We start from the raw sequence: 123,234 nt of genomic DNA, 5'->3' as shown, positions 1-123,234 counted from the left end.
CACAGACTCTGAAATAGGCTCCAGGCTCTGAGCTGGCAGTCAGCACAGAGCCCGACGCGGGGCACGAACCCACCAACCGCAAGATCATGACCTAAGCGAAAGTCGGACGCTTAACCAACTAAGCCACCCAGGCGCCCCAAGAGTATGAGACTCTTGATTCAGGGTAGTGAGTTTGAGCCTCATGTTGGTCATAGAGATTACTTCAAAAAAGAAAATTTTTCAAATGTTTTAAAGTTCATCAGTATTGTAAATATCAGAAAATCCAGAAGAAAAATATTACAGGTGCGTGGACCCTCTCTATGCTACTATTTATCCTTTTTGACTTTACACCATAGATAACCTTGATCTCCCTCTCTCTCCTTTTAAGTTATCTCTATGCCCAGCATGGGGCCTGAACTCAAAACCCCAAGATCAAGAGTCACATGTGCCACTGACTTGAATCACCCAGGCACACTGATCTGTTCTTCATATGACAATGGTTTGTAACATTTTCTATAAGCAGCATAGAAGGATAATTTAGTTTTGCATGATTGGTTGAAATTTGTTTCTTATTATTGATAATTTGGAAATTTTTTTTTTAATTTTTAATGTTTATTTTTGAGAGAGAGGGAGACTGTGAATGGGGGAGGGGCAGAGAGAAGAGAAACATGGAATCCAAAGCAGGCTCCAGGCTCTGAGCTGTCAGCACAGAGCCTGATATGGGGCTCAAACTCACAGACTGCAAGATCATGACATGCATCTAAGTCTCATGATTAAATGAGCCACTCAGGCACCCCTGGACGAGTTTTTTAGCTTCATATTTCATGACTAGTAATGACTAGTAATGACTCTAACCTCATGCAGAATTTTTAGAATTACTGTCAAATGTAGTAAAGCCTCATATGAGCTGTAATATTTAAAGACATTTCAAGTTTTCTTGGGTAGTGATAAACCTTAATTTTTTTAATAGGCCACATTCATCAATTTGCCTGCCATATCCTATCTCAAATGAATATGAGCTTCATGTTATCCTTATTGATGCCAGTATTTTGTGTTAAATCAGTAATCAATGGAGTCTTCTTCCAATGAGTGATATGTCATCAGCCTTTGTCAAGAGCAGATGCATCAGGTATGCTGAGAAAAAATCCAGTACTTTGGAATTTCTATAGAATGCATTACTTCATAGACAGATGTACTCACTGTGTATAGTCCTGCTAAGTTTGTACACTACAAACAGTAATTTTGATAAATTCTATTATGTAAATTCTCTTTCAAAAAAGGGGGGGAAAAACTGTGATACATTTATAATTGTATACACTGCATTGTTGAGTGTCTCACTAACAGGATAGTATTTCCTTTTAGACAGGAAGTTGAAAATATACTCTTGTCTTCCTAACAATTTTACATATCTAATGTGAACTCTGGCCCTGCACCTTCATGTGACAGGCTGCCTGGTGAGTTGGCACAGCAGACAGAAATGGAAGCCATTTCTATACCTGGGCAACTAGCAATACTTTCCCTTACATAGAAGTGACTGCAGTACACATAATTATATTCCACTAAACCGAAACCAAATGTATGCTTAGTTCAACTTCCCATTAAATGGATCCCAAAATGTTTATGGCCATTTCAATGTGACATGACCAAGGGAAAGTTTCAGAGGGAAAGTCAGAACAGAAAGAGATAGTGGTCTTAAGTGACTGTGATTGAAATATCTTCTTCAAATTTTGTTTAAACATATGACCACGTGAAATGATTTCTAAGCCCTTTTTGGGCCTTGAAGCTTAGGCTCTATTAAGCTTCATGATATATCTGCCTCTGGATAGGACACGTGGAAATAATGCCTATCCAGGAACATTTAGTTTATTTATGCTGTTGTAACAATGGCAGTAGGAAAAAAAAGCCACTGTGTTCCAAATGTTCTTTTTTTAAAAAAATATTTATTTATTTTTGGGAGACAGAGTACAAACGGGGAGAGGCAGAGAGAGAGAGAGGGAGAGAGAGAGACACACACAATCAAAGCAGGCTCTAGGCTCTGAGCTGTCAGCACAGAGCCAACACGGGGCTTGAACCCACGAAGTATAGGATCATGACCTGGATGGAAGTCGGATGCTTAACTGACTGAGCCACCCAGGTGCCCCCCAAATGTTCTTGAGATTCAGGAACACCCTTTTATTCACAAATCCAACCCTTCTCCTTGACCTTAATCACTGGTTGTTGCATAAATTCTTCCCAAATTTCACTTCTGTTTTTTGCTCTTGTGGCTACAGGAATTTTGAACTGTGCAGTCTCACCCTTTTTGTTAGATCTGTGTTTCCAAGAATCTTGGTGACCAAGACACATCCTTTTTTTTTTTTTTTAATGTCTTATTTCTGACAGAGACAGCGTGAGCAGGGGAGTGTCAGAGAGAGAGGGAGATACAGAATCTGAAACAGGCTCCAGGCTCTGAGCTGTCAGCACAGAGCCTGACGCAGGGCTCAAACCCACGAACCGTGAGATCATGACCTGAGCTGAAGCTTAACCAACTGAGCCACCCAGGCGCTCCAAGACACATCCTTACCAAATGAGTCATGTTCACCTAACTGCCAATTCAGTGCAATTTATTTCTTTTTTTTTTTTTAATTTTTTAATGTTTTATTTATTTCTAGGAGAGAGAGAGAGAGACAGCGTGAGCAGGGGAGGGTCAGAGAGAGAGGGAGTCACAGACTGAAGCAGGCTCCAGGCTCTGAGCTGGCAGTCAGCACAGAGCCCGACGTGGGGCTCGAACCCACGAACTGCGAGATCATGACCTAAGCAAAAGTTGGATGCTTAACCAACTAAGCCACCCAGGCGCCCCTAGTGCAATTTATTTCTAACATTTTTTTTTTAAATATTTTTATTTATTTCTAGGAGGGGGGGGAGAGAGAGAGAGAGAGAGAGAGCGTGAGCAGGGGAGGGTCAGAGAGAGAGGGAGTCACAGACTGAAGCAGGCTCCAGGCTCTGAGCTGGCAGTCAGCACAGAGCCCGACGCGGGGCTCGAACCCACGAACCGCGAGATCATGACCTGAGCAAAAGTCGGACGCTTAACCGACTAAGCCACCCAGGCGCCCCTATTTCTAACATATTAATACACCAAGTATTTAAAAAAAATTTTTTTTATGTTTTATTTATTTCTGAAAGAGAGAGAGAGACAGCATGAGCAGGGGAGGGTCAGAGAAAGAGGAAGATACAGAATCTGAAACAGGCTCCAGGCTCTGAGCTAGCTGTCAACACAGAGCCCTACTTGGGGCTCGAAACCATGAACCCTGAGATCATGACCTAAGCCGAAGTCAGATGCTTAACCGACTGAGTCACCCAGGCGCCCCTGGATGCCCCTCTTTTGATCAGTTCTATATTTCATCATAAAAAAATAAGTGGCAATATGGAAGGGACGGTGACCAATTTCTCTGGAATGAGTAGTAGAGGGTAAACGTGGAATCCTTTGCCACAATATTTTTACCTTATAGACCAATTAATACAAAGTATTTTTAAAACATTTATCTGCATGATGATTTAATCACTTATATCATTTCTAACCATATATATTAATATACTTTTATACTCAGAAAAGTTCCATGTTTTATATATTTATCAATCTTATAAATTCCCTCAGAATATATTTATTTCTCTCAATCAATTTTTTTAATGTTTACTTATTTTGAAAGAGAGAGGATGCATGTGTAGGTGTGTGCAAGTGGGGGAAGGACAGACAGGGAGGGAGAGAATCTCAAGCAAGCTCTTCAATGTCAGCACAGAGCCTGACGTAGGGCTCAATTTCATGAATCATGTGGCCATAACCTGAGCTGAAATCAAGAGTCAGACATTCAACTGAGTAAGCCACCCAGATGCCCCTCTCTTTTTTTTTTATGTGTTTTTTTGTTTTTTTTTTTTTGAGAGTCAGAGAGAGACAGTGTGAGCAGGGGAGGGTCAGAGAGAGAGGGAGACACAGAATTTGAAGCAGGCTCAAGGCTCTGAGCTGTCAGCACAGAGCCCGATGCAGGGCTCGAACCCAAGAACCATGAGATCATGACCTGAGGTGAAGTCGGACACCTAATCGACTGAGCCACCCAGTGCCGCTACCTGAACTTTTTTAAATGGAGAGATACAAGGGGAAGGCTTTCCCTGGGTTCAGATATCCAAAGGACATGTTGAGGGACCAGGGTGCCAAGATCATCTTGGGACCTTCATCCCCGAACGCTTAGAGTACACTCTGATGAGCTGATGGTGAGCTCGTGGATCATTTTGGGGGTCAGAGAGTCAGTGCACTGGCACCCACTGCTTGGATTTGCCAGGTTCTTTTTCTTTTATCTCTCCTGACTCGAAAGATAATTATTAAACTTAAGAATTAGGGACATCCTTTCCCACTGGTATGTGTCAAAGTACATGTACACAGATGAACTGACTCACCCTGGTACAGTGAACAGGTGGCTGATGTTTGTCTTGAAGAGCCTTGGTTTGAGGGTTCTGCTGAATAAATAAACCCTTGGGCAGTCCTGTGGGCAGGGGGACCAGAGGCAGCTGGAGCAGCCATGGAGGCAGTGGTACACGGGAGGGGAGAGATAAGGCACTGTCAGAGGGAGAGCGACTTGGGGGGGGGGAAGAGCGAAGCTGAAAGAGTCTAAGGAAATTTTACACTGTGACGTATGATGTGATGCTGTCTTTCTCTCCCTTCAAAGCATTCAGTAAAAACTGTAATCATCACCAGTGGTGTGCACTTGAATTTAATGTAGCAGTCTGGCCTAAAGATGAAAAAAGAACAAACATAGGAGCCACAAAGGGGGCCCCAGCCACAAACAGACTACATTTGTAACACGCACATAACACATGTAGGTACACACATAGAGAGACAGAGAGGAGAGAGAGAGGAGAGTCTGCAAGCACAAGTACCTCCATGGTAATTGTTTTTATTCCATAGCAATAATCATACGAATGAGATTGTGAATCATAAATAATTTTTGTTATTTTTGTGTTTTGCTGACTTTTCTGATTTTTATGGTGAACAGGTAAAAAAAATAATGCTAATATTTTAATAACATCAGCTGACATTTTTGAGTGCTTGCAGGACTATATGTCAGGCACTGTTCTAGTGTGTACGCATACTAGATATGTACAAAGACATAAACAAAATGTCATTTGAAAAGAAGATGTCAGGGGCGCCTAGGTGGTTCAGCTGATTAAGTGTCTGACTTTGGCTCAGGTCATGATCTCGCGGTTGGTTAGTCCGAGCCCAGGGTGGAGCTCTATGCTGTCAGTACAGAGTCCACTTTCACATCCTCTGTCTCCCTCTCTCAGTCCCTCTCCCGCTCATGCGTGCTTCTCTCTCAAAAATAAACATTAAAAAAATATTTTTAAGAAAATAAAAGATCAAAAGGAAAACAGGGATGGAAAGAAACAACCAGAATCTGGAGTGTTCTGTGTCCTTTCTTCTTCTGTGATCAACTAAATCAAACCAAAAAGCATGGCTTACTGCCAAACCGTGCTTTAAAAATAAAATGTTTTATTGAAGCAGATAAGTAGGATGATTAAAGGATAGGATCCTGGGGCTGGGGGAGTATCTTTATTCTAGAATGGGTCTTACACATAACTGAGTCCAATTTAATTTACAGGGTGGCCTGAGCAGACACAGATAAAGTGTCAGGGCAGGATGAGATCCATGTCCCTTGATGGTACATTAACACAAGACACACAATTTAGAGGCATGTTTTAAAAATGTAAAATTAACAATAATTTGTACTATGACCACTCATATTTAAATGTTTTCAGCCATTACTTAAATTAAGCTAGGATCTATGCTTAGAGTTTATTAGAGTCCCTGAAAACTTTTTAACTTGGAAATTACCATGCTATGGGAGAAATATGTACAACCCTTTGAAGGTTTTTGGGTTCTTGCAGGCAATTCTTTGTTGTTTTCTTTTTAAATAAACTGCTTTATTCATATATAACTGACATACAAGATGCCATACATATTTAATGTATACAATTTGATGATTTGGGATATAAGTGTATACCCATGAAACCATCACCACAATCTATGGCATAAACATACCCATCACCTCCAAAACTTTCCTGCTGCCCTCTTTTTTATGTGTGTGTGTGTGATAGGAACACTTAACATGAGACCTACTCTCTTAGCAAAGTTTTAGTATTGTCAACTATTGGCACTATGTTATATAGGAGACCTCTGGGATTTAGTCATCTTGCATAATTGAAACTACCCTTGCATAATTTTGTACCTTTGACCACTTCTGTGCAGCCATTAAGTCTTCTAGCTTTGCTCTAGTTTCAATTTAACTAATTGTCAGTGGCTTATTTTGTGTCATGTTCACAAACAGCAAATATTTTAAAATATTAACTAGTAAGAAAGACTTAACTTGGCTTTCCTATCTTTTCTGATCAGCCAAAGGTTTCTAGAAGCCTTCCCTTATTTTAGTCTCACATCTTGCAGCAAAACAGGAGGGGAAAGGCGTTTTACGCAGAAGCCCCTTAGGAATATTGTTAACTGTTTTTTCCTTATCAGTTTTATTGGAAATGTTTAGTTTGCTTCCTGTTTCATCTACCAGTATACCTCTAATTTGCTAGATGTTATTTATTAATTAAAACAAATTTTTGAAAATTTTATTTATTATTTATGAGAGACAGTACGAGCAGAGGAAGGGCAGAAAGAGAGGGTAACACAGAATCCGAAGCAGGCTCCAGGTTCTGAGTTGTCCAACACGGGGCTCAAACTCACGAACAGTGAGGTCATTACCTGAACCGAAGTTGGAAGCATAACTGACTGAACCACCCAGACACCCCTATTTATTAATTTTTTAGATCACATATTTTTTAAAATTTATTGATGACTCTTCATTACCACATCTTTTATAAAACATCTTGAGTATTTTAAGCACCCTATGACCATTTTCACCATCCATTCCTGCTAGCGACTTTCAAATAATGAGCACCAAAATGACCGAGACGTTTGAGAAGTGAATCCTTAATAAAGGTAATTAGTAACCATGGTACGCACATGGCGAAGTTACACTCCCGGCTTAAGAGAGGAATTCCACAAAGGACCCTCATGCACTGCGGTCGGTCCAAGCTCTAAATGTTTTATCAATAGGAGTAGGGGGAGCAATAGCAGTTGTCTCCATTTTTCTGAACCATATAACCTTAGGAGAGAAGTGTTCTCACCCAGCACAAGCCAGTCTATGTCTCTGCAGTGTGACAGTACACACGCCCTAGGGAATCAGGGCAGAGGAGAAGCCTCCTCTGAGACAACCTCACTGTCCTCATTTCCAGGAACTGTAATGGTCAGCAGAGCAGCTAATCTCACTGCCAGGAGGGATGGAAGCCAAAGGGAGCCTCAAATAACTGTGTACCAGGATGTTCCGGGCTTTGAAATAGCTGCCTTCACCTCATGGGCCATTTGAAGAAATCTATACAAACTTGAAAACAAGATTACCCAACAGAAGCAAGATTCGGCCAGACATTCTTGCTCCTTCCCTTTGTTTTTGCTTTCCAGAGTTTCCTCCTCAGCTTTAAATTTTTTCCTCCCCAGTCACTCACTCCCCAGATACTTTAATTCTCCTCTGGATAAAATTATTATGCATAGTAGATACTGGAAATGCACTTTCCCTAGTTATTCAACTTAGTGCCATTGCTGGTCTCCTGGGTGGAGGCCTCCATGTCCCCTTGGCATATCTAACGCACATCCACCAGCTCAGCCCTCACGCTCACACTACCCCTATTTTGTTTAATGACTTTACTATCCACATACTTGCTCACACTACAAACCTCAGTTATCTTTCTTCCTTCTCTCCATCATGCTCCCCTCCCCCAGACACATTCAGTCAGGCACCAAGACCTGTCACTTACGCCTGTGGAATGTTTCTGGAATCCTGGGATTTCGCAGACACCAGTTAGCTTGTCTCAGACCAAAGTCTGTTTCCAATTTAACTTCTACGTAGTCATTAATTATTCTTCCAGCACAAATATCCAGTTTTATCTCTCCCCTGCTTAATAACATCCAGTAGTTACCCACTGTTTGGATAAAATTTTATTTAACAGTGTGTAGTGTGTACACAGTTCCTCCATGTTCCTTCACCTCAGTCAAAGTTCACCTTTTCTGCTGAATTCTTAGCTCACTACTTTCTGCCAAAATGATATCCAGCTTTTCCAATATCTTAGCCCAGAAGTGATTTTGTAATGTGCTGTCTAGTTTGAGTTGCATGTTTACATCAACTAGAGAGTTCTCTGGAGATAACTGTAAGTATTGCAGGTGGAAAATGGCAGGAGGTAGGGGAGTATGGTTAGGGCCATGTGATATTGTGAATGACCCGTATCCTAGAGTGGCACCGTATTTTGCTTACTCTGCATGCTGCCAGTGGTAGCCTCAAATCACCCTGTGCCAGAGTTCAGTTCTGGCAGAAATTGTGCAGATTCCAAAAATTGTTTTTGTTGAATGTTTATTTTTGAGAGAGAGAGAGAGAGAGCGAACAAGCAGGGTAGGGGCCAAGAGAGGGGGAAAAGAGGATCTGAAGTGGGCTCTGTGCTACCAGCAGACATTCCGATGCAGGGCTCAAACTCACAAACCTCGTGGTTGTGGCCCCCGCTGAAGTCAGACACTTAACCGACTAAGCCACCCAGGTGCCCCCAGGTTCCAAATACTGTTAAAATGAAAAGAAAGTCGGTAAGATTCCCATGCACATTGGGAGCTAATTCCTTTACACTATATTTTTTAAGGTTTTACTCTAAGTTTTATTTATTTTCTGGTGAAATATCTGTACTCTCTCATGGATGAAATCAGTTTAGCGCCTTTGATTCCTTTTTTCTCCCAGAACTTATGGGGAGGATGCACATCAACAAATTATCATAATTTATTAAATAAAGGGGTACAAAACACCATGAGCAAGGAATATAGAGTGCCTTCGGTGGAAACCCAACACACTCATGCATATGTGTGCACACACAAGATCAGAACGTAAAATGAATCTATCTTTTCTCCAGCTCAAGTGACAGCTTTGTTAATTCATGATCAACAATATAAATAGCAGCTTCTAGATAGAATTTATATGTATGCCTTTTCTGTTGTTTATAGCCGTCTGCTAAGAACAAGCAATGGGTTTGATGTCAATAGGCAGAGTGGCTACAGTATATTTATTCAAAATAAGTGATTGTTATGGGTTCTGATGTAAACCCTACAGTATATGGGCAACAGTATATTTATTCAAAATAAGTGATTGTTATGGGTTCTGATGTAAACCCTACAGTATATGGGCAACAGTATATTTATTCAAAATAAGTGATTGTTATGGGTTCTGATGTAAATAGACAATGCATCTGTAAAGGTACAGATGCATTTATGCTTTTGGATGTCCGCTTATGTAAGCAATAAAATATGGTGGCTAAAAAAGCAGGCCACTGGGAGCCAGACTGGCTCCTGTTCCATCCTGGGTCCAGTATTTACTAGCTGTGTAATCTTGGACACTGCATCTGTAAAGACAAATAATCACGCTAACAACCTCATAGGTTGTTATGAGGATTAAATAAGGTAAAACCTGTAAAGCACATGGCACATGTTAAGTGCCTGCCACAGGGTAAGCGCTCTATAAATGTCCCTTATTTGTTTTGCTCACACAAAGCAATAATATTATATTTCATAGATAAAGGTGGGGGTTTTGTCAGAAGTATACCACGGCATGACTTACTAAGTGCAGACAAGGGGGTCCAGGAATTTAATACCACATTTGTGACCTTCAGGGCTGAGATTTAGTTAGGGTGGTAACTGAGAATGACTGTATTTTCAGAGTTCAAATAGGACATTTACTCTGGTATTGTTAGCATATGAAATAGCTAAAACAGGAGTAGAGCCGTTATGTGTGCAGCTTCCAGTAGACTTATTTTCAAAAAATTCATTTTTCTAATTATATAAATATATTGTGTCCCATTTAACCGAACTGTGACAAAGTAAGGGACGGGGTCGTAGAGCATGAAAAGCTGATGGAAGCTTTCAAGATGCAGAACACCTTAGAATATCAACAACAGTTTGTTTTGTCTTCAACAAACACCAGTTTGTTTTTGTGTTTCATTCTGGAGGAAAACAAGAGTATGGTATCTTGAATTTCTTCACTGGGTAATTTAAAACCCAGTTATATTGTGCATAGCAGCTGCACACATCATGAGGTCAGCATCAGTTTCATAGCTGTTACTATGTTCAAATCAAAAACCCACGTCAACAAAATGGTATGAATATTGACTACCATAAATCTTTTTATTAACTCTTTTAGTTTGGGCTTTAAACAAACCTTCCTTTTAAAATTCTTAGTTCTTATCTACTCAAATAGACTCTAATAGCTAATTACATATCCAGTCCTTCCTATACTCCAGGTGCTTTTCTAGACACTAGTGTCTTTCTTATAAGAAAACTTTTAGATAATACAGCAACCGCAAGAAGTACTGAACAATTTAATAGATTCTATAGACTAGTGTTCTTTGTATAGCATTTATACTGATATCTAGTTTTATGAACTAAAAACCTTGCGTAACTTTTAACTAGTATTTTAGAAAGGAGAGTGGCGTTTTTCAAGGACTATGTTCCACTTGGTCTCTGATGCCAATTAACTAAATAAACCGTTCTCATTCTGCTGCTGTGGGAAGCAAGCAACAACAGACAAGTGATAATGACCCGAAAGCACAATTCAGTCTTAAGCACCGCCAAGGAGATGAAAGAGGGACGAGTCCCAGAACACCTCTTCCTCCTAGCGCTCCCCGCCCGGGGCGGAGCCCTTGCCAGCCGAATGACGTGCGAACCTCGGACCGGCGGGGCGCTGGAGGCGGGGCCCCGGAGCTGTTCCCCCCGGAAGCCTTGGAGCCGAGCTGTGGGCCCCTCCCCGATTATCGCGGACGCCGGGCGCGTGCACGGGAGCACAGGGCAGCTGCAAGGGAGCTAGCGAGCGGCCGGTCGAGCGCAGCGGTGGCGGATTCCCGGCTGCTGGAGCGATGAGACCCGGCGAGGAGCTGCCCGTGGAGGGGGGCGCCTGCGCCAGCGTCTGCGAGCTGGAGCTGCTGGAGCTGCTGAAGCTGCGCGCCGCGGAGCGCATTGACGAGGCGGCGGAGCGCCTGGGGGCCCTGAGCCGCGCGATCTGGAGCGAGCCCGAGCTGGCCTACGAGGAGCACCGGGCCCACGACGTGCTGACGCGCTTCTTCGAGCGCGAGCCTCCGGCCGCTTCGTGGGTCGTGCAGCCGCACTACCAGCTGGCCACGGCCTTCCGCGCGGAGTGGGAGCCGCCGGGGGGCCGCGCGGCGCCGCGCCCGCTGCAGCTGGGCTTCCTCTGCGAGTACGACGCGCTGCCCGGCATCGGGCACGCCTGCGGCCACAACCTGATCGCCGAGGTCGGGGCGGCGGCCGCGCTGGGCGTGAAGGGGGCCCTGGAGGGGCTCCCCGGGCCGCCTCCGCCAGTGAAGGTGAGGTGGGGCCCTGGCGCGCGCTTTTCATCGCCTGCCCAGATCGGGTGGGACCCGGGGACAGCGGCACCCGGAGCTTCCCGTGCGCATCCGCCCCCTGGGAGACCCGGCCTCGCCTTTGTCGGAAGGCAGAACTCACGGATCAAAGCCAGTAGTTCTCGAGGTGCCGACTCAGCGACTTTATGCAGATTTTTGTTTTCTGCAGTTGTAAACGATTGAGTAGACTCTCCCTAAGGAAAGAACTTAGGACCGAGCCTGGTTTTCGTTGTGATTTATTTTTGGTAACAGAAGTAAGCGCGATTTGCTGACGAGGTTGTTCAGTCTCTGGAAGTAGTTATTGTAGGGAAACCTCCAGCCCCTGTGTAGAAGGCTCCAAAACCCCTTTTGTTTGCGACAGTCGTAGGAGCTGTTGTGATTCGAATCGTTGGTATTTGGATAGGGATTTTTCAGTCATTACAACCACCAAACCTTTCCTCAAAAAGTAGGGAAGTGAATGAATTTTTACTACATCGATGAGTTCATCCTTAAGTTTTAATATTTATTTCCTGATTTTAAGAAATTTCTCCTTTACTTGGGGGAAATTGTCATTTATGTTTGTTGTAGGGCAACAAATATATAATATAATATTATTATTAAATATATAATAATAAATATATAAAATAATAATCTGGTGTTACTGTGTTTTTTCGGATGCCGTATTTTTCATTCTGCTAGCTAAAATTCAATCAACACTTGTAATAAGGGCAAGGCTGATGTTTTATTTTCATATTCTGTAGCCCATTTTTTTCCAGTGTCAGAAACTTTCCCTTTTTATCTTAAGAGTTGCATCTTTTGTGGCTTTTCCCTTTCAACTGCCTTCTCTTTTCTGTTTCTGGGGGCTTGTTTTTGCATCTGGGTAGGTTTTTGTTTTTTGGTGGGGGCGGGTGTCCATTGTTATTGCATGAAACACGGGAGAGATTTAACTTTAACCAGATTTATGAAAGATTCAGAGACGTCAGCAAGATTTAACTTGAAGTCATCAAATTTAAGGAGTCAAGGGTTCAGAGTAAAAAGCAGGTTAATTTATGAGTTTGAGTGCTTTATAATTTACAAAGAAGGCTGACTTTGGGAAATGTACACATTTGAATGGTAATGCACAGTTTAAGTAAGGTCTTCTCTGAAAATGGAACTTATGTTGATTCCCTTAACAAGCCAATACTTTTTCCAACTTGTTTCATTATATTCCTCTATATGATCTTTGACAGCGTGTTAGATGTTTATAATTTTTCTTTGCTTTTAAAAATTGAAGAAGTTAAGCTTAAATATCAAAGTAAAATGTTTATTCTGTAAAGTTCTCTTGTTTAATTAGGTGTTTGGTGACCAGTAAATCTGCCTGGGTGAACTGGTGGAATCGAATTAGTAAGTTTGTGTAATAGTCGGCTGTTTCTAACTGTGGTGTTAAGGTTTACTTAATGCTCTTTATAAAGGTTCAGTGAGTTAAGATCTTTTAATGAGTTAGCTCACTAAGGAAATCAGAGTTCAGGTCTGAGGATCAGAACTTCTAACCCGTGCTCTGCCTGGAGACTGCAGTGTGTCCTGAGAGAAAACACTTCACTCCATGCCTCGAAACCCCCATCCTTGACCTCCCTGAAAGGATGACACACATTGCACACCTACCTCACAGGGTTGTTGTGGGGATAACTAATAAGCAACTGGAAATTCCTAACCAGTAAAGTGTTTATGAATAATTATATACATTACTAAAAGACTGAGTGAAAAAGAAGCTTTAAGAAGTCTTAAAGAATTTTGAGGAATTCAGTATGTGGTATTTATCTTTTTTCATCTTTGCCTTTAGTTCTATAGGAAAAGTTTCCTATAGCTTTGGTGCATATTTTGTGCCAAATTGGTATAATAATGTAAATTTAAATTTGTGGTTAACTTAGCACCGTAGATTTATACCCACTGTATTACTTAAGTGTCAGAGTGCACCTGTCTCCATAGTTCAAGGACTCTAATGTAGGTTGTGAATACCTATGCAAGGGACCCTGTTTGATATTTTCCTGCGAGGATTTTGTTGTTGTCGTCTTGCTCTGACACGGATGTATCCTTCTAGGTGGTTGTCCTGGGAACCCCTGCAGAAGAAGATGGTGGTGGCAAAATTGATTTAATTGAAGCAGGGGCTTTTAAAAATTTTGATGTTGTTTTTATGGCCCACCCATCCCAAGAGAATGCTGCTTATCTACCTGGTGTGGCTGAACATGAGTGAGTAATCAAGTTGAAATAAGCTCCTTAGTGGAAAACAGAGTATTAAAATGTTTCTATGTCCTAACTGGAGACTAAAACCCCATATTTATATATTGAAAAGTAAGTTGAAAAATGATGTGATGCCTTACTTGATTTCCATTGAATAACATTTGGTAAGCCTCTTCTATTTGAGATGGTGTTTATAATTGGACTATTAAAATAGTGCATGGGGCAGCCAGGTGGCTCAGTTGGATAAGTGTCCCAACTCTCGATTTTGGCTCAGGTTATGACCTCATGGTTGTGAGTCTGAGCTCCGCATCGGGCTCCATGCTGAGTGTGCATCCTGCGTGGGATCCTCTGTGCCCCTCCTCTGTGTACATGCATGCTCTCTATGTCCATATTGACCACCTTTCCTGCATCTTGTCCCTTCTTGAGAGGCATATATCCTTCCAGGCAGGACTTTTTGAGCATATTTATAAACCTAAATAGGTACACATATAAATTGAATTTTAAAGGAGGATTTTCTTCCCCCTTAAATATTCTGCTAAATATATTGTTGGTCTGGCTCTTGCTTTTGATTTTGTTAAGTTTATTTATTTATCTTGAAAAACAGGGAGGGTGCGAGCGGGTATGTGTGCAAGGTAGGGGCAGAGAGAGAGAGACTATCCCAAGCAGGCTCTACACTCAGCATAGAGCCCAAAGCCAGGCTCAATCCCACAAACTGTGAGATCATGACCTGAGCTGAAATCAAGAGTCAGATGGAATGAATCGCACTTGATCCTGATAAATAATGGTTTTAACGTACTGTTGAATTTGATTTGCTAGATCTTGTTGAGAATTTTTGCATCTGGGTTCATCAGGGATGTTGGCCTATAATGCTCCTTTTTAGTGTCATCTTCAGTTTTGGAATCAAGGTAATGCTGGCTTCATAGAATGAGTTGGGAAGTTTTCCTTCCATTTCTGTGTTTGGGAACAGTTTGAGAAGAACAGGTATTAACTCTTCTTTAAATGTCTGGTAGAAATTCCCTGGGAAGGCATCTGGCCCAGCACTCTTGTTGTTGGGAGATTTATGGTAACTGATTGAATTTCTTTGCTGATGATGGGCCTGTTCAGATTTCCTATTTCTTCCTGTTTCGGTAGTGTGTGAGTTTCTAGGAATTTGTCCATTTCTTCCAGATTGTCCAGTTTGTTGCCATATAATTTTTCATAGTATTTTTATAATCGTATTTCTGTGGTGTTGGTTGTGATCTCTCCTCTTTCATTTGTGATTTTATTTATTTGGATTCTTTGCTTTTTTTCTTACCAATTTTGGCCAGGGGTTTATTAATTTTGTTTATTCTTTCAAAGAACGAGGGGCACCTGGGTGATTCAGTTGGTTTAGTGTCCGACTTCAGCGAGGTCATGATCTCACAGTTTGTGAGTTGGAGGCCCGCTTTGGGCTTTGTGCTGACAGCTCAGAGCCTGGAGCCTGCTTCATATTCTGTGTCAAAGAACCAGCTCTTAGTTTCATTGATCTGTTCTGGGTTTTTTTGTTTTGTTTTGTTTTTGGGGGGTTTGGGGGTTTTTTTTTCCGCTTGTTTGTGTATCATCTATTTCTACTCTAGACTTTATTATTTGCCTTCTTCTGCTGGCTTTAGGCTTTATTCGCTGTTCCTTTTCTAGCTTCTTTAGGTGTGAGGTTACATTGTGTATTTGGGACCTTTCTTGCTTCTTGAGATAGGCCTGAGTTGCAATATACTTTCCTCTTAGAGGGAGACCAACCATAAAAGACTCTTAAATACAGAGAAGAAACTGAGGGCTACTAGAGGGGAGGTGGAATGGGGGGGGGGGAGGCTAAATGGGTGATGGGCATTAAGGAAGGCACTTGTTATGATGAGCACTGGGTGTTGTATGTAGGTGTTGCATCACTAAATTCTACTCCTGAAACCAATACTACACTGTTAATTAACATGAATTTAAATTAGAAAAATAAATAAAAAATAAAATAAAATATGCTCTCTAAAATGTTTTGAAATATGCTAAAACACTATGATGAAAAAAATAACCATTAACATTTCTTTTTCTGTAGTTTGTTGTGTTTTGGGGGGTTTTTTGTTGTTGTTTTTTTATTTTTTATTTTTTTATTTTTTTTTTTAAATGTTTTATTCATTTCTTAGGAGAGAGAGAGAGAGACAGTGCAAGCAGGGGAGGGTCACAGAGAGAGGGAGTCAGACTGAAACAGGCTCCAGGCTCTGAGCTGGCAGACAGCACAGGGCCCGACGCGGGGCTCGAACCCACGAACCGCGAGATCATGACCTAAGCGAAAGTCGGACGCTTAACCGACTAAGCCACCGAGGCGCCCCTGTTGTTGTTTTTTTAAAGTTGATTTATTTTTGAGAGATAGAGACAGAGTATGAGCAGGGGAGGGGCAGAGAGAGAGGAAGACACAGAATTCAAAGCAGGCTCGAGTCTCTAAGCTGTCAGCACAGAGCCCCATGTGGGGCTCAAACTCATGAACTGTGAGATCATGACCTGAGCTGAAGTTGGAGGCTCAACTGACTGAAGGTGACCAGGTGCCCCTATTATGTTTTAATCATACATATATTTGAACCCTGGAAGAACTGGTGCTAGAGCCATTTTCATAAAGGTCATCCTTTTCCATTTTATATTTATCACCAGTTAAAATTCCAGTTTTAAGGTGATGGTGATAAGATATATACCAAGGAACTAACAAATATCCTAAAATCTTAAAAATATATTTGGATGCTTTTAACTTGTTTTTGTTTTGCCAACAGAATGTTTGAAATTCATCAAGGACTATGAGCATACTAAGGATTCTTAAATCTAGTACATTAAAAAAATAAATCTAGAATAGTTTTTTAGTAATTTAAATGTGGATACTATTAGGCTTAAAAAGTGTTGCCTATACAAGTCCTCTTTATAAATAGCTATTTAATATGCAATCCTTTCTTTAACCCTTAATTTTTAAATTGTATCTGAGCAGTTAGATTGGCATGAGAACTCTCTGGAAGTGCAATAACAATAATTGATAAAATTTTGAGATATTAGTGATGTAGGTGTTTTGGAACACTAATAAATGTTGGTCAGAAACAACTGACTTAATGCTAGAATATCTTATAATATTGTGAGTATAATCTGGTATTCAGTGGTTGTCTTAATTAATTTCAGAGTGTCACCTGTTTCTTTTTCTTCACCTGCTCCTCCAAGACAGAATTATCTGAGTTTTGCAGACCTTTTCCATAGAGTTATTACGACGTGGTGTGAATGACAGGAGCCCTCTTTTTTCTAATTCCAGTGCCTAATACAGAATTGCATGTTTGTTTGAACTGAGCTGTGTACAGATGTAATTTCTACAGGGGGTTGGTTGAGCAAAGTTCTCTTTTTCTCTCTATTTCTTTTTCTCTTTTTTTTTGAATGCTTTCTTTGTGTCACTCACTGTATTACATAATAGTAAACTGTAACTAAGGTATATAAATTGCTATGTTATTTCTACAAATGATTTGCAAATAAAAATTCCAGCGCTGTGACTTAATTCTGAATAGTTGTTGGGTAATTCTAATTACAGTACCTGGATTTTCTTTAGTGACTTTGCAAAGAGTAATTCCAAATGATGTTTTGTTTCTTAGCGTGATTGTGAAATACTATGGAAAAGCATCTCATGCTGCTGCATATCCCTGGGAAGGAGTAAATGCATTAGATGCTGCCGTTCTCGCCTACAACAACCTGTCTGTGTTGAGACAGCAATTGAAACCAACCTGGAGAGTTCACGGTATGAATGTCAAGTATTTTGTGTAATGGATGGTGCTTAATCTATTTCAGTGCAATGTAATTCGTATGTAATTATTAAAAATTGTAAACATTTTAGGGGCGCCTGGGTGGCTCAGTTGGTTAAGTGTCCAACTTTGGCTCAGGAAATGATCTCACAGCTTGTGGGTTCAAGCCCCATGTCGAGCTCTGTGCTGACTGCTAGCTCAGAGCCTGGAGCCTTTTTCAGATTCTGTGTCTTCCTCTCTCTCTGGCCCTCCCCTGCTCATGCTGTCTCTCTCTCTCTCTCAAAAATAAATAAAAAACATTTTAAAAAATAAATAAAAGTAAATTTGTTTGTAATTGAACTTTTACCAATTTCCTTAGTTTTCCTAAGAGAAATATGTAAAATAATAATTTTTAAAGCAAGTCAAATAAATTTAGATTTTTATATATCTATTTCAGTTATTATTTTGAATGGATAAATATTTCTTCTCAGTGTAATTCCAAATAAATGCATTTGTTTTGACAGTTAATAGTGCTTAGTGATCTTTGACCTGCATTGGTTTCTTCCTGGCATAAAAATTATATTCCCAGAGCCAAATGCCATTGAAAATATTCATAGGATTCTAGAAATACAAGGGTAATTATAACCTTATACCATTTTTTTCTTTTAAGTCAAAAGTTTATCAGAATGTATAACTATTATTTATTAAGCCTACTGAACTAAAACTTTCGGAAATCTAAAGATTGTTATAAAAATTTCTATCAGTTTCTTTTTAGTCATGCAATGTAATTTCTCCACATTATTTAATTCCTTTGAATTAAGTATGTATAGACCGTTTTTTCCTTTAACCAGAAATTATTACTCTATATATAGAAACTTTTTACAAAAAAAAAAGAAAAACTTTTGTACAGCACATCAAAATCTTTGATCGGTATATCTGTGAAGCTAATAAATTTAAATTGTTTTTCTTCTTGAATATATTGACTGAGAACTTTACGGATGTATTTAAACTTAAAGAAATGGTCTTCAAGCTTAATTTCAGTAATTTGGTTCTTTTTATAGGCATAATAAAAAGCGGTGGTGTAAAACCCAATATCATTCCTTCTTATTCTGAATTAATCTATTACTTCCGTGCACCCTCAATGAAAGAACTTCCAGTTTTGACCAAAAAGGCAGAAGATTGCTTCAGAGCTGCAGCTTTGGCTACTGGATGTACAGTAAGAACTTCTAAGAGTTAATCTAAGTTATAATCAGAGGTATATATGGGGTTGTTAAGTTGGAGTATTGTTAAGTTAGATTAGAACCTAACTTGCCCCTTTTTCATTTGGCAATGTTTTGAGTATGTAATATCAATTGACTGATGGGTGATGTGAAAAGTCTTTAATTTGTATTTATCTTACTCAGTGCCCACATAGAAAGGACTATAGTCATCTTATTGCACTGTAATTAGAATCATTCTTGATAATGCTGAGCTAACATCCCTGCCTTTTTGCAAGTTATAGCCTTTCTTATTGGCAGTTGTGTTTTCAGAGTTGCTCAGTATAGTTTCTATCAAGGAAACTTTATGGCAAAATCAGCAAAAGGTATTTTGGGTGTAATTATTAGATATGTGCTGTAACGATATAAATACTTATGGCTTGCTGGAATGAAAGTTAAAATAGACACAAAAGTTAGTGAAGAAGAAGTATTGTTCATTTAAAACATAAAGTCAGTGACATTTCTGTACCAATCTCGTAGGATATATAGCAGAATGAGAAGTCTCAGAATTACATCAGTCTTGCCTGGCGTGGAGCTTGTAGTCTACTGGGAGAGACAAGATCTGAATCTGTGCCTCTCAGCCTACTGATTTTGTAACTTTTGGAAATATTATTTAATAACTTTGGGCCTCCGTTTTCTCTTGAAAAAGGGAGATAATAATATAATCTATCTCTGGATTCTTGTGAAAATTAAAGAGTTAGGGCCTAGACCTCATACTTAACTACCTTATTTGTTTCTGCTCTCATTAGACTAGAGATATATGATTTATTCAGATAGTAATAGTGTCTCACAGTAGCAGTGATTCTCAGACAGCATATATGTTTACTGTCCAGAGAGTAAAAAGTTAATCTTTATCCCTTATTTATAATTATAAATATAAATATTGATAGAATAAATACATGAACTATTATCATTAACTCAGTATCTCAAAATATAATATTCTCTTAGANAATTAAATCAGTATCTCAAGGTATAATATTCTCTTAGAATAAGGTTCATATTTATTGGATTTTAATCTATATTTTAAATAGTCTCATAATAAGTTTTTATATTTTGGCTGACTTGTGATATATGACTATGTTGTCATTATTTATTCTTTTTTTTTTTTTAAGTTTATTTTGAGTCAGACACTTAACCGACTGAGCCACCCAGGTGCCCTGGGTGTCATTATTTCTAACTTAGATGTTGCTAAAAGTAGAAGAAATGTCAGCTCTGCCATTTTATAATTGACTTTTACTGATGTTATGACAATTGCCTTTAGTTTGCAGAACATTACCCATTTTGATTTAATCAAAACTAAATCTATAAATTCTCTTAACTGGGTACCTATAAACTGCTTATAAACACTGAAATGTTGAAGTTAATAAATGAGGACATGGGGTTCATGGTGGCTTAGATGGCAGAGCACGCAACTCTTGATCTTAGGATTGTGAGTTCGAGCCCCACATTGGGTGTAGAGATTACTTTTAAAAATAAATAAATAATAAGTGAAGACCGTAGCCAACCCTTCTTCATCATAAACCTTCTGTCTCTCTTAGGGTACCTTTTGGACCAGTCATTGGTATCAGTGTTGGCTTATATTTTGAATACGAATAAAGCTTAATTTTTTTCTTTAAGAGATTGCAGCCTAGAGCAGTGTTCCTCAGTGCCTGTTTTTTTGGATCACCTACATCAGAATTACTTGGGGGTGCCACTTAAAATGGAGATTCCTGGGTTCCCCCCACACTTTATTTAAGTTACTGAAGTTGAGACTTACTGGCTGGCAGGGTGAGATGATGTCATGTGGTTTGGTGCATATGTAACATGAAGGGGATAGGGTCTGAGAGAAGTCTTATTACAGATTTTTTTAAGGTAAAGTATTTAAGAGAATTTATATCTGTAAGGGAAAGTGTACCCTCTTATACCTCTTGCTGGTTAGAAAAATAGATAGTGAATTTGAGTTTTTTATTTCAGATTTGTTTTATAATTTTTTTTAGGTAGAAATTAAAGGTGGAGCACATGATTATTACAATGTTCTTCCCAATAAGAGCCTGTGGAAAGCTTATATTGAAAATGGAAAAAAACTGGGAATAGAATTTATTTCCGAAGATGCAATGTTGAATGGCCCTTTAGGTAATCAGGTTCTCTCTATATACTATATTGTGCTGTTTGAGGAAGGAAAATACCATCTTTGGTTAAATGGTTTTGTTTACCAGCTTTGGAGGTAGAGAGGTATTGCTCTTATTTTAACAATATTTTTCACAAACTTAATGTTTCGGGGAGAGAAACTAAAGAACTCTTCAGTGAATGTAAAGTGTTAAATAAGCAGATTTGCTTTTAGAAATAGCCAACTACTTTTTCCTTTGTATTCTAAATATTTCTAGTGTTTAAATTTGCATGGTTCTAATTTTTAAGTAAGCTGCATAAAGGAGAAATAGAATTTTAATTCATTGTCAGTCCTCAGTAAGCAGGCTAGCAAGCAGTTATGAGGAGGCATGCCAGTTGCTGAGGAGTAACTATTATGGTTGTTTACTAAACAACTTAGATTTTAAATAATTGTATTGAGGGCTATTTTAGATTTTTTTCCCATTTTATTTTTATTTAAAAAAAGTTTTTAATATCCATTTATTTTTGAGAGAGAGAGAGAGAGAGAGAGGACATGCAAGCAGGGGAGGGACAAAGAGAGAGGGAGACACAGAATCTGAAGCAGGCTCCCGACATGGGGCTCAAACCCACAAACGGTGCGATCATGACCTGAGCCAAAGTCAGATGCTTAACCGACTGAGCACCCAGGTGCCCCAGATTTTTTCTTTTTTAAAAGGTTCATTACTAATATGTTTGCATGTCAGAGATGTATCTCCTAAAATATAACAATAGATACTGATGAGGTGAACTCAAAAGGACTTGGCCAAGGCAATGGGGTATTTATGTCATTTACTGAGATAAGGATTTCTTTCTTTCTTTTTTTTTTTAATGTTTTTATTTATTTCTAGAAGAGAGAGAGAGAGACAGCGTGAGCAGGGGAGGGTCTGAGAGAGAGGGAGTCACAGACTCTGAAACAGGATCCAGGCTCTGAGCTAGCTGTCAGCACAGAGCCCGATGCGGGGCTTGAACCCACGAATCGTGAGATCATAACCTAAGCGAAAGTCGGACGCTTAACTGACTAAGCCACCCACGCGCCCCGGATTTCTTTCTTTTTTTAATAGTTAATTTATTTTTGAGACTGAGAAAGACAGAGTAGGAGTGGGGGAGAGGCAGAGAGAGAGGGAGGCACAGAATCTGAAACAGGCTCCAGGCTCTGAGCTAGCTGTCAGCACAGAGCCCGATGCGGGGCTTGAACCCACGAACCGTGAGATCATGACCTGAGCTGAAGTCGGACGCTTACCTGACTGAGCCACCCAGGCACTCCGAGATAAGGATTTCAACAGAAAGCAGGTTGGGGTATGGTATATTGGTATATATTATTAGTATGTTAAGTTTGAGGTGCTTACAGGATTTCTAAGGGGAACTGTTCAGTAGCCTATTGAATTTAGAACCCCTAAAAGATGTCTAGGTTGGAGATACAGGAGTTGTCAGTATCTGAAAAGTAATTGAAGACATAGAAGTGTGTGAGGTCGCCCAGGTACACTGAGAAGCAGCCCAAAGGTGACACCCTGGGGGTTGCTAGCACTCAGGAAACAGTCAGAGGAACCAATTTAGAGGAGACAGATAGTGGCCAGAGAAAAGGTCAGACAATCAGGAGAAATAAGTCATGGAAGCCAAAGGAGTAGAGAGTTTCTAGAAGCAAAGGAGTGGTAAATCATTCCTGGTGCTATAGCGATTGGATGAGTATAGTCTGTCATCTATTCAACTAACAATTAGAAATTCATGGATTATCTTCCCTTTCCAAGGATCTACTGATTTTGGAAATGTTACGTTTGTGGTTCCTGGGATTCATCCATATTTTTACATTGGATCTAATGCCTTGAATCATACAGAACAATACACTGAAGCTGCAGGTACGTGTTACTAGAAGTGAATGTGCTGGCATGTGCTCTCTTTCTGTGGTACTAGTTCCATGTTATTTCATGAGCTGACTTGGCCTCAGAAAATACTGTATTGTGGTGAGCATTTGGAGAGGCGGTTTAAATATGAAGAGCTAACCTGAAAACCAGTATATAACTTTTTAATAAATAAGGAGGTTTCTTTCATTTATTTTCTCCACCTTTTAGGGTCACAAGAAGCTCAGTTCTACACTTTGCGTACGGCCAAAGCTCTGGCAATGACTGCGTTGGATGTTATTTTTAAACCAGAGTTGCTGGAGAGAATCAAAGAGGACTTTAAGTTGAAACTTCAAGAAGAAGAGTTTTTAAATACAGCAGAATAAAAGATCTAGGAGCCACTTACGGATCATTAAGAAGTTCTGATTTTTTTCTTTTCTTTTTTTTTTTTTTTTTAATAGTTTATTGTCAAATTAGTTTCCACAAGAAGTTCTGATTTTTTTCTTGAATCTTCTTTAATGATGGAGGAGGGTATGTTTAATTTTAGTCTTAAGGGAGTCAAATTCCTCTTCCCTGAAAAGTGAGGCCATGATGTGGAGAAAACACATTACCTCATATCTAAAGTGAAAATTTTCAGGGGCGCCTGACTGGCCCATTTGGAGGAGTGTGCAATTCTTGATCTCATGGGGTTGTTGCGTTTGAGCTGATCTGTGATGGCATTTCTTTCTTTTTTTTTTTTTAAGATTTTATTTTTTAAATAATCTCTACAACCAGTATGGGGCTCAAACTCACAAACTCAGGGGTGAGCTAGCCAGGCACCCCTGTAATGGCATTTCTTGTTCTTTTCCTTTTTCTTTTTCCATTTCTTTTGTGATGGCATTTCTTAAACAACCTGGGTGATCCATGGTTTATCAGTGATAATATTTTATAAATCCATATGTTGTGTAACTGTATTTTAAAAGATTCAGGAGATTTCAAACTTTATTAATTCAGAATTGACCCATGAAAGATTTTTTTCTTCCTTCTTTTCTTCCTTTCTTCCTTTCTTTCTTTCTTTCTTTCTTTGGTATAGGATAGTAAAATAGTTTAAAATAGTTTAAAATTCAGGCTCTAAATTTAGGAAAAGTTCATTTTGAATATCTGATTATATCTGTGTTGACTTAGGGAATCTTTTCATTGACAATAAAAGCAGGTTTTTAATCACAAATACTGTGGGAAACAACCAGAAACTCAGGTATAAAGAATAATCTTCAATTTTACCATTTGAAGGAAAATGGGAAATGTTCTTTTTTTTTTTTTTTTACATAATTAACTCAAGAAGTGGTATTAAAGTGCTATTCCTAATTCCATATTTCTGTATTAGGAAAACATATAGACAGACAGGGTTAGACTCTTCCTGTGAAGTGTTTAGTTGGTAGCGTACTCTCGAGGGACTTCATGAGAAGGGAGCAGTGTCCATTTGCTTTGAATGTTAGTGTCATATAACTGGTCACCTCTGCCCAGCAGCCCTATTCAGGTTTCTACTCCTAAGCCTGCCTGTCCAGTGTACTGAGTTTAGGGGACAGAATTCTAAACCTCCTTAGGCCCCATGCTTTCTCAATATTAATTTAAAAGTATTCTAAGATTTTTCTTGGTTCTCAGTGTGAATTTCTTGAACATGATAAAAGAATGTGAAAAAAGTACCTACCAAAATAAATACTTTAAGCTGTGAATGTATTAAAACTCTAGTACTTTGTTTTAAAGGAACTCCTCAAAATTGAATGTATTCCAAAAACGGAAAGGGAAAGAGAAAAGTAAGCATTTGGCCTCTCTGCTACAAGCAAGTCACTCAGGGCTCCTGAACCTTGAGCTTCCCACTTGGAAAGTTAGATCACTTATTCCTACAGTCCTTTGAACCTCTAATTCCTATCCAATCTGAAATTATTTAAAATTGAAAATAAAAGAAACGTATATTTTAGGGGTGAGTTAGTAGTTGAGAATTGCTTTTCTTCTATATGAAGGGACTACAAGCTATGGCCTCGTTGGGTAAGCACCTGATTTTATATGGCCAGCATGCTGAAAGTAATCTTTACATTTTTAAAGGGTCCTAGGGGGGAAAAAAAATCAGAGACCAAGAATAGATCATGTGACCTCTAAAACTTAAAATATTTACTATGCAGCCCTTTACTTTAAAAAGCTTACCAGTCTTTGTCCTGTATAACAGTAAAACAAAATCTTTCTCTTTGACTTGCATCATATAATCAGATCTTCTGCTAAGATAAAACTTCAAGCCTCTGAGTTGAAAATGTGGAGAAAGGGTTTAGATGGCAGTGCCCTGGCACTGACCGCTGTAATGCGTGGGCAGTTTGTCTTTGGAGTTCGGCGTTTCAGAAGTTTGTTTCTTTTAGCATTTACTTTGCTCTGAGATACAACTACCCTAGTGCCTTAAGACTCCTGGATGCAAGCCAGCCTTACAGCTCTTTCCATCGGCTTTTAGAACTGGATCTTCAGTGACATGCTTTGTCTGGTTATTTATAACCACAAATAGTCATCACTGGTGTATATTTTACAGACAGGAAACGGATCAGCAGAGGCTTTAGTCTGAGACTTGGGTGTGTTCAAGATCACCTGTTTATATGGATGGAATTAGTTTCCTCATTATCAACTTAATAACTTTCCCAACTACAGGTTTCAAATGCCTTATATAAGCCCTATACTCCAAGGGGCACGCTTTTTATCTTCTAAAGACTTGATAACAAGAACAACAAACAAACACTTCTAGAACAGTGATTGTTGACAGGTAAGCCAGCACACTAATGTTCTCTTATTTTTTTGTGAAGTGTCACAAGTTCATTGTTATTCATACAAAGTATTTTGTGTTTTGTTTGTGGTCAATTTACTTTTAAAAACAAATTAGAGAAAATTTCAGGTTAGCAATTCCATTGCTACCAATTCACTTGCCGCTCTGAGAAGTATTCTCGCATGAGAGAACGAGGTGTGGAGTTGCAGTTGCGGTGCAGGTGTAGTCTGCACCAGCACTTCTACCGTAAGCCAGAATGTGATGTGCCACTGAGATTTGCATCCCATCTGAGTTCTGTAATGCTGTGGTTTCCTTCCAGTTTATGAAAACTCTGGTCAGAACATGGGTTTATTCGCTGGAACATGTCATGGATTTATCACCTCAGAAGAGGTTGAGAACTGATGCCCTAGAGTCTATCTAGAAGTATAGTGTTTGTTGTTGTTGTTGTTTATAAAGCTTATTTGTTTTGAGAGAGAATCCCAAGCAGGCTCTGCTGAAAGTGCAGAGCCTGACATGGGGCTCAAACCCACGGATTGAGATCATGACCTGAGCCAAAATCAAGTGTCCGATGCTTTGAACCAGCTGAACTACCCAGGTGCCTGTGGTGTTTCGGGTATTTTTTAGTACTAGATCTTACCTTGACATTTTATATTATTTTACTTTGATGGTATTTAGTATAATTCAGATTTTTAAATCCCTTTTGGTTTTTTATATACCAGTGATTAATTGAGACACATAACACTATAAAGTATAATAACTATATACATAAATGCTGAAGTCAAAATCTCATTCTAGAGGAACCAGTTATCGTTAATCTTCATTATGCCATTTGAATTTAGGAGACTGCTTCCTTTGTAATACAGATTTTCCTTTTGGAACTAAGTTCTTTCTACACCCTCGTACTTCAGTGGCAAGTTTCCTAGGTAACAATACTGAATTTTCATAAACGTTTATACTTGGCTTAAATTACCATGGTTGGTTGGTCCTCACAGGATATATTAAATCTCCAGAGATTTTGGAAGATAAACAAGGAAGCACTAGGTTACAGGCGCACAGTGTCACTTTGAGATAAGGAAGGGTTATATTGAACTCTTCATACGTAAAAGAGGATTGCTTGTTCTTAGTAGGTTAATGAATGAAAAGGACTTTTTTTTTTTAATTTTTTTTTAATGTTTTATTTATTTCTAGGAGAGAGAGAGAGACAGCGTAAGCAGGGGAGGGTCAGAGAGAGAGGGAGTCACAGACTGAAACAGGCTCCAGGCTCTGAGCTGGCAGTCAGCACAGAGCCCGACGCGGGGCTCGAACCCACGAACCGCGAGATCATGACCTAAGCGAAAGTCAGACGCTTAACCGACTAAGCCACCCAGGCGCCCGAAAAGGACTTTTTAAAATCGATAACTTAGTATCTTGTTTTTGACAAAAATTGTGTCTTTGTTCTGAGGAAAGGGGCAACCAAGTTTTTCTCCTAGAAACAGTTGAATGATGGCACTTAATTGTTACTTGGAGTCAATGCTGGTTGTTACTCCTCCAGTAGACTGTAGATCTGTATATTAATACATCAATATATCTTGTATTGTTTGAAGCCAGGATCTTTTCAGCATACCTGGTTTCCTTCCGATACACTAAAGCCTGACTCTTGGGGGACGAAAGGACAAGCTGACTTAGTGCAGAGTTTAAAATTACATGATTTTTAAAATATTGACCTCATTTCTGACCTAAACTAGACATGTAGGTGGACCTGTGTAAGGTGTCTTTGTTTTTATGGAAAATGCTTTTATTACACGCCCTTTTAACGATCTTTCATTGCTTACATCCTGAAATGAAAGTCTTTTCCTCCAGTATCATTAATAGACTTTAAAAGGCAGAAGCCAATTTGATGATTTAAATTTAATTACAGACTGAAAATGGTTTCAGTGATTTAACTTTAAAAGCAGGCCTGACGACAGAATATGAATAAAACAATTATGTGGTAATGTTAATTACTAAGTTGCTATGTACCACATAATAGGACGCAGTATAGCTCATATTTAGCTTGCCTCTTTTTGGACTGCTTTTCATAGTTTATGAACTACTCAGGAAATGTATCCTTTTAATTGCTTCTTTGTATAGCACTCAAAAGGGCTGAGGCATTTAGGATAAACTAGAACATTTTCATGTGTTTATGAGTACTTGTATAAACAAAGTATTTTGTTGTTTTTTTTTCTTTCTCCTTTTTTTTTTTAATAGTTTATTGTCAAATTAGTTTCCACATAACACTCAGTGCTCATCCCCACAAGTGTCCTCCTCCATGTCCATCCTCCCCTCCCCCCACATCCATCAGTCCTCAGTTTTTGTCAGCAAAACTGAAAGTATTTTGATTTCCCACAGTCTTCCAAAGGCCTATTTATTTGTTGATATGTTGATATTTTAACAGTTATAATCTCAGCAGTTGAGTTCAGTGAATGTTTCTGGAGGACTGCCTACTTCTAAGCACGGGGTGGTAAGAAGAATAAGCTTATGCCGGAAAAAGCTAGTGGTTAGTGGGGAGTCCTCATAAGATTTATTTCATCTGAAAGTAAATCATCTGAAAGCTACTGTCTTGGAAATTTTTGAGGAAAAAATAAATTTTGAGTCAAAAAAATAAAAAAAAAACCTGAGTCATGTCCGTTTGGATAGAAGAAATTGATATTAAAATTCTTTGGTTAAAGAACAATTATCTAATACTCTTTTTTTAAAAAAAAACTTTCTGATAGTTGTGTTTTATACATTTATTACTTTTTACTTGAAAAATCTCTTCTGGAAAATATCCTACATAGCATACTAGCCTTCAAACTATCAAAATAAATGTTCTTTGTAAAAGAAATCAGTTATCTTTGTGCTAGCAACTCTTTATAAAGATTGTCAGTTATGATAAATGATCTTTTTTACATACTTCAGGCAGTTCATTGATGTAGTTGAGGATGATGCATTTTGATATGTATGAAGTTAATATATTAAAATAAGCAGTCGCTACTACTATCAGGTAATAGTAGTTTTTTGTAATATTCTAATATGTACAGATGAAAGTGTGTATGAAAAAATCTAAAGTGATAATAAATATGTTTAATAGCAATTGTCTTGTGTTTTTTTTTCAGTGTATATATGGAGATAAGAAAATACATGAAGAGGGGCGCCTGGGTGGCTTAGTCGGTTAAGCGTCCGACTTTCCTCTCTCTCCTAGAAATAAATAAAAATATTAAAAAATAATAAATAAATAAATAAACAAAATAAAAGAAAATACATGAAGCTAGGGGTGCTTGGGTGGCTCAGTTAGTTAAGTGTTTTGACTTTGGCTCAGGTCATGATCTCATGGTTTGCGAGTTCGAGCTCCGCATCAATCTCTGCACTGACAGCTCAGAGCCTGGAGCCTGCTTCGGATTCTGTGTCTGCCTATCTCTTTGCCCCTCCCCTGCTCACACTCTGTCTCTCTCTCAAAAATAAATAAAACATTTAAAAAAAAAAGAAAATAAATGAAGCTAAAGTACAATGACCCAAATAAATTGTGATCTATTATTCACTTATTTCATCAGGTTTACAGATGATGATTTACTTTTAAACTATAAATGTTGGGGTGCCTGGCTGGCTCAGTCAGTAGATCTCAGTGTTGTGAATTCAAGCTCCACATGTGGTGTGGAGTTTACCTAAGGTAAAAAACTAGGGTCACCTGGATGGCTTAGTTGGTTAAACATCTGACTCTTGGTTTCAGTTCAGGTCATGATCTCGTGGTTTGTGAGATCAAGCCTTGTGTTGTGCTCTGTGCTGATGGTGCGAAGCCTGCTTGGGGTGCTGTCTCTCTGCCCCTCCCCTGTTTGTTCTCTCTCTCTCTCAAATAAGTAAACTTTTAAAAAGTCATATTATTCATATAATTGAGAATTTTTAAAGTTCTGTTGTTTAAAAATGAATGTTTCACTAGTTTCAGAAACTGAAAAATGCCAATGCAAATTGTATGTGGTAAGTGATACACTATTATAGTATTAAAGTTTCTTTAAAAAGAATTTTCAGGGCACCTGGGTGGCTCAGGTGTAAGAATCTGACTCTTGATTTTATCTCAGGTCATGATCTCACAGTTTGTGGGGTCAAGCCCCAAGTTTGGCTCTGCACTGACAGCATGGAGCCTGCTTGGGATTCTCTGTTTCCTTCTCTCTCTTCCCCTCCCCTGGTTTTGCTCTCTCTCTCTTTCTCTCTCTTTCTCAAAAATGAATTAAAAAAAAAAAAGAATGTTACTAAAATATTTTTTTCAACTCTACATGAATACAAAGTAATTTGTGTAATTAAAATGCAACAGAACAGATTTTTAGATTCTCACTGATGGTGAAGAATGAGTGCTTCATGTGAAAAAAATTACAAGTGTCTTCATATGAGAAAAATTAGGCTGGCTTTCAAAATAGGGTCCAGTCCTTTTTTCCAATGATTGAAAGGTAAGATTAGCTTTGGTTAGTTCAGTGGATCAAAGCATCCAATCACCTGAAAAAATAAACCTCAGAAATGTAAAATAGAAAGAAATGTAAGGTCAGGGTCTTACATAGACAAGAATCTTGTTTTGGTCAAAGACTAAGAAGACATTGCCCCCCGAGAACAATAAATTACAGTAGAGAGTTTGAACTTTATTTGTGGTGTCAATAATGTCTGATGCAGCATTTTGTTTAGCTCGAGAATGGAAAGCAGTTCGAAAACTTAAGGTTTTCCCATTTGAGCTTATTTATTCAAGGAATACCAAACCTAAATTCAGGCATTGTCACTGCCTGTAAATGTTGTGGCCTCAGGATTCATGATCACTTCGTGTGTACTCTTTGTCGTCTGACCTGACACACACGCCTCACAGGCAGATCATGGTTGTGGTAGGAGAACCACACATCCCAAGAGATGTTGTATGTTCTACAAGAGAAGGTTCCATGAAAAAAAAAAAGATGCATACACACACACACACACACACACACACACACACGAAGAGCTTATGATAGAAAATCCCTGACAGAAAGAGATGGCAGCCATCTCCAGTCAGATCTTAGTGCGTGTTCCCCAGCCTCTGATGTTACTGTGTTGTCAAGAGCACACACTACGAAGACGCACACAAATTGTCTTTCCGCAGCGTCCGCTTGATTCTGTCACAAAGCAAATGTGATCATAAAGCAAATTCAGAATTCAAAACTCAATGACAATCCCCACGTGATTAACTTGGTTTCTTTCACAGCACACAGAGCAGAGCATGACAAAGCCACACAACAACAAGCATGCAGGAAATGATCCCAACATGAAGTCAGTTTGTGGGCTCTCGGTTGAGATAAGGCCTTGGTCCAGTCCAGGTCAGCTCTCGGCACTTACTACGTTCAAGCAGTGAAGGAACTCATTTCTTTTGAAAGATCAATTGGCCAGAGCCTTCCGTGGGTGACAGCTGCCTTCTCTAAGTGGTCAGACAGAAGGGTCATGTCTGCAAGGCAGGACAGTTTGTTGCAAACCCCTCCCCCCTTTTAAAGGGATTTCATGGGTCTTGGGCCCTACATCCCTCCTCTGCTTCTGCTTGTTACCAGTTTTGGGGTGTCAGCTGATGCTGGTCCTGACAATATCTCATAGCCGCAATACCTCTACTGCTTGTGTTATTGTTTGACACAGACCCCTGCTTGACATGAGTGACTCCATGTTGCTGTTGAGTTCTGTCCTAAATAGGATTTTCTTTTCTCTAATGACCCAAGATTGGACAAAAATGAACTTAGGACATCAAAGGGGAAAAAAGTTAACAGAAGCTTGGACCTGAATTAATTCCAAGTAATAAGAAAAGTAGAAATTTCCAATTCTAAAATGACAACATAATTTCAGTAACAAAACTTCTGTCCTCACCTCGATTTGTCACATCCATACTTATTTATCTTTTTTTTTTAATGTTTTATTTATTTCTGAGAGAGAGAGAAAGAGAGAATCTGAAACAGGCTCCAGGCTCCAAGCCAGCACAGAGCCCAATGCGGGGCTCGAACCCACAGACCGTGAGATCATGACCTGAGCCAAAGTCAGATGCTTAACCAACTGAGCCATCCAGGTGCCCCACTTATTATCTTTTTTAAAAAACAATTTATTTTGAGAGAGCATACATGCAAGGTAGGGAGGGGCAGGAGAGGGAGAGAGAGAGAATCCCAAGCTGACAATGTAGAGCATATGTGGGGCTCAGGCTCACCACCGTGAGATCATGACCTGAGCTGAAATCAAAGAGTCAGGGTAAGAGTCAATGTTTGACGGCACCCAGGTGCCCTGAAATGGAATTCTGATACGGGTGGGGAGGCTCTTGAATGAGATCTCCTGGGAATTCAGAATGGGGTGGCCGTGTCATTTAGACGATGAGCACTAACTAGAATTTTAAAGTTACAGTAACTCTGGAGCTGAAGATCATGGATGTGCTGAGGACAATCTTAATGGCAAAGACAGCAATCACTCAGAAAAGTGAAAAAGATACTGTACTTCCTAAAAACAAAAGCTGTCTGAAATCTTTCCTGTTTTCAGCAGGTCCAGCTGTACTTCTATTTTTTTTAATCTGTGAGATTCTCCTGTATCCTTCTATTTCTTTCTTCAATTAGTATGAGTGGGTTCCATATCTATATTATCAAACATCTCTAAGGTGTAGTTTAATCCCATTTGTCATTTTTAAAGTCATAGCAAGGAGCCTAGAATCACACCACTATAACATCATAAAGAATATTGACCTCAAATCAACATTCATTCCAGACATTTATTGTTAATGTAAGGAAATCGTCCAGAGTATGACAAGAATATATGTCTAGGAGTATTCATCACCATATTATCTTTTATCCAATACTAAGGGAAAGATTTCCTTGTATATTTAAACTACGGAATGATTTTAATGGCTGCAAAATCTAGAGTTTTTAATAGGAAAATTGCCATGCTATATAATGGAAAAGAATCCAAATCAATTTATATAAAATATGACGGCAGCTATATGAAAATGTATAGGCTTACGAAGTTTTTTTCTGCTTTTTATAACTTGAACTTTACAAGTATGCCCCCTCCCATTATCCCCCCACAAGGAAAAGAAAGGAAATTCACCTCCCAAATCTGCACTTAGATCCCAAGTAACTTGAGATTCATACTCCCTTAGAATTAAGAAACTTTTTTTTTTAACTCAGCTGAGGGTTGTGGTAAAGAAATATTTTTTTAAATCTTTTTTTTAATGTTGTATTTATTTCTGAGAGAGAGAGAGAGAGAGACAGCGTGAGCAGGGGAGGGTCTGAGAGAGAGGGAGACACAATCTGAAAGAGGCTGGCAGTCAGCACAGAGCCCGACGTGGGGCTCGAGCCCACAAACCATGAGATCATGACCTGATCCGAAGTTGGATGCTCAACCGACTGAGCCACCCAGGTGCCCCGAGAAATACTTTTTTTAGAGATTCTAGGACAAACGTTTCTTCCCATTTTGTAAAGGCATTTGTACTCTTTATGCTGCGTTTGGTGCTTGAGGGCTGTAGACTTTATGGCAGTACTTGACCAATTTGATGAAGATCAACAAGTTAGCCAAAGCTCTTAACACAGTGCTTCGCACATATAGTAAGCACTCAATATTGAGTTGTTGAATGTATGAATGCAGCTCTTCTGTCACTTCCTGTGAATGATAATCAAAGATGTATGGTCATGTGATCATAGTTCAAAGCATTGATAATTTGAATGTACATATGAATTGTGGAAGCCTCCGTTAAAGGCAATGGCTTGAGTAATGGAAACCTGAGCAAGGTAAAAGGGCCTACAGTGAACACAGAGCTGAATACAAAGAGGCTCGTTAAGTGACCCACCTTGAAATAGCCATTGGCCCTTGGCCCTGACTAATGGGTTACTTACAGTGAAGCAGTTTCCAATATTGCCAAAAAAGGGAAAATTACATATGTCCCCTTACTCTACCCTGTAACTGCCCCTTACCACTGCCTCCCAGCAGACAGTCTCTCCTTCTCTGTCCAGCCTGCTGCTCCCTTGCAATGGTTTCAGTAAACGTCTAACTCTTGTTTTGCCTCGGGTGAATTCTTTCACCGGCTGGGCTACTGGGTTGGCCCACTAGAATCACCTAAGGGATCTTGTTAAAATACAGGTTCTAACTGAGTAGGCAGAAGGCGGGCACTGAGATTCTTTCTTTCCTAACATGTTCCTGGGTGATGCTAACACTGCTCTGGAGATATTTGAGTTGCGAGAATCAAATTGTATTTTTATCCTAATTAAAAATAGATGCAGTGGGACACCTGGGTGGCTAGTTGGCTCCAACTTTAGCTCAGGTCATGATCTTGCAATTGGTGGGTTTAAGGCCCCTCCTGCCGTCGGGCTCTGTGCTGACAGCTCAGAGTCTGGAGCCTTCTTCTGATTCTATGTCTCCCTCTCTCTTCTCTCTACCCCCTTCTGCTCCCCCCCCTCCCCTCCCAGCTCGCTTGCTCTCTCAAAAATAAATAAACATTAAAAAAAACCAAACCAGGGGCGCCTGGGTGGCTTAGTCGGTTAAGCGTCCGACTTTCGCTTAGGTCATGATCTCGCGGTTCGTGGGTTCGGGCCCCGCGTCGGGCTCTGTGCTGACTGCCAGCTCAGAGCCTGGAGCCTGCTTCAGTCTGTGACTCCCTCTCTCTCTGACCCTCCCCTGCTCACGCTCTCTCTCTCTCTCTCCTAGAAATAAATAAAACATTAAAAAATTAAAAAAAAAAAAAAACCAAACCAGATACAGTGAATACCCCAAAGTAGAAGTCCAGCTTGAGGAACGCTGATATGGAGGACAAAGGCAAAAAGGGAAAAAAAACAAACCAACCACAACTTCCTTACAACTTACAGCCCATTGGCAAGTACTTGAGATAGGCAGCATGATCTTCCTCCAGAAGCTCAATTCCCTTGATGCAAAAAGCAACCTTAGCTTGATGTTAGCCGGACCTCCAGGATCCTGTAAGTCTTCTTTAACATACAAAACTCCCTTTGCAAATGTACTTTATCTCTAGCCCTCCCTACAATATAATATGCTAGCAATCATCCTCCAAACATATGGCCCACTGATACACATCCGAAGGGTCTCATGACTAAGGTTTTACTAGACAGACTGCAAGGTCCTGGAAACCTTGCTTCCAAATTCCTTAGAGACTTACCCTATCCCTAAGCCCCTCCCAACTTCAAAGTATATAATCAGTCACTCCTCACAACCCCAGTGCAACTCCTTCTGCCCAAAGGTCCTGTCCCCATGCTGTAATAAAAACCACAGTTTTTGCACCAGTCTCAAGAATTCTTTCATGACCAGTCGCTTCTGAACCCCAACATTTCACATGAATGCCATGGTAACTAAATTGTATTACAGGACAGTATTACAAAATTTCAAAATAGTTGTAAAGCTGTGCCTTCGTAACAGCAAGTACTCGGTGCCCAGAAAGAGACAAGCTACATGCACTCGGGGAATCAGAAAAGACTGTTGATTGCGTACTGGTGCTGGCCCAGCAGAGTTCCCTCCAAAGGTTGAGCCCTGAACCTTGGCGTCCACCTCCTTTTATGGCTGGGATGGTAGGGGGTTGAGAGACAAAAGGAAAAGGGGAGGGGGACTTTATCAGTGGTGCCATCCAGGCAGTTGGTGGACACAGGAGGCAAATAAGGTGACAGAAGCCAAAAGTATGCAAGGGGAGTATCCAGCCTTGGGCATCTGGCTCGCCCCTTTTACCTTGTTTCTACTAGCTTTTCTTCTCAGCTTAAATCTTCAGTTTTTAGGTAAATGCACTGGACATAGTTTGAATATAATTACTGCCGTATTTCATAACTAAAGACAATTTTGCAAAGATTGTTAACTATCTGAAATGGCAAAGCCAGTAACTATGCAGCCAGGTTCATATTAAGTTGTAGTCATGGTATTTTGGGGAGAAACCAGAAATCTAAACTTGATTTTCAAATAAGAATAGTTGTGTGCAGATGTACAACATAAGAAAACGGTGCTGATCTTGGGTGAAGACTGAGAAATTTTCAGAGATCATTTTCTCTTGTCTCATCATGCTTGAACTATTTTCCTAGGCATATCATTAAATTGGGCAATACTGAAGTTGATTGCTTTCCAATAGAAGACCTAAGAGAAAGAAACCTACTGGAAAATTACAAGTGGAATCCTGTTAAAACATGCCAGAATGAGATTTAAAACTTGACCTTTGTGTAAAAGAAATCTTGCTGTTGTGGCCAGTAAATTTCCTAAAACAACTTCCATGCCTCTTTATTTAATCCTTATCAAATAATTCCATTGACTACTCAGCCTACAAAAATTTCCATTTCCTTGGAATCCATAATTTTTAGGGACCTTGTTTTAGAATTATATTCATCTAGATTCTCTGTTGCAGCAACAAAAAAATTAAGATTATATTTATATTTGTTGCCTAAACCTGTTTTCTTGCTCCAGTGGGTTTTCCTCAATGTTACTGCAACTCTTAGAAATGTCAGTTAAGGGAGCTTCTGGGTGGTTAAGCATCTGACTCTTGATTTTGGCTCGCTCAAGATCCTAGAGTAGAGGGACTGAGCCCTGCATTGGACTCCTCGCTGAGTATGGAGCCTGCTTGGCGTTCTCTTTCTTTCTCTCTGTCCCTCTCCCCATCTCATGTTTTCTCTCACTAAAATTAAAGAGAAAGAAGGGAAAGGAAGAGAAGGGGGAGCAGGAAGGAAAAAGAAGGGAAAAAAAGAAGAGACACCAGGGCACCAGGGTGCATGAACTCAGAGAAAAAGCCCAGGCTAGGAACAGCAAGAAGGCGCCATCTACAAGCTAAAGAAGGAGACTTCAGGAAAAACCAAACCTGCCAACACTTTGATCTTGTACTTCCAGCCTCCAGAACTAAAAGAAAATGAATTTCTGTTGTTTAAGCCACCTGTTGTGGTGGTCTGAGCAGCTAATACAGCATCGTACATGAGTTTCCCAAGCAAAGTAGGTGGAAATTGAGATCATGTGCCCTGGAAATGTTGCCAGATGACTCAGAGTGGCCCCTGGTCATGAGGAAGAAGGGAGTGACAAGATGTTTGTGAAGAGTTTGATTGAAGTTTCAGAAAACACACATGAATAAAACAATGTTTATGTTTTTTATTATTTTTTTAAAAAATTTTTTATTAATTTTTTTTATTTATTTCTAGGAGAGAGAGAGAGAGAGACAGCGTGAGCAGGGGAGGGTCAGAGAGAGAGGGAGTCACAGACTGAAACAGGCTCCAGGCTCTGAGCTGGCAGTCAGCACAGAGCCCGACGCGGGGCCCGAACCCACGAACCGCGAGATCGTGACCTAAGCGAAAGTCGGACGCTCAACCGACTAAGCCACCCAGGGGCCCCAATGTTTAAGTTTTTTAAATGTTTATTTATTTATTTTGAGAGAGACAGAGACAGCACAAAAAGGGGAGCAGGAGCAGGGAGAGAGAGAGAGAGAGAGAGAGAGAGAATCCCAAGCAGGTTCCATGTGTACCACAGAGCCTGATGCAGGGCTGAATCTCACCACGGTGAGATCATGACCTGAGCTGAAATCAAGAGTCAGACACATAACTGACTGAGCCACCCTGGTGCCCACCCCCAATTTTTTTTTAAATACTAAAACCTAATGTTTATTTCATCTACATCCCTTTAAGTATCTTGAGTTTGCCAAAAAAAACCTTTGTTTTCATGAGCTTTCATTGGGGGAAATGGAAGAGTACCTTGTAATTAGAATTTGTGCAAATACGGTCTTATTTTCAGATTAGAATGAAGTATAGCTCTAATATGAAGAAATATATTATTTAATATGGATGCTCTGTCCAATTAACTTCGGAAAGAAATTGACATCGTTGTGTATAGAATTCACTTTATTAAAGTGAATTTTACACAAATGTTCAGATAAGTTTGGTGGGTGTTGATCCTATAGGTATCTAATATGAGTAACTTACTTGCTTAAATAATACATCAAATTAGAACCCTCTCTTTTATCCCATGCTCTGGCAAGAGGTGGCCATTGTTTTCTGGTTCATAGAAGATGCTGGTATTCACTGAGGTCCAATAGAGATGTCCAGTAATGTCTTCCCGTTTCTTTTTCTTTCTGGTGTTCTTGTTTTCTTCAGAATCTATGTGGGCATTTCTTATCCTGATGAGTTACAGGTAGTCTCAAATTATGCATTTTCTTGAAATGTTCATGCAGGAAAAAATCTGTCTATTCCTAAGTTCCTCAGTGAAGATACCACACTACTGAGACAGGACTTCACCTTGAACTAGGACAAGCTCCAAGGTGAAGGTACAGGAAACACTTAAACACAAGTTTTTCTAGACTAGCTATCTCTCTGACAGAACTGACAAAATGCGTACATAGACCCTCTTCTTTAAAATTTCCCTACCAGAGAAATTCTCCCCCAAATCAAAAGCCATTGTACCAATCTAAAGAGCTTTGCTTCAGAGAGGTGAAACCTTGTGAACCATGAGACATAAACGAAAATAGAAATACTATTAGTGCCTTGCATGAGGAGATACAGTGAAAAATAGGTAATAGGCTATAGAGTAAAGCATCAATTTTGGCCAAAGTGGGAATTTGGGTGCATGTATGTTCCATGCAGGTGAACTTTAGGTACTTCCCGATTCCACCTAGTCCAGAGAATATAGCGACGTGCACATAAAGGGCATCATTCACTGAATAAGCACCTAGGGTCTAAAAGAGGTTAGACTACAGCATGCCCACGACACTGGCAGTGTGTTTTTCCAGGGGATCCCGGTAAAAACTATCACCAATTGCTACAGGTGTCCTATTTCTGCAACACCGAGTATGATGCGGTGGACACAATAGACGGTTATAAAGTGCAAATTAAACCAGTAAGTGTCTTGTCAATGTCGTTTTGGAAAGCTGGAGAAGGGTCGGTAGTGGGGACTTAGAATTTCATCATAACCTTAAATTACTCTCATCACACAGGTATTTCTGTGGTATATACAGAAGAATGTGAAATGTACAGAGTTACAGGCCCTTATGAGAAAATAGACCAGTATATTAAATTGAATAAAATGTATGCCGCTGGAAAAATTATCCTGGAGTATTTATCAATGGCATGGGTGTCGATCCTCATGCTCACATAGCTGCTTCTCTGACTTTTCCTCTGGGGGGAGCTCGTCTCTGAGGCCAAGGTCAGCTGCACCATCATCTTGTCTGGCTTCTCTCCATTCTCCGGCGTGTAGTTGCCCAGGTCATTAACTTCCCCATCGCTGTAGCTGCCATCTAGCAGGACCCCGCGTGGCTGGGGTATTCCACAGGTGCAGGGAAGCTGCAAACACAGCAAGCACACGCTGGGATGTCAGCTCAGCTTCATCTCTCAGAGTCCTTCACAAGAAACTGCAATAGTGGACGGGGTTGCCTTTTCTAGTTTCTCTTTTTTCCAGTTAGGGGCAGGGCGCGTGGGAAAATAATGATGGTGACACTGTAGTCATTCTAAAAGAGCAGGCATCCGTTTTTGGTTGAAGTCTGCAAAGCAACTCTTAGGAAACATCATGTTGCATCAGAGACCAATGAGAATGTTCATGATCAGCTAATTGCCCTGTTCTCCATGAGATCATAAATGGATGAAAACACTGATAAAATGTTTTCAGGTAACATTCAGTGTGTGATGTGTTGAGATGGGGATTGAGAGGTGTAGCGTTGGGGCACCTGGGTGGCTCAGTCGGTTAGGCATCCGACTTCAGCTCAGGTACGATCTCACAGTTCGTGAGTTCGAACCCCACGTCGAAGCCTGGAGCCTGCTTCAGATTCTGTGTCTCCCTCTCTCTCTCTCTCTCCCCTAGCCCACTCATGCTCTGTCTCTTTCTCAAAAATAAACATTAAAAAAAAGAAAGAAAGAAAGAAAGAAAGAAAGGTGTAGCATTGTGGAGGAACTTCACTCCTATTTAATTCTAGTTTTCTGGAAGAGATAATCATGTGGCTGCAGATAGAAGGAAGAAAGGAAAGCCAGGCAGGAGGGAAGATGATTGAGAAAATGATGGGAGAGGTACAAGATCACATATGAAAGGAAAGTTCCTAGAATGGAGGATGTACTTTCCTGAAGGTTTTTTAATCACACCTCTGTGTTCACAAATAATTTTTCCACCGTGTTGAATTGTCCTCTATGTTTAGCACTAAACAATGAACACCACCAAGATTAAAGGGACTGTGTCTTAGTTAACTTGGCTTAGCTCCTGGTATATGGTAGGTGCTAAATAAATATTGAAATGACTGAAAGATGTAGCCCAGGGTAAATTTAACACTGTGTTAACATGTTATTTTGTTTGCTCATCACACCAACTGGTGGAGAAGATTGAGGATGGGGTGTCACTACCCCATTTTCCAGAGAAGGTCTGACCTTCTCATGGTCCGGAGCTGGACCAGGCTCTATCCCTGAGCAGACATTTTACTCATGGTAAGGTTACCTTTTCCCGGAGCTTCCGCTCCTTCCGCTCCTGCACCGTGGTCAGGTAGTTGACGGCTGCGTACTCTAGCACCGAGAGGAACACGAACACAAAGCTGACCCAGAGGTAGATGTCCACCGCCTTGATGTAGGACACGCGGGGCATGGAGGCGTTCACCCCTGTGATGATGGTGGACATGGTCAGCACGGTGGTGATACCTGCAAAAAGAGTGAGAAATAAGCCTGTGTTTGTCTTTCAGCAGACACACTAGGTGGCTTCATGCCTCAGTTCTTTGTCCTTTCTGCTCGTTGGGCCTAAAATATCTCCATCCCTGCCCCTCTGTCTAGCAAACACCTACTCATCTTTCAAGATTTAGCTTTTATGAAGCTTCTCTTACTCCTCCACTCCTCCTGCTCACCCTTTCCCCACTCCGTATACACACATATTCACTAGAGCCAACATATCACTTTGTCCTTCTGTAGAGAGCCCCCCCCAAACATTTTGGCAGCAAGACATTTATTTATTTCCATTCAATTGTTTAAAGCAGAGACTACATATATGAGCAGGTGTGTTTGTGTTTCTTGTAACTACTTCTCCACAAAGGGAAACAAGTGCACAAGGTATATTTTCATATCTGTCTTCGTTGCTCGTCTTGCAGTCTTGGGCCCGTATGATCAGTGGTCAGGGCAATTCTGGCACCCACCCCCGTGCTGGACCCGGCTGCCATTCAGCAATGTTGACTTGAAGACTCAGAGGTCAGTTTTACCAAGAATGATGTTAACCTCATTTAGTGGGGATTAGATTTTGAAAACCAGATTGTTTATTTATTTAGCACAGTCATTATTCAAGCGATAGAATAACTATTAAAGGACAGGGTATTTGTCAATGGTGTTTGTCTGGGATTTCAAACTAAGCTCAGAACGTTTGCTTGGCAAACACCAAATCACAGGGGACTGGGGTAACCTTAAGGGCCAGCTCCAATTCAGTGTCACTAAAACCTGAGGGGAGGGGTCACCCTCTCCCCTGAAGCCTCTAAATCATCTGAACAACAGTGGGCAGGGGTACGACCGAGTGGGTGCAATATTTAAAAGTGGGGAAGAGAGTTGATAGCAAATAGCTATCCATGGAATGCTTAAAGAGTAGGGATTTTCAGATGTGAATATGTATAAGAATTACCAGGAGACTTTGTTCAGAATGTAGGTTCCTGGTCCTTTCTCAGAGATTCTAATGCTCTACATGTGGAAGGGGCCCAAGATTCTTCATTTTTAACAATTTCCCCCAGAGATTCCACCGCAAAGATCCCTTGGGCCACCTTTTGAGAAATCCTGTTAGAGAATGTGATTTTTTATGCAGGTGAGCAGAGAAAGCACCCACACGCTGGGACCACTGACCCCAGAATGTGGTTCTAACAAGACTGAAGGTGGGTTGTTTGCATGAGTATCTGTGGGGTCCTGGAAATAGTTCTGCCACATACATTCTTAATAATGGCATTTTGCCTATGAATCGATAACCTGGTTTTTCCAAGTTATAATGCCAAGGGGGATTTAGAATCAATTTGAAATGAATGGTTTTTATCTGGAAGAAATCACTTGTGTTTTCAGATGCCTGGAATGCGCACTTGAGTTTTCCTTACCTAAAGGGACTCTGGCGGGCACAGCTCTGCGGTCAATCCAGAAGGACACCCAGGACAGCATGACCATCAGGGTGGCAGGGAAGTAGGTTTGGAGCAAGAAGAAGAAGATGTGGCGTCGCAACGTGAAGTTAATGTACAGACGGTTGTACCAGCCTGGGGGACACAGGAAGACAAGGTAGCACACACCACTCAGCTCCTTCACACAACACATTGTATCTGGGGAAGCATAAGCGCCTTAGACACTTCTCTGTAACCTTGCCATACCTTCATAAAATGGAAGTGAGCAAAAACCCATGGACTAGAGTGATTATATGATAACCTGTGCCACATCGGTGAGTCCCTCTCAAGAAATCCTTGGCTCCTGTCTTCTACATAAAAGGAGCCCCTTGAGAAGGCCATTTAAGACCTATTACTCATCCTTTGGGACAGAGCCCAGCAAGGTCACCATCACTTGGTTACTTGCTGGGAATGCTGACTCTCAGCCCCACACCAGAACTAGTGAATCAGAATCTCCTTTTAATGATACTCCCTACATGATTTATATGCACAGTAAAGCTTGAGAAACATTTATTTAAACAAGCCCCTTTGGATTTCCTTATGGAGGAAAATGTGTCAAAGTTAAAATAGCCAGCTAACTATGACATTGCATTTAAGAACAGTGATAAGTCACAGGCTCAGCTATGCATTAGCTCTGCCCTCATGTTCTCTACAAGGAAAAAATATGAATGGAGGAGTTCTAAGGAACAGAGGAAAGATGGAAAGAAAAGGAGAAGGCAGGATAAGCTGGAGATGACAGGGACTGAAAATAACATGGAGACTTGGCGACATTAACTTGAAAACTTGGCAGCCCAGACAATTATAATGCAATAGTGATCAGTGTAAAGCCGTCCCAGAAAGTGCCTGCAGAGGCGCTATAGACTGGATGTGTTCCCCACGGATTTGTATGCTGAAAACCTAATCCACTGTGTGATGGTATTTGGAGGTGGGGGTCTTTGGAGGTGATTACATCATGAGTGGGATTAGTGCCCTTATAAAAGAGACCCCAGATCGCTCCCTTGTGCCTTCCCCCATGTGAGGACACAGGGAGAAGGTGGTTTGCCTATGAACTAGGAAGTGGGCTTTCATCAGACACTGAATCTGCCAGCATCTTGATCTTGAACTTCCCAGCCTCCAAAACTGAGAAGTAAATCTCTGTTGTTCCGAAGACACCCAGTCTGTAGTATTTTGTTATAGCAGCCCGAACAGACTAAGCCAAGAAGAAATGTTAGAATGCTATGGATGAAGTGAGGACCCCCTGAAAAATCAAGACTCCAGAGTGATGTAAACAGACGATGAGATGTGTGTTGGAAATAAAACAGTGCCTGTGTTACAGATTAGAAAGACTTAAAAGGTTGCACTCCCTGGTGCAGTCATGCAATGTTTTGGGCAATAGAAACTTCAAAAAGATTTGAACAATATCATCCTGAAAGATGATTAGCAAGACAGAGGCAAGGGGTGGAGAGAGCAGTTCCCCTCACCTGCTGCCTGCTGCCTGCTGCCTGGAGGAAGACCACAGAGCAAGCCCTCAGGCAACTAGAGGGGGTGAGGTCATCCTGACCTGAGCACCAAGGCTCACAAGGTCATAAGGAGGACCTGTGCAAGCAGTATAGTTAAGAGAGGACTGTTTGGGGTGTGGGTGGGGGTGTGGGTGGAGAAAAGAGAGAGAGAGGAGTGGTTGAGTAAAACAGGGAGAATGGAAATCCACAGACCTAAAACTGAACGTTTGTTGCCTATAGAGGAAGGGGCCCTGGAGATCCTATCGGGGTGAGATGCCAGCTGCTAAACTTGCAAAGTAATTGGCTCAAACAAACCGCCTCTTATAGCTTCCGTTTGAGTCCTTACTAATATTTCCTAGGTTCACTTCCAATGTTTGGCTGGTATCTGAAAACCCCCTCTCCCCAGTGTTTGCCATCCTGATTTAGGGATTTCCACCTCTGGCCTCAAATCCAAGTGCTCTAGCTCTGCTCACTTGACAACCGGGCCCCCAGCCCCACCCCCACCTGTGCTGCTGTAGAAGGCCAGCTTAGCGGTGGTGTGGAATTCTTGGATGAGGAACTGTGAGAGCGAGATCCGCTCATCTGTCTTCAAGGAGTCGTTGCCTTTTTTCCAGTACAGCATGAGGTCATCCTCTGTATAGGCATCTGGAAAGACGGGAGACAGCATCAGGCACAGCCGGGTGGGCGTGGGAGGATGGGCCAGCCTGTGGGGCTCCATGGAGGCAGCTCCAGATCTCCCACCCAGACGACTGGGAATGTAGTAAGAGAGTTTGAATAAACAAGCCACAGTCTAAACAAAGCAAAACAAAATCCACATTAACTCTCCCCAGTCTTCCAGAAGTCATCAGAGCCAAGCTCTCAAGCCTAAATGCTCATAATTCCTGCAAAAGTACTCACGCCACAATTCAGCCTGCCATTTGTTAGGTTAAAACAAATAACTTTGCAGGGGGCGCCTGGGTGGCTCAATAGGTTGAGCATCAGACTTTGGCTCTCCTACTCTCTCTCTCTCTCTCTGTGTCTTTCAAAAATAAACAAACATTTAAAACAATGAAGTTGGGGGGTGCCTGGGTGGCTCAGTTGGTTAAGCGTCCGACTTCAGCTCAGGTCATGATCTTGTGGTTCGTGAGCCCCACGTCAGGCGCTGTGCTGACAGCTCAGAGCTTGGAGCCTGCTTTGGATTCTGTGTCTCCCTCTCTCTCTGCCCCTCCCTGCTCACGCCTGTCTCTCTGTCTCTCAAAAATAAATAAACGTTAAAAAAATGTTTTTAAAAAGGAATGAAGGTGCTCTACTTGCAGATCAGACGTGGTTAAATTGCTGCAAAACTACATAGGGTTCAGCCTTACAAACCCAGGTTAATTGAGTCTTTTCTCCTTTCAAAGTGTAGTAATGCATTCACTGATGGCAAATACCTTTTAATACTCTCAGGTAATAAGGGGTGCATCCCAGCAGGAAAGGAGCCACATAGTGACGGCAGCAGGACACAAGTCCCTTCTCTGCAGGCTTCCCCTTGCTCCTCCTACCCAGGGTAAAATCCAAGTGATTCCCGCATACGGATCACACCCTCTGGTGCTTCACTTCCTAACTGGTGCTCCCGCTTAATAGCAAACATGATATTCCAGCTGAACAAACCTACCTGCGGCCTAGACCGAGCTGAGGCAAAACCTCACAGTTGCTGGTCCCGTCTGCTCACGTGCTAAACAGTGCTTGCCAGAACTCCCTGATGCCCTCTTTCATTCCTCTATTTTGCTCTATTTCTTACCCTTGACCTGGGTGATGGTTGGTTTCATGTATCCAGCCCACTTGGCTAGGCTACAGTGCCGTTATTCAATCAAACACGAATCTAGATGTTGCTCTGAAGATGCTTTGTGGACGTGAAACCTACCACCAGTTCACATTAAGTAAAGGACATGATCCAGGATAATCTGGGTTGGCCTGATCCAATCAACTGAAAAGCCTTAACATCAGACCTGAGGTTTCCCCAGGAAGAAGAAATTCTGCCCGTGGAGAGCAGGATCAGGTCCCACCTGAGGGTTCCCAGCTACTCCTCTCGACAGCCTGCCCTGCACATGTCAGACTTGCCTTGCTGACCCCCATGCTTGCGTGAGCCGATTCCTTGACACTAAATATCTCTTCCTATGTATCGCTGATATCCTGCTTCTCTGTGGTACCCTGACTGATGCAACCTGGAAAAAGCTACATTCCTGATGGAGCCGCCTGGGTGTAGCAGGAAAAACAAGGTTCTGGAGCCAGTGAGTTTAGTCCTTTTTAGTACTATGTCCTCATGCAAGTTGCATCCCTCCTGTAACAGAGATAACAGTAACCTTCTCACAGGACCTGGTGAGGATTACATGACAGCAGGTGGCAAGTCACTATGCAGTGGGTAGGCACTTCCTTGGTCCTGGCATTTATTACTCCCTTTCCCCACATCCAGTGCCCTGAGGAGCTGTCCATCTGGCCCCTGCTATGTAGGCTGTCCTCCTCAGCCCCAGCTGACTGGAGCCAGGGGACCCCTGATTCATTGCCACAGTGCAGGTAGGCTTACAAAGGGGTCCTGGGCCAAAGAGATTCCTCACTAGGGCGTGGTCACCAGCCAGGAAGGGCCAGCGGGCATGTGCTGGAGTGGACCAGCTCGAGTTATGGGGGAGTCCAGGCTGTGCCCACCAGTGGAAGCACTTGGGCAAAGATTGAAACACAGAGCAGCTGTGTGGGGAGCTGGAGATGCAAGCGGTTAGTCCTTGATGCCGCCTCAGGCTTGCCCTTCCTGGGGCCTGCCTGTAAACCTGTCCAGGACTTCCGTGTGTGCAAGTGCCCCAGTGCCCCTCCGGCGTGCCTGAGAGTCTCAAACATCACATGCGCTCACCTTGGCAGCTCCTTCTGCCAATTGTTACCAACTTGTTTTTGTCAAGAAATCTTTTCTTCCACAGAAATCTTATTCGGAGGAACAATTAAACAGACCGAAAACAAGCTCTCTGGATGGATGGTGTGTAGAAACAGCTACAGAAGGAGATCCACATTTGCTGAGCCCTCTACTCCCCTCCCAGCTCGGGTTCCACAGAACCAAGTTTAAAACCATTGCTATAGTACATTAAAAGGGTTTGTAATGGGAACACAAGGTTTTAGTTTCAGATTTATTCCTTATTTCAAAATTGCTCTGGACTTCGGTTTAATATTTTAAAAAATCACTTGAGGGGCATCTAGGTGGCCAGTCAGTTGAGCATCCAACTTTCGATTTCAGCTCAGGTCATGAGCTCACAGATGGTGAGATTGAGCCCCGAGTTGACTCTGAGCTGACAGTGAAGAGCCTGCTTGGGATTCTCTCTCCCTCTCTGCCATTCCCCAAATCACATTCTCTCTCTCTCTCTCTCTCTCTCTCTCTCTCACACACACACACACACACACATGCGCTAAAGAAATAAACTTTAAAAAAATGGAAATAATAGTTGAAAAATCGCTTAAAAGTGCAGCCACGAATGAGGAGCACATGCTGTTCCTCTTTTGAGAGTTACGAGGGTTTTGGATTACTCGGGGTCTGTGTGCTGATGTCCAGAGCAGTCTACTCACAACTTTCAATTTCAAGTGAGCATGTTTGCGTGTCCAGGGGAAATCGGCTGAAGTCCATGTTGCACATTGCAGTCACTGTAACCCTGGAAACAAAAAGACAAAATCCAAACTTTCAGAGGCTGCAAAATACAAGTGCAAAATGATCAACAGAAAAGGCCTCTGTTTCCTTCCCATATAACTGCCTCCTTATAATTGATAAGCAAGGTGTCAAGATTTAGGTAAATAGTTTCTGTATAATAAAGTCACTGGAATACTCTAGTTTTTATGTTTAACTCCAGTGTCAGGGTGAGGCAAATAGTCTATCTCTGCAAAATTCTATCACATTCAAGCGTATTACCAAAGCAATGGCCTCAATTAATATAAAAGTGTGAAATAAAAATTCATGTGATAGTGTTTCTTGAAAGAAATCATAGGAGCATATATTGTTCTCTTGTAGATAAAGTCAAATTTTTCTGTTCATTTATTGATTTTTATCAAAATTCGATATTTATATACAATGTATCAGAAATATTAATGAGGGGAACCTGGGTGGCTCAATCAGCTAAGCATATGATTCTTGATTTGGGCTCAGGTCATGATCTCACGTTTTGTGGGTTCGAGCCTCCATTGGGCTCTGCACTGACATTGGGGAGCCTGCTTGAGATTCTCTCTCTCTCTCTGCCTCTCCCCTGCTTGCACATGCACTCTCTCTCAAAATAAATAGGAAAAACATTTTCTGAAAAAAGAAGCAGCAGCTAGCTATTCAAAGCCCAAAAGCAAAACTGCAGGTGTGATTGGTCAAATGCTTTGCCGTTCTGCTCAGGGTTCAGGTGTACAAGGACCTAGCAGGAGAGGCACCGCCTGAGGGCCGAGAGGGCCTCACCGGAGGCTGTAGAGCACTTTCCCATCCGGCTGGACCCGCAGCATGACATTGTCCGTGGTGGTGTCGTGGATGAAGGAGCGCTTGGAGTGCACGAAAAACATGTCGGGGACCCAGATCTTCTTCACCAGCCGGCCGTCAAACGTCATGCTGAGGTTGTTGGTGCTCGGGAAGGACAGCCTCTCGTCTCTCCAGTAATGCCTCAGATAGAGGGTCATCGTGAAGTCCTGGAGGGGAAGGGCAGAGAGGAGAGCCCCACACACTGAACCTACTGGGTGTCAGCAGGACACTGTGCACCCCACGGAGCCATCACCGGCTGCGAATGCAACAGCAGAGTGGAGGTCTTGCTTCTAGTCCCCGGGCTTTGCTGCAGCAGGAGGGGGACCGCAGGGGAGGGACACAGCAAGAGACCACCAGCAGGACCTCTGTGCCTGAGCCCCACTCCATCCCCTGCCACGCGCCTCCACATGACAAGGCCCTAGTGCCAGTGCTTGTGACCCTCAACATGTTGGGGGCAGTGGGGGGCTGGGGTGGGGCTAGGTAAGCACCCCAGCTCCTTGGCCCTTCAGCTGGGACAACTGTGAGACGTGTTCTCTGCTGACTCCCGGAGTACCCCCAGTGGGACTGAGAGTCATAGTAGTAACTGGCTTGAGGGAACCTGTCTTTGTGCTTCCTCCCCACCCCCATCTCGCCTCCCCCCACTCTCTTCTCGTTTTTCCTGGGATCGCCTCTCAGGTGAACGACTTGTGCTAGAATGCTTCTCTCAAGTCTGCTTTTTGGAGAACCCAAACTAAGATAAGGCTGTAAAAGGTCTCGTAAGTCAAGGAGAGGTAGAACATTCCATTTTTCCACCTAAACTCATTTAAAAGGGAAAAAAAGGGACACTTTTCAGCAATTCGTCTGCATCTCCACAGCCAGATATAAGATCTACAGTTGTAGGATATTGGACAGCTACAACCATGGACGATACTGTTCTCTGAGCCTTTGCCCAGAGAACACATCCCGGTGACAAGGCACCGGAGGCAGATCAACTTTGTCATCCGGCTCTGCCTCATATCAATTGGGCAGCTTTGGGCAAGTATCTTCACCTTCCTGAGCCACCTATAAACTGAATGTGGGCATTCTCATAGCCAGAGAGTAGGGAGACCCAGTGAGTCAGGCTCTGTGTGTGTGAATCCACCTGTCGCAGCCCTAGAAACAAAAGGACTTACCATGTCGACCTCAGAGATGCTGTCCAAGCTCTCCACCTGCACATCCACACCCACAGCAATGGCTGGACCTGCAAATGGGGCATGGCAAGAACATTTCTTCTTTTTCTTGAATTTGTACTATGGAAAAGACAAGCATAGGAGCGTTTCCCCCCTGGAACCCCAGGTTCCTCAGTTTCCTGTCAGGCTTGAAGGTTTGGTGTCCCCACATGTCAAATTCAAATGAAGCCAGAAATCAAAGGGTTGAATTGTAGGCTGTCTCCCTGGAATATTCCAACAAATGTTTAAAAAAAAGTTTTGAGGCGCTTGGGTGGCTCAGTTGGTTAAGTTTCCAACTTCAGCTAAAGTCATGATCTCGTGGTTTGTGAGTTTGGGCTCTGTACTGACAGCGCAGAGCCTGTTTGGGATTCTCTCTCCTTCTCCCTCATTCTCTGCCCCCCTACCCCGCCACTTGTGCTCTCTCTCTCTCTCAAAAATAAGTAAAAATTTAAATTAAAAAATTGTCTTCTTTGTCGGAATCATTCAGGTGATTCTGAGACGATGAGGTTAATATAAGGCTTTCTTCTCCAGTTGCACCTGCTCACCTAAAGTACGAAGGGGACCTAGCTCAAAGCTGGGTCTAACCTAAGGAGTAACTCCTTAGCATGGGATCAGCCACTTTACTTTTTATATTTGCCTCCTGATTTTGCAGCCTCTGTGTCACGGAAGCCAGTGTGTCTGTCTGGCCATGAGAAAGGCTCTACTGGGTTAATGGGTGCCCAGAATCAAAGCCACATTCAGGTCATTAGCCAAGCCCACACATCTGCACCTTTGCCATGTTCCAAGGGCATCGTGATGTACCAGGGTGGCCTTTGGCATCTCTAAGCCATGAAACCTTAATATTCATAAAGGGAAGGAGAGCATTATAGGGGGAGTAGATTGCTGCCCCCTTTTCTCCCTGCTTTCAGGCATGGGAGACAGGCATGGAGACGACTCAGATTATCATGGATTGAGGTAGGTTTGGCTCCAACAGCAGCAGGTCACAGATTAAATAAAGACTCTCTTCTAGAATCTGTTTATTCTTTGGGTGAAGGGGGCTGGAAAGAACAAAAACATGAGAATGATTTCTAAAATAAATTTTTTATTGCAGGAAGAAACCCATATGGATGAAAACCCAGTTTGACACTAAGCAGGCTAAAATCCAGCAGCTGCGAGCTAAGCTTCAAGTGCTGTGACATCCCTCTGCACTAGATCATTATTTTCTCAAGCTATTTTCATTTAATTAAACCCAGCAGGCCACACTCTGCCCCCAGATACACATCCCCAGTTCTGTCTGCCAGCTCCCAGATGAGAATGAATTTAGTACAAGGTTGTGGTCTCAGAGCATTTTCAGGAGATGGCTTTGGGCTGTAGCAGCCCCATCGTCCCCTTGTCCTTCTTCCCGCAGCCAGCTGCCGGCCTCACTGATCCCAAGCCTTCCTTGTCAGAAGCAGTGGCCCGAGGACAGATCAGCTAGCTTATTACCCTTGCCATCGGCCAGCAGACACCTCCCAAGAGTGTGTTTAGCAGGGACCACGGTGGGGCTGGGCAGGGGTGATGCTCGGAAGACACTGTGGGCTCCATCTTGGCCACCAAGCACAACAGAGGCAGACCTGACCAAGGGAGAGCAAAGCTGGGTGGTCCCTCGCTTTGATTTCTACCCATGCGCAGGTGGACAGACCCGAAAAGAGACGACGACCACTGTGGGTCGTGTCGCGTACCTCCAAAGCCAGGCCTCATACTGAAATCGTGGTCGTCTATCCTCAGAAGCTGCTCTGATTTTGTCAGTGGCGATTTGGTGATATCAGGGCTTCGTTTCAGAATTGGACTGCCAGAGAGGAGAAACAGGTCAAGCACATTTTCCAATCAAACCAGAATAAACATTTTTTTGCATTCAGATCTGATCTTGACAGGTTCAATGGGATGTATCATTTCTTCTTTTAAGCTAGTGCATATCTCCTTTCTCTCTCTCCAGCTTTCTAGAGAAATCAACTGATCCAGAAGGTCCAAGATAGTAGTTTAGAATCATAACTAAGAAGCTTTAAAAATATCCCTGGCCAGGCCCCACCTCAGAGTTTTGGATTTGGGTGCTCTGGGAATGGGGCCTAGCAATTAGTATTCTTAAAAGCTTCCCAGATGATTGTAATGTGTAGCTAATGCTGAGAACTCCTGGTCTTGGTCTAAGAAGTCTAATCCCCTCCAAAGCACCTAGGCCATTCCTGGAGGGTTTGAGCTAGAGGGGAGAGGAAGTGGGTGTGGGCAGAGCTTGGTACCCTTGACCTCTGTTGGCCCATTCTGTGGAAAGAGGATGGACTTGCCCTTGGAAATGTCCACCATCCTTATTCCATCGGAGGCAGCTTCTTGTTCTGCTGCTGAATTATACCTAGGGCCATTTTTATTTATTTTTACATTTTCTAAATAGGTAATATATTTACAGGGTTGGACAATTTTAGAAAAGGAAATGCAGTGAAAAGTCACCTCCCATCTCTGCCTCCATCTACCACCTTCTCCATCCACAGGTACCTCTCTGAATGATTTTTTTGTCCCTTTGCAGAGTTTCTTGTAGGTACAAGTAAATACAAATACATGTTCTTAGTTCTCCCCTTTTTAAGACCCAAAGTTAACATATAAACTCTCCTGATTTTTCTTTTTCTTTATTTAAATATTCTTCGGATTTTTTCCCCATACCTAATTATCCTAAGCCTCTTGTTCTGTTTTATACTACATAGTATCCATTATATGGATGCACCATAATTCACATGATCATTCTCCATTGGTAGATATTTGAATTGTTTCTAGTCTTCTGCTATTACAAACAATGCTGCAATGGCCTTGAATTGTCTTCATCCAGCCATCAGCACAATCTCGATAATTGACTACCTTCTCTGCTCCTCCTTATGCTAACACTGGTCACGTGTTCCCGTCAGGGTGCCGTCACACACACCTTCCCCCTGGATGCAGCGGTTCCCAAACTTTGGTATATATCAGTATCTCCTGGAGGGCTTGTTCCAACCCAGGTTCCTGAAACTCCCTTTTCCTCTGAGATTCCTAATTCATTATGTCTGGGCTGAGGCTCAAGAATTGCACCTTTAAGAAGTTCCCAGATGCCCCTGATGTCACTGATCTGGAAACAATACTTTAGGGGCCGCTGCCCTGGCTCATTTTATCCTCAATATATATGGTTTCCTCCTTTATAACCATCTCTGTCCACCCCAAAGTCCTTTGCCATCTTCTTTCCTAAAGAAACCCTTCTTCATTGTGGGGAGAAAAAAATGTGGCAGGGAGACAGAAAAACAGGGCTCTGACCTCCACTCTGATGCCGTCTGCTTGGTGCCTTTAGGCAACTTGTTTCCTGAGACTTGGTTTCCTCAACTGATAGAAGGTAAGCTCTGCGACCCGACCCGACAAGGGGTGTGAGGAATAAACGAGATAAAGTGTGTGGAAGTACTCTTTAAACTCTAATGGTACACAGATGGAAGGACCCATTGTCATTACTGAGCTGGTAAGGAAGTTTCCTTCCAAAGTAAGAAAACTAATGTGCTCACAGCAAAGGAAGCACTTCTGGGAAAAAAATTGAACTAGTGAACCAGGACCAAGCTGCACTGCTTATGCATGTAAGGGAGGAAGAAGCTAGGGGCTTCGAGAGGAGGAAAGCTGGTCCCCGTCGCCTCACTCATCTTCTCTCTCACCCAGCTGGAGCCGGGAGCCCTGCCATTTTTCCTGTCCAGTCCTCCCTTCCTCTGGTGCCCCACCTTCTGCCTCCGGCTCCTTGGCCAGGAGTGGGGGCTGCTGCTGAAAATTACCATAGGTGACGTGTGGGGGAAGAGATGTCTTTAGAACGGTGTGCATGTGTCGATGGCCACGCTTGCCTTGTCTGTTGGCATCTTTGTGTGCTTCCATCTCTGTGTACAACGAAAATTAAAAGCAAAGGCGCACTAGAGACAGTCTAGGTACTCACATCAACAAAGTACTCTTCACCCTTCAGATCTACTGCCCATTTTGTGAGAATAAAATGAAAGGAAAAGAATAAAACTATGACACTTTAGCCTTTTTTTTTAATTTTTTTTTAATTTTTTTTATTTATTTCTAGGAGAGAGAGAGAGACAGCGTGAGCAGGGGAGGGTCAGAGAGAGAGGGAGTCACAGACTGAAACAGGCTCCCGGCTCTGAGCTGGCAGTCAGCACAGAGCCCGACGCGGGGCTCGAACCCACGAACCGCAAGATCATGACCCAAGCGAAAGTCGGATGCTTAACCGACTAAGCCACCCAGGCGCCCCTAAAAACATTGTTTTTAAATAACATTTTCCCCTTATATGCCCGTGTTGAAAAAACTATAAAATTGACCTAACCATAAAGGAGAAAATAAACCCATTCGAAAATAATCTTTCCCAGGGCACCTGGGTGGCTCATCAGTTAAGCAGCGGACTCTTGATTGTGCTCAGGTCATGATCTCACAGTTTCATGAGTTTGAGCCCCACATCGGGTTCTGCTCTGACAGCGTGGAACCTGCTTGAGATTTTCCTCTCTGCTCCTCCCCTGCTCTCCCTCTCTTTCTCAAAAATAAATAATAAATTTTAAAAAAGAAAGACTCTTTGTAAGGACAGAGAGAAAAAAAGAGGAGACACTGTAACTTGCTTTTAAATTCAAGTTGCAATATATCATGAAATATTCTACATGGCATTGGCATCTTGTTACCAGCCAGGAGTATGATTATTCAATTTTTTTCTGAGCAGGCTCCACATCCAATGTGGGGCTTGAACTCACAACCTCCAGATCAAGGGGTACATGTTCTACCAACTGAACCAGCCAGCCACCCCTGATTATTAATCTTGAAATGAAGTATGACTCACAGAAAATAATTGGAGTACTTACTATCTTCCAAGCACTATACTAACTTACGTTACATGTATTAACTAGGGTTAGTCCTCATAACCTTGAGGCAGGCTTTATCATTATTCCCATTTTATATATGAGGAAACTAAGACACAGAGGGTCTGAATAACTTAGTAAAAGTGATGGACTGAGGAGTCAAACCCAGACGGTCTGGCTCCAAGGGTTAGCAGCAAGGTTGGCACAGTGTTTTGTTGGAAGATCTGATTGCCTGGAATTTGGGTTAGATGCAAAAGGTCCAAGCTTATCTTTCCCCTCACATAGGAAACTAGCATGGACTCTGCCCAAAACTGATACCCACTCATTTATTGAATGAGCCCCTGGGAAGTTATGAAGAAAGCATAGACATGTCCCAAGTTATGATGATATAGGATGACATTTGAAACAGCTTTTCAGGCAGTATAGTTTTGGGGTGTACATTTAAAAAAATTTTTTTACGTTTACTTAGTATTGAGACAGAGAGAAACAGAGCATGAGTGGGGGAGGGGCAGAGAGAGAGGAAGACACAGAATCCCAAGCAGGCTCCAAGCTCTGAGCTGTCAGCACAGAGCCCAATGTGGGGCTCGAACCCACAAACTGTGAGATCATGACCTGAGCCGAAGTCAGACACGTAACTGACTGAGCCACTCAGGTGCCCCGGGTATACATTATTTGAACACCCATGTTCATTCTATCCTTTACGACAGAATGAAAAGTTCTGTCCTATGGTACATCTTGATGTTTCCTTCTTATAGCTCCTAGTCAGCTTGTATGTGGATGGTGTTTTCCCAAAGCACATTTCAGAGGCTAGATACAGCAGGGTTGGGAACCCATGATGAGCAAGGGGTCTGCTGGAAGTCTCCCTCATTCGCTTAATAGCAGAGCACCTGATAAGTTACACTTCACTTTGCTGATGAGGTCATCCCTGAGAAGATAGAGAACTTAATTTTGACAAGGAAGGAATATCTTCAACTAGCTAATAGAAACACTCTTTTTCTCATGGCATTGCAATAGCCACGTATACATAAAGGCTCCTTCCCCGCCTCAGCTCCCCCTACTTCTGTTCCCCACTTCTTGCAGTTGCCGGTTATGTCTCTGCTTTTGTTCCTGCTGTCCCATCTGTCTGGAAGGTCCTTGCCACCATTCTTCACACTCCTTACCCAGACAATGCCCTGTGCTCCCAGATCAAGTATCACCTCTTCCTGGAAGAATTCTCAAGTTTCCATCCTTCCGGCCCAAATCAACACTTCTCTTCTTCACATGCCTTATTAGAATGTGCACCAGCCTGTGTGGCCAGGGGCCTTCTGACCACTTCACGTACTTCACCATGAACTCTATCAGGGAGGGACCTATCTCATACATCTCTGTAGCCCCAGCTCCTGGCAGTGTGCAGAACTCAGATTTCACAAAAGTACATACAAAATATAAAAGGAGAAACAAACCTAAAGGTATATCCCGAAGAGTTGAATGGACCTGAGAGGAATGTGCCAAGGAGGCCAAGGCTTAAACAAGGTGAGACTCAAGAAAGGTGCTAAAGACAAGAAGCTTTCCTTAAAGTTGTTTTCTGAGCCAGGAGAGTCGTCAGAGGGATATATGCTGCTTGGAGGGGAGGGAACAATGGTAATGAGCGATTAGGGTCAGGCTGGGACTCTGCTAATAGAATCCAATCTCCATCAGAGACTGGCCTTCAAGTTGGGAAGGGAGCAGTGAAAAGAAGCAGCTGCTGCCCAGCATAGCGAAAATGCTGGCATGAGATAATCTAACTCAGAGTATCTCAGTGTGAATGCACTTTGGGGTCACCCGAGGAGCATGAAACCTCCCAGGCCACACCCCACACCAGGGATGGGACCCAGCCGCCAACAGCTTTCTAACCTCTCTGCCTATGTTGAGAACCACTCACTGTGCTAATTGTTTTTTGTTTTGTTTTGTTTTGTTTTTTTAAATGGAACTCAACCCTACCGACCCAGATGTAATATAGCTTGGGAAACTTAAGGATTCTGCAGCAGAGAAAATCTGGAAAATAAGAGAGAGGCCAGAAAACCGAAGATAGGAAAATGCTTTCTTTTTTTTTTTTTTAATGTATTTATTTGTTTCTGAGAGAGAGAGAGAGAGAGACAGCATGAGCAGGGGAAGGTCAGAGAGAGAGGGAGATACAGAATCTGAAGCAGGCTCCAGGCTCTGAGCTAGCTGTCAGCACAGAGCCCGACATGGGGCTCCAACCCACGAACTGTGAGATCATGACCTGAGCGGAAGTCAGATGCTTAACTGACTGAGCCACGTAGGCGCCCCAGAAAATGCTTTCTTGATCATCCAAAGAACAAAGGGTATCATGAAAGCTGTGGAAGTTGATCTCCAGGTTGGTTCCTGGCCACATGCTAGAACTTCTATTACAAAGACAACTTAGGAACATTGCTGTGTCCCATTCTGTCAATGGCATGAAACCGGTGAGAGCTCAGACAGAGCAAGACATCCTCAAATGATACCCGCTCCCTGGCTGGGGCCTCCATCTGGCAGATCCAGGGAGTGTCACTGGGTGATGTGCGTAGTGCAACTGTCCTCAAAGCAGGGACAAGCCCTAAGCGGGTCCAGGTGGAATGAGAGTCTGCACAGAAGCCTCTTATCTGTGCCCTTGACAAGAATGGCATTGGTGGGCCCAGGGTCCTTAGGGTTTTCCTGAGCTTTACAATATCCGAATCACTTTCCCATAGTTTGGCTCACACAGTCCTTACAATAACCTTGAGGTGACAGGCATAATTGACTCCACTCTACAGAAGAAACAGACTTGAGGATGTCACGTGACTTGTCCAAAGTCATGGAGTGGGTATGTGGCAGCTCCAAGTCCCAAAGCAAGGCCTTCTTACCATTTGGGGCCATCCTTCCCACTACTGCCCCACCTAGCTGAGGGGCTTTGGGGATAGATTCTTGGGGTTGCCTGTAGCCATGCCTGCCCAAGCCAAAACTTCAAAGGAAACCATCATGGACACACATCCAGGGTTCCATCTTATGGGAACGTAAATTCCAAGCTATAATGGTAAGTGGGGTAAGGGTTTGGGAGTGGGTGCTCAGCTGGCTGTTTTATATGGATGGCCATGGAACATTTCCCTGAAAGTGACAATCCAACAGAGGCCTGAAGAAGATGAGAAAGCAACCTCCTGATGCTGGGAAAGAGTGGCTAGAGGCCATGAGGTGAGGCCGCACAGGGTGCTCCAGAAGCAGCAAGGAGGCCCGTGGGGCAGTAGAAGGGAGGTTGGGGAGGAGACACCGTCCAGACCAGCCGAGTTTGCTCTGCTGCTTTCCTGAGACTGGACACGGGGCTGCCCTCCAGTGTGCCTGCTGGGAGTAAGGCTGCTATGATATGGGTATTTTTTTTTATTAAAAAAAATTTTAACATTTATTTATTTTTGAGAGACAGAGCATGAATAGGGGAGGGGCAGAGAGAGAGGGAGACACAGAATCTGAAGCAGGCTCCAGGCTCTGAGCTGCCAGCACAGAGCCCGATGCGGGGCTGAAACTCACAAACCATGAGATCATGACCTGAGCCGAAGTCAGAGGCTTAACCAACTGAGCCGCCCAGGTGCCCTGCTCTGATATTTTGTACACATTGCTCTCTGAGGCATTGACCTAGCAGGGAGGACACCTGCCAACACATGGTCTCAAGCCCCAGCTTTTCTGGCTGATGACAGAACACCATATGCTTCTGCTCTCTGTTTCTTTTCCTCTGCTGCAAAATAAGGGATTGGGTCATGGGGGAGCTTGGATACCTTTCAAGTCTGTTCCGGAAGACATCATCCCTATGGTATATTTTTTTTTAAATGTTTTATTTTTATTTCTAGGAGAGAGAGAGCGTGAACAGNCGAGATCATGACCTAAGCGAAAGTCGGACGCTCAACCGACTAAGCCACCCAGGTGCCCCATCATCCCTATGGTATTAAAGGCACTTTATTGTGGCTGTGGGTGGCTGGCAATGTGGAAAGGGTCAGTCCACCGGCAGAGCCCCTCAAATATGGTTTTGGTTTCCTCACAGACCCCCAGCACAGGGTGTGCGTGAGTGTGTGTGCACGTGTGCATTTAACTTTTATTTCCCTAATAAGGATGTTACCACAGTGTTATTTGTATTACATGTCTTGAATTGCTATAGAGGCTGGGCATTTTTCTACATAGTGCATAAGTATTCTGTATTTTCACTTGGGGGTAAATAGTTCATTTCTTTCAATTTCCTACTAAGCGGATTTTTAGGTAAGTAACCAATAATCTGCGTTTCAAACCACAACCTCTAAGAATATGTGACGGGTAATTTTATGTGTCAACTTTGCTAGACTGTGGTACCCAGTTTTTGGCTAAACACAAGCCTGGATGTTGCAGTGAGTTATTTTCAAAGATGTGATTAACATTACATTAGTAGACTTTCAGCACAGCCGGCTGCTCTTCATGGCGTGGGTGGGTCTCATCCTATCAGTTGAAGGCCTTAAGCGAAAATGCGGAGTCCTCTGAGGAAGAGGGAATTCTGCCTCCAGACTGTCTTCAGAGTCTAGATGCAACATCATCTCCGCTGAATTTCTGGACTGGTACCTGCCCTGTAAATTTCATACTTGGTAGCCCACACAACCACCTGAGCCAATTCTTTCAAAGAAATAAATCCTCCTCCCCACCTCTCCCTCCATACATACGTATGTATTTCACGACGTCACGCAATATATCTATGTAACAGATAGATACATATGACATGCATCCTACTGCTTCTATTTTTCTGAACAACCCTGACTAATACAGGGTGTGAATACTCATTGACACCTAAGGTCTGCACACCTGTGCAGACCTAAGCTTCCTGGAACCAAGAGACAGCAGAGGTTGTGTCTGGTGTGGGTGGACCAGCCCAATTTCATTTGGCTTCTGATCTTATCTCAGAGTCCTAGCTCACGGGCATCTGATCAAGCTTTCTTCTTGCCACCATGACCGACTTCTGTTCCCACCAACCTGGCAGGTCGTTGGCACACAGGCCTGGGCCCCTATCACCCCCGGTGACAGGGCACAGCAAGAACATGCTGACCTATGTACCTACATGCCTTTGAACACTTTAGGCTCTCAATAAATGTCTTTTGAGTGGAATTCCCATCATTAATTAAATGTATCAGCTGTTAAAAACACAAAACCAGGGGCTCCTGGGTGGCTCAGTAGGTTGAACATCCAACTCTTGATTTTGGCTCAGTTTATGATCCCAGGTTTGTGAGATCAAGACCCACATCAAGCTCCGTGCTGAAGTAGAGCCTGCTTAAGATTCTTCTCTCCCACTGTCCCCCTCCCCTGCACTGTGCACTCTCTATCTCTCTCTAAAATTAAAAAAAGGAAACGATTTAAAAAATTAAAAAATAGAAAACCAGGGTGCCTGGATGGCTCAGTCAGTTGTGTCTGACTTCAGCTCAGATCATGATCTTGCCGTTCTGAGCTCAAGCCCCGTGTCAGGCTCTGGGCTGACTGTTCAGAGCTTGGAGCCTGCTTTGGATTCTGTGTCTCCCTTTCTCTCTGCCCCTCCCCCACTCATGCTCTACCTTTCAGGCTCTCAAAAATGGATAAATGTTAAAAAAATTTTTTAAATAAATTAAAAATAATTTAAAAATAAATTAAAGAAAAACAAAACCAAAACAGGCAAGCAAATAAAGGGTATGTTTGTCAAGGAAACAGCTTGCAATGCATTTTGGTAAGTGGAGTTACTGAGTTAACTTCTCTACCTACCCCCACCTCTCGCCCTCTCACCTGGAAGTGGAACAGGACCAGGTCTAGAAGAGTGAGGGGACTTGATGTCATAGTAATTACAAGTCACAATCACTTGTTTGAAGTTAGGCTTTTTCGATGAGGCAGCTTACAGTATGGGAAGGGACTCAGATTTGGCACCAGTCAGATTTCAGTGTGAATCTCAGGGTAGCCACAAACTACCTATAAACCTTGGGCAGGTTACTTGATCTTTCTGTGCCTCAATTTTCTATAAGATGGGGAAATAATACTAACTTTATAATATTGCTATAAGGATTAAGCAAGAAGATGTTTGAACCACATAAAATGGCTGACGCTCAATTGGTTTTGACCTAGAAAAATATTTTCATATAATTCTACCCGCATCTTACATCTGTCAATAGCATGTCCTCTTCTCCCTTTATCATGGTGAGAGTAGGGCACTGGACACGGAGAAAAGAGGGGTGTGGAGTTCTGAAGGGATTTTTCATGAACTGCCACAAGCTTTGTATATTTGGGGGCCTTTCTCTTCTCATCTTTAAAATGAAGGAATTTCTAAGGCCTTTGAAATTCTGACATTCTATAAAAATTATTTGATTAAATGTCTGTCATCCCCCACTAAACTCAGCATCTCAAGGGACCACCATTGCCTGCACCAAGCCCTGGACACAGTACCTGGAGCATAATGTAATGACTACATATTTGTTGGGCAAATGAAGTACAAGGATAGCAAGAGTCAGAACCCACTCATTTATCCATGCTTAACGCTTCCTGAGTGTCTATCATGTACTGGATATCGTACTTGAACTCAGGGAGATAAGAATAAAGATGCTAGTTGGGCCCTTGTCATCCACTGGACCCTGCCCTCCCCACCCCTCCCCCCCATCCATATGTTAAAGCCCTAACTCCCAGTGTGACTATATTTGGAGAGAGGGCCTATAGGGAGGTAATTAAGGTTCAATGAGATCATAAGAATGGGGCTGTGATCCAATAGGACTCGTGTCCTTACAAGAAGAGGAAGAGACACCAGGGGTGCCCCCTCTGCCCCTGCTGGCAAGCACAGAAGAGAGGCCGTGTGAGGACACAGCAAGAAGGTGGCGGTCTAAAAGCCAAGAAGAGAGCCTTCACCAGAAACCGAATTTGCTGGCACCTTGATCATGGACGTCTAGCCTCCAGACCTGTGAAAAAATAACTGTGTATTGTTTAAGCTGCCCAGTCTGTGGTAATTCATTATGGTAGCCTGAGCAGCCTAACACAGCGCTCCAGGAGCTCATAGTCTAGAAGCCAAGGCAGATGAGGGGGAAGTGCTAACGTGAGAGATTAGTCCTCTGAGATGGGACAGACCGGAGCTGTGGAAGCTCAGAAGTAAGTCACCCAGTTGAGACTGAGAGGCAGGGGTGGAGAAGGAAGGTTTCTCTGAGGTGACATGTCTGGTGAGCACGGGAGCAGGAAAAGAAATGAACAGGAGAAAGAGGAAAGGGAAGAGGGTCCTGAGCATGGGGAGCAGCTTAAGCACAGGCCTCAGAAAACCGTAAGACTGAGTGGCAGGTAATAACTGGACAAGAACCAGGAACACAAAGAAGAGTCAACAGTTGAAGCAAACCATCTGAAGAACGAAGGGACAAGATGAAGCGAGAACACTACTCACTCACTTAGGAGAAACTCAAATTCCAAGACACTCAGGGCAATCAGAGACCCAGTTTGTAACTAAGTGGCTTGTGCTTTGTCAGGACAGGGATTTGACAGCAAACAGCTCTTGCCTCATCACCACCTTTCCCCTGGCCTTCCCACTTCATCATGTGAACCCGCTGGGTCTCTTCTGGCCTGAAAGCTCTTGCCCATCAACCTTACCAGTCGCAGCCTTTCCGGGCAAAGCCAAGTTTTTTGTACGAGTTACCTCTACCTGCCCCAACTTCTTCCCACTCTCCAGCCCACCACCCCACTCTTCTTTTCTCTGAGATCATCAGGTGGCTCTTGGCTGCTGTATATCCGTGTGATCTGACCCTATTGTTCAATCCCTCCTTCTGGAAACCGTTACCACTTTGTACAATGCCTCTCCGGTGGGTAAGCCTTTGGAGGGCGAAACCTGTATCCTATTTAGTCATCCATGAAGCGTTCATGGCCCAGTGTCATGCCGGCCCTGTAACAAGCATCTGACCACTCTTGAATAAATGGCTCTTTTGGCCTCTCTGACACCCTTCTATTCCAGTCGTGCACCCATTTCTCTGGTCCCTCATTTCCGGTGTCCTTCACCAAGGCTCCTTCCTCTGTCTTTTCCTTAAATGTTCCTGTCCTTGATCCCCAAGGTTCTGTCCTTGATCCTTTTCTTATTTCATGCGACATGGTGTCTTTGGGTCACCTGGTCTACCACCTCCTGTGAGGACTCCCATCAAATCTGCATCTCCAAGCCTGATTTCCCTCCTGAGCTGCAGACCTGGAGGCCTCTGACTGGACAGCTACCTCTTAGCATCTTGTGAAAGCACATCCACGTCCACATGCTCGTACGAAATGCCTCTTTCCGCCAAATCTGCTCCTTCTCCTGTACTCTTTCCCTGGTCCCACCCTCTACCCAGTCACACAGTCCAAATACCTACTAGTCCTCCACGCAAGCTAATTCTGACAATTCTAGCCCCTTAAAGCTCTCAGGTCCATCCCTCCCAGTCCTGTTCCTTCCACGAATATCCTACTTTAGGCTTTCAGCCTCTCTCACCTGGGTTAAGGCTTAGACTCTGGATTGCTTTCTCTGTCTCCCCTCTAGCACCCTTCCCAGACTCCCACCACACTGCTACCAGTGTGAGCTCGCCAAAACTGGAGGTCCACTGAAGCTATTCAGACCCTCTTTACCTTCAGAATAAACTTGAATTCTGTAGTATAGCAAAACAAGTATAATTATAGTACTTCTGGCTTCTGGTAGATCAGTTTGCCCTCCCAGCGCAAGAGCTGGCATTTGTCCCAGGGCCTGTGGTTTAGACAGGTTATGCCTCCATTCCTCCAAGGAGGAGGGAGAGACAATAACAATTGATTCTTCTTAGAAACACTGTTCAATGCCCTGGCATTCTGATATTTATCAAACATGATTTGTGAAAGGCATTCCACCTGGATGTGCCTCCCATGGAGATCTTGGGGAAAAGCACTTAAATAATTTACCAGGGTGCAGGCTACAGTGAGGCAAGTGAGGAAAAACCCTAAGGAAGCAGTCTCTGGATCGTGCAAGTGCCTCCTTAAATTTTGCACCATGGACACTTCACTTGCTTCACCCTGTTGTGTGAGTATGTTCACCTTGCTTCCCATTTCATTAGGATAAATTATGAAAAGAAGCCTGGATACAAATGACTAGCAGCTTATGAGTTTAGAATCTGGATGAAATTATGTGAGCCCTTTAAAAAATCTAGGCTACATACGGGTCCCTGGATGGCTCAGTCAGTTAAGCATCTGACTTCAGCTCAGGTCATGATCTCACAGTTCGTGAGTTTGAGTCCCACCTTGGACTTCATGCTGACAGCTCAGAGCCTGGAGCCTGCTTGGGATTTTGTGTCTTCCTCTCTCTCTGCCCCTTCCCTGCTCACACTCTGTCTCTCAAAAAGAAATAAACATTATAAAAAATGATAAAAATGTAGGCTACATAAAAATAAAATTTAATCTGGTTGGTGGATACAGAAGTTGGGTCCACCGTTCTGGAAAGCAGTTCGACTAAATATATTTGAAGCTTTAAAGTTCTTGTGCCATTTGACCCAGTAACTTCCTCTGTTCTAATTAAAAAATCACATATGTAGGGACACCTGGCTGGCTAAGTAGGTAGAGCATGTGACTCTTCATCTCAGGGTCTTGAGTTCAAGCCCCATGTTGGGCATAGAGCTCACTTAAAAATAAACATGTATTTAAACAGCCATTCTTATGTACAAAGATATTCATGGATGATATTTATAATACTTAAATAGTGGTACATTATACATTATGATACATTATAATGCAGTCACTCAAATGATAATCATATAGACTTTAAGTAAGCATGCAGACAAAACCATATTAAATATAATAAGTTTACAAAACTGGATGTATAGAATAATCCCTAACTAGTTAATACTCAGGACATGCTTAGGAGGAAAAAAAAAGACTGAAAACAAAGCACAAAAATGTTAACAATGTCAACATCCTTAAGCTTCTGAGTTTGGGGATTATGGGTGATTTTTGTGTGTTTCTAAAACATTTTTCCCCATTTAAAAAAGTTTAAATAATGGTCATGTATAACTTTCATAATAAAAATCATGAAAATTCTTTTAAGTAATTTTTTTTTTTTTTTTTACAGAAAATCTGTTTCCTCTCTGGGATTTCTCTTCATCATTGGTGTTTATTAGTTGGTCGCCACTCCAACTCTAGTTTAGGAGAGGCTGAGAAGTTTTTGACGAGACCCAATAGGGTTGGTTGCTCTTGTTGCTTTTAATCCTCACGAGCACATTTGGCTCAGATAATCGCTATGGCTGTACCGTTCCACAGATTCCACTGTCTGCCCAGGCATCTTCTGACTCTGACGGAACCAGGGCATATGGCTTGTACAAGGCAGTCCTCTCAGCAGTCCGGGACTTACCGTGATCCCTGAATATTTCAGCTCTTAGCTTTGTGATGTTGCTAAAACATCCTGAAAGGGGGGCTGTGAGCTGTAGCTGGTGGTCAGAAGCCCATGGTGGGGTGTGGCTGGGGTGGGGAGGAGCCTTTCAAGACCCAGGAGGGGGACACAGAGGAGTTAGACACCCAGCTCTCTCATTAGCCCTGAATTCTAGAAAGCTGGATTTCCTTCCACATAAATTGATATTTCTGACCTCTATTCATATTTACATCCAGAGATAAAGAGACCTGGAGCTTAATTTGGACCTGACGCTGATAAAGAAACTGAGTCAAGATGCCCTTACTTCCTCTTTCCTCATCAGTACAGAGAGCTGGATTAGGTTTTCTCCAAATGGGCTATTTTATTGATAAATGTTGGGCAAGCAGGTGTGCAAGTGTGCCCTTAATCACCAGCACTGTCAACCGAGCTGCCTGGGAGGCCCAGTGCCGGAGGACGTCTGTCTCTGCCTAAGCTGCCACTCGGGCACTGGTTCGGCCAGGGTGGCACGTACCATTGGCATCGAGCAAGCGTCTGGTCTGCAGGCATTCCATCCTTGCCCCCTTTCCATTTCCTGGTAGAGGACGATCTAATGATCCATCTAGCCAGACAGCTTGAAGAAAGCTGCCTTGTTTTCTTTCAAAAGATGTTAATAGGGACTCACACATCTAACAGAAATAATAAGAACAAGAGAATCATTTTCACTAATTAGAGGTCCCATTGAATTTGCAGACGTGTTTCAACCTAGGATGCAGACATCAAATAATTGCCCTTAATTAAACAAAAAAAAGTGCACGCATATATTCTTTTTTCCCAGAGTCTACCGTTCACCCAGGACAATTCATAAGAGATTTAAGAATATGTAAAGATAACACTATATCTCATTTAGCATCATTAAGAAACAACAACATAATTTTAACTTCCTAAAAGAGAGGAAGCAGGAGAACAAAGGGAAAGGTGGGGAAAGGCATCCACATAAAACACAGTATGATGGAAATGATTCTGGAGCAATAACCATTGGCTCTATCCCTAAAAGTCCACTCACCTGCCCTTCTTAGACATGTCGTGTACTTCTTTTCCTCGCCAGTGCACTCTGCTTTCAGTGGCCAAAACCCATCCCCACCACAACAGGAAGACTCCAACTTTCATATTCTGGACAGCCAACATGGGTTTCCAAATCCAAACAGTTCTCTCAAGAAACAGCAAAAAAAAAAAAAAAGGAAAAGGATGTTCTTTTTCTCTCTTAAGACATTATTGGTCTGTTCATTATTACAAGGATGTTTACTCATGCAAAAAAAAAAAAAAATCAACCCACAGTATGTAATCTGGAGAGCAGGAGAAAGCAATTTCCACTAAACCTATAAATCCTCCTACGTCAGATGTCAGGGATTTTCTGAACTGAGATTGAAGCCCTGTGTTCTTGTTGAACAATTAGTTCGGCTGGTTGAAATTAGTTCATCATCAGATGCGGTGAGTATGTTAGTAAAGGTCTGTATTTTCTGGTCCAGTGAATAGAAGGAAAACAGAACAAAGCAATTTCCAAAATGAGAAGTGCCAGAGGTTGCCGAACCGAACCGTTTCCTATGCCAACTAAATGAGCTCCTCCCTGGATCTATTTTAAGCTTCCAGCCATTATTATTTGATTTAGCTGAGGGCTGGATTTGTACAGCGCCCCGCCCCCACTCCTTACTATGCTGAATCCGCAGAACCTCAGGGCTTCCTACCGAGGCAGTTTGTCCATGGGGCTAAGGTTGAGAGGGCTAGTGGGGAAGAGGCTTTTTTGTCTGTGTTTTGCACAAAAAGAACTAAATTTTCTTGTCAGCTATATTACTTGTATTATGAATGTCAGACTTTTCACATTTAAAAAAATACCAGGAATAAATTAACAGTAGCCATCAAGTCTCTGTTATCTATTGTTAAGAACAATGGGCCCAAAATGGAGTCACTTATGCTAAGCTCCATGTCACCAAATCGAGACTCAGTTTAAGCTCTCCCAGAAATGAAATCTTTTTTTTAACTTTTGCTTATTTTGAGAGAAAGAGAGCGAGAGAGAGAGTCAGCATGAGCAGGGGAGGGGCAGAGAGAGGAAGAGAATCCCAGGCAGGTTCCACATTGTCAATGCAGAGCCCAGTATGGGGCTCGGACTCACGAACTGTGAGCTCATAACCTGAGCTGAAGTCAAGAGTCTGACGCTTAACCGACTGAGCCACCTGGGAGCCCCCAGAAATGGAATCTTAAACCAGTCAATCAGGAGCCACCTAATTAGCATTAGTTAGGTAATCTTCCTGACAGACCCCTAAAAGAAAGCAACCTTGCAATAACCAGTCCACTTTTATGTCAAGTATAACTTCCTTGTCCCCCCCTCCAACACTGTGCTTCTGCTTCTACAAATCTCTCATTTTATAGAATTCCTCAGAGCTCCTTCCTAGCTACTAGATTAGATGTTGCCTGATTCAGGAATCATTGAACAAAGGCAATAAGATCTTCAAAATAGACTCAGTTGAATTTTTAAAATTGTTTATTTATTTATTTTGAGAGAGAGAGAGAGCAGGGAAGGGGCAGAGAGAAGGAGAATCCCAAGCACTGAAAGTGCAGAGCCCAATGCTAGGCTCAAACTCTTGAACTATGAGATTCTTTTAAAAAAATTTTTTTAAGGTTTTTTAATTTATTTCTAGGAGAGAGAGAGAGAGAGACAGCGTGAGCAGGGGAGGGTCAGAGAGAGAGGGAGTCACAGACTGAAACAGGCTCCAGGCTCTGAGCTGGCAGTCAGCACAGAGCCCGACGCGGGGCCCGAACCCACGAACCGCGAGATCATGACCCAAGCGAAAGTCGGACGCTTAACCGACTAAGCCACCCAGGCGCCCCTTTTTTTTTTTTTTTTAATTTTTTTTTTTTTTAAGGTTTTGAACTATGAGATTCTTGACCTGAGGCAAAATCAAGAGTCGGACACTTAACCGACTGAGTCACCCAGGTACCTCCTCAGTTGAATTTTTTGAACATCATAGTTTTTCTTTTTCTTTGATACGTGTTCAAAGACCGCTATAATCAACAGGCCAGAGTCTGTGTCTTCAACATAGAAGGGCAGTCTCAGACCTGGTGGAAGAAGATAGCCCAAGGTCCTTCAAACTACTGACTCTTCAAATCTTGGCTGACATGGCTTGGATAATTTTCAGAGCATATTGGCAGAAGTTAGTCAGAATTTCCAGGACTCTTTATAGTTGAAAAGCAGACAGTTTCATGAAACTGCTAACCCAACATCCATCAGAATGAGAATTAATTACATAAGACTGAACCAATGGGTGCAGGAAATTTTACTGAGGTTATTTGGAATATTTTGATTTGTTTTATTGCCTTGTTTACTGGATGTGTAAAGAAACCTTTTTCTTTGTATGCTCTCTGTAATTCACAATAATTTTGTAAATTCTGCTGTTGTAAACTAAAATGAAACATTTAAAAATGATATGATTCCCACTGACACAGTCAATTACCCTCCTCAGAATACAGAAACTTACCTAGTCCCTTTACTTTTCAATATAGTTATTTACATATATTCAATAAAAATCTGTCCTCCTTTTTGCCAGGATATAACTAGAAGACTCCATTATGCAATCAAGATCTTGCCTGGAATATTATAGTTGAGAATGATGCTCAGTTGACTAGATGTGACAAGCTATTTTAAATAACAAAGTTTGGGGGCACCTGGATGGCTCAGTTGGTAGAACATGCAACTCTTGATCTTGGGGCTGTGAGTTAGAGCCCCATGTTGGGTGTAGAGATAACTTAAAAATAAAATCTTTAAAAATTAAATCAATTTTAAAAATAAAGAACAAAATTTGGCTGTAATTATGGAATCAGTGCCTACAAAGTCCTCTTAGGAAAACTGATCTGGACCAGTTTATAGGGACCACCCTGTCAGGTAGTAAGGAAGGTCCTTCAAACGTAAGCCATTGGGGTATTTTTCAAAACCTCAGGAAGAAAGGAACTTGCCCAAAGTTACTGCAGCTAAAGTCTGGTGGAGTATCTTGGAACAGCAAATAAGACATGCTTTTCAAAGGCCAGTCTAAGATTTCTTATCATAACTTCTAGAAAGAAGTTAACTTAGAATCATTCGATACTGTAAAACCCTAGCTTTTGCAAAGCAAGCTGAAGGAGGGCTGTCTGATCGATCAACATTCTTGATGCACCTACTTAAGTAATCAGCCAAACCTAATGAGACCAGCATTTTTTGGTGACCAAGAATAATCTTTGAAATTATGTATAATCACAGGGAGGACTAAGCCTGTTAGTAAAAACTGTCAGATATTGAAATGGCCAAAACAGATTATGGGGTGTCCTTACAGTGCAATGCTAAGCTTTGTCCAGTGGGCCCTTCTCATTCTAGAGGGATGTGGCCTTTGATTGCCTTTGACCAGGCTATTTTACGACTCTGTAATGGTAGACATTAACATGTAGAAAACTGACAGTAATATATTTTTTCTGCCCATAGCTATGTAAACTATTCCTTTTCTCCAGTAAAGAATACAAATCTCTGTAAATCAGATCCTTAAATGTACTAGTTGTAACATCTTATTGGTCCTCTCACCAATTAATGAGTTAAATAAAAACTTTGACATGTGTCATAGTTATAGGAGTTGTAATTAGATCTTCTTATATAAATTATCCTTTAACAGCACTCAAAAATAGATGTTGAGGGGCGCCTGGGTGGCTTAGCCGGTTAAGCGTCCGACTTTCACTTAGGTCATGATCTCGCGGTTCGTGGGTTCGAGCCCCGCATCGGGCTCTGTGCTGACTGCCAGCTCGGAGCCTGGAGCCTATTTCAGAGTCTGTATCTCCCTCTCTCTCTGACCCTCCCCTGCTCACGCTGTCTCTCTCTCTCTCTCTCCTAGAAATAAAAAAAAAAAAAGATGTTGAAAATAATTCAGCATTGAGGAGGGCACTTGTTGAGATGAGCACTGGGTGTTATATGGAAACCAAACTGACAATAAATTATATTAAAAAAAGAAAGAAAATAATTCCACATATAGAAATAAAGGCAGAATATATGATGTTTCCAGAAGTCAATGAAAGCCAAGCATGATTAGATAGTTGGTAGGGACTTGGTGACCTGAAGAACCAAAGTGGCAAAGGGGAAAGATTCTGGGGATGAGTACATAAAAATCTCTAGGACAAGAAGTCATGGAGGAGACCATGGGACCATTAAATGGCTCTTTGATACTCATTTTGGAAAATGCATTTCTTTCTTGTTTGGAGGACCCCGAACATAACCGAAGAGAGCAAATCCAGATGGCTTCAAATACGCATTTCCTATCTTGTCTCAGTAGCTTAGCAGAAAGCCAGCTCAGCAAGTCTGAGTTAGCTCAATGGAAGGACAGGCTGATGCTAGGTGCCCAGCCTTCCCAATACGGCCACTTCCCCCACCAGAAAGCTCCAATGGCATAGCCCGAAGGGGAGGGAAACTGTCTCAGAGCACTTTTTTCATTTGGCCCTAGCCAACCATATCTAGCCCCAGTACCCCTCTTGAGGGGATCATGATGAGTGAAAAAGTCATGTGCACTTTGCTACTGCTCTACTTTTAAATGCCCTTTATTTTTTAAGTAGGCTTCACACCCAGTGTGGAGCCCATGGTGGGGCTTGAACTCCTAACCATGAGATTAAGACCTAAGCTGAGATCAAGAATGGGATGCTTATCTGACTGAGCCACCTAGGTGCCACCCTACTTAAAAGTGTTCTTAATAAATGTTTTTCCCCCATCAATACCATGTGACTCTATTGCAGAGAATATCCATGTCATTTTTGCAAGACAAGGACATAATAGGGATTTATAAAGAGTACACGTGGCCTAAGAGAACCAGCTGGAGCTAATATCCATATTCAGGAAGGCAAAGGGGTTAGAAATCATGACCCAAGGCTTATCAAGGACCCACACTGACCTACTCAAGTATAGTATTTCCAGACCAATTTTAAAACCACTATTTTTGGCCAAATCTTCCTTTTCCTTTATTCAGCACACCAATCTCCTCTCTTTCCAATTTCTTTTTTTATTCCTCAGTCATCCTGGCCTTCTCTACATCAATGCAAGAACTCCAGGGTCATAATTCCTTCAGTGGAGAAAGGAAAAGGCAGCAGTTGAGGCTAGTTGGCTTTTTCATTGCTTCTTCTATACTCTTCATGTGTCTCCTTAACTCTGGCCCTCAGAACCAGCCCAACACTCCATGACCAAGGCATTCACTGACCAAGAGAGTCAACTTCAGACATCACACTCCTGGTTGCTCCAAGACAATGGCCTGGGCCTTCATGAACTGTTTCCAAGTTACTCACTCCAGAACATTCTCTAGGTACATGACATCAATTTTGCTCTGGCTCTGAGCTTAGTATCTAAATGTGGTTTCTCAGCTTTGTACTGACGTTTGCTAGGTAGGAAATTGGAGATAAGAAATGCCCTAGTGGCTCCTGTGATCAATAGATTTTGTGTCCATTCTTTCCCTTTCTAATTACTTGTTTACTGTTATCTCCCTGAACAAGATTTCAATTATCAGTGAGGCATATATATCTCTTTTGCTCATCATTTAGAATCCTAGCTTGCTCACAGGTGGTGCTCAATAAATATTTAGTGAATGAACCTATTAAATGCCCAATGCTTTTATTTCTTAAGGAAGAAAATACATAAATACATTTAAATTTTTTCTAAGTTTAATTTTGAAGCATTTCAAAGCATAGGAGACAATTTCTGATACTCATGTATTGATACATTTTAGGAAAACGTTCAACAATGTTTGAAACAAAAATTATTTTTCATTAACATTGATTTAATTTTTTAAACAATACCATAATTGCCCCAATTCCCTCACCTTGAAAGTTCATCCAAATTCAAATAATCTTTTTTATAAAATAATCTTTTCTGATCACAATAACTCATCTTAAATTCTCTCTCTCTGTACTGGTATCATTTATTCTATATCGCAAATTTAGTATTTTTTAAGTGTTTATTTTAGACAGAGAGAGTACTGCTGGAGGCCGAGCCGGCTCCGGCAGGTCCAGGGATTCCCTGAAGGATGGACGGTGTCGGCGAGAGAGAGAGTAAGAGAGCCCCGAGATTCTTTCTGATCACCAGGCAGGCATCTCTGTCCTGTCGGTTTCGGTGTCTTTATTTATAGGTTAAATGATAACATGACATCAGAAAAAGGAATTCTTACAATGGATAACTCTTTGTGATAAGATGCTTTGGAAAGTGTACAGAAGCAGGTTTTACAGAAATATTCTTGCAGAACTATTCCAATTATGGTGAGGTTAAGTAAATCTTATAACTAAAGATTTAGCAGGGTATTCTTAGTAAAAGACAGGATACATATTTGTTCTAAGTTAATCACGCTAAGGTTAGGTCATAGGTTAAGTGTATAGATGGGCTAAGAGTCATTCTGTCTGGCTCTCAAGTGAATGTTTCTGAGTTGGTTAATAAGTTGTTTGTGGAAACCTATCTGATGCCGAATGTGTGAACACCATGGAGGCCCTAAAAGTGTCAGCCTTTCGTTTGTGGGTAATGCTTTAGCTCCTCTTATCTATCCTCATCCCAGCCACCTGTAAGGGAGGGTGTTTGCAGAAAGTAGGCCTTGGGGAAGGGACTGCCATCCATCACCAATTAGGAGAAGGTGTAAGTATTAACTTAAGTTTTGCCTTTATCTGTACCTTAACTCTAAATTAGGCTCTTTGTCTCGGGGCCAGGCTCATTTGTAATTCTTGTGTTCTTAACCCCCTAAGTCTTGGATCTGCAAGACCCTTAGGAAGAGCCTTTTGACAATCATCTGTAGAGCTTTCATCTAAAATCTCTCTTGTAAAGGCAGAAATATGCTTTTCCTTATGAGGTATCTGTCTTCAGAATATTGGTCTGATATGGAATATTGTGAGGCCTGCTCAATACCAGCACAACATGAGCCAGTAGTAGCAGGAGATGCCAGTTTTCATTTCTCATGGCAGTAGCTGTGCAAACACTGCCATTTCCTTGCTGTGACTGCCATCCATAGAGGCCGGTGTGGCTCCCGGCAGAGCACAAGTGGAGGAGGGACACAGAGAGAGGGAGACACAGAATCTGAAGCAGGTTCCAGGCTCTGAGCTGTCAGCACAGAGCCCAAAATGGGGCTTGAACTCACGAACTGTGAGATCATGATCTGAGCCAAAGTCAGACACTTAAGCAACTGAGTCAGTCAGGCCTTCCAAATTTTAGCATTTAATTATCTACTGCCTAAAATGGTTGGCTACTTATTTCACATACACTGTATTAACCTTCTTTCTCTGATATAAAATGTCATCAACTGTATCTTTTTCATCTTTTTATCACACTAGCATCCAGCCCAAGACCTTGTACACTGTTGGTTGAAAAATTCCTTCCTTTTTGATTCTTTATTTCTCATAATTACGGTCAAAAAATAAATGTTTCATTAATGCTTATCTCGTGATTCTCTGAATAATCTCTCAAACATTGGGCCTTGGGAGGTTGGGTACTTGGTCTCCTTCCTGGGAGGCAACCCCTACTTCCTGGTTTGGCAAGTTCTTTCCAGTAGGAGCCACAAGTGAGTTTTTAAAATGTAATTTTTGGAACACCTGGGTGGCTTAGTCGGTTAAGCTTCCAACTTTTGCTTGGGTCATGATCTCGCGGTTCTTTCGCTTGGGTCATGATCTTGTGGTTCCTGGGTTCGAGCCCCGCGTCGGGCTCTGTGCTGACTGCCAGCTCAGAGCCTGGAGCCTGTTTCAGTCTGTGACTCCCTCTCTCTCTGACCCTCCCCTGCTCACGCTCTCTCTCTCCTAGAAATAAATTTTTAAAAAAATGTAATTTTTAGTTTAATTTGACTAGAGGTTATGAACATCAACTAGCAACAGAATCAGTAAGAAAAACACATACACAACCCCCACCCTTGAAAAAGAGAATGAAAGAAGACAGCACTAATGATTCCTATTTTTTAAATTATCATGGTTTGCCATTTTAGATGACTTGAATTTTTCCTTCCATCAGGCTAGAACTAGTAATGAGAGGAGCACTTATGGCATACAGAGTATTTTCAGCACAGTAATGGACATCTTGGGTGACTTTGACTTGCTGTACTGCAATCTTTCATTTGGAATAATCCTTCTAAGTCACAGATCCATCTAGGACTAGCAATAAATAATAAGTATCTGTAAAGTGCTATGTCAATGAAAATAATAATATCACAGAAATAATTTGCAACAACCTCCTCAACAAGTGACCCATGGAAAACCAATAGATCGTTTAAAAAGTAGTCAGAAGTAGTGGCTCTCAAAAAACAGACTCTTAACTACAGAGAACAAACTGATGGTTAACAGGGGGGAGTTGGGGGGATGGGTGAATTAGGTGATGGAGATTTAGGAGTGCATTTATCATGATGAGCATTGAGTACTGTATAGAATATTGTTGAATCACAATATTGTGCACCTGAAACTAATATAACACTGTATGTTAACTATACTGGAGTTTTTTTTTAAAAAATAGAAACAAAAAGTTGTGGTTCTCAACCAGTATTTCAGCCCACCCAGTGAACTGAAGAGCACTGGGTGCCTTTGGCAAAAGCCAAGGGAGTCCATCAATCTGTACAGATACTATATCTGCAAAAAATAGAGACTTGACTCAAGCAGGCTTAACAAGAAACATATTATCTCACAAAGCAAGATATCCAGGCTGCAGGTTTGTTTGATTTAGCAGTGTCATCAAAAACTCAGGTTCTTAAAAAACAATTTAGGTTCTTTCCTTCCTCATTCTTTCGTGTGTCTTCTATTTCCTTACTCATGGTTGCAATATGGCTGCCAACAGCAACAAGATTCCTTATTCATATCCAGTGGGAAAGAGAATACCTCTCCCCAGAGTATGGAAGATAAGGTCTTCTCTTCAGTTTGACTGGGCCAAGTAAGGTCCTAAGTCCGTCGCTGGACCAGTTACCTTCACTGGGGGGAAATGTGATCTGATTGACTTAGAATCATCAGGATCCACCTCTGGACTGGGAATGGGGCAGATGCGTGAAGAAAATCACCGGAGCTGTGATTCAGGAAGGAGGAAACAGGGTGAAAGCTGGCTCAGCCACCAGTGGTACCCACCACAGTTGTGAAGCCTGTGCACTGTGAAGACTACGACACTGTGAGGACCTGCCTTTGCCTCTGTTTCCAAACGCCCTAGTGGCTCCTGTGATCAATAAAATGCAAACACATTTTATTTATTTATTTTTTTTAATTTTTTTAATTTTTTTAATGTTTTATGTATTTCTGAGAGAGAGAGACAGCATGAGCAGGGGAGGGTCAGAGAGAGAGGGAGATACAGAATCTGAAGCAGGCTCCAGGCTCTGAGCTAGCTGTCAGCACAGTGCCTGATGTGGGGCTCGAACCCACGACCTGTGAGATCATGACCTGAGCCGAAGTTGGATGCTTAACTGACTGAGCCACCCAGGCACCCCAAAATGCAAACACATTTTAGGAATGTTTTGCAAGTGCAACTGAATTCATAAGGACCTTCACCCATATGTTTTCTCCAGCTGGTGATATTAAAATTATGACTACAGGGGCACCTGGATGGCTCAGTCAGTTAAGCACCGGAGTCTTGATATCGGCTCAGGCCATGACTCGTGGTTTGTGAGATCCAGCCCCACATGGGGCTCTGCTTTTATAGCTGGAACCCTGCTTGGGATTTTCTCTCTCCCTCTCTCTCTGCCCCTCCCCTGCTTGCTCTTTCTCTCTCTCTCTCAAAATAAGTAAACATTTAAACATTTCTTTAAAATTATGACTATAGTCACCTGATTAGAAAGGAAAGAAGGAAGAGAGGCTGTTGGTGATGTAAATCTATGAATAACACCACTGGTCCCGTGGGGAGTCGGCGCAGCCCTGTCTCCCTCTGCTGGAATCAAGATAAAATTGTTAAGGCAACTTTTTCTCATTCCCAAGTCTGTCTTCAACTGAAACACAGAAGGCTTCTAGGTTCAGGCAGAACTTCACAGAAAGTCCCCCAGTTTCTTGTCAGTGGAGTTTGATATGCTTGCCACAGTTCTAGGGGAGTCGCTGTGGGGAAAAAAACAAATACCAGGAGATCTATTCCTAAAGCCACAGTGACTATTTGGATCCCTTCATGGGGTAGCTGGGATGAAAGAGGGGTGCTGATGTGAGGCTCCCTCTGTGGCATTATGTGGTCTGAGGGCTAAATGCAAAAAACAAGGACTTCTTTTGTTGTCCCCAAAGCCACCCAACTGAACAATTGCAGTTTGCAACTGAGTGGTCCCGTGGCATTTACGAAACACTGTTATATACAGGGTTCCGTGTGGCCCCCAAACCAGGCCTGAAAGCAGGCACGGGAGCACTACTTCTACTTTATCCACGAGGAACCAAGGCCCCAAGACATGAAGTTATTTCTCCCAGGACGTGTGGTTAATAAACAGGAAAACTTCTACTTTTGATCCCAGGACCTGGGCTTTTCCATTGACTCTAACCCCGCCCCCTTTCCGAAATGGCAGGTCTGCAAAATCATCTTATTTGTCAGTCTTCTTTTTTAAAAAAAATTTCTTTAATGTTTATTTATTTTTTAGAGAAAGACAGAGACAGAGAGACAGAGCACAAACAGGGGAGGGGGATAGAGACAGTCACGCTCCGTGCTCTGAGCTGTCAGCACAGAGTATGACACTCCTAACATGAGGCTCGAACCCATGAGCTGGAAGATCATGACCTGAGCTGAAGTCAGAAACCTAACCAACTGAGCCACCCGGGTGCCCCTGTCACACAATCTTCTTATTTCACATGTTGCCCAAAGCATTTTGAAGACACCTTAGATCTTAGTTAATTAGTTTCAGATTATTCCCTGTTAATTAGTGGAAATTATTCATTTAAATGAAAGAGAGGCTTTTTGGCTAGGGTAAGAATTGATTCTTTAAATAAGAAGCCACATTTAGAACTGCTCAACTCTTGAAGAAGGAAAGAATGTCATTTAATTTTACCATAGAGTAAACAACAGGCTTAAACTGAACTCAGCAGCAGAAAAGAAGGACTTAACAGCTGTGCAATTTAATGTCTGACTATTTATCTTTTTTTAGGGGCACATGAGTGACTCAGTTGGTTAAGTGTCCAACTTCGGCTCAGGTCATGATCTTACAGTTCGTGGGTTCGAGCCCTCTGTGGGCTCTGCAGTGAACCCAGAGCCTGGAGCCTGCTCTTGATTCTCTCTCTCTCTCTCTCTCTCTCTCTCTCTCTCAAATAAAGAAACATTTAAAAAATTAAAAAAACAAAACAAAATGTTGTTAAGCATGTGACTACCTTGATTCCCAGATTTTCGTTGCATACAATTTCTTAAAACAAATTAACATAAATTCCACTCTCTCTTTGAATCTGTTGAAAAACAAAAACAAAATGGCAAGCCACAGAGTATCCATTTGTCTCCAGTTTTTCAAATGACTTGGTTCTTTGCTTTAAGGAGAGAAAAAACACTGGAGACCCTTAAGAGTCCATGAAATGAATGCTTTTTTGCAGATTTGTGTCCACTTTCTGTCCCCTGAGGGCCAGCACTGGGCTTTCCTTAGAGACTTCGGAACACCCTGAATCTTGCTCCACACGCCGCCGTCCCACCAGGAAAACACCCACGACGGCTCCCTGTGATAGAAATTCACAGGTTAGTGGAGGACTGTAGTCCTTGATCAATGATGCAGAGAATCATGGCCCTTCCAGCTGGGGGAGGAGTTGGTGTTCCCCAAGTTCACCTACCTCACTTATGAACAGAAAACAAGTCCAGATGGGTACTTTGGTTTGTTTCTTCTTATCTTTCTTTTTTAAAAAAATTTTTTTTACATGTATTTATTTTTGAGAGACAGAGAGAGACAGAGCACAACTGGGGGAGGCGCAGAGACAGAAGGAGACACAGAATCCCAAGCAGGCTCTGTAAGGCCACAAGTCTAAACGTCTAAACCAAACTGACTCCATGACAGGCTTTAAGTTTCCCCTCTAAACTAGAAGGCCTGAGTTTCGGCTTCCCCCGAAACTATCAGGCAGTTACACATTGCCCAAGGCAGGAGAAACCACCCTTGCAACACCCAATCAGGAAAGGCCAGCGACCACCCTCCACATTACTGAGGGAGAGGCCTGGAGACAGAAACTATAGACAGGACCCTGTTACTTAATGTTAAAGTTAACCCCTTTGTCGCTGAACAAGACCCTAGGCTCGCTCTGTGATTGAATTTAAAGGTACTCTAAGCGTTGTAATTGGATCCCGCCGAAAGTAACGAATACTCTAGACAATGTGGCTGGTCAAACCCGGTGTCAATGATGTTGTAGAATTATGATTGGATCACTGTTCCCATGTCACACCTTCTGTAACTCCCCCGTCTCAAACCCCATAAAAACCCTACTCTGCCCTTGTTCGGGGCCCTCAGCACGGATCCACGGCGCTGGTGAAGTCTGTGAGCTCGAGCTCGAGCCCGTAATAAAGCCCTTTGCTTTTGCATGCGTGACTCGGTCTCCCCAGTGGTCTCTGGTCGGTGAGGATACTGCGATCTGGGTATAACAGCTCCAGGCTCTGAACTGTCAGCACAGAGCCCGATGTGGAGCTCAGACTCACAAACTGTGAGATGGGACTTGAGTTGAAGTCAGACACTTAACAGACTGAGCCGCCCAGGCGCCCCTTGGGTTCCTTTTTCCCAGTGGCTACAAAGTTGTAGGAGGTTCTCATTCTTATTAGCTCCATTTAGGTACTACTGGTAATTTCCTGTATTAGTCAATGCTGAAGATAGGTAGCCAATCCCTGGTGATGTGGTTTGGGGGGGTCATAACTTCTGCTTCTAATTTTTCTGCAGAAAATGCTAAAGAAAACAGCACAGGTGGTTTTCTCAGCTGGTTCTTCTAGAATTGAACATTCAGTTTCAGGAGTTGCTAAGTTTCACCTAACTTAAGAATTTCCACAGCTCACATTCTGAAACCTCAGTGTTAGGGACATGCAATATTTTAAACAACCATGGTTATTTTGCTTAAAAACTGAACTTCATTTTTAGATCAATTTGGAGGTGTTAATTAGTGGTCCCCAGGATTTTTATTTTAAGTTTTTATTTATTTATTAATTTAAGTAATATCTACAGCTAACGTGGGGCTCGAACTCATGACCCCAAGATCAAAAGTCACAGGCTCTTCCCACTGAGCCAGCCAGGTGCCCTCACTTTTTTTTTTTTTAAGGAGTGGTCCCCAGTAATTTTAAAAGAAAAAAGAAAAAGGGGTACCAGGGTGGCTCAGTAGGTTAAGTGTCCCACTTCAGCTCAGGTTGCAATCTCACAGTTCATGAGTTGGAGCCAGCGTGGCGCTTTCCACTGTCCGTGCCGAGCTTGCTTGGGATCCTCTGTCTCCCTCTCACCCCACCCTGCTCATGCTCTTTCTCTCTATCTGTCTCAAAAGTAAATAAACATTTAAAAAATAAATAAAAGAAAGAAAAAAAAATAAATGCTGTGCTGTCCATCCCCCCTCCCCCATCCCCACCCAGTCATGCAAGGTGCCTTCTGACTCAGTTGTTCACAGCCTCTCGAACAGAAGGGGGTGCAGCCTAAGGTGCAAGGGTCTGTAAGAAGCAAGGCCAAATGTCCAGGCAGTGAGGATAGACATTCCAGTAAATGACCAAATGGTCCTGGATATGGGGATGCTTCCTTCTTAGCATTCAGTGCTACGGGAGTGTTTCCCACCTCAGCGGGGCATCAAACTGTGTACCCTGGGAAAGTAGGAGCTCACAGGGTCTGTTGCATCCTGTGGGTGGTTCTGATTATCTCATAAATACAGAGTTTTTGCTAAGAATATGGCTGACCCAACAGTCTTACCACAAACCTCCAGGAAGACCAAAATGGGAAGTCAGTAAGATTTTAGGCAAACTTGCAGTTTCCTTCTGTTATATCTTATAGACAGCTTACCAGCAAATTTGAAATAGCAACCCTCCCACGAGGAAATAAAGGCGGTAGATGAAGATGATTACCGTAAAGTGAGCTGCTAGGAGGAGGTATAATGACATCTTTTTAGAAAGGCAGATGGCACAATGGTAACAGCTGAGATTCGAGCCAGTTCTATGGATTCAAATCCCATTTATGCCATTTATACCTGTGTGGCCTCTGGGAGGTACACCTGTCCAGGCCTCGAGTTCTTCATCTGTAAAATGGGAATGATAGCAATAATGTTTACCTTTTAGGAAGGTAGATGAGTTAATAAACAAAACATTCATGACACATGTGAAATATTCCACTATAAGTTTTCAAGGGAAAACTGTGAATTTGTCACAGACAACACTACCACCTTGCACGTACCCAGAGCTTTCAGCTGACAGATACTTTGTGTGCTTTCTCTCATTTGCTTCTCAGAAAGAAAGAAAGAAAGAAAGAAAGAAAGAAAGAAAGAAAGAAAGAAAGAAAGAAAGAAAGAAAGAAAGGAAGAAAGGAAGGAAGGAAGGAAGGAAGGAAGAAAGAAACCAAAAAACCTGTGAGGTAGACTAGATAGAAACTAGTGCCTCCATTTTACACATAAGAAAACAAAAAGTCCAAGAATTTTCTCCACTGTAAAATGGGGCAATTAATCAGGAGTGACTCATTTCTAAGTTGTAAAGCATCTTCAAACCAAGCCTACTTCCTTCATTTGATTGCAATTGGAAGACAACAACTTTTCAAAAGTGCATGAACTGCCCAGCTAGCTCAGTCGGTAGAGCATGAGACTCTTAATCTCAGGGTCGTGGGTTCGAGCCCCACGTTGGGCGGTTACTTTTCCTTTCTCTGGGGCACCTGGGTGGCTCAGTCAGTTAAGCATCCAACTCTTGATCTGACTCAGGTCATGATGTCATGGTTCATGAGTTCAAGACCTGCATTAGGCTCTCTCTGCTGTCAGCTAGTTTCAGATCCTCTGTATCCCTCTCTGTGTGCTTCCTCCCCGCCTCAAAAATAAACATTTGTTTTTAAGTTCATGATTTCTCCCACTCCTTCTCCCCCCTCAAAAATAAATAAACTTTTTTTAAGTGCATGAATTGGTAATTGTTCACTTTCTCAAACTTGCCATCATCCACAAACTCCTCACTCACCAAAGCACGTTCCAGATGCATGCTTGTGCCTCAGAGCGTTAGTTGTTAGTGGAGTGTCTTTGATGAGAATGCTTCTGTGATTAGTCAAGCATATCCTCACTCACGCCTGTCAGTCTCTTTATTTATAAACTATAAATTTATTATTTATAGGTTTATTTAAGTTATTTATTGTAATTATTATAAAAAGCTTTACTTCTCCAAACTGAAAATGATCTCAATGTCTATCAGCAAGAGAATGGGAAAGAGATCATGCTTTATTCATACAGCGGGATGCTACTCAGCAGCAAATAGGAATGAACTACAGGTACTTGCAACAACATGAATGAATCTCAAAAATGTATGTTGAATGAAAAAAGCCAGACACGAAAGAGTACATACTTTTCGATTCCGTGTATATGAAGTCTGAGAAATGACAACTCAAATCTACTGGTGATAGAACTCAGAGCAGTGGCTGGGAGGTCAGGGGGAGGTGGACATAAGGAATGATTGGAAATAAGGCGTAACAGGTGTCAGAAAGGTTCTGTCTCTTGCTGGCAAGGTGGGTTACTGGGAATACACACTTGTTGAAACTCAATGAACGATACAATTAAGATCTGTGCATTTCATTGCATGTAGAGCATGCATCAATAAAAGCTGTCAGCTGTAGGTAGTTTATACAATAAACTAATAGTTTACTAAAAGGTAGCTTTTCCAGAAATACAGATATGACTAGACGTGCCAACCATTTAGATGCCCATATTCGTGTGGACCATTGATTAACATGAAGTAGACAGGAACAGAAGAGTATTGCAGTAAGTTGAATCACAGGCACACAACGGCCCACGTGACTAACGTATTAACAAACACATTGTTATTCACAATATATTGTTTTAAATGTAGTTTTGTTTCTTTTATTAAGAAAGAAGCTCCAAAACAATAGATTCCAGCTACTTAATCTTACTCTGGTATTTTTCTTATTATTACTTTTTAAATGTTTATTTCTTTTTGAGAGAGAGAGAGGCAGAGAGGGAGACACAGAATCCAAAGCAGGTTCCAGGCTCCAAGCTGTCAGCACAGAGCCCAACACAGGGCTCAAACTCAGGAACCATATGATCAGGACCTGAGCCGAAGTCAGATACTTAACCGAGTGAGCCACCAAGGCGCCCCTTATTTTTAATGTATGTATATCATATTTGCCGACCAGCTGAATTTCTAAAGATACTCAGACTCAGAAGAAGCTCTCCTCTGTGTCACATTTACATCCTTCAAGCCAGCAGGAAATCTCAAAACAATGTACTACTGTTAACTAAGAGGGTGGGGTGATTCAGGGCCAACCCTTCATTTTCCTGGACAAACAACCTCAGACTGAGAATCACTTTGGAGGCTGTTTTGCTCTCTTGACTCTAGTATTCAAGGCCCCTGAGAATACTAGAGAGTGTGAGGGGGACAGGCCAGCTCAGCCCCTGGAGACAACAGTCACACAAACAGGTGGAGCAGTAGTGAGGGCAGGGGCTTTAAGGCCCTCACAGTCTATACCAAGGAGAATTGCCTCAGATTTGCTAACCCCATTTGCTTGTCCCTAAAATTGGCAGCGTTGGGGGAAAGGAAAACGCCTGCCCTCTTTCAAAATAAACGATGGCAGGGACTCAGTTCCCAGGTCTTATTTCTGGGCCTAGAAACATTCCAAGTCTCTGAGCTCAGTAGTAACAGAAGCTCCTGGCATCAACACAATGCTTTAGAAAGACCCGTGTATCTCTGCCCTGCTTCACATTTGAGAATAGTAACAAGAAGGCATCTGGATGAGAGGGAGGGATGAGGCAATGGCTGAACATTTTGTCTTTTCTTATGACCTTCCTTGCTGTTCTCAGCCGGGGCTTCATGGATACAAGTGGGTGTGTTCTTGGGTGGCGTGGTGGGAACCACTCTTACCTACACTATATGTTTTTCTTTTTCTTCCAGAATAACCTGAGTTTTAGCTAGGTATATGCCTATTCAGAGCAAATACATTTCCCAGCATTCTTTGCAGCTAGATGTGGCCATAAGACCAAGCTTCAGCCAATGGAGAAGTGTGCAACAGCTCCCTGGGACTTTCCTTGAAAGATAGCTGGCATGCTCCATTGTTCCTTCTTCCTTCCCTTAAGCATCCTGCCTCTTCAACTGCAGAAAGAACTCTAGGATTCCTAGCACCATCTTGGACCATGACGTCAAGGGCCATACCCCAAAAGGCAGCAAGCAGTGAGCTGGAAACAGCCTGAGTTTTCATGAGACTACATGGAAGAAAGCTGCTAGAGCATTCTGGACTGCCTCTTCCAGACTTCCTTCTTTTTAAGCCCATGTTCTTTACTTGTAGCTGAATCTAACTGAACCTGGTGTAGGTGACATTCAGCAAGTCACTAAAAACAAATAGTATTCAATGACATCAAGCACATTTTTTCAAAGGAGTTTTCCTAAGGCCAGAGATATGCTCTAGGAAACTCAGTGAAAAGCATGATTGAGTGAAGAATCCTGAGAGGTGACCCATGTCATCATTCCAACTTCAGAAAAAAAACACATGAAGTGCCAAAGGCTAGGCACTTGTAGGTGTCCCAGTGGGTCACAGGGCTGAGAGGATGAAATCTCTAGCCAAAGGGAGAAGTCTTAACCCAGGTCACATGCTGTTACCAATTCATGTCACTTGAGGAATATTAACTAATTTGGATTCTATAACTGCCAGAAAAGAGTATCTGGGTAAGCACTTTTCCTTTAAAAATTAGCTGTCTGCCAGTATGCAAGTTACTCAACCTCTCTGGGTCTGTTTTCTCATCTGCAAAATGAAGAATGAATCCTCCTCACAGAAAAGTAATTCCCAGAAGCGCCTGGGTGGCTCTGTCAGTTGATCATCTGACTTCGGCTCAGGTCATGATCTCATGGCTCATGAGTTCAAGCCCCGCTTGGGCTCACTATTGTCAGCACAGAGCCCACTTCAGATCCTCTGTCCCCCTCTCTCTCTGCCTCTTCCCCTCCCGGCTCTCTCTTTCCCAAAAACAAATAAACATTTAGAAAAAGGAAGGTGGTCCCCCAAAGCACGGATTGGTCCACGACAAAGTTTTCATCTACCTTTTTGATGAAAATGTCTGGTTAAAAGGCAAACTGGGTTCTCTTGCCAAGAATTTTATATACTCTGTGATCAGGTTAGTGTTAAAATATTTGTTGTTTGAGAAATGACTGCAATTACAGATGGAACTGGTATTTGGGGTTGTAGCGCACTTTTAAATGTTTTCTTCCCTCCTCTCTTTTTCCTTCTTGACCTTTCTCCTCCTCATCTGCTCTTCGACTCCTCTCCTTTGTCTACATTGTATTTCATTGTATTTTCTCTGGGTCAGCACTGGGCTGAGTGCTTTAGACCGGTTAACTCACTTACTCCTCATAGGCACCCTAAGAGGCCAGAATTACCATCTTCCCCGGCCCGCCCCCCCCCCCCCCAGATGGAGAAACTAAAGCTCAGAGAGATTAAGTACATTGCTCAATGTCACACAGTTAGCAAAATGCATTCACTGAATCGCCAGCCTCCTGCCTCCGCACGGGACATGAGTAAGACATTTCAGTAGCTAGCAGGAAATGACAAAGTGTAAGTAAAGCACCAGGCACAGTACTTAGCCCATAGTGGGTACTCACAAAGAGTAGTTGTTCATTTATTCCTTCCATAAATACTTACTGGGCCACGTGCCCAGCACGGAGATACCAGGAGATACAGCAGATAAGAATATAGATGGAAATCCCTGTCCTGTGGAGCTTACATTCTAGGTAGGGCTTATTACCGCTGTGATGGCATCTTCCGCCGCAGCTCTCACCCAGGGGTGGAGAGGAGGAATGAAAAAAGTTTGCGGCCATGTTGCCCTCTACAACCCTGCAACAGCAGAGCAGACATCGGGGGAGAAATGGGGTCATCGTGCCGGCATTCCTACCGGAAGTGGGGCAGTGGTGCTGTCTTAGGGAAGAGGAGAGGTGATGGGGATTGGAAGAAGTAGGTGAAGGCTGGGGGCCAGAAGACCAGGACCCAGAGCTGGAAGCTTTTTCCAAATAGTTTGGGCAGATCCGCTGTCAGTGCAGAAACCTGAAGTTCTGTGGGCGGTTGGTGCCTACGTGTCCCTCCCACTTTGAACTTCCATTCCACCCGCGCCACCAAGAAGCCAGGTATCTTCGGGACGGATCCGAGCAGTGCTGATGGGAGAGGACGACGCTTCCCTGGGGGGTGGGGGGGTGTGTCTCAGACTCCACAGCTTTCTTGCAGGGAACCATGCCAGCTGAAAGGACTTGGGGTCAAAAGTCCTGTTGCAGTCCTGGCCCTGTAACTTGCCATATTTACCTCTTATCTCCTCTGTGAACTTCCTTCACGGGGATCTTGGAAAGATTAAAGCACTGGGCACTTGCTTACAGCAGACTGTCTTCTTTGTTGCGCTAGTTGGTTTGCCCAAGAGCAGGATGAAAAATTTTGTTGGGAAAAGAGGAAGGATGAGCTTCTGTTCCTTCCTTACTGTTCCCCCATTCTGGCTGGGTCCATTGCCTTGTCCCCACTCCCTCTGCGCATTTCTATTCTCCCATCTCCCACCCCTGGAGTAGCCCACTGGATCCCAGGGAACACAGTTTGCAAACCATGCAAATCATGTCGAGACAATACTCTCCCAAAGAAATTTATTTCAGATTTTAGTAACTGCCTTCAAAAAAGCATTAGTGTTATTTAAGAGAGTGAAAGACACTTCAACTACCTCCATTCTGACCTTGGTCTGTAATTTTCTAATTCACTAAGTTCTTTCCAGTTTATCTCTTAACTCAGGCAAAAGACCCTGCAGGGAGAGCATCCTCTGCTGCATCTGAAACTACGCACACACACCCCACCCCCCGCCGTGGCAATAAGCACCACCCTGAGCCAGCAAGACCCCATAGCTTGGCGGACTCCAAGACAATGAGCAATTTGATCTTTGCTGCCCTTCTGCACTTTCCCGCCAGCGTTTGTCCCACATTTTTCTCATATAAACCGGGAAGTATTTTCTGCACTTGGGAGACAGTCCTCGAGACTCCAGTCTGCTGTCTGCTCAGCATCAGCCTCCCTGAAATAAACTTTCTTGTTTCACCACCACTCCATTTCTCTGCCTTTGGGTTCTGTCAGTGACGAGTGGCTGAACCTGGTCTGTGTGGGACCCCAGGAGCCAGGTGCTCTGATTCCCCTCCGCCATAGCTGCCAGAGTGGGGGCCAAAATAAAATCAGAAACTCTTGGGGTCATGGGACTCAGGCACTGAGATTTGTTTTAAACTCCCCAGGTGACTACTACTTTGCCAGAGCTAAGAAAGCATGGATTAAGGAGCATAATCACAACATAAAGAAAATTTCTTAATGCTCAAATGCATAAAATACTTTGGGGGTGCCAGTAAGGTAGTAATAAATGCTGCTTTGAGAAGGAAGAGGATGTTGGGAGATCAACAGAGAGGAGGTGACATTTATGCTCAACTTTAAATGATGAGCAGGGGTCTCTAGGGCTTGCCACTTGAAGCGTGGTCTGCAGGTCAAACATCTCCCAGGTGCCTGCTGGGCATGCATAATCTGGGTCCCCTCCCACACCTACTGGACAGGAGTGTGCGTGTTAACAAGCCCCCAGGTTACTCATGTGCCCTGCAGAGTCTTAGTCTAAATGGACAAGGTGGAGAAGAGCTTTGCCGCCACAAACCTGGTATGTTTAGATTAAACAATGGTTTACTATAGCCAAGGTTGATCTTTCAATTTCTCTTTTAAAATAAATCCCAAACCTAATGTTCTCAATGCTTGACCCAAATGTCATTTCGTAATGACATCTGAAGGTCTGAGGGTGAGGATTGAGTGCTTTATCCAATCGGCTAATGGCGAATGTTTTTATACTACCCAGGCAGATGCTCCCCGGTGACTCCGGGGGTGGGACAGGCTGGGACAACGGAGCCTCCTGGCTTGGGATGTAGGTCTCTGTGCGAACCGGCCAGCACTTTCACCCTCAGGTAGCACTTTCACACAGGCTTCCTTGTGGGAACCATTTTGACTCCTGCCACATTTCCTAGTGATCGCCTGGGGGTGGGGGCGTCTGCTGCTTCCAATCCAGTGTTGATCCCACAACCACAGCTGTCTGTTCTCTTGCAACGAAAGGAAAGAGGAAGAAGTCTCCAGGATGGTGGTGGGGCTGGGAATCCTGCTGGTCTGAGCTATTTATTTTATTTTATTTTATTTTATTTTATTTTTAAACATTTCTCTTTTTTTATGTTTTATTTATTTCTAGGAGAGAGAGAGAGACAGCGTGAGCAGGGGAGGGTCAGAGAGAGAGGGAGTCACAGACTGAAACAGGCTCCAGGCTCTGAGCTGGCAGTCAGCACAGAGCCCGACGCGGGGTTCGAACCCACGAACCGCGAGATCATGACCTAAGCGAAAGTCGGACGCTTAACCGACTAAGCCACCCAGGCGCCCCTGGTCTGTACTATTTAAACAAGACATACAACCCCCAAAATATAGCCTATTGACTATTTCAAGAGTAAGGAATTTGAGAAACAGCTTGTGCAGCAAGGACTTTTTAACCACCCTCTGAAGCAAGTCATAACTGCTACGTGACAGGTGTCTCTTCCACACCCACAGGAAAGGAGCGCCGTTATCTCCAATGATGAAGGGACACAGGGAGGAATCTGAAGAAACAGGGCTTTCTAAGTCCCCCACCCCCATTTAGTACACTTGTCTCATACCCTTTGTCCTATCTTCCCATGACTCTTCACTCTTCATCAAATCTAGCACAAAAACGCTCAGGCATGACTGCTTCTTTGGGTCTTCGTTTCTTTACAAAAGCTCGGTGTCATGTGAACTTAGATAAATATGTATGTTTTTCTCCTCTTAATCTGTCTTTCTGTCTTTTTCAGCTTCATTTGCAGGCTCAGACAGGGACTCTAAGAGGGGCAAGGAAAACCTTTTCCTTCCCTGTGACAGCACAGGTAGTGGAGACCCATCCTGCTTTGTCCTGGCCGCGCTGAATAGCTGCGGATCCCATGGGCCAGCTTCCAGCCTCAAGAGCGAACCACGTGTCCTAACTGACTCCAAGTTTCCACCTGGGTGTAGGGATGACTCCATGTCCACGTTTCTCAGCGCAAGCCAGACCAGAGTGGGTTTTCTTTCTACTCTTTCCAACCTTATCTCCATCCATGTAAGTAAGGGAATAAATTGCCCTTTTGCCTGAAAATACTATGGGAAAGAATTGCTTCATGAAATCCACCTACCTAAATGTATTGAATACAGTTCTGGAAGGCAGCATGCTTTAGTGGGTATGTAGGAGGAGCAATCCTTCCTACCTCAGCGGCGTTTACGTGAGAATTGAGCTGGGAACCATACATCCACTCTCACCGTGGTGCCAAGCGCAGAGAATGCACTCAATACCTGGCCCTTTACACAACGAGGTTGCTTTAACATCCGTTCTATCTTCCATGATGGCTGAAGCAGCGGCCACACTGTCTCCATGTACGTGGGGACAGAGGATAGCAGAAGTCCTCAGGACCGATGCTTGTCCGCAGGCCTGGCGACCAGGTTATAAGCACTGTTTTCAGACCGGTCCCCTGAACTCCAGCATAATGGCTTGGGAAACCAACCACTGAGATCACAATCCTCATTCAGGCCAGATATGCCACTGTGTTAGGTTTAAATCCTCCAAGAAAACAAGAGTCTAAAATATTTCCGTAATCAATAGCAGTAATTCTCTGAGCATTTTCCATTCCACTTTCCTAAATCACTTATAGGTAGGAAAAAGGTCCCTCTTCTTTAACATCTGCCTGTGTGCTGGATCCCACCAAGCCTCTGGCCCCCATCTTGCCGTGTCTGCTCACAGTGTTTATCCTTCTTTACTTTTTATGGTTATCGTTTACCCCGAGCCGTACCCTCCTCCATTTGAGAGCCTCCCTTCTTCCAGTTTCTAAGGCATAACAGTCTTCTGTGTCTCCTACCTCTCTGATCAGTCCTTCTCCTCCCACCTACATATATAGTCCTAAGCTCTTGTCTGCAGACTTCATCTCTTCTGCTTTGCTCCTGGAGTCCACCCACTCTGATAGCTTCATGGAGCCCATCTAGGAGGGGTCCTTACCTCCCTCCAGCCCCAGGCGAACATTTATGACTTTCATTCACATCTGCACTTGTCTTTCAAACTCCTCTCCCTCCACATGGAATAGTTCTTTCCCCTGGCTTCCCACACAGGCCGTGGCTCTCACACATAACTGAACGTAACGTGAACCTTCTCCACTATACTTACCATTATTTTTCTGCCTCACTGGTTCCCTCAGACTACGCAGCTTTCCGGGTTTTGAATTCCTGGCCCTCTTGCAGATGTTTACAAAAAGACTGAACCAAGTCAAAATGTCTTTGAAGAGTTCTAACTTTCTAAATTTACACATAACACAGAGCTCTGATCATTTTCAACCTGTGTGGCCCAGACTAGACCAGACAAATTTCATCCCCACATTTATTCTAAGCAGAATGAACCTGAAAGGATCTTGATACCAGGATGATGGAACTAGAAAGATGAGAACCTGAGGCTTTTTGTACACTTGGTAGGGTGTCTGCGCACTGTCCCCTGAACACACTTCAGCTTTCCTTCTGCCATGTTACCACCTCCTCCCCTCCTTTGCTACTAGTCAAAATTATATCTATCCATTGTTCAAAATTTCCCACGAATGGCATTTATTCCTCAAATTCTATGATCTCCCCCTCCTTTGAAACACACCCACTGCAGTGTAAACTTCTTAATCACTGGAAGGTGTTTCCCATTTATTTAGCTGCCATCACTTCATCCCCCACCTAGGCACGAGACCCTGAGGACAAGCACATAATAAATGTTGGTTCTGTGGTGTCAAAGAAGTATGTCCAATCACCAGCTTTTGTATGATACCTGTTTCATTTATCCAACATGCATATTTTTTCACAATTTAACACTGGTGAAATCAGGACTCATAATCCCTGGCATGCTATAATTTAATTAGTAGCATTTTTTTTCTTTCTTTGTGGTACATAAAATATGGGTGCATCTTACGTTGATGGTGCCTTAGATTCAGTAAAATAAAGTATCATTCAAGCATCCCTGATAACAATCATGTTTACTGCTGTCTTCCTGCCTCTAGAGTGAATCATTCCATGTCCTCGGCATTTCCTTAGTTCCTGTTTTCTACTCCTACTATTGTTTCTTCTTTTTTTTGTTAATTTTATATTTTTGAGAGAGACAGAGACAGAGAGAGACAGAGAGAGACAGAAAGAGAGAGACAGAGAGAGAGAGACAGAGAGAGAGAGAGAGAGAGAGAGCACAAGCANTTTGTATGATACCTGTTTCATTTATCCAACATGCATATTTTTTCACAATTTAACACTGGTGAAATCAGGACTCATAATCCCTGGCATGCTATAATTTAATTAGTAGCATTTTTTTTCTTTCTTTGTGGTACATAAAATATGGGTGCATCTTACGTTGATGGTGCCTTAGATTCAGTAAAATAAAGTATCATTCAAGCATCCCTGATAACAATCATGTTTACTGCTGTCTTCCTGCCTCTAGAGTGAATCATTCCATGTCCTCGGCATTTCCTTAGTTCCTGTTTTCTACTCCTACTATTGTTTCTTCTTTTTTTTGTTAATTTTATATTTTTGAGAGAGACAGAGAGAGACAGAAAGAGACAGAAAGAGAGAGACAGAGAGAGAGAGACAGAGAGAGAGAGAGAGAGAGAGAGAGCACAAGCAGGGGAGGGGCAGAGAGAGAAGGAGACACAGGATCCAAAGGAGGCTCCAGTCTCTGAGCTTCTAGCACCGAGACTGATGCTGGGCTTGAACTTGTGAACCAGGAGATAATGACCTGAGCCCAAATCAGATGTTTAGTCGTCTGAGCCACCCGGACACCCCTACTACTGTCTCTTCTTTACCTCCTTTCAATTTTCTACTTTTCTCAAGTAGAGTCAAACTGTGTTACACTGCAGTAAGGCAGTGCTAAATACAGTGCTGTCATTATATTATGATTCTACATGATAAAATGCTGCTTATGATTATAAACATGTTTGCTATATAATTTACTCCAGTTAAATATGTAAGCTAGTTAAAATACATCTTTATTTGTTTAAGTGTAAACAGGCCACCATGTCATATGAGCCTCAATTTATGAAGACAACATAGTCAGAAGCAGAGCAGTGTTGGAATTAAATAAGACAACTACAGCGATATATTTAATGACAACATAATTATCATTCTTTGAGTAGCATTGTGGCCTAGGAGAATCTACAGAGAGTAAACATTTCTAAACGACTCCAGATGCCCTGTACCATCCAATAATCCTTGTTTATGTAGTTTCATCTTTCATGTGTCCATGAGGCTGGGAAATCCAGCGGTTCTGAGCCAGACAACTCCAGGGAGGGGACACTGTCCTTGTTGGCAGTGGCATGGGGGGAGCCTGCCATGACCCTAGTGTTGTGGAAAGTGCTGGTCTTTCACTCCCTCTTCCCATAGCCTAGGGCCCAGCGAAAACAGATGACTTGTCCCACAAACCCTGCCCTGTGCAGCCCCAGGCTTTCCTGCCTCTCTCACGCCTCTGCTCAGGCTGACCCCTTCATCCACAACAGCACTATCTAATAGGACTTTCCATGATTGTGGAAATAGTCTATATGTCTGCACTATCCTCAACAATTGAGCAGAGCACTTGGAAAAGGTGCCTAGTGCAGTGCCAAGAATTGTACTTTAATTTAACTTAAATTTCAATAGCTACACGGCTAGTGGCTACCATGTTGGACAGCACAGACCCAATATGTACTTTTCTACATGTTCATCTAGCATGTACATCTCCAAATCTCAAGGGGTAGCAGCTCAGGGGCTATTTCCTCCATGAGATCCAGTCTTCCCAGTAGAAATCATTCTCTCCTTCCTCTGAATTCCCATTGCACTTTGAACCACTACTGTAGCACCTAACACTTTTTAACTTGTAGGTATTTGTGTATGCTATCCTCTATATATGTATACCCTCTGTGACAGCGGTAACTGACTTGTCCTTAATTTGAACATCCTAGTGCAAGGGATGCTTTAAAATGTTTGTTGCATGAGTCTATAATAGCAACGCAGCAATCAGCATTAACAGTAAGCAATTTACAAAGACTGCTGTGTCGGAAAGGACTAACCTTGACAAAAGAAAGGGTTTGGGTCAGTCTCAGCTCCTTGGAGGTAATTCCTAATCCCTTGGAATATCCTGCCTAATAGGAGAGTCTTTACCTTGGAGCCTTGGGCCAAGCCAAATAGTCTATGCTAACAGTGTGATTTATGATGGAGGCCTTAGGCTAAGAGTTCTCAGCTCAACCTCTGAAAGGGCTAGAGCCTAAGGTCAGCCAGGTGGAAAGTTAGCTTTATCTATATGGCCGGTCTCTAATAAAAACTCTGCACATCCCGATGGACCTGGGTACGTTTCCTTGGTGCGTACATTTGGTGCATATTGTCACACATCATTGCTGAGAGACATAAGCACTAACTGCATGGTTCCACTGAGAGAGAACAGTTGAAAGTCGCGCCTGGTCTCTCCTGCGCCCTGCCCGAAATGCTGCTTTCCTTCGCTGATTTTAATCTGTACCCTTTTGCCACTTTAAAGCATAACTGTGAGTATAATGGCTTTTCTGAGTTCTGAGAGTTCTTCCAGTGAATTATTAAACCTGAGAGTGTTCTTGGGAAGGTCCCAAACTCACAGCTGCCCAAGGTAGTCTATGCCATATTATTGCCTGGAGGCTGGCTTGTTGAGAGTTTAACTCCTCCAACCCCAGCCCTGATCACACAGCCTCTGGAATGGTAGGGCTGGAGGCCACAGTTCAGATCAGGGCTGGTAACCAGAGATGCTGAGTCTGGTTCTCAATATGGGCACTGGAGTGGTGAAGCAAGGGGGTGTTTGGGACCAGATCACACAAGGAATGGGTATGGGAACAGAGGAAATGTGTGGGGAACTGAAAAAAGGAAAGACCAGGGAAGCTGAGATGCATAGGGCAGCTGTGTGGCAGTTGTGGTGAGGGAGAAGGGAGCAGATCAGGGATGTACGGGTCCTTGACTTGAAACTTAAGGAGGCTCTGGTACCCACCTGTGCTCTGTTCCTCAGGAACTAAGAATTCCTGCCCCTGGGAGTCAGGAGCTCCACAGGCCAGAGCTCACTTGATTTAAGGCAGGGTTATACTCTTACTTTTGCTGTACCATTTGTATACTTGTGACCAAAGGACCAGATGCTCAGACCCTGAACAGGAAGGCAGAAGGGGCAGTAGGTAGGGGAAAGAGCAGAACTGCTTCTTTGATTAAGCAAGGAATTTGAGCTGGGCATTCCTTCTCTATTCCCCAGATCAGCCCTCTGATTCCAAGTGCTGTGATTTAAAGAAATGGCCCCCTTCTCAAAATCATATCCTTTATATTTCCATAAATACTGCTAATTAGAAGTTCACTTGAGTTAACTAGCAAATACCTAAAACAGGGTTAAGAGAAATGGTCATTCACTACTTACCGTAGATCCAGTAAATCAGATTGCTTTCCTAATCTGAGCTCAGCCACATTAGAGGAGAGTCACTGCCTTGTGGAAAGGCGAAATCATTCCGGGGGCATTTCTGGTTAGGTAGGGTCCCTGGGGTGGGCTTGGACACAGGACATCTGCCTGCTGGGGGAGAAATCCAGATACGAAAGTAGGATGGCATGTGGAAAACGTTTCCACAGCAGATTCATGGCTCCTTCGTCTCTACGACTGGGTTCTGTTTTCACCCATTCTCAAGTCCCTGGCCTTCTCCCCAGCACTATACTTGCCCTGCATGGAGATTCCAGGAGAGAAGTATCAGGCTGGCCTCAGGAGGGCCTCATGGGAGACTGGAAGTGCTTTTCTAAACAGACATAGGAGTAAAAGCACCAGCAGACAGAACAGATCCGTGGGATAAGTAGGGGCTGGGAGAGAGAGAAGGGCAGAAGTATCCTCTGCCATATGTAGAATGAGTGCAGGCTTAGGAAGTTCTCTAAGAAAAGAGACTTCTATTTGTTCATTTCCACAGTACCTGGCACAGGATGGGTGCTCAATATTTAATGAATGATCGAATGGACTGAAAAATATGTGAGTTGCCAGACTCACGCAGGTCAAATCACTTCCCATCTGGGATATGAGCTTTTTTTTCCTTCCTGGGTAGGCACTTAATCTAGTTGTATGGGTTTACAGATTTTTTAATTCCTATTTTGAATCCTATTTCCTATATCTTATTCTGAAAGCCCCTAAGCTTACCCTTCATTCTTTCTTGTCTCTTTACAACTGAACCCTGGGCTTTCTTAGGGTCTCAATATCTAGGAGGCATTTGAGTCATTTTTTACAGGAGGGAGGCTCTTGTGCTCTTGTTTGCACACAAGAACAGAAGAAGACAGTCCCAATGAGACATGAAGTAGGACACAAAACACACCATTCATGAGGAGCAAACCCATGAGGTCAGGGAAAGGGGAGCTGGAGGGCTCCTGGGCTCCTCTGAGAGGAGGTACTGCCATGGTGGTCCAGGAGCTGGTGGTCCAGGGGCGGCTGCTCCATCTGGTGAGGGAAGAGTGCGCGGCAGGTCCATGAGCAGACGGCTGGCCAGGCCCCGTAGATGTCTATGTCCTTTCCCAGGCATAGCCTCAGGGCTCCTAGGAAAACACTGACCAATAGATTAAGTTGAAAAATATGTAGGAGGCAGGAAATATCAACCTGGAGTACTTGTCAATGGCGTGGGTGTTCTGGAAGATGCGAAGACCCACGTGGCCTTTCAGAAGCCCCTTCTTCCTGGAGGAGTTGGATTCATTGCTCAGAGCCAGGTGGACCACTATTTTGTCTTGTCTTTCTTCTTCTGTCAGAATATGGCTTCTTGGGTACCCAGCCAGGCTGTTGGCCTCAGACTCGGTGTAGCTTCCATCCAGCATCATGGTTCTCGAGTGAAGCATTCCACACATGCAGGGGAACTGTGGGTAGCAAACACAAGAGAGATGGCAGGCATGTTTAGACCTTGTGGACGGGCAAAGAAGGTGGTGGGCGGAGAGCAGAGCCTCCTGGCTACTCAGAAAGGCAGAACTAGAAGGATCTCCAGAGGTCACTTAGTCCAATGACTCTCTACCCTGGCTGCATCTTAGAATCACCCAGGGAGCTCCTTAAAATGGCCACACCCAGGCTCCACTCTAAACTAATTAATTTGAAGCTCTCCAGGTGATTTTACTGTGCAGCCGCGGTCCAGAATCATTGATTTAGTTCACATGCTCTCAACTATAGAGAGGCTAAGACCCAGAGAGACCATATAGTTCTCCTGAGATTAAATAGCTAGTGTCAGAGTCAAAACTTTAAACGTATGCATTTTCATTCCAGTTGTGGGTCTCCACCTCTTTGTGCATGAGGCAAAAGATGATTAGGTAGGAGAGCATCCTTATTCTAAAGAGTTAAATGTAAGCATAAATTTAAATTAGGCTAATTTTATAGTAATTCTGAAGAGTTAAATTTAAGCATAAAACATCAGGGTGCCTTCAATCCTTTTTTATTATTTTATTTTTAAGTAGCTTCCATGCCCAATGTGGGGCTTGAGTTCACAACCTTGAGATAGAGAGTCGTATGCTCTACCAACTCAGCCAACTGGATGCCCCTGCAATGCCTTTTTTAAGGAAGGAAATGGTTTCACTTAACTTCTGTCCAAAATTTGAGTCAGCCAAGAGTGGGCTTCTAGCTGGCACCATTCAACAAGTCATGAGTCCCTATTTGTCAGATGAAGGCTTGTATTTTTCTCAGCAGCTCTATTCAGGAAAGTTCATTGGATTATAAATCAAAAGTGTTTAAATATAATCCAAAATCATTTGACAGTGACCAATGTGCAGATTATTGAAAATCTGAGTGAATACTACTCAAGTGCTAAAGTAGAAAAAGTTTGAATAGAATTTTAAAAATAAATTCTTAAACAATTTAGCCTATTTGGAGACAATGTAGAAATATTTAACAGGTATGATGTGGGCATTGAAAGACTGTTTTTGAAAAGGTAATGCATCCTCTTTTCCTAAAATTTAAAGTTCCCTTATATTAAGGAGCTACTAGCCACCTAGATGAGCATAAATGTGGGATTTTAATATCCCTGATCTTTATACCTTTTAGGTGAATGCCCATTTTGATTGGTGCAATGATGAGCAATGATTTGGTAACAAGCTGGCATTTTATTTTTTGCTGTGATTAATTAGAGCCTGAATATGAATGGAATTAATGTTCTCTCCTTGTGCCAAAGGCCCATGCACATTGCCTGAATCTCTCATTTGCATTCTCTCTCATGCTGCAGGTTAGTATAGTATGGTGGTACAGTGTACATAGCATAGTATTTCCAATGAGTCTAAATGCTAAAGGTATATTTGGCTGAATTTTCACTGGGTCAGAGCACAGATAAATACAGGAATTTTTAATTCTAGAACTCTCTCCTTGTCTGGTCATAGGACATGGAGGCACGATCCCTAAACATGTTCAATAATAATAGTGATACTTTATGTCTGTCTAGGACCCCACAGTTTCTTAAAAAAAATTTTTTTTAATGTTTTATTTATTTCTGAGAAAGAGAGAGAGACAGCATGAGCAGGAGAGGGTCAGAGAGAGAGGGAGACACAGAATCTGAAACAGGCTCCAGGCTCTGAGTGAGCTGTCAGCACAGAGCCCGACATGGGGTTCGAACTCACGAATTGTGAGATCATGACCTGAGCCGAAGTTGGACGCTTAACTGACTGAGCCACCCAAGCGTCCCTAGAACCCCACAGTTTCAAAACAACTTTTATATATATTATTTCATGAGATCCTTACAATAATCCTGGGAGGAAGGCGAGTGAGGGTTCAGCTATACCTTTTTTACAGGTGAGGAAAGGGAAGCCCAGCATAAGTGGCAGAATTGGACCTAAGAACCCAAGTCTTCTTGTTCCTAGTCTTGATCCAAAGACTTTCTGCTTTCTGGGATCCATTGTGGTAGAAGCTAGAACCCACTTTAAAACAGATACCCCTCCTTTTGCATAAACATCGCCCTTTTCGACACACAGCCCTCCCTCCTGCCATTCTCATCCAACCAGTAGCTTCGGCTAGGACAGGAAATGAATGGAACTTGTCTCGCCTTCTCCCGAAGCTTCCGCTCTTTCCGCTCCTGCACCGTGGTCAGGTAGTTGACGGCTGCGTACTCTAGCACCGAGAGGAACACGAACACAAAGCTGACCCAGAGGTAGATGTCCACCGCCTTGATGTAGGACACGCGGGGCATGGAGGCGTTCACCCCTGTGATGATGGTGGACATGGTCAGCACGGTGGTGATACCTGCAACATCCAGCTCTAGTTCAGCTGCCGACAAGGGTACAGAATAGCTCCCACATTCCACTGAGTCACCATTTTACATGCTCCATCTCTTAAATCTAACGAGAAATCCCCGGGGCATGGAAACATCCATGCTGTGGACCTGTCCCACAGGCGGCAGGTGGCCCCCGCCCTCCTCTTTCACTTTAGGGGACTGGGTCAGTGCCATGTGGCTGACCACATCAGCAGTGCTTCACGAGGACCTGTCCAGATGTGCATTTGAAATGGTGAGTAAAGGACACCTCTAAAGGAAACGTCCCACACCGTAAGGAATGGCCTCGTTCTCTCTCTGGCCACATTAAGTCTCTGAAGACTGAAAATTCCTGGAAGCCTACGTGCTAATTTCTTCCTCACTGTGCCTTGCCAGTGAAACCCCCACATTTCTGGGAGCCTGACTCGATTCTGTCCAGATTGACAATGATGAACTGTAAAAGTTCACTCTGGAGTTGAGGGTCTCCAAGGACTAAAACCACAACTCCAGGGCATACAGCCCTCTCCCTCCCCCCAAATCTCCTGATACGGGCCCTGCTTTCAAACACTCACTCTACTCAAACAAGGGCAACCAACAAAATTCTTGTATGTACAGAATAAGTTTGTGCCATTTGTAGAATTATCTTATTCATCGAAGTACTGAGCTCTAACACTACTGGTGGTAGAACTCTAGTCCCCAGACAAGCTATTTCATTCTGAAATGACTGCAGCAGAGCTGATGTAGTTGTAGCTCCCTGTGGTTTTCATAAAGCAGTCTAGGAAACTGAGAGCAGTGTGGGAATGGTGAGGGCAGGAAGCAGGGGGAAGTCTGGTCCTTTGGGCTCTGGCAGCCCATCGGTTAAGAACTCTGAATAATGATTTTACTTTTTCTAGTGATCAGTTGTAAAACAAATAACCACCCTATCACACCTTATCACATGCTTTTACCCAGTGAAACTCTGGCAGGCACAGCTCTGCGGTCAATCCAGAAGGACACCCAGGACAGCATGACCATCAGGGTGGCAGGGAAGTAGGTTTGGAGCAAGAAGAAGAAGATGTGGCGTCGCAACGTGAAGTTAATGTACAGACGGTTGTACCAGCCTGGGGGACACAGGAGGAAGCCGGGAGGTTCAGTGCAAGAGGCAAAACCAAATTCCTTCCCTGGGAGCCCTTCTTTCCCCCATATTCTCAGCCCCCGTGCTCTTTCCCCCATGCTCTCATCTTCAGCAGAAAGTTAAAAGTGAATGATCAGTTGACTTAATGTGATACATTTCCTTTCTAAAATCGGAGCCCTCTCTCCTATAAACAAATTTATTCAATATTACCTAATTTCCCTCCACAGCATTTTGGGGAAAGGTAGAAAGAGAGATCTAGGTTTAGCTGCTTGTTTGATATTTGTTATTTGCAAACGACGACCACATTTCCTCAGGAATCACTGTTCAGGAACCTAAGAAGGTTCTGGTTCTATTTTATTGAGGCCAATACCAGGGAGGCGAGAGCCAGCAGAGCTGGGCTGTTGCCACTCTTCCCTTTGTTGTAGGTCGGTCAGCTGAGCCAGTGTCCACATACATCGCTAGCTGAGTGGTTGTAAACAAGGACTAAAATGGTAAGGCTTCAAATGACCCACAAGATCGTTACGCAATCACTGGGACCACAGATGGTGGCAAGGACGGTATACACGTATAAAGTGGACTGAAGCTGTGTGCACACCCTACCCCCTCCCGTCTCAGCCCAGCCTGGGATGCTGACTCAGTAGCTTGCAACAGGGCCCAGAAATCTGCCTGTCAAACACACTCCCCTGACGGTTTGGATGCAGGAGGACCTCGGGCTGCATGGAAAAATGTTGCTGAGGGAGGGGACAGAGGTGACCGGGCTGGAGTGGAAAGTTAGTGGTGAGTCGGGGAAAGGAAGGGTGGATCAACAGAGGAAGGCTGGAACAACAGGACGGGTCCAGACAAGCTTGACACACGGTTCCTATACACGTTCCTGGGTTGTTTCAGTGAGGTAGGTGCTTTCAGTGGAGTGGATAAATAGAAAGTCATCTTCAAATATGACAGAAACTCCCAGTCCTTTATTCATACCACAACATTTACCCAGTCATGTCAGCTTTATTTTCCATACTTAAATTGGTGCCCATGAAGCAAATCACATTGTTCCTTAGGTCTGCGCAGGGTTTTTCTGAAAAGGCTGAGAGTTGCCCTCATTCTGCTAAGGGTTATTCCACTACCCTCTCCTTGGAAGAAAACCACGGAGAGTCGCCTTGGAAACACCAGGAAGAAACCAGGAGCTTTAAAAATGTATACTCTAGGGGTGCCGGGTGGCTCAGTCAGTTGGGCATGCTCGACTTTTGATCTCAGCTCAGGTCACGATCCCAGGGTCGTAGGATTCTCTCTCTCTCTCTCTCAAAGAAAGAAATAAAAAGGTGCCTGGGTGGTTCAGTCTGTTGAGTGTCTGACTCTTGATTTTGGCTCATCGCTCATGGCATGGAGCCCTGCATCAGGCTCTATGCTGACAGCACAGATCCTGCTTGGAATTCTATGTCTCCCTCTCTCTCTGCCTCTCACCTACTTGTGCATGAGTGTGCGTGCATGCACACACTCTCTCCCCCAATAAAAAAAGAAAATATATTTTTTAAAAACAGTAGCACATAATAAAAAGTTATATAAGACATTCTTAAAAATGGTTTTAGAGTAAAGGTTGGTTTGAACTTACCAAGAAGATATGAGAAAGGAAAATTCTGTGGCAATACATAGCAGCAGAAAAGGGAAGAGAGAGGTGAGGACGAGCACTGTGGGCATAAAGTGAAGAAGGCTTGGGCTATCTAGACATTAACATGACCTTCACTGAGGCTCAGTCTTTTTCCATGTTTGATGTTGGGGACAGGGGTGTGTGGAAGGCAGGCGAACAGGAAGATGGTGGCCATATGGGGGCAGAGAGTAGAACAAAACCTTCCCACAGAAGGGCCTGGACTTCTCAGTACACAAAGGGTAATGAAGTGAGAAGTCCTCTAGGGTTCTATAGCCACCACAGGGCTATCGTGGGTTGAACTGTGTCCCTCAGAAAGATATGTCCAAGTCCTAACTCCCAGTTTCTGTGAATGTGACCGTTTAGAAATAGGGTCTTTGTACATGGACTCGAGATGAGATGAGATCCTATTGCATTAGGGTGGGCCATAATCCAACAACTGGTATCGTTAGAAAAGAGGGCAGTGTGGACAGAGAGACACAGAAACAGCAGCATGTGAAGGACCCAGAGAAGGAACACAGGGAAAATGCCACTTGACAACAGAGGCTGACATTAGAACAATGCAGCACCCACCAGAAACTAGTAAGAGACAAGGAAAGATTCCTGCCTAGAGTGTAAGGGAGGAGCATGGCCTGCAGACTTCTGGCCTCCAGAACTGTGGGCGAATGCATTACAGTTGTTTCAGGCATCCAGACCGTGGTGCTTTATTATGACAGCCCTCGGAAAACTACTACAAGAGCTCACGGTGAGATTAGTGGAAGACTGACAAGTGCAACCTCTCAAAACTTCGCACAGCCCTGGGTCCGGGATGAGTTACACTAAGCATTAAAAATAAATCTATAGATTGGAATATAAGTAAGAAGTACATGTATTACTTTCCTAGGATATCTATCATCCGTATCATTAAGTCAGATAAACCAGATTACCGAATAGCATGTGAAACATGACCCCACTTCCGTACAATTCCATAATTAAAGCAAGCTGTTTGGAAGGGTGTGTGTCAATTTGTTAGGAGTAGTTGACTCTGGCCGTGGGATTTCTGAGGACGGCAACTTTTTAAAACTCTGCTTTTAAGTGCTGCTAATGTTTGGTAGAACTAAGCATTATCCAATCATCCAAATTCCTTTTAACTGGAAGGGGGAAAGTTTAAGGCTGGAGAATTCTCATGCATTTTCTTCCACATTTGAATCGGACCATGGCAAACATTAGCTACCAGTGCTGCTGTAGAAGGCCAGTCTGGAAGTGGTATGAAATTTCTGAATCAGAAACTGAGACAGCGAGATCTTCTCATCTGTTTTCAGGGATTCATCCCCATTCTTCCAATACAGCATCAGATCTTCATCTGTATATGCATCTTTGGGGAAAGGAAAATAAGTTAATTTGACTCCTTTGAATTCTGACGCAGGCTGAAACAACAGAGAAATCCTACACCAGTTTCAGTGTAAACAGGTCTTAACACTGGCGGGCAGTCCTCGGTCTCATGGTTACTAAAATGGCACAAAGATTGGAGAGGAAATAAAGGCAAAGATCTGTCATTAGGTACACGGATACTTACAGCTTTCCAGCTCCAAAGAACAGGTCTGGGAGTCCAGGGGGAAGTGGCTGAAGTCCATGTTGCACATGGCAGTGACTGTAATCCTAGGCAACCCAAAAGAACACATTGGCTCAGGCAGTGACTTATTGGCTGATACGCCTGCCCAGAGTAAGAAGAACACAGACATGACCAAGAGCAGCTGCACTGTTTTCCACAGGATGTGTCAGCAGTGCTCTGCCCAGGCCCCGGCTACAGAGGGTGTTGGCCACCAGCGGCCCACATCTGTCCTCTTCTCTGGGCATTGCCCTCAGCCAGCAGGCCGCCTCCCTCAAAGATGCCTGGGTTTTATGCCCTCCCCCACCCTCTGCCACCCCAAAGCTATTAGCACTGAATTCTGGTGAACCATACAAGCAGGCCAAGAAGATGTGGAATAAGCCGCGTAACATTCATTAGTCCAGAAGTCAATCTGCAATAGCACTCAATAAACAGTAGCTACTGTTATCTTTTCTTTTTAATGTTTGTTTATTTTTGAGAGAGAGAGAGAGCAGGAGCAGGGGAGGGACACACACACACACACACACACACACACACAGAGAGCGAGAGCGAGAGCGAGAGAGAGAGAGACAGAGAGAGAGAGATACAGAATCCAAAGCAGGTTCCAGGCTCTGAGCTATCAGCACAGAGCCTGATGGTGAGACCATGACCTGAGCTAAAGTCAGACACTTAACTGGCTGAGCCACCCAGGCGCCCCAATTGTTACCTTTTTTAATCTTTATTACCAAAAAACTAGAATTATAGGCTCTCAGGGGTGGAAGGTATCTAGAAGGTCACTGATTCCTTGAACGCATTCAGGCCAACTAGTCTCCTAACCTGAGCTTGGCGATCCCAGATGACAGGGAAGTCACTGGCTACTAGGGTGACCATTTCATCTTTAGAAGGTTCTAACAGGCATTGGAAGACTCGGACCATCCGTATAGCCCTCGGGCCCAACCACGGTGACAAACTCTTCAGGGCCAAAGAGACTGACCTTACATGGTAGAATGGCATTGGAGGAAGGAACAGTGAGCCCTGGACAGTTACCTCATGCTGTACAGCACATGCCCATCCGGAAACACTCTCAGCATGATGTTGTCAGTGGTGGTGTCATGGGTAAATGACCTTTTGGAATGAACAAAGAAGACGTCCGGGACCCAGATCTTCTTTACCAGCCGGCCATCAAAGGTCATGCTCTTGTTGTTGTTGCTGGGAAAAGCCAGCCTCTCATCCTTCCAGTAATGCCGCAGGTACAGGGTCATGGTGAAGTCCTATGGGAGCCCGAGATGACACCAAACAGAAATGCTCAGAAAGCTTCCTTTCTTACAGTCAACTCATCATCAACCAATGCAACAGAAACCTCAGGCTCAGTCTCCAGAGTTGGAGGTGACAGTTCTACAGCCTTGTAGGACAGTAGCCATGACAATGGTGCTGCTAGGAAACCATAGGAAGGAGAATGGGTCGTTGTTGTGCATCATGAGGTTGGAGCCCAGGAGAGTGAGCAGCCACGCTTCGGGCTTTGCAAGTGAAACCCGCAGGTACAAGGTGGACAGCTTGGCATGGGGGCCAGCAGGGCAGGATTTCCCCAAAGTCTTACTCTCTCTCACCTCAACTTGTACACACAGGGCTCCTTACCTATTGACTAAGCATTCAGTTTCAGGTTAGTGGAAACTTGGAGAAACCTGTAGAGTCAAGTGTCCCATTTAAGAGAGTTTCTATCATTGGTCTTGTAGCATCTTTGAAGGCAGAATTGTGTCCTTCTCACCATTGGATTCCCAAGTCCTAACTCAGTGCCTGGCAAGGCACGTAGTAGGCACTCAATAGATATTTGCAGGATGGAAAAGTGGGGGGTGTGGGAATGAATGGCTGAAGGGTTAGACAGCTGCATATCTGCTCTAATTTCAGCCTCAAAGCTCATTCTGCTAAACAGTGTCTCCTTGCCTGCATAGTTGACACCTTAACCAAGAGTCTGGCCCTTCTGCCACAGACAGAAGATGTGAGTGCTAGGTCACAAGTGCAAATAAGTAAATGAGTGCCCAAACATCCTCTTTGGGAGCAAGGATGGAAAGCACCTAGTGGTGGTGGTCTCAGAGCTTAGTGCCCAGAAACTTCTTCTTGACCAGCACACCTATACCCCTCCTGGCCGTCCTGTAAGGTCACCCGTGGAGGGGAGCACCCCACCCACCCAATTCTCCACCCCTACCTCTTCCTCCCTTTGTCCTCCACTGTTTTAGTTTAAGTTTGTAAACCTGTTTCTTCTGCTCAGGGGCCTTTTCCCTGCTCTTGCTCTGGTGCTCCCCACACTGTCTCCTTTTAATCCTTCAGGTCTTAGCTGAAATGAGACTTCTTCAAAGAGCCTTCCCTTACCACATGACCTTGGTGGACCCTGCCAAGGAATGCGTAGGGGAGCTATGCTCAAGGCAGGCACTGAAGGGCAAAGCTGCAGAATTTCTGTCTGAAAATGTCCACCTCCCATGCTCCTCCAAGTGTGGTTCTTCTGACCAGTCACATCACTTGAGGAGTGTGTTCAAAATGTACGGGGCTGAGCCCCACTCCCAGAAACTCTGGTTCAGAAAGCCTAGGGTGGGGCCCAGGAATCTGCATTTAACCAACTCCCCAAGTTGAGAACCCCTGCTCTAGGTTTCACTGCACCTGAGCCAACTGAGTCCCAGTCTTATTCCCTGCGGCCCCTGCTCCACCAACCAGGGCACAGCCTGCATCCAGGCAGCCCCACCAGCCACAGGTGCTCCCAGAACCTTAACCCCAGGACCTTGTACCAAAGGCTGCCCCGCCAAGGGCACTGCATACCATGTCCACTTCCGAGATGCTATCCAGGCTCTCCACCTGCACGTCCACACCCACCGGGATAGCAGGGCCTGCAGAAGAGCAAAGACAGCTGGTGAAGGCACATTTCCATCTACCACTGGGCCAATGACCCCAAGCTCCTTCCTGGGGAAAGCCTGAGTGGAGCAGAGGTGAGACAGTGGCTTGAATTCTATGAGGCTTTTTACTTGTTATTTCCTGACATGTTGGGTGCCTCAGCTTTCTTCCTGAGGGCGGGGCTTGAGTCTGCCTTATGTTGTCTTTCCTGAGCCAAGGAGAATGGTTAACCCATTCTTGTCGGATGAATCGATGAGCTCGATGAGCTGGGTTACTACTTTCTACATCCCAGGGCTATCTCTGTAGGGTCAAGGGAATAATGCTCTAGTGTCTGAGTAGGGCTCCTGGTCAATTGTCCTCCTGGGACATCGATAGAGGACAGATGATGCCAAGTAGCCTCTGATGAGGGCTTGGGACACCTGCATGCCCTGGGCTAGATTTTTTCAATTCGTCAAACTCTACCTACAGAGGACCTAACAGATAACCGAGATCCTGCCCTCTAGAAGTCTTCAGTCTAGTGTGACAGTTCGATCTGTGTTCGACACCACGGCAAAAGACATTACCATACAATATTTTTAAATCCTTTCAGGTCATGTCAGATGAGAAGTAGGAGAGTACATAGCACAGGGGCTTGACACTCAATTCCGTCTGGCCCGTGGCAAGATTTCCAAAACCATGTTTCATGGTGGGTCTATCTGTGACTTCCTGTTCTTTTTCCTGGGCTGGATAATGGTTACATTCACTTTGTGACAACTTAGTGGGCTGTCCACTTACAATTTATGTACTTCTGGGTGTATGTTATACTTCCATAAAATGTTTCTTAGATTTTAATATATTTTTTAAACCTAGAATGGGGAAACCCAAAAGCCTGTGTTTGTCAAGCATCTTAACAAATGCTATTATAGTCATCGACAAAAAATATCTCTGAGAGAGTCAGGTGGCACCTGGGAGCCTCAAACCCTGGCTAGCCGGTGTGGGACCAGGGCATGCTGACCCACTGTGGTCTGAGAACCTTGGGGTGGCTGGGGGAGTCTGGGTCTTAGGAATGAGAAGGTCTGAAAGGCACCAAGACTTTGGTCACAGGCTGGAAAAGAGGACCAGAGACTCTGACGTGTAACCAGAAGCCTCAGTCCTCAGTTCCACCCCAAGCTGGGGAGCCACAGGTCCTCATGGAGGTAGCCCAGAGCATTGGATGGGCTCACCAACTCTCTCAAGTTTCCCCGGTACACCTGCTAATACTTGCAATCCCACCGTTAAAGATTCGTTTTTTTGACTGAGCCTAATAGAACATTTTATTTTATCACTATAAAACAAGCATTTTATTTGTCACTATCAGGATTTAATGGATATCTTCTATGTTCTGAAACATGAAAGTAAATGAGTACCATGCTTTATTTTTTATTTTTACTTTTTCCCTTCTCACATAAATCAGGGTGTAAGCTGATCTTTTTATTTTCTCGTAGTTTTCAACTGATGGCTTAGTCATCAGGGCCCATGAGAAGGCCCTGCTCTGACAGCTGTGTTCTCCCTTTATTCCAGGCTCCCGGGGTGCTTTGAAGGTGCCAGAGTGGAATGGTCAGTGTGGAAGGAGGCCTCCTCCTAGGGCTGACCAGTCTGCCTTTCTCCCCCAGGGGGCTTGTAACATGAGGGAGTCTGCAGGCAGCCTGGCCAGGGTCCTCTCCTAGTACACAGGCCCTGCTCCCTTTCGCGGGGCTATGTTCCCCCAGCATTGCCATTGGGGAAGTGAGGCTGGTTAATTTCTTCATCCGCTGGATGCTTTGTTAGCCAGAGATGTTAAAACAGCCCAGAGTCTGAGCTCCTAACCCTGGCAGTACTGTCTCTCGTGGACATGTGTCGTACTTGACCGGCTCTCCTTTCCCCTCTCTCCTTTTCTCTAAGGTGCCATGTGATCTGCAACATCCAGTGGTTCCAAGAACCAAAGAAAAGAAACAATATAGCCATCATCCTCTTTGGACCTACTTCCCAGTGGCCTGGTTTTCAGATAATGGGCACAGTGTTTGAATAGGAGCTGGTTTTGGCAAAGGACATTTTCAAGATAAAATATATCAGCTTGCTTGGAGTCTGTTACTGTGTCTCTCTGTTCTCAGGGCCTGCCCTGCTCTCCACAGCTGCCCTAAGAGAAATGTGATAATGCCTGTGAGGATGAGGTCAGTGCTCCAGAGGTACTGCCCACGTGGGAGTGCAGGTCAAGTTCTCAGGAGACGTGGGTCATTGGAGGTAAACAATGTGTGTGTTCAGGAGGCTCTAATGCTGTATTCCCAGGGACTCACATCTCAAGTTTGAACGGAAGCAGCAGCCCTACCCTCCTTGGTCTGAGTGCAGTGGGGTTGATCTTTGCCTTTGACCTGCCCTAGTAGGGCTAATGCTTCCAGGCTCTTCTGAACTCTCTATTGTGTGGCCCTTCCTAACATGATTTTGGGAGAAAGTTTTCCAAATTACTAGATTTTTTTCCTCCTTCTGTGAACATTTTTATGTTTTGCATAGGACTGGGGCCCATAAAGAGAAAGAAAAGTCTAGTTAAATTAAGGAGGCATTCATGCCGTGGCCTCTTCATGCTGCTATGGGTTTTTCTGCATAAAGAGAAGGATTTGGTAAGCTAAATAGAAGTCACCGGTAGGATTTCATGCAGTATAGCCAGTGAGGTGACAAATTCAAGGCAGCATAAAGGAGATACCTGTGTAGTCAAGCATTTTCTTGGTTTTTAGCCTTTCTACCATTATTTCTCCTCACATGGTCCTAAAAAGCACACATTAGGAATTTATCCATTTTTGAAATTAAGATATATGTCATTTCTTCCTCACTGACTCCAAGAATAAATATGAGACAGAATTCTCAGACAAACTAAAACAGAATTTGCCAACATGTGTCCTGGCCTAAATGAAGGGATTTTTTCAAGCCAAAGGAATGTGATCCCAGAGGGAAAGCTTAAGATGCAAAAATGAATAAAGAAGAACAAAAATAGTAAACATATGCATAATTCTAAGTAAGCACTGACTATATAATGTAATATATTATTTTATTTTATTTTAAATTTTATTTAAAACAATTTTTAATGTTTATTTTTGAAGGAAAGAAAGACAGAGCATGAGTGGGGGAGGGACAGAGAGAGGGAGACACAGAATCCGAAGCAGACTCCAGTCTCCGAGCTGTCAGCACAGAGCCCAACGCAGGGCCTGAAATGGTAAACCTTGAGATCATGACCTGAGCCGAAGTCAAACGCTTAACTGACTGAGTCACCCAGGCGCCCCATAAGACAATAGATATAATACATTGTGGAAATGAAAAAACTAAACAGAAATGCAAGCAAAAATAACATTTAAGTGAGAAGGGGGAATAAAGGGAGCAAAAGTTATGAGGTCTTTGCATTGTCTGGGAGAAAAGTAAAAGTAGCTAATTAACGTATTAAGATGATAAGCCAAGAGTTCATGTTGTTTTCTGGAAAGCCACTGGCAAATATTAAGAGTAGGTGTGTTCAAAACTAAAATAGGAAAGCCAAAATAGGAATAACCAAAAATAATCAATCCACAAGAAAACAAGAAAGGGAAGAGAAAAAGAAAGAACATAAAATTGGTTGGACAATAAAAAAGACATAATAGGATGATAGATTTAAAGCCAATATAAAAATTATTCATGAGTAAAAGTGGACTAAATGTGCCAATGAACAAACATACATTGTCCAATGTGATAATTCAGAAATGCTAAAAGTTTGTCAGATGGGATTAAGATACAAAACCCAGTATTACGCTGTTCAAAAAGACACACTGAAAATATAAGATACAGAAAAGTAGAACATGAAAGGATGCAAAAGATAAAACATTCAAATACTAACCAAAAGAAAATGATTATAGCTGTATTATATCAAATAAATTTGACAGAGAAAGAGAAATAAAAGGGGTATTTAGTAATAATAAATTACTCAATTCACCAACAAAATATACACATAAATTTGTGTGCATTTACTGATATAACCTCAGAATGCAAAAATTAAAAGTGGACATAATGAAGGAGAAACAGACAAATTTACATTTATATGAGGAGATTTTAATACATCTCTCTCAGAATTTATAAAACAGGCAGACCAAAAAAATACCAGTAAGGACACATAAGATTAAAACATTTAACAAACTTGGCATAATGGAATATGTAGGACAATGAATGCAAAAGCTATATAATAAACATTCATTTGGGTTTTTTTTAATTTCTTATATTTATTTATTTTTGAGAGACAGAGAGCATCCCAGGGAGGGGCAGAGAGAGAAGGAGACACAGATTCCGAGGCAGGCTCCAGGCTCTGAAGAAGCTGTCAGCACAGAGCCCAAGGCAGAGCTCAGACCCACGAACCGTGAGATCATGACCTGAGCCAAAGTTGGCTACTCAACCAACTGAGCCACCCAGGCGCCCTGATTCTTAAGCACCAGTGAATGGTTACAAAAATTTATTATATACAGTGCTAAAGAGTAATTTTAACAAATTTTAAAGGGCAAGAATTTATATAAACTATGAACTCAATGGATACTAGAAATTAATAACAAAAATATATCTAGAAAATCTCCATACATTTGAAAATTAAGCAATATACTCTGGAAAACCTGATGGGTCAGTGAAGACACTATAATGAAAATTTTAACGAAATGATTTAAAAAACACTACACATCAAAACTCATAGGGGCGGCTGAGTGGCTCAGTCAGTTAAGCATCCGACTTCAGCTCAGGTCATGATGTCGTGGTTTGTGAGTTCAAGCCCCGCATTGGGCTCTTTGCTGACATCTCAGAGCCTGGAGTCTCCTTCAGATTCTGTGTCTCCCCCCTCTCTCTGCCCCTGCCATGCTCATGCTCTGTCTCTCTCTGTCTCTCAATAATAAATAAAAACAAGGGACGCCTGGGGTGGCTCAGTCGATTAAGCGTCTGGCTTCAGCTCAGGTCATGATCTCACGGTTCGGTTCGTGGGTTTGAGCCCTCTGTTGGGCTCTGTGCTAACGCCTACCTCAGAGCCTGGAGTCTGTTTCAGATTCTGTGTCTCCCTCTCTCTCTGACCCTCCCCTGCTCACGCTGTCAATCTCTCTCACTCTCAGAAATAAATAAAACATTAAAAAATTAAAATAAATAAATAAATAAAAACGTTTAAAAATTTTAAAAAATTCATGCAATGCAGGCTAAGTGTTTTTCATAGGAAAATGTATAACCTTAACTATCATCTCAGAAAAGAAGAAATACTTAAATTCAATAAGCTAAGCATCCATCTTTAAAACTTAGGAAAAGAAAAAGCAATTTAAGTAGACAGAAGGAAATAATACAAGTAAAAATAGGAAGTACTGAAATAGAAAACACACAACTGAAAGGATGCTGTTAAAGCCAAATATTGGTTCTTTGAAAACACTGGTAAAACTGATAAAATTCTAAAAAGATTGGTCTTGCAAAAAGGAAAGCAAAAATAGCCACTATCAGGAATGAAAAGTTATCACTATATATGCTAAAAACAAGAAAAAAGATTAAAAGAAGTTAGTCTGAGCAACTTTTTGCCAATAACCTTTAAAATTTATATGAGGGGAGCCCGGGAGGCTCAGTCAGTTAAGTGTCTGACTCTTGACTCTTGATTTTAGCTCAGGTCATGATCTCACAGTCATGAGATTGAGTTCCACATTGCGTCAGGCTCTGCGCTGGGCAAGGAGCCTGATTAAGATTCTCTCTCTCCCTTCCCCTCTGCCCTTGTCCCTCCAAAAACAGACACNTCCCATATTGTTGCCTCAATGAAATGTATTGGTTTAAAACACATGGTAGGCAATGAATAAGTTCTGGAGATACAGAATAATTAAAAAACGAATAGCAATCATTCCCTCATCAAATTCTTCCACCCTGATATGGTAAATAAATAAATAAATAAATAAATAAATAAATAAATAAATAAAATTTAGATGAAATGATCAAATTCCCAGGAATATATATCAGTCAACACTGATAAAAAGAGAAATACCAAAACCTGAAAAGTCCTATAACTATTTTAAAAATGGAGTCATTTTTTTAATAGTTTCTTTTCAAGTTGGTTTCCATATAACACCCAGTGCTCATCCCCACAAGTGCCCCCCTCCATGCCCATCACTCCCTTCCCCTACCCGCCACTCCCATCAGCCCTCAGTTTCTTCTCAGCATTTAAGAGTCTCTCATGGTTTGCCTCCCTCCCTCTCCCCCACTATGTTTCCTCTTTTTCTCCTCCATGGTCCTCTGTTAAGTTCTTCTTAATCCTCCTATACGTGCAAACATATGGTATTTGTCCTTCTCTGCCTGACTTATTTCACTCAGCATAACACCCTCAAGGTCCATCCATGTTGCTACACTTGGCCAGATTTCATTCTTTCTCATCGCCATGTAGTATTCCATGGTATAGATAAACCACATCTTCTTGATCCATTCGTCTGGTGATGGACACTTAGGCTCTTTCCATGTTTTAGCTATTGTGGAGAGTGCTGCTATGAACATTGGGGTCCATGTGCCCCTATGCATCAGCACTCCTGTATCCCTTGGGTAAATTCCTAGCAGTGCTATTGCTGGGTCATAGGGGAGTTCTATTGTTAATTTTTTGAGGAACCTCCACACTGTTTTCCAGAGGGGCTGCACCAGTTTACATTCCCACCAACAGTGTAGGAGGGTGCCCGTTTCTCCACATCCTCGCCAGCATCTAGAGTTCTCTGATTTGCTCATTTTAGCCACTCTGACTGGTGTGAGGTGATATCTCAGTGTTGTTTTGATTTGTATTCCCCTGATGAGGAGGGATAAAAATGGAGTCTTTAATTTAAATTTTCCCACAAAGAAAATGATAGGTCCAGATGACTTCACCAGCAAATTCTAGCAAAGTTTTAGGAGGAAAAAACACCAGTCTTACGTAAACTCTTCCAGAGAATATCAAAAGAATATTTAAAAAATCAAAATCCATGTCAAAAGATGTCAAATTATTTGATGAAGTCAGAACAAGGACTGCACGAGAAGGCAAAATTACCAGTCAGTGTCACTCATGAACATAGAATCAAAGCTCCTAAACAAAATAGTAACAGATCACATCCAGCAATATAAATTTTTAAAAAAGATAAATCCCTTCTACATCAGGTTTATTCCAGGAATGCAAGGTTGTTTTCACATTGAAAAATCAATCTAAGATTTCCAACGTTGAGTAATAGCAAGCTAAACAATTCACACTAACATTTCTACTGAAAACTAAAACGCTGGGCCAAATATAAAAATTTCTTTCTGAAGACTTTGATATTAACAAAATAAACCTAGATGAGGATGTGAGAGGGAAGCAGAGTCCCAAGGAGGTATGTTCAGTGTTTGGACCCACTTCTCCTGGGGGCATCTGCCAGCTCAGGAAGGTAACTGAGAAGCTGAAGGATGCTTTTGATGATTTCCGGAAGCTTCTGGACTGGGATTAGAATCCAGGGCCCACCAAGCAGGATGCTCTAACTTAGGATCCCCAAAAGTACACCCTAGCAGGGAAGGTAGATAGGCTCTTGCAGGATATGCAGCTCAGCTTCAAATCACATCAATCCCTACCAGTAGGTTAGAGTTATCTGGAGTGGTAGTGGCCTCAGGCAGCACAGAGTATTCATGCTACACATACCTGGTATAAATAAGCAGAAATCCACTCTGGAGGAAGATAACACCATCCCACGTGTTATCTTCAATTATTTCTATTAAAAATATTGTAAATATATAGTTCATAATAAGAAACAACCAGGCACACAAGAAAATAAGACATACACAATAACCAGCAGAAAAAAATAGAGAATGGGAACAAGGGGCTTTAGATATTAAAGTAGCATCAACTTGGGGCGCCTGGGTGGCTTAGTCGGTTAAGCGTCCGACTTTCGCTTAGGTCATGATCTCGCGGTTCGTGGGTTCGGGCCCTGCGTCGGGCTCTGTGCTGACTGCCAGCTCAGAGCCTGGAGCCTGTTTCAGTCTGTGACTCCCTCTCTCTCTGACCCTCCCCAGCTCACGCTGTCTCTCTCTCTCTCTCCTAGAAATAAATAAAAACCTTAAAAAATTAAAAAAAAAATAAAGTAGCATCAACTTTAAAATATCTTAGTGTGGGGCGCTTGAGTGGCTCATTGGGTAAACATCCAACTTCGACCTAGGTCATGATCTCAGCATCCTGAGCCCTGCGTCATCAGTCTCTGTGCTGACAGTTCTCCCTCTCTAACCCTCTCCCCCCCTTCTCTCTCTCTCTCAATAGTAATAAACTCTAAAAAATTTAATTTAAAAAATAAAATATCTTATTGTACTAAGTGAAAGAGATTAAAAAAGTAAGATTTAGAAATTTTGCATAAAACTGTAAACTATAAAAACAGAATCAATCAATATAAACTTCCATATTAGCGGAAAAAGCCTTTGCCATTTATGATTTTTTTGAAAACATGGGAATAGAAGGGGACTTCCTTAATCTGCAAAGAGATAACTACCAAAAACAGCCACAGTAAATATCATATTTAATGGTAAACTGTTGTAAGTTTTCCTTTAATACTGAGAATGGGATGAGAATGTCTATAAATGCCATTTCTATTCAATATTGTATGGAAAGGACTAGACAGCACAAGACAAGCAAGAAATGAGAAAAAGTTATGATGACTGGAAAAAAGAAACAAAAATGCCATTATTTGTATAGTATTGGACGTATAATTTTTTAAATTAGCAGATAAGTTATTAGAATTAATAAGAGATTTTAATAAGGATGTTGAATACAGAGTCAATATACAAAATTCAAAGTTAGAAAAGAAAATTTTTTCAAAAGTGCCTTTATCAATAGCATCGAATAGGTACCTAGAGATAAAGCTAACAATATATCTGAATGTTCTCTGTGAAGTAAATAATGAGATATTGTAGAGAGAAATTAAAAGGCATGAATAAACGGAAAAATAGATCATGATCCTGGGTTGGAAGATTCAATATTGTAAAAATATTAATTATCCCATATTGATCTACATACTCAATGATCTAATGATCTAATCAAGAGCTCATTAGATTTTCTATGGAACTTGACAAAATGATCATTAGGAAATTCAAAGCAGCCTTTCTTTAGGAAAAACGGAGTCGGAGGATGTGCCCTAGCAGGTATCATGATCTATTATAGGACTACAGTAAAGAGGAAGTTAAGAACTGGCATAAAAATGGACAAATGAACAAAATGGAACAGAATGGAGAGTCCAGAAGCAGATATACACATTTGAGGACATTGACTCATTATTATTTTTTTTGAGAGAGAGAGAGAGAAGGAAAGAAAGAGAGAGCACGAGTAGTGGGGAGAGGCAGAGGGAGAGAGAGACAATCTCAATCAAGCAGGCTCCATGCTCAGGACAGAGTCTGACACATGGCTCAATCCCACGACCATGAGATTGTGATCTGAGCCCAAATCAAGAATTACACAGTCAACTGACTGAGCCACCCAGGCACCCAAGAACATTGATTTATTATTAAAATGTCACTGAAGGTGATTAGAGAAGAAATATACCTGTAAGTACTAACGCTGGGACAACTGGCAATGCATATGCAAATCATGCAATATGCAAAATAGCTCCAAGTGGATTATAGATCCAAATGTGAAAAGTAAAACAAGAAAGCTCCAGAAGGTCATCAAGAGGAATATATTCTTACCTCAGGATAGCAATATACTTACTGGGACACAAAAAAAACATAAGAAAAGATCAATAGATTTACATTGAAATTGAGATTATCTGGCAGAACGAATATTTGGCATTGGAAGTCAGGACAATGGCTGCCCATGGTGAAGGACAATGACCGGGAGAGGAGACTTCTGGAAATAACTGTTTCTTGATCTAGATGCTCATCACACGAAAGTGTTCACTTTTAGATAATTCACTAAGCTGTACACTTACAATTTGTGTATTTTTCTATATATATGTTACAATTCAATAAAAAATTTCTCACTGAAGAAATCAAGAACTCCTATTCATCAAAAACCACCACTGACAAAGAGCTCGTATGCAGAATATATACATAATTCTTAGGAGTCCCATTAAGAAAAAGTCAGACAGCCCAACACAAAAACAGGCAAGAGACTTTGAATAAACATTTTTTTAAAAAAGGGGAAGTAAATCATAGACACGTAAAATAGACATAACTCCATTCAAAACACAACGAGATAATACTACTCAATCCAGTCGAATTGATCAGAATCTCAGCTTAAGCCCTGTCTTTGTTCTAGGAGGATTTCCCCAAACCCTTAATTGAAGTTGCAGGACCCCACCATGTCCTGTTCTTTTCCTTCCAGAACACTCATCCACTCCCCCATCAACCACTGGGGAGGAGGGCTGTCTTCCTGCTTTGTCAGCCTCCAAACTCTGCACCCTCACCCCCACATATTAGAGTAGGGTGGGGCAGTGATCGTATTAATAGACAACAAGACCTGAGGTCAATGGCATGGGGTTCCTCTGAAAGTGTAGAAGGAAGAGCAAGGGGGGATGTTGTAGGCTCTGTGGTCCCACAGGTGGAGAAGAGAGGGGTCATTCACCAACTCAGATCAAGGAAGCAGGTCCCTGAGTCTCCCACTCCTGTTTTCCCCAACCAGTTTGTCAGTGGGTGGAGGGGCCACTGCTATAGGAATGAGTGATCCAAATCAGAAAGTGGAAGACAAGCCCGAGAAAGCCACCTTGTCCTCACGGGGCCAGAAAACAGAACAGGCTCTGGGGCAGGATAGAGAGCCATGTCTCTGTCCCTCCGGTGCCCCAGCTGGTCTTGCATTCCCTCCTCTGCCCTCGCTAGGTACCCTTCACACCACCTTCCAGCTGCTCCTGCCTGCTTTGCCATGTCTGTGATTTGTCACTCTCCACCAGTGCCCTCATGTGGAGATCATCTGTGCAAGGCGGGCGGGGGTAGTTATCCTGAGCTCATGGAGCCCCGAGGGACAGGTGCAAGGATTCTGTGAACCTTCTGAAATTACATAAAAAGTAACTGTGCATGTGTGTGTGCATGCACGTGCAGGTGACAGAGATTGTCATTATTCTGGGAGACAAACAGAGTTTCAAAGGACTCTGATCCAAAAAGGCAAAAAATAAACCCCCTGTGGTAGCCAGGAGCTGGATTTTGGTCCCATCATTCACTAGCAGTGTGACCTTGGGGATACATAATTTCTCTGTGCCTCAGTTTCCTTATCTGTAAAATAGGTATAATTATATACCAACCTCATACAGTTGTCATGAAGATTGAGTGTGTTAATCCACATAAAGCCCATGTAAGGGTTTGGCATATAAGATGTCCTATAACTAGGGGCGCCTGGGTAGCTCAGTTGGTAATGTGTCCCACTCTTGATTTTGGCTCAAGTCTTGATCTCACAGTTTCATGGGTTTGAGGCCCACATTGGGCTTCCTGCTGCTGGTGCAGAGCCTGCTCGGGATTCTCTCTCTCCCTCTCTCTCTGCTCCTCCCCTCCTCCCCCACTTGTGCTGCCTTTCTCTCACAATAAATAAATAAAACTTTTTAAAAACTAAAAAAAAAAGATGTTCTATTACTAGTTATATTATCACTGCCATTATTACCATGGCCTATCTCACTTACCCAGAGGGGAGAGCCTGAAACTTACTCATTGTGTTTCCCTGAGCACTCACAGAACAGAGAGCCTGGCCTGAAGAGGACTTAATACACGCTGGAGGAAGGAATGACTGCCAACCCCTTAGCCCTGCTGTCTAGACACTGAGGGGCCACACTGTAGACCCGACTCCCCAAGGGAATCACAGGTACCCATGGGGTTCTGCCGGCCACACCAGCATCACTGCCACTGTCCCTGGACTCCACACGGCCAAACTCCAGTCCTGGGCTGTCACCCAGCCCTAGCCACAGGTGAAGTGCGGCTTCACTCACCTCCAGCAGTGAGCAGAAATAAACTGCTCCAGACTGTGCCGCAGGATAAAACAGGGAAGCCCAACAACAGAAAAATCTCTGTGGGCCACACTCGAAGAGGGGCTGGCCATTATTAGTGATGTGTGCTCCCAGGTACTAAGGAGTTACAACTTGCCACATTAAAGGGAGAGAAAAGCACATCAAGGGTGTGTTCAAAGAAATGCTGTGGTCAGTGAATTCATCAGGCTCGTGTGGCAGTATCTTTTTTTTTAAATTAATTAATTAATTTTTAAATTCCAGTATAGTTAACATACAGTGTTATATTGGTTTCAGGTGCACAATATAGTGAGTCCACACTTCCATACTCTACTCAGTGCTCATCAAGATAAGTGTGCTCTTAATCGTCTTCACCTATTCTACCCATCCCCCACTCACCTCCCTCTGGTAACCATCTCTTTGTTCTCTATAGGTAAGAGTCTGTTTTTTGTTTCTTTTTTCCCTTTGTTTTTTAAATTCCACGTCTGAGTAAAATTATATAGTATTTGTCTTTCTCTGACTGATTTATTTCACTTAGTATTATACTCTATAGTTCCATCCATGTTGTTGTATTTGGTAAGATTTCATTCTTTTTTATGGATGAATAACTGAATAATATTCCACTATATATATAAATATACACACACACCATATGTATATACTATATAATATATATGCCTTTTCTTCTTTATCCATTCATCTATTGAGGGACATTTGGGCTGCTTCCATAATTTGGCAATTGTGAATAATGCTGCAATAAACATAGGAGTGCCTATATCTTTTTGAATTAGTGATTTCACTTTCTTTGGTTAAACACCCAGTAGTGGAATTACTGAATCATATGGTAGTTCTATTTTTAATTTTTTGAAGAATCTCTGTAATATTTTCCATAGTTTACATTCCCACCAACAGTACATGAGGGTTCCTTTTTCTCCACATCCTCACCAACACCTGTTGCTTCTTCTGGTTTTGATTTTAGTCATTCTGACAGGTGTGAGGTGGTACCTCATTGTGGTTTTGATTTGCATTTCCCTGAGGATCAGGGATGTTGAGTGTGTTTCCACGTGTCTGCTGGCCATCTGGATGTCTTCTTTGGAGAAATAGCTATTTATGTCTTCTGTCATCTGGCGGTATCTTTTCAAAGATACTATCTTTTTAAAGTCTTTTCGAAGCCTCTTTTTATAATGAAATCTTCTCAGACTTGTAGTAAAATTAATTGAAACAAACAAAAAAACCAAGACCTTAAGGTTGGTCCCTTCAGCCTTCTTCTTCTTCTTACTTTGGTGTTTTAGGTGCCACAGTCTTACATAGGTCAGCGTCACAGCTGACTCTGAATAAGACCTTCCAGTGTACAGTGCTTCCTTTCCTGACCGACGGGTTCATTCATTCCAGCCCACACTGCCCGTGGCCAGTTGGGAATATGGAGATCAAGAAGACCCGGTTCTGTTCTCCATGAGGCTAAAATCCACTAAGGGGGACAATGAGCTCTGTTTCAGGATATCACAAAAGTGATAATGGGAACAAAGCCCAATAAATTCTAACCAAAGTCACTGTAGAACATTTCACAAAAGAGACAGCTTTTTAAAAAAAATTTTTTTAATGTTTTATTTGTTTCTAGGAGAGAGAGAGAGACAGCGCGAGCAGGGGAGGGTCAGAGAGAGAGGGAGTCACAGACTGAAACAGGCTCCAGGCTCTGAGCTGGCAGTCAGCACAGAGCCCGACGCGGGGCTCGAACCCACGAACGGCGAGATCATGACCTAAGCGAAAGTCGGACGCTTAACCGACTAAGCCACCCAGGCGCCCCAAAAGAGACAGCTTTTGATTAATTCTGATGGTGGGCACCGGAGGAAGGGTCACCATAGGGACAACGTTTGGGTTGGGCTTTGAGGCACTGTTTACTTCTAACAGGTAGTGAAGGGAAGAAAGGCATTTCAGGTTGTGTGAACAGTGTCAGGAGGTACAGGGGAGCGAGGTGGATAATGAACCCACACTTCTCGAATGTGAAAAAAGAAGGCAGCTTCTTCGACCTTTCTTGCAAAAGATCATGCCTCAAAGTGTGAAAAATTGTCAATTACCAACTAGCAGCAGGTCAGTCTAGTCCTGGTTTTAATTTCTTCTCACCTTAGCTGCTCTTGCAGCATGGAGGAGAAGACGGCCCTCGCATCCGTGGTGGCTGGCCTCTGCCATGAGGTGCTTGGCCCGACCAACCCCTGGACTGGTGTCTGCTGAGATGCAACAGGCTCAGTGGGTCTTTTGGCAAATCCATGGTCCTGCTTTTTGCCTCCAGTAGGAAAACCCTCCCACCTGGTGGCCTCTGTGTCCAGACCCGAGGCCTGTGCTGGTCTGCTGGTAACTTCAGCATTCTGCATCCACTCACTAAGGCAGCGTGCGCGCGCGCACACACACACACACACCCTCTCCCATGCTATGCCAAGGCAATGAGCCACCAGCCTCCCTCCCCTACCACGTTCACAAAGTGCCTGGGTTCCCTTCCATTTTCCTGGGTTTTTCCACTGAGCCCTCACCTCTGCAAGGTGGAGTCAGTACACATGCCTGTGACCTTTTTGCTTTACCCATCTTCCCCTACAACTCACCAGGGGGATGGACTTTCTATGTCTTCCTCCTGTCTGTCAGCAACTCTTCTTGTCCCCAGGGGCATTATGTCTCTTTAATGGCAGAGGTGGTGTCCTAGCTTCACAATGAAAACTCTCAATGAACTAAGTTGGCATGGCTCTTGATATGGGAAGCCAGGATGAGTCAGGCTAGTAATTATCAAGGATGAAAGTACATTGAGCCAATATCTACCATTATCCCTGTTACAGTGAGATGACACAGAGGTTTAACTGGGGGGAACTGGCTACAAAATATATAGGAGCAGCAGGGGGTGGGGATGTGACAGTGTGTGACTTGGGAGAAAGTGTGGCAAAGTAAACTGGAATGGGATCCTAGAAAGACCTTCTGATCCACAGTGGCTCCAACCCAGATGAGGTGGCCCAGACATGCATGGCTTCCTGAAGGTAGACCTGCCCACTCCTCCACTCCCAGCAGGCCCTAGGCTGACATGGAGAGTGACTTCCCTGATCTCCAGCCTCGCCCTCTCAGACCTCCACTTCCCAGCTCCTTCCCCCAGATACACTCTGATTCCTATAATAAACCTCGTATCCCCATTGTCTTACAGAGGCTCGTGTCCCTGTCTCGGGCTGCCAGTCTCCTGGGTGACTGTGGTAGAGATGGCTGACCAGTGTGTTACACACCATGGTCACACTCACTGACAGGAAATAAGGGTTTTCTTATGCCCAGTGCCTGCCAACGTTTGTCATGACCCAACTTTCTAAGGTTTGGCAACCTGATGGGTATAAAATTCTTTCTCAATGTTGTTTTAATTTCTACTTCTCCAATCGCCAATACATTTGAGCACCTTCATATACTTGTAGCTTCAGAATTTCATCTTCTATGAATTGCTTGTCATCTATTTTTCTACTGGATTTTATTCCTTCTCACCTGTTATCAGATCTTAGTTTGCTAAGAATTCTTAGCATTAGCAGGTGCTGTATCAAGAGCTTTTCTGTATCTATTAAGATAATCCTATGATTGTCAAATTTACAAAATGGCATATGTACATACAATTTGTGATAGTGAAATTTTGGAAACAACTTAAATATCCTTCAGTAAGACACTGGTCAAATGAATTATGGTAGATCCATACAATGGAATAATAAGCAACCATTAAAAAGATGAAGAAGTTCTTTATGAACTAATAGGGAGAGAGTCCCAAGATATATTGCTGAGTAAGAAAGAAAAATCAGATGCAGAAGAGTGTGTATAGCAACTAACAATTGTCCAAAAGATGGGGCGGAGAGAGACTATGTGCATATTTACTTGCATATGTGTCAAAGAATTTGGAAGGACTCACAAAAGGTTTTCACAGGCACCTGGAGCAACAGAAGGTTGATTCCCTGGCTCTGCATGGCCCAACCACATCTGGGGAGGGTTACATCTGGAACCAGGAATACCCTTGTGAATAGCACAGAATAGCACCCCATTATTGGGGTGGGGTGGGGGTGGGGAGCACTTTGTGATCACACCATGTCAGGAGCTATTGAAGGACATGGGATATTGATCTTATAAAATTTAAAAATGTTGGACAGTCTTCAATGACTTGAAGGGTTTTCACATGGAAGAGATATTTTCTGAATGGCATCATTATTGTGTCAGGCAAGGTCCTATGTATAGAAGCCTCAGAAAGACAGACTGGCACTCAAAATGATTTTAAAAAACAAAAAAGAATAAAACCACCTCTCTAATGGTCCTACTGTTCCAAGAGGAACCAGGTCACTTCAGAGAGTGTCATATGCTGTATGATTCCATCCATATGAAGCTCAAGAATGAGCAAAATTAATTCATGAAGATAGAAGGCAACATAACAGTTACTCTTGGGAGGCACCAGCTGGGAGCGGATGAGGAGCTGGGGATGAGGGAGACTTCTGAGGAGCCAGATAGTATTTTCAAGGATAAATGTTTACATATGTTAAAATTTGAGCTATACACTTAAGTTTTATGCACTTCACCTTACATATATTTGTGATAGGTTCCCCAGAGTTATTTATATCCTAATGCTCAGAACCTGTGAATGTTAGGCACCATGGCAAAGGGGAATTAAGGTTGCAGATAGAATTAAGGTTGCTAATCAGCTGCCTTTCAAATAGGGAGAGCAGCCTTAATTATCCAGATGGGCCCAATGTAGTCACAAGCATCCTTAAATGCAGAAGAAAGAGACAGAAGAGGTCAGAGTGAGGCAATGGTTGAAGAATTTACTCAGCTGTTGCTGGCTTTAAAGACAGAGGGAAAAAGCCAGGAGCCAAGAAATCTGGGCAGCCAAGCCAGAAAGAGGAAGAAAATAGATTCTTTCTGGAACCTCCAGGAAGGAGCACAGCCCTGCTGACACCTTAATTTTAGCCCAAGTGAGACCCATTCCAGACTTCTGAACAACAGAACTATAAGATAAGAAATTTGTGTGGTTTTTTAAAATATATATATATTTTTAGTTTTTTAATGTTTATTTATTTTTTAGACAGAAAAGAGACAGAGTGCAGGTAGGGAGAGGCAGAAAGAGAAAGAGGGAGACACAGAATCCAAAGCAGGCTCCAGGGTCTGAGTTGTCAGCACAGAACCAGAAGCGGGGTTCAGACCCACAAACCAAATTGTGAGATCATGACCAGAGCTGAAATCGTATGCTTAACCGACTAAGCCATCCAGGTGCCCCTAAATGTTTTTTTAATGTTTACTTTTGAAAGAGAGAGCATGTGTGCGCGGGCACGAGTGGGGGAGGGGCAGAGAGAGAGGGAAAGAGGCTCTAGGCTCTGAGCTGTCAGCACATGCCTGATGTGGGGCTCCAGCTCACTTATGGTGAGATCATGACCTGAGCCGAAGTTGGACGCTTAACCAACTGAGCCTCCTAGGCGCCCGAATCTGTGTTAAGTCTCTAAATTTGTGGTGATTTGTTAAAGCACCTACAGAACACTACCACGATGCTTGCCTCAAGAAAATATTTTTGTAGAGACCAAGACAGAGTGTCCTAGTGGACAGGGAAGAATCTGGAATAAGGGAAGCTTCCCCGTGTAAACGATGAAGAATGTGTTCGTGGAATACCTCAGGAAGCACAGGGTTCCCCTTCCACCGCTGACTCACTAAGGAAACAGCGTTGATCGCCTGTCCTTTGTGAAAACAAGTTTGCCTGTGAGCAGCCTTACCCTTTTCCGCTGACTCTATGCTTAACTGTTTTGGGAAACTTCGCAGATATTCATCACTAGAAAGGTTCGAAGGGCCTATGCAGGTGCTGGGTGGGCGGAGTCCCCATGGAAGGAAGTGCCTGCTGTGGACCGAATGTTTGTGTCCCCTCACGCCCCAAATTTATATGTTGAAGCCTAGTTTCCCCATGTGATGGTGTTAGGAGATTGGGGCCTTTGGTGGGTGAGGACATGATGGTAGAATCTCTACAAATAGGACCAGTGCTCTTGTAAGAAGAGACCAGAGAGCTTACTTCTCCTTTAACGTCCTGAGGACACAGTGAGAAGGCCGCCACCTGCAAACCAGGACGAGGACTCTCACCAGGAACCATGTGGGAGGCACCCTGATCTCAGACTTGCAGTCTCTAGAACTGTGAGAAACAAATTTCTGTTCTTTAAGCCATCTGTGGTATTTTGTTAAAGCAAGAGTTTTGGTGTTGGGACTTCAGGATCCAGGCTGGACTAGATCAGGGGCTCTTCCTTCCCGAGCAGCATCACCAGGCATTTGTTAGCAATACAATTCTCAGGTCTCACTGCAGGCGGTCCGGAGCCAGAGGCTCTGAGGTGGGGGCTGGGAGGCTGGGTTTCCGTAAGTGCGGCAGTGATGCTGATCCATGCTCACGTTTGAGAACCACTGCACCACTGACCTTTAGGGAGACTTCCAGAAGCGAGATTTTACAATTTCTCATGCCCTGGTGGCCACTTGCCCCTTGCTGTCAAACTCTTCCCTACCTGTCTCCACTAGCTGTCTCCACCTCCTACCTGTCCTCCCATCCTGTTCCTTGCTGAGTCAAGGATTCTTCCTGGTCACCATCCCCCTACCTCCTTGTTGAAACCCCTCCCTCTGCGGTCTCTGCAACAAAGCCCCTCCCACAACCAACTCTTCCCTGAAAGTCGACACTGCTTCTCCTCACCCTCCTGAGCCCCATCTCTGACCCAAACGCCAATAGCCTGATTGTTATTAAAGATTGAAAGAGATTGCCACTGGATATCTAACAATTTCTTAAATTTCACATCCCAGAAACAGGCTTGTTACTGAGGCCCGGCATCCTGCCCCTTTGGAGCATGCTGACCTTGTTGGTCACTTGGGCTCAGGTGGGATTAGGTGAGGGAAGGAATGAGATTGCCCCAAGTAGGATTCTAGAAAAAGGCCGTTTGAGGGAGAGACCAGGAAGGGAAGATTAATTTCAGGGGAAAGAGTGAGTAGGAGCACAGCATGGGTGGCAAGTTAGGGTTTGTGCTCCAGAAGGGAAGGGTCACAAGCACTAAGGAAGGATCAAAGGAGCCTCCTCCAAGAGCAATAGCTCCCAGGAAAAAAAAGGCTGCAGGAACCCCACACCAGAGAGCCAGTTGTCTCCCTCACTTCAACTCCCCAACCTCAGATGTAATCATGAAGCACTAGACCACCCAGCATGGCAAAGGAGGGAGGCAGAACCAGGCAGGTCCAAGAAGCACCCAAAAGGAGGCCTCAGATTCAAATAGAGCCATGACCTTACTTTAAGCCGGCTCCATGTGCCTTACCATGGCCAGATGAGTAGAAGTTGAGGCTTGGTGGCCGACTCCTACAGCTTGGAAGTCCAGAGCGAATCCTTGCTAGGGGGGAGGCCACAGAGTAAAGCACTTGGAGAGCCATGCAAGCACTCATGAACTCAGAGGGTGTCTTATATGGGGGTGGTTCTAAATTATCATCCTAGGTGAAAAGCACCAGAATTACCCTAGTAAGTTCCTTAGGAAGGCATCACATTAGAGACAGTGCAGCTGGAGAAGTAAGTAGCAGTAACCTTGCAAAGTGACACAGTAATCATGATACTGTGATATAAGAAATATATACATATGGTCTTTTTCTGTGGTTTCCAGCTCTTGAGACCCCTGTAATTTCCTGAGTGATAGGGGTGAGAAGAGCATCTTTTTGTTCATCACAAACCTCCACCAAACATTTCTGAGTTTATGCTAATGAGGAGATTCCTGGTGGCCCCCTAGATAGCTTCAAGATGGGGGCTGCTTATCAGGAAAACCAAGCTTGTGATTAGAGTGTTGGAACTTTCAGCCCCACCCCCCAACCTCTGGGGAGAGGTTGAGGTAATCACCTGGAGATTGAGGTAATCACCAATAGCCAATGACTTCATCAATGACACCTATGGAATGGAATCTCCATAGGGTTTAGTGAGTTTCCAGGTTAGCAAACAATCCCTGTGCAGGGAGGAT

At 43.0% G+C, this 123,234-nt stretch overlaps 3 protein-coding genes and 1 non-coding gene across 5 annotated transcripts in view; 2 read left to right on the top strand and 2 right to left on the bottom strand.

The window, feature by feature from the left end:
* The first annotated feature begins 10,873 nt into the window (after positions 1-10,873).
* PM20D2 (peptidase M20 domain containing 2) lies at positions 10,874-28,475 on the top strand. Its single transcript, XM_077750282.1, has 7 exons — positions 10,874-11,442; positions 13,535-13,683; positions 17,292-17,434; positions 18,479-18,633; positions 20,650-20,785; positions 22,543-22,650; positions 22,864-28,475. Exons 1-7 carry the CDS (start codon positions 10,978-10,980, stop codon positions 23,016-23,018), a joined length of 1,311 nt encoding a protein of 436 aa, XP_077606408.1. The 5' UTR covers positions 10,874-10,977; the 3' UTR covers positions 23,019-28,475.
* A 9,892-nt stretch (positions 28,476-38,367) lies between these two features.
* On the bottom strand, positions 38,368-64,951 carry GABRR1 (gamma-aminobutyric acid type A receptor subunit rho1). Of its 2 annotated transcripts, XM_077750286.1 has the most exons (11): positions 64,830-64,951; positions 60,990-61,008; positions 52,455-52,489; positions 50,311-50,417; positions 48,575-48,642; positions 47,367-47,590; positions 46,505-46,587; positions 43,448-43,588; positions 41,409-41,561; positions 39,797-39,993; positions 38,368-38,661 (listed from the first exon to the last, which is right to left on the bottom strand). In XM_077750286.1, the coding sequence occupies exons 1-11, from the start codon at positions 64,949-64,951 to the stop codon at positions 38,368-38,370; spliced, it is 1,443 nt and encodes a 480-aa protein (XP_077606412.1). The 2 variants fall into 2 exon arrangements, with proteins under 2 accessions (XP_077606412.1, XP_077606413.1); XM_077750287.1 differs by lacking the exons at positions 52,455-52,489; positions 60,990-61,008.
* A 14,502-nt stretch (positions 64,952-79,453) lies between these two features.
* TRNAK-CUU (transfer RNA lysine (anticodon CUU)) lies at positions 79,454-79,526 on the top strand. The gene has a single exon. It is a non-coding gene; the product is annotated as a tRNA-Lys (tRNA).
* Positions 79,527-93,300: 13,774 nt separating this feature from the next.
* Positions 93,301-123,234, bottom strand: part of GABRR2 (gamma-aminobutyric acid type A receptor subunit rho2) — a 43,483-nt gene continuing 13,549 nt past the window's right edge. Inside the window, exons 3-9 of the mRNA XM_077750283.1 lie at positions 103,278-103,345; positions 101,517-101,740; positions 100,458-100,540; positions 100,116-100,256; positions 97,106-97,258; positions 95,955-96,151; positions 93,301-93,798 (exon numbers count right to left, since the gene is read on the bottom strand). Of these exons, the coding sequence (XP_077606409.1) occupies positions 93,487-93,798; positions 95,955-96,151; positions 97,106-97,258; positions 100,116-100,256; positions 100,458-100,540; positions 101,517-101,740; positions 103,278-103,345 (1,178 nt within the window). The 3' untranslated portion in view covers positions 93,301-93,486. The remainder of the gene's footprint in view (positions 93,799-95,954; positions 96,152-97,105; positions 97,259-100,115; positions 100,257-100,457; positions 100,541-101,516; positions 101,741-103,277; positions 103,346-123,234) is intronic.

Source organism: Crocuta crocuta, unplaced genomic scaffold, assembly GCF_008692635.1.
Source record: "Crocuta crocuta isolate KB4526 unplaced genomic scaffold, BGI_CrCroc_1.0 scaffold9, whole genome shotgun sequence".
In the NCBI taxonomy this organism is placed as follows: domain Eukaryota; kingdom Metazoa; phylum Chordata; class Mammalia; order Carnivora; family Hyaenidae; genus Crocuta; species Crocuta crocuta.
Note: the sequence above shows the minus strand (reverse complement) of the source record. Positions and strands in the feature narration are given on the sequence as shown.

What these genes read in the sequence shown, in the direction of transcription:
- GABRR1 (XM_077750286.1), bottom strand. Translation starts at nt 64,951, where the DNA reads ATGTTGGCTGTCCAGAATATGAAAGTTGGAGTCTTCCTGTTGTGGTGG. An exon ending in GCATCTCTGAGGTCGACATG is followed by an intron (nt 47,591 to 48,574) that starts GTAAGTCCTTTT and finishes CTTCCCCTCCAG; the next exon opens with GACTTCACGATGACCCTCTA. An exon ending in CTCACTTGAAATTGAAAGTT is followed by an intron (nt 43,589 to 46,504) that starts GTGAGTAGACTG and finishes CCGTCTTTCCAG; the next exon opens with ATGCCTATACAGAGGATGAC.
- PM20D2 (XM_077750282.1), top strand. Translation starts at nt 10,978, where the DNA reads ATGAGACCCGGCGAGGAGCTGCCCGTGGAGGGGGGCGCCTGCGCCAGC. An exon ending in CCTGGTGTGGCTGAACATGA is followed by an intron (nt 13,684 to 17,291) that starts GTGAGTAATCAA and finishes TTTGTTTCTTAG; the next exon opens with CGTGATTGTGAAATACTATG. An exon ending in ACCAACCTGGAGAGTTCACG is followed by an intron (nt 17,435 to 18,478) that starts GTATGAATGTCA and finishes TTCTTTTTATAG; the next exon opens with GCATAATAAAAAGCGGTGGT.